At 48.1% G+C, this 106,022-nt stretch overlaps 2 protein-coding genes, 2 long non-coding RNA genes and 1 pseudogene across 6 annotated transcripts; 4 read left to right on the top strand and 1 right to left on the bottom strand.

The window, feature by feature from the left end:
* The first annotated feature begins 814 nt into the window (after nucleotides 1–814).
* On the top strand, nucleotides 815–7,094 carry LOC149347114 (uncharacterized). The gene has a single exon (XM_089586877.1). It carries the CDS (start codon nucleotides 822–824, stop codon nucleotides 2,118–2,120), a length of 1,299 nt encoding a protein of 432 aa, XP_089443003.1. The 5' UTR covers nucleotides 815–821; the 3' UTR covers nucleotides 2,121–7,094.
* Nucleotides 7,095–9,928: 2,834 nt separating this feature from the next.
* On the top strand, nucleotides 9,929–99,094 carry LOC149347110 (uncharacterized). 3 transcript variants are annotated; one of them, XM_089586875.1, is made up of 4 exons: nucleotides 9,929–10,636; nucleotides 93,797–93,953; nucleotides 94,191–94,252; nucleotides 94,875–99,094. In XM_089586875.1, the coding sequence occupies exons 1-4, from the start codon at nucleotides 10,574–10,576 to the stop codon at nucleotides 95,022–95,024; spliced, it is 432 nt and encodes a 143-aa protein (XP_089443001.1). In that variant the 5' UTR covers nucleotides 9,929–10,573; the 3' UTR covers nucleotides 95,025–99,094. The 3 variants fall into 3 exon arrangements, 2 of the variants coding, with proteins under 2 accessions (XP_089443001.1, XP_089443002.1); XM_089586876.1 differs by having other exon boundaries at nucleotides 94,191–99,094; XR_016292499.1 differs by lacking the exons at nucleotides 93,797–93,953; nucleotides 94,191–94,252; nucleotides 94,875–99,094 and adding an exon at nucleotides 38,684–58,316.
* Nucleotides 17,948–18,684, bottom strand: LOC149347113 (uncharacterized; annotated as a pseudogene).
* On the top strand, nucleotides 65,409–86,373 carry LOC149347112 (uncharacterized). Its single transcript, XR_016292500.1, has 2 exons — nucleotides 65,409–66,837; nucleotides 66,926–86,373. It is a non-coding gene; the product is annotated as an uncharacterized LOC149347112 (long non-coding RNA).
* Nucleotides 88,362–92,138, top strand: LOC149347111 (uncharacterized). Its single transcript, XR_016292501.1, has 2 exons — nucleotides 88,362–89,872; nucleotides 89,972–92,138. It is a non-coding gene; the product is annotated as an uncharacterized LOC149347111 (long non-coding RNA).
* Nucleotides 99,095–106,022: the final 6,928 nt, after the last annotated feature.

Genomic DNA, 106,022 nt, shown 5'->3' with positions numbered 1-106,022 from the left:
CACTCATGCTGCAAATGCAACAACAAATGCAGCAACAAATGCAACAACTAAGCCAGAAGATAGCTTTGCAAGACCAGAGCTTCCGTAATTACGTTAAAAATCAAACAACACAGAGAACACTAAACGACGCCAGAGACCGCCTCTTTAATGAGCGGAGGTTCGGTACAGAAACCCAAGGGAACAATAGTAGCTGCAACACAGCAACATGGCAGGAGGACAACAACTAGAGATTTGGCAATGGAACTGCAGGGGCTACAGGCGCAAGCAGGGGCTCCTGCAGCAATTCATTAGCACTAGGGGAACCCCACCAGACCTAATCTTATTACAAGAAACAAACTGTACCCCAACCCTAAGAGGCTACTCATGCCAGGAAAAAGGGAAAACAGCAACACTCATTAGCGACAAAATAACAGCAATAAATCATGGGGAAATAGCAGACACACAGCTAGAACACGTGATAACTGAAATAATTCCCAAAAGGAAAAGGAAAGCAAAAAGCACCTTTGTTATAAACATATTGTTACGGAACTTATGCCGGGCTGCTACGCAACTTACGCCGGGCCGCGCTTCGGAGCAAGTGAAGAAGACGAAGGGCGCAGCGGAAGAGAAGAGGACGACGAAGGGGCGCGTACTCGAGACTGGGACTGGCTCGACGCTGGCCGTTCACCGTTTCACTGTTTGCTCCCATATCCCCGTTCATCCTGTAAATAAACCCATTCCCTTCGTCACAACTTGGTGGAGGTGCGGGGTAAGTCGTTCTGGACCCTGCAGAACCTCGACGGAGCAAACGCTTGGCTGGGCTACCCCCTGACCTACCCGACATGGCGAGCCAAGACGGAAGCGGTCCTTCTTCGGGTACGGCTGGTACTCTTTCGAACGCAGGCCGTGTACACCAAGCATCGACCAGTTCCTGGCCTCCTCAGCGTGAGCCTAGAACGTTTTCCGGCGGCGTGGACGAGGACGTTGAAGATTGGCTCAAACACTACCAACGGGTCAGCAAATACAACCGCTGGGACCCAACCATGCAGCTCGTCAACGTGTTTTTTTATCTCACCGGTACCGCACTACTGTGGTTCGAGAACCACGAAGAATCCTTCTCCACCTGGACTAAGTTCGTGGAGGAGATCGCAAAGTGCTTCGGCGACTCCCTCACAAAGAAACGCAAGGCAGAGAACACCCTATCTCAACGAGCACAGTTGCCTGGAGAAACCTGTACGACATACATCGAGGAAGTCTTGCGGCTCTGTCGAATTGTGAACAGAAGCATGACCGAGGAGGACAAGGTTGGCCACATTTTGAAAGGAATTGCTGAAGATGTGTATAATTTTCTGATCACTAAGGACACCCTCACCAGCACGTCTGACGTTATTCAGCATTGCCGCACGTTCGAGGCGTTAAAAATGCGGCGAATTGCACCGAAGTTTGGGCGCCTTGCTAATGTTACCACTGTTGCTAGCGTCGACTATTCTGCCCATGACGATCTTGCCACGCTCGTCCGCAGGGTTGTCGCCGACGAGTTGAGCAAGCAGTTGCAAGGCGTCGGCGTACCACCACCGCCTGTGTATCACGAATGCGCAGTCCAACAACCGCCTTCCGATCCCCAAGCCTCGTGGACCTGTCCTCCTGACCATCAGCGGCACTCCCACAGTTACGATCGTGTCTCCGAGCCCCCGTACATCCGGGGTACACCCGTACCCCGTACACCCAACGTGCGTCCTGCAGCTGCCTCCGACTCCCGAGCACCGCCCGCTCCCGTCGATACCTACGGTATTCGTGAGTCGCCGACTTGCTATCATTGCGGCCGCCGCGGACACATCGCGAGGTTTTGCCAACGCCGGCGACCACAGCCTTCACGCTCCTGGACCCGATCTTCGACCAGTTTCCGGGACAACACTGCGTGGAATCAACCAGCCAGTTTCCGGGAGAACACTGTGTGGAATCAGTCGGCCGGTGTCCGGGAAAATGCTGCATGGGTTCAACCTCCTCCCCCGCCACTTCGCCCTGGTGCCTTCCGGAGTGACTCTCCCGCTTCTGACCGTAGCTTCACTCCACCACCGCAGCGACGGGGCCGGTCCCCATCTCCACGCCAGCGCTCTTCTTCGCCCCCGCCGGGAAACTAGCGGGAGCGGCCGATGGGGGTGAGGTCGCAGAACGTTCAGCTTCGCCAATTCCTCCGCCTGCTGTGATGTTGAAAAACAAAGTGCCAGTTAGTGTAAATGGTGTAAATACTCTCGCTTTGGTGGACACCGGTGCCGCAGTGTCTGTAATGAGTTTGTGTTTTAAAAATCGGTTGGGGCCAACGGTTATGTTTGCTTTGGAGCGCAGCGCCAGTTTTCGCGGAGTTGGGGGCGAACATTTGCGACCTGTGGGACTCTGCTGTGTGCCGGTCGAGATCGCTGGAGAAACTTTTAGGGTCGAGTTCACGGTTTTGGAACGAGCCACGCATGACGTTATTCTCGGTATTGACTTTCTGCGTGAGTGTGGAGCGACGCTTGACTGTGCCGCTGGCGAAATTATCCTTCGGCGAAATATTCTGTCCGCTTTAGTTGAAGATTCAGCCGCCCCTGTTAACGGCGTATTGTGTGTCGCCACAGATGTACTGTTACCAGCTCAGGCGGCAATGTTTGTGCCTGTACGCTGCTCCGCCGACCGATCAGGCATCCGTCGTTTGCTCGTTGAACCCAACCATAACAACGCCGTCAAGAAACATCTCCTTGTGCCCCGTGCGATTGTTGAGGCCGTCGATTGTTGCGCCCACGTGTGGACGGTGAATATTTCGTCGGAGCCCGTTTGTATACCTTCCGGCCTCAAGTTGGCGACGTTTGGCGACTATGAAACCCTGGATATACGGTCCGTGTCTCCTCTCCTGCACCAGAGGGCAGAACAAGCCGACTATCACGCCGATATTAACCGCATGATCAACAAATCTCTCCCTACGTCCTAGCAGCGTGCCTTACATGAAGTCCTGACTCACTACGCATCTGTGTTCGATTTTGCTCACAAAGCTGATTTGCCTGCTCCGCCGGCATCACGTATGCACCATCAGATAAACACCGGTGACGCAGCCCCTATCAGGCAGAAGCCATATCGTGTGTCCCCAGCGGAGCGGCGGGTAATCAACGAGCAAGTCCGAGACATGCTGGAGAAAGGTGTTATCCAGGAGTCAGCAAGCCCTTGGGCTGCCCCTGTCATCTTGGTGCGGAAAAAAGACAACTCATGGAGGTTTTGTGTTGATTATCGGCGTCTAAATGCCATCACAAAGAAGGACGTCTACCCTTTGCCGCGCATCGATGACGCCGTGGACTGCCTACAATCCGCATCCTATTTCTCGTCGGTGGATTTGCGATCTGGCTATTGGCAGATACCGATGCATCCGGCGGACCGGGAAAAGACAGCATTTGTGACTCCTGACGGACTCTACGAATTCAATGTGATGCCCTTTGGATTGTGCAATGCCCCAGCGACGTTCGAAAGATTTATGGATACAATCTTGCGTGGCCTAAAGTGGGAGGTATGCATGTGTTACCTGGACGACGTCATCATTTATGGGACGACATTTCGTGAGCATAACGAACGTCTTGGACTCGTGCTAGACTGCATTCAACAAGCTGGACTAATTTTAAATTCTAAAAAGTGTCACTTCGGCGAGCGACAAACCCTGGTGCTGGGATTCCTCGTCGACCAGAACGGGATTCGGCCGGACCCGCAAAAGATTGCTGCTGTGCGTGACTTTCCGGAACCTCAAAATGTAAAGCATTTGAGGAGCTTTTTGGGCCTGTGCTCGTATTTTCGTCGATTTATCCAAGGATTTGCCCAAATTGCCCATCCGTTGACTTGCCTCCTGCACAAAGACGCTCAGTTTGTGTGGTCCCCAGAATGTGCGTCATCATTCCAACAACTGAAGTTCGTGCTAACTTCTGGCCCTGTTTTGCGTCATTTCGATCCCGCGGCTCCTACGGAGGTCCACACCGACGCTAGCGGCGTGGGCGTCGGCGCGGTACTCGTCCAGCTTCAGAATGACGCCCAACACGTTGTTGCCTACGCCAGCCGCACTTTAACGAAAGCCGAACGCAATTATACTGTCACTGAAATGGAATGTCTCGCCGTTGTTTTCGCTGTCGCCAAGTTTCGACCCTACCTCTATGGACGCCACTTCAACGTGATCACCGACCATCACTCCCTATGTTGGCTCGTTGGCCTACGCGACCCTTCAGGTCGGTTAGCTCGCTGGGCCTTACGTCTTCAAGAATATGACTTTTCGGTGTCCTATAAAAGCGGCCGTCGCCACGCTGACGCTGACTGTTTATCGCGTTTCCCTCTTCCTTCAACGCCAGTCGGTGAGGACGACCTGGATGACTGCCTAGCCTCTTTGACCGAGACATTTCCGGACCATGTCACGTTCCAACAAGAACAACGCCAAGATCCAGCTTTGAGTGCGCTCTTTGCCAAGGCTCACATGGCTGTAACTACTACACCCTTCGTTATCCGGGACGGCCTACTTTATAAAAAGAACTACTCAGCTGACGGCGCCCGTCTGCTGCTTGTTGTCCCGGCTTCTCTTCGTGGTGCCGTCTTACATGCAATGCACGATGACATCACCTCCGGTCACCTGGGGTTTGCTCGCACCCTTGCTCGAACCCGACAACGTTTTTACTGGCCAAGAATGTACACAACGACACAGCACTACGTAGCAAGCTGTACTTCCTGCCAACGGCTGAAGCGGTGCAACACACCACCGGCCGGTCTTCTGCAACCGGTAAGACCCGGGGAGAAGTGTTACGGAACTTATGCCGGGCTGCTACGCAACTTACGCCGGGCCGCGCTTCGGAGCAAGTGAAGAAGACGAAGGGCGCAGCGGAAGAGAAGAGGACGACGAAGGGGCGCGTACTCGAGACTGGGACTGGCTCGACGCTGGCCGTTCACCGTTTCACTGTTTGCTCCCATATCCCCGTTCATCCTGTAAATAAACCCATTCCCTTCGTCACAATATATAGCCCACCTAAAAACAGGGGAGACTTCATCAAGCTTTTCGCGGAGGCAAAGAAACTTGCAGGGCAGAACACCCTAGTTATAGCAGGAGACTTCAACGCGAAAAGCCCGCAATGGGGCAGCAAAAAAGAGGACATAAAAGGGCGGAGCATATGTACAGCAGCAGAAAACACAGGCTGCGAGCTACTTACGGATGAGAGCCAACCCACAAGGCAAGGCAACAGCGTAAGCGTAGACACGTGTCCCGACCTAACCTTTGTCAGAGGAGCTAAACAAGCAGAGTGGGAAAACACACAGGAGAACCTAGGCAGCGACCACTTTATAATCAGAGTGGCCATTGAAGCCGAAAGCGTCAGAAGGAAAATAGGCAAGGCAAGACTGACAGACTGGGACGCTTTCCGCACCCACTGCAAAAGCATCAAAGGCGACATCACGTCTTTAGAAGAATGGAGCCAACAACTTAAACAAATAAGAGATACATATACCAAAGAAGTTAACCGCACAGAACAGGCACCAGAGGTAGACAAACGACTCCTCGGCCTATGGGAGGCAAGGAAAAGCCTAACCAAACGCTGGAAGAAACAGAAGCTTAACAGGAAACTAAAAAAGAAGATAGCAGAAATCACCCAGCGAGCGGAAGAATACGCAACACAACTGGCTAGACAGGGATGGCAACAATTCAGCACAACACTGAATGGCACCCTAGGCACGGCCAGAACGTGGCAAATACTAAGGAAGCTCATGGACCCATCGAAGAACAAAGCAGAAAGTAACAAATCGATACAAAGACTGATCCACCAATACGAAGGGACGGAGGAGCAGCTAATCCAAGCAGTAAAAGAGAAATGCTACGGAAAAGAACAGGTGAAAGCCTACCAAGGAGAATACCAAGGGAAAGAAAACCAGGACATGGACAAACCGATAACAAGAGAAGAAGTTATTCAAGCCATAAGGGCAACGACAAAGAACACGGCAGCGGGGGCGGACAAGATCCAGAACTCGTTGATAAGAAATCTCAGCGATGAAGCGGTAGAACAGCTCACAAAATACTTAAACAAACTCTGGGAAGAGGGAACGGTTCCGAAAGAGTGGAAACACGCGGAAGTCGTTATGATACCCAAACCAGGCAAAAAACTGCAGATAGAAAATCTCAGACCTATCTCGCTAACATCGTGTCTGGGCAAGCTTTTCGAAAGAATCATCACTAAAAGAATACAAAGACACCTAGAAGACGGAGGATGGTACCCCAACACCATGTTCGGCTTCAGGGAACATCTATCGACCCAAGACGTGCTGCTTCAGCTCAAAGAAGAAGTACTAGAAACAATGCCAAGCAAAGGGGAAAACGTAGTCATGGCCGTGGACATCAAAGGGGCCTTCGACAACGTATCCCACGCAGCAATCATGGAAGGCATCAACGCCGCCAACTGCGGAAAGAAAACACACGACTACGTGAGAAGCTTCCTCACAAACAGAACTGCAACGGTGGGTTTGGGAGACCTACGAAGCGAGGTCTTTCAAACACCATGCAGGGGAACTCCACAGGGCTCAGTGATATCACCAGTGCTCTTCAACATATCAATGATCATCCTAGCCAAAGAGCTCAGCCAGATACAAGGAATCAGACACGCAATGTATGCGGATGACATCACCATATGGACCAGCGAAGGCTCGCTAGGAAGCAAAGAAGAAAGTCTACAAGCGGCAGCCACCTGCATTGAAGGATACATGAAGAAGAGGGGATTAAGGTGTTCCACCGAAAAGTCCGAACTTCTCAGAGTAGGAAGGCACCCTACAGAGGCTAACCTCGAGGTGAAACTAGAAGGGCAGAACATACCGGAACAAAGAATGATAGCCGCCGCGGTGGCTCAGTGGCTATGGTGCTCGGCTGCTGACCCAAAAGACGCGGGTTCGATCCCGGCCGCGGCGGCTAGAATTTCTTTGGAGGAGAAATTCTAGAGGCCCGTGTACTGTGCGATGTCAGTGCACGTTAAAGAACCCCAGGTGGTCGAAATTTCCGGAGCCCTCCACTACGGCGTCTCTCATAGCCTTAGTCGCTTTGGGACGTTAAACCCCATAAACCAAACCAAACCAAAGAATGATAAGAATACTCGGTATGTGGCTGCAAGGTAGCAGGAAATGCAGCCACACACTCAGCCTGCTACGCAAAGCGGCGGAGCAAGTAGGCCGAATGATAAATAGAGTAGCCAGCAAAAGGCATGGCATGAAGGAAGAAGACACAATCAGACTGGTGAACAGCCTGATAGTCAGTCGAATAACATACTCACTACCATACCACGTAACCATCAAAGCTGAAAGAGAGCAAGCAGAAGCTATCCTTCGCAAAGCGTACAAGATAGCCTTACATCTACCAAGGAACACGTCCAACGAGAAGCTAATGCAACTAGGGCTAAACAACACTTTTGAAGAGCTGAGTGAATGCCAAATAAAGGCACAACTTCAAAGACTCAGCGACACAAGAACCGGACGAGCACTTCTGACTAGGTTGGGTCGGGAGACGGAGAACCATCACAACAACAGGACAAACATACCAGACGCACTAAGAAGAAACATAAGCGTACAACCCATCCCCCGCAACATGGACCCAAACCTCCATGCCAGCAGGAGGAGAGCCAGAGCAGAATACTATGAAAAAACAATAGGGCACAGGGACAGCACGGTATACACCGACGCTTCCCCGTACTATGGTGAACGAGGAAATAAAATGGTGGCGGTAGTCGTCAACCACCAGGGAGAACACATAACGAGCCTCACGGCCAGGGCATCAAATGTAGCAGAGGCGGAGGAGATAGCGATAGCCCTAGCAATGAGGGAGGGGGATAGAAAGGGGAGACCCTTGAATATTTTAACAGACTCACAAGAAGCGTGTCGAAACTACACAAAAGGAAGGGTAGGCAAAACGACACTCAGGATCCTCAGCGAGGGGACACCCTCGGGGAGGAGAGAGAAACATAACATAATTTGGATACCAGGCCACGCGGGGGTCTGGGGCAACGAAAGGGCGGACGAACTAGCTCGAGGGCTTACTATCCGAGCTGGGGGGTCACAAGCCCCGGAGGAGCTCTGGACTAGCCTAGGGGCTGGGTACTCTGAAACACTAAGTTTATACAGGGGGCTAAGATACAAATACCCCCCACCACACAAAGAGCTAAGCAAGGAAGAAGCCGCAAAATGGCGGAAGCTACAGACAGGCTCCTTCCCCAACTTATATATACTAAGCAAGATGTTCCCGACACAATACCTCGCCACATGCCCTTGGTGCGAAGCGAGGCCAACACTATACCACATAACATGGGAATGCGACAGAAACATATCGTTCCACAAACACGACACACCAAGTGCGGAGCAATGGGAGAGCCGGCTCACCAGCTGCGAGCTAGAGGCCCAAAGGGCACTCATAGCACACGCAAGCGAGGTGGCCAGACTCAGTGGAGCCCTGGACTAGGGGACCACCCAAGGCTAGGAGGCAACCTCAAGACTTGAAGAAGACCTCCACCGCAGGCTAAATCTTATAAATCAATAAAGTTTCTACTCACTCACTCACTCTAATAAAAATGTCACACCATTACTTCCACGGCACGCACGGCGACAACATCCAAGCTCTCCAGACCCAAACCCAGGAAGCCATCTGTCTAATCCGGTGCGTGGCGAACCGGCGCGCGGGTATGCGAGAGGGGAACACTCTCCACCTCACTCGAGCCGCACATTACGAGCCGCACGGCGTACTCATTCCCCTACCAACCCCTAAAGCAGAAGAAACGGCACGGCATTAACGCGCTCCGCAGGAGCTGCACGAAGATCGGCCTCCACTTACCCCCAGCACCTCTACTGCCCGGCTCCTCAACCTCGGTACTGGCAGAAGCCACCCTAAGAGCACAGCTGACTTGTCTGTCAGGTACCGCGGCAGGCCGCACTCTATTAGCCATCCACGATCACCCATCCTACCGAATGGGTCTCTCTACCTCCACATGTATACGATCCCATCCCTAAGAACATGTACCCCGAGCAGGACCGAGAACGCAGGGAAGCCCGCGCCAAAATCCTGCACAAGCTGAACGGCGACAGTTCCGAGGTAGCCTAGTGGACGTGGCAGCGTACTCTTCGGGCTCCCGCATGGTTCTCGTCGTTGTTAACAATCAGGTCCGATTACTCGCATCAGGCTCCATCGCCACAGGCTCATCCTAAATTGCAGAGGAAGCGGCCATTGCGCTCGCTCTCATCTCCACCTCTGCCACCAAAATTATATCCGACTCAAAATCCGCCCCATGCAATTTCGCCAAATGCCTGGTATCCCGCACCGCGGCTCGGCTTCTACGCTTCTGGCGCTCCACCCGCCCCGTGACCCTTATTTGGACCCCCGCAGACGCGGGTGTCCCGAGTAACGAGTAGGTCCTCTCGCTCGAGGTCTCACTTTCCGGCCGGAATCGGACGCACTGGACGCCGACGATGCCATGGACAAGCTCACCGACGGTGCTCGCTGTCAGAGCTTTGTTACAAATTCGCTGTCCATGAATACTACACGCAGCAGAAATTGGACTCCACTGATTTACTACCGCCACACCCTACGTGGAGCTCGCATCCTTCGCCGAATTTAATCTGCTTCATACACCAGCCAAACTTTATTTCTAGCAGTACAGTTCCATACCTCAGTGCTCAAACTGTTCATATATTTGATTTAATTTGATTTATTGGGGTTCAACGTCCCAAAGCGACTCAGGCTATGAGGGACGCCGTAGTGCAGGGCTCCGGAAATTTCGACCACCTGGGGTTCTTTAACGTGCTCTTACATTGCACAGTACACGGGCCTTTAGAATTTCTTCTCCAAAGAAATTCAACTGCCGCGGCCGGGATCGAACCCGCGTCTTTCGGGTCAGCAGCCGAAAAAATGTGAAGTGAACAATCGCGTAGCAGAATGCAGCACTCAGGCTTTCGCCTTTCACCACTTTAGCCGCTAAAGTTCCTCGTAATTTTTTTAAATTTCTACAGCGCCTCACTTCAGAACGAGCAGCTACACTAGCTTCTTTTTATAACAGACCGTCTTCACGCCCCGGTGCTTCGCCGACAAGAGGCGCGGAAAGCGAACTTCTCAACAGGCGCGACAACCTTTCCAAGGTTTCCAAGCTTCTCGCTGTGTAAAGCTCAGACGCCATAGGGCTTTCAAGGTCACGAACGGGAGCGATGAATCTCGGCTACTCGCTCTCCGCTGCACCGTTGCTAGGGCTCGTTGCCATGTATGACGTCACAGTAAAATAGCTGCGATCACTGGCGGAAAGCGCTTCTTGGCGGCAGACCACAGCGAACGCCACAGCCTCCGCGACGCTGCGACGCTGCTCTCCGCGGGTTTTGGGAACACGCGTTCGTCGAGTCGGGTACGAGCGCAGTTGCGTGGTGCTATCTGTGAACAAAGACGACTTCGTGATAGCGTGGTGTGCATGGATCGAGCGTCTCTGTAATGCGAGCGCTTGTGCTTGTCACCTGTTGTTGTGCTCGTGGAAACTAGGAGGAGCCGCGAGAGCCGAGTGCTGACTGAACGCAAGCGAGGCCATATATATTTCAAGACATTATGGTGCTGGGAGTTGACATGGTTGTTGCCTGGACTCTGCGCGCGGGACCCGGCTACTTTAAGGTGAGTTGTTTTCCATCTCACGCTTTAGTACAAGGCGGAAACGTATGCTGTAATGCTTCATATGGTGTGTCTCTTCGCCGCTGCACAGCGCCGAGTGCCCACTGTGTTAGCGCTTTTGAAAAAAAAAAAAAAAGGCTTAGCAAGCGACGGTTAGAGCTGTGCGGCCGTTTTGAAAAACATTTGTGTGCTGTTGTTTGTTATGTTGAAAAGTCGTACGATATGTTTACGTTGCTGGATTCCACGGTGCGCGTGGTGTCTGTCTCGCGTTTACTGATCACTTTTGACTTCGTGCATTCGTTGCGACCGTGAATTCTGAACGCTGTCACTTGTTAGCGTTTTTCTTTTTTTTTTTTTTGCTTCGTAGTTCAGCGCTTTGAAAGTGGTTTGCTGTACCACTTTGTGGCCCTAATTGCGGCGTTGTCTTCGTTCGTCCTCAGCGACGTTTTGGGGTTTTTGACGCGGCGTCGATTTTTCTTTCGCGCGTTTCTGACGCCACCGCGATGATCTTCGTTTTTATGGATTTTTTTTTTTTTTTTGCGTTGAAGCGGATAGCTGGGCGCTCATCACGCTGTAAGAATACACCGTGAGGCTCTTGTATGCAGGACATTTGCTTTCGTGTTGTGAAAGTTCTGTCCGTCGGTGAAGCCGGCTCAGTAGCAGTGTAAATTTGCGCTGCGGTTGTTGATCGCGCATACGTTTGAAGTGAAATTGCGCTGCCACCCGCGCTTTTGTGCATCTTTTTCGATTTATGTGTTTTTGCGGAAGTCCGCTTGAATAGCGGTTGTTAAATATTACCGTTTTGCGTTTTTCATACGGATGTGGCTTTTCAGCATCAATTTGGCGTCGGCCAGATTATGCCAGTGCAATGAATTTGTGCTGTTAAGAATGGATGGGTGTGGAGATTTGAAGCACATTTTGAGGGAGTTCCGCGCACCGAAGTCTGCGCGAGTGTGTTTTTTGAAAGGAGAAAAATAATCTTCCGGTGTAGCCTCATATAGTTCCTTTTACAGCGGATTACAGAGAGAGCGTTGACGGCGAATTCGACGCGTGCAACTTCTCACGACGCTAATGACGATGGTCGGGTAAACCTGCACGCTGCAGCGACGTCGACTTCGCGTCATTACGGCTGAGGCCAGTGGTTTTTGGAGTGTTGGCTCTACTGGTCGCGTTTCGAGCCTCCGGTTATGCTGATTGCACGGATAGAAACCTTGATGGCGGCCTCCATAGCAAAATAATAACAGTCGGCTGGGCTTTTTTACTTTTTCCTCGTCGGTGTTCCTCAACCCCCTTTGCAGCGTTGCCTCTCTTCCTGCTCTTTTTCTTCCTTCTCCTCTGTTTTTCTTCTGCTCCTTTTCACCCCCTCCGCACCTCTGTACCTTCTGGTCTATTCTCCCTTCTCCTCTTATTTTCTTTCACGGCTGTTCTTCTCTTCGTTCCATTCCTCGGGCGAGCGGCGCTCGGCAGCTGCTCGGGCGGCCATGGGCGGCCGGCTCGCCATTTTGGCGCCATTTTTGTAGCTCCGCACGGCCAGCGCGCTCGTCGCGCAAAGAAAGCGATTGTGCGCGTACTTACGCGCGCGGAACACGGAACTATTCGTGTCCCCTCGTGCCGTGTGCTCTATTATCCACGGGAATTGCAGTTCTTTCGAGCGAAAACGTGATTAATTCGCGCGGCGCAGATTTCCCGCCTTTTTCTTCCCGTCGGCTCCCTCTGCGAGCTCGTCGCCCCGCCGCCATTTTGGACGCGCTGCTGCGTCGAGCAGAGGAAAGTGATTGTGCACGTATTTAGGCGCGCGGAACACGAACTAGTCGTGGTACCTCGTGTCCTGCGCTGTATTATGCACACGAATTGCGTGCTTGCAGTTTCGGAAATGTGGTCGGTCCGGTGGGGTCTCAAATTCACTTAGATGGGCCGCTTCATGGACGACGAAGCGGTCCAGGAAGAACTCGTGAAGAGCCTGCGCCTCGCACCTATGTCATCGGTAGTGCGAACCCAACCCTCCACAGGCTCGGGAGGCCGCCCGGCGACGTCCGAGTAGTGGGGAGATTGTGGAGAGCTTGGTTTCAATGGCGCCAAGCCGTACTGCGAAGGGCATGGCGAAGGAGACCATGTCCGTCGACAGGGATTCACAACGAAATCTCCAGCAGGCATGCACCGACCGGACGAACTACGTCCGCGAGGTCTGCTCTGAGCTGTCTGAGCAGCCCCCGGTGGGTGGACCTGGCGAACGGGTGCAAGTCGATGAGGGGCAAGCGCAAAGCCAACCGCGGCCGGCTGTTGGCGGGCCACAACGTGCCACCGCACCGCCAGAACAACTACGGCGGCGTAGTGGACCGTGGCCCGCAGATGTTTGGCGTGACCTGAGAGGCCACCAAGAAGTTGCGCCTCTTTAAAGTTGGGCCGGCGAGACACTGCGACATCGCCGCCAACGTTCGGCCGGGGACCACTGTTGTGAGCGACGAGTGGGCGTCATCAGTGTGTGCCGGGGCTGCTCGACAGCAACAGAGTGAACATAGCTCACAACACTGTGAACCACTCACAGTTCTTCGTGGAACCTGTGCCCGGCGCACACACACGGCACGAGGGGACACGAATAGTTCCGTGTTGCGCGGGCGTAAATACTCGCAGAATCGCGTCGTTATTTCGCGCCAGAGACGTCCGAACCGAACACGTGGTCCACGTACTGGGGACCTGGTGCAGAAATACGCGCAGAATCGCGTTTTTGCTCGAAAGAACCGCAATTCCCGTGAAAATAATAGAACACACGGCACGAGGGGACACGAATAGTTCCATGTCCCGCGCGCGTAAATACGCGCACTGTCGCTTTCTTTGCGCGACGAGCGCGCTGGCCGCGCGGAGCTACAAAAATGGCACCAAAATGATGAGAGCCGGCCACCCGAGCAGCTGCCGAGCGCCGCTCGTCCGAGGAATGGATCGAAGAGCAGAACGGCTGTGAAAGAAAATAAGAGGAGACGGGAGGATAGACCAGGAGGTGGAGAGAAGTGGAAAGGAGTAGAGGAGAAGAAAAATAGAGAAGAGAAAAAAGAGGAGGAGGGGCGATGCAACGAAGGGGGGGGGGAGGTTAAGGAACGCCAGCGAGGAAAAAGGCCAGCAGAGCGCCAAAACTAGAGGTGCAACATAGCAGACTTCTAGGATCGAACTGCCGGTGCTCAGCTTGCGCCCCGGGCACATGCCGTTCTGCTTTATTAATGCGAAAGCATTACTAGGCTCTGTTCGCGGGGTCGTGTAGCCAAAGCGTGTGATCAAAATGTGTCGGCGTTCTCCCTTCTCTTCTACTGTTGTGTGGAACTCTGAAGAGAGAGAGTGGTTGTAATCGAAAGAGGGTGATCTGATGATGCTGCGCTAAAAGGAGTTTTCGAAATCGGATGAGTAGTTAATTAATTAGATCCAAAAATGTCAAAAAATTGGTGGAGCTAGAGCAGTGTGTTGAGCGTATTTGAAAACACCGGGAGTGTGGGAGCGCGTGATCAGACGTGTGGGCGGAGCCAACGCCTAGTGCCAAATTTGAAAGCCGGAAATGGGTACAGAGAGGAAAGGAGGGAAATTTGCAGTTCAAAAGTTAATTTACCAATTAATAATGAAATAAAACAAGTATCAGATTAAGGTGAATTAAGGGTGAAGAATTAGTGGGTTCATTACTGTCGTGCAGTTATGGAAGTTGGTGGTGGTGGATTACTGGTGTGGTTACTATGGCAACTCATGACGTCACGTCATGTCATAGTAAGTTTCGCAGTGACGTCACTGGGGCGGCAGAGGAGAGCGCCCACCGTAGCGTCTTGGGGTCACCTGTGACGTCAGAGGCGTAGAGCTACTGCTCAACAAAAAAGCAACTTGAAATGAGTATACGGCCCCTTTCGCTTCGGCGCGCCGCTCCTACGCCAGTGTCGGTGCGCGCACGTATCATGTTCGTGTCCTCGTGCCGTCATGTGCCCGTGACTCCTACTCAAGTGCCGAGGAGGTGATTACTCCAGTGCGGGTTATCGTTGTGATTTCGAATTTTTTTCGTGTTCTGCCGCATTGCGTAGCTGGCACCAAGGCACCACCTGGGAGCGCCGAAGTGAGCGCCACTGAGTTGTGGCATCGGTGCACGCTGCAGCCCCCCCCCCCCCCCCCCCCCCCCAGACGGAACGGCGAAACGGACACGCCGACGAGGGAGAGATGGGGCTTTCTTGGCTAGAGATCGCAGATGCACCAAACACTCCGTGGAGGATCTCCGTGAGAGGTGTCTCGATGTAGGCCGGTTTGAGATTGCAAGCAAGGCACATGCGTCCTACTGGTGAACATCAGTGTTGATACTCAGCCAGACGTAACGCTGGGTAACGTGGCGCTGCGTGGCTCGGACGCTGGGATGGCAGATGTCATGAAGTGGAACACCGCTGTATGAAAGGCAGCTGGAATGGGCGAGGTAGGGCCGTTGACGTGTCGCACTAGATCGATGCGGCCACAAACGGTTGCACCCGATTCAGTGGGAAGGAACGGGGGTGGTCACACGGCTTGCAGCTCAGGGTCCTCTAGCTGCGCCTAGGCCAGCTGCTCCCAGTCCACAGCTGATGGAGAAGTGCCAACGGAGGTGATGCGTGAAAGAGTGTCAGCTACCTCGTTGAAGGTGCCTTTGATGTGACGGATATCCGTTGTAAACTCCGATATATAGGCCAGATGATGGAGTTGTTGGGCAACATACCAGGAAGAGTTCGTGCGGAACACATATGCCAGAAGCTTATCAGTCAGAACGTAAAATTGCTGGCCCTCCAAGAAATCTCTAAAGTGCTGTATGGTGGAGTAGATGGCAAGCAGCACCCGGCCAAAAATGCTCAAGCGGGTCCCAGCAAGTTGGAGCTTCCTAGAAAAGAAACCGAGTGGGTAACACTTGGAGTCGATTGCTGCTGGGGAACAGCGCCGATGACCACGCTGGAAGCCTCCGCCATGATGCGAGTGGGCACCTCAGTCCTCTGGTGAATGAGAAGGACCGAATCGGCAGCAGCTTGCTTAGCATCCGTGAAAGCAGATTGAGCTTCGGGTGACCAGGAAAGCGCGGATGAGAAGCGCTTGGTTGTGCAAAGGTCGGTCAGGGGGTGCAGAAGCTGGGCGCAGTGCGGAATAAAGCGCGGTGAGAAATTCACAAGGCCTAGAAACTCCGGCACCTTGCCCAGGGTAGTGGGCACTAGGAAGTCTCTCACAGCTTTGACATGGGAAGACAACGGACAAATTCCCAACACTGAGATGTCGTGGCACAAAAACGCGAGCATGGGAGACCCGAAGACACATTTCTGGGCATTGACTACCAGACCAAATATTTGAAGGCGAGCAAAGAGTTCCCGGAGGCGACGCTCGCGTTCTTGCGGTGTGCTACTCGCGACGAAGATGTCATCAGTGTAGGCAAGTAGCGTCTTTGTCAAAAGTAACCAGGCTGCCGCGACGGCTGCAGGAGCAGACAACGGACGAATTCCCAACACTGAGATGTGGGGGCCCAAAAACTCGAGCTCGGGAGACCCGAATACACATTTCTGGGCATTGACTACCAGACCAAATATTTGAAGGCGAGCAAAGAGTTCCCGGAGGTGACGCTCGCAGTCTTGCGGTGTGCTACTCGCGACGGGGATGTCATCAATGAGGCAAATACAGCCGGAAGTCCGCGTGCCACCTCGGCAATGCAGCGTTGAAAAGTCTGAGCTGTGTTGTGAAGCCCAAATGGCATGCGCACGTGCTCAAATATGCCGAAAGGTGTAGTGATCGCCTTTTTTGGTACATTTGCAGGCTCGACGGGGATTTTGTGATACGCCTTTATAAGGTCCGCCTTGCTAAAGAGCTGCCGGCGCTCGCGGCCGGTTATGGCGCTTGGCTGCTGACCTGAAAGACGCGGGTTCGATCCCAGCTGCGGCGGTCAAATTTTGATGGAGGCGAAATTATAGAGGCCCATGTACTGTGTGGGCGGATGAGATTTAGAAGTTTGCAGGGATACAGTGGTGGCAACTGACAAAGGACATGGTCAGTCGAAAAGACATGGGAGAGGCCTTTGCCCTGCAGTGGGTGTAGTCAGGCTGATGATGATGATGTACTGTGTGATGTCAGTGCCGGGTGGCTCAATGGTTATGGCGCTCTGCCTAGACCCTCCCAACGATCTGCACCTTCGAAGCAAGCGCGCCAACGTCCTTGCTGGAGATGGCGGTTGCCTCGCCGCTCGACAGATGGCGCACCATGTCAACGCAGCTTCTCGACTCGCTTTTGCGAAAATTGTGCACGTCGCCGAGAGCAGTTTTCCATCCATTCCAGAAAATCTAGACAACTACCGATGTTGGATCAATTATCAGATAACGTAGACCACATTTTGCTACTTTGTGAACGTTATTTCAGCTCGAATGGGGCAGTAGATTTTACGTAGGAATTTTTTAAAACCCGGCCCCCAAATATTCAAGACCCTGTATATTTCGAGACATTATGTTGTGTTGTGTTCGGAGTTGACAGCATTGTTGCCTGGACTCTGCGCGCGGGACCCGGCGTTTAAGGTAAGTTATTTTCCATCTCGCGCTTTAGTACAAGGCGGAAACGTTTGCTGTAATGCTTCATATGGTGTGTCTCTTCGCCGCTGCACAGCGCCGAGGGCCCACTGTGTTAGCGCTTCTGAAAAAAAAAAAGGCTTAGCAAGCGACGGTTGGAGCTGCGCGGCCGTTTGGAAACACGTTTGCTCCTGCGTGTTATGTTGAAAGGTCATACCATAAATGTTTACGTTGCTGGATTCCACGGTGCGGTGGTATCTGTCTCGCGCTTAGTCATCAGTTTTGACTTCGTGCTTGCATTCGTTGCGACCGTGAATTCGGAACGCTGGCACTTGTTAGCGTTTCCTTTTATGTTTTTGCTTCATAGTTCAGCGTTTTCAAAGTTGCTCTGTCACTTTGCGGCCCTAATTACTGCATTGTTTTCGTTCGCGTTCGGCGATGTTTGGCTTCATTTCTGGTCATCGAGTCCACGTTTATTTACCACGGCGCGCTTTCGCTGCTTTCTGTCATGTAATAACACGCATAAGTCTCAATCGGGCGTGTCATGCCCCACAAGTTTCCTTCGGGCGATGGTGAACTCTTTAAGAAAGGAGCAGTCCAAGGACCAGTTGCTGCACATAGCAGACTCGGTTTAGAGAGGGGAACTCGGGTTCGAGACAGTGGTACGCATTGTGCCAGCTCTGCCAAGGCACGTTTGGTGGCCCCCAGAGGGGCCGTGAAAAGAAAAAAATAGCTGGCAAAGCAGCTTCCGGACCCGGAGGGCCTTTCGTACTGGCGGAGATGTCAAGGGCTCCATTTACATGGCGTAATGCTTCGAGATGAGTTCCATGAGTCGAAGGAAGGGGTCATGGCAGCGGTGCCTCCCGTTGATGGACAGCCACCAAAGCCACCCAGGGTAGGACTCCGCGAGCTCGGGTGCAAACTTCCGTCCGGTCGTGATCAGGCGGGCCTTGGCCTTCTGCCAGGAACTCTCGATGTTTTGGGTGTGTGCGCCGGTCAGAGGGTCCGTGAAAAAAAAACTGAGTGGTTGACAGTGTTGTGAGTCAGGTTCGAGTCGACTCCATTGCTGTCGACCAGCCCCAGCGCACACTGATACGCCGCCCACTCGTCGCTGACGATCGTGGTCCCCGGCCGAACGTTGGCGGCGATGATGGCACCGAAAGTCGCAGCGTCTCTCCGGTCGACTTTAAAAAGTCGCAACTCCTTCACGGCCTCCCAAATCATCCCAAAAATCCAGGGGCCACGGTCGACCACGCCGCCGTAGTTGTTCTGGCCGTGCGGTGGCACGTTGTCACCTGCCAAAAGCCGGCCGCGGTTGGCTTTCCGCTTGCCCCTCATGAGGCACTCATCGACTTACACCTTTTCGCCAGGTCCACCCATCGGAGGCTGCTCGGACATTTCAGCGCAGCAGACCTCGCGGACGTAGTTCGTCCAGTCGGTGCAGGTCTGCTTGGAGATTTCATTGCTGAGCATATCTCTGGCGAGGCACATGGGGATCTCCTTTGCCATGCAGAAGGTCAGGTAGAGCACAGCTGACGGCGGCAGCTTCACGTTAGGGCGGCCTAGGCAGTCTTTACGGGCGAAGAAGCTCGACGAACCGCTTCCGTTACCGGCTAGAGCAGCACTCCTTAGAAACGCAGCGGTGCCGTGCATTTGGGACAGTTGTTTTCCACACCTGTTGCACCGGGACTGCGCCCGCGTACTCCTCGCAAAACGGCGGTACTTGGTTACGACTTCCCCTTCGCAATCCAGGTTGGCTTCATTGAACCCCAGGTCTTTGCATACGTCCCAGTACTCGGACGTCGCCGGACGGCTTCCCGAACTTGTCGACGGTTGGGGTCGCACTACGGACGACCGAGGTGCGAGGCACAGGCTCCGTACGAAATCTTCTTGCACCGTTTCGTTGTCCATGATGCGGCCTATCTCAGTGAATTTCGGATCCCAACGGACAGACGACATCCTCGAAAATGCAAGCACGCAAGCTTTCGACACAGTCAGACGCAACTGCTGCAAAGAAGTCTGATGTGCAAATTCAGCGTTTTAACTGCAGTGCTTATATGGGGTTAGGCCCTAGAAGAGGGAGAGAGTGGTCCGCGGTGGCGCTTTTGCGAAGCCACGTGACTTATCTCACGCACACTTGTGTAGTGGGCCTCGGGGAGAGGGGCTTCTCTCCTCCATGCTCGTCACGTGACGCCGCGTGGAGGGAGCCCGCGCGCGCGAAGAAAAAAGGCGGCAAATCTGCGTCGCCACAAAAAATGGCGCCGAAGGCGAGGCGGCCAGTGCCAATATGGCGAGCCTGCCTGCCCAGCTGCTAAGGAGCGAACAGCAGAACAGCTGCGAAAGAAAATACGAGCAGAATCGCTTTATTGCGCGCCAGAGACGTCCAGCATTTAAAAAGGCACAAATTGTCCTGGACAAGCTCCGGTGACGTGTTTTCCGGACAGGGGAACCTCACAAACACTATTACACAGACTCCTTAAGTTTGCTTACAGTGCTAAACTGTAGAAATGCAATTACTCCGATGCTTGGTGACATCGTAAACAACATAGCAAAAGGCATAGCTCAAGGACCAAACATAAAACTGAGTCATATCTGAATTAAATGCAATGAGAGAGCAGGCTTCTGCGCTGTTCAAGCTCGTCGCAAGCAAATTAAAGTAAATATTCTCTTTAAAGACTGCATAAACTTAATTGTAAAGAAAAAGAAAAAAAAAATGTCAGTCTGCTTGGAACAATGAAAGAAATGACTAATTACACTTTGCATAACCAGTTTTAGGTGAACGGAAGTTTTGTATCTACTAAGAAGGAACGTTTCAAAGGGATTATCTGCCCTCTTTGTATAGGACATTTTCATGCAGAAAACTCGAAACACCGAGAAAAAAGCATTTTAGTTTTCTTTACAATTTTTACAATGAACACACACCTTTCGTCCATCTTAGTTCCTAGGTGAAGATGCACTTGTTGACATTTCAAAGGTTTTAAGTTTTAAAGAGAACATGTATTGTAAACAAATTGTAGATTTAATAAAATATACTGAATTGTTTACAACAAACACACTCCTTTGCCCACACCTCAGCCTCTCTCTTATTCCCGAGAAGGCTGAGAGCCTCGACATCCTTGCCCAGCTAAGGATGGTTGCAGAGGTTTTCCAACTTTTTTAAAGCTCTTACTGCTGGCCATTTTTAAAATGTCTTTCTTTTGGCATCACTAGGTAGTATAGCTACTGTTTTAGGCTCTCAACACCATCGACCGCACTTTACTTTTTTATGAAAACTTGCAGAAAACTTTTCTACACCTTGTGTTTTGGCACATGGTGACCTTAGCTGACTATGTGCCATTAAAGCCAACACAACATGACGTGTTAGTGCAACTGCTGTGCAAAAGGGTTCAACGGGCTGTGCCATTATAATTAACCCAAAATTAAGCAAGTTTGTATGTACACTGGGGGATTATTTGACATATTAACAGCACTGGAGAAAATAAGTAATCACAATAAAAACACTAATATACACAGACTCCATAAGTGCCATGACTTTTGAAACAGATAAAAAAAAGTGTCTTATCTATATCCTCCAACAACTCCATCAGTTTGTCATACGCGGGTACAGTGTACACTTCTGCTGGGTTCCAAGCCATGTTGGGATTCCAGGAAACGAGCTCGCTGACTCCGTAGCTGCAGGAGCGATGCCAACAAACTGAAAATTTTCTGCCAGTATTATAAAGGAGCAATTAAGCAAGTGCTGGAATCAAAATGACAGGTCGAATGGAACCATGAACGAAATAAACTGCACCTCATAAAATAATGGAAGGATTGCTGTCGTAAACAGATCTTATGAATTCGTACATTCAAGACTGCAAATTCGACGCGCTCTCTTGACACAATTATTTACTACTCATGGGAGCAGAACCACCAGAATGTGAGCACTGCAGTGGCTCGCTTTCAGTCATTCGCATCCTTTTAACCTGCCCATTTTATGAAACAGTCATACTCATTTTGCAGACCTTTAGAAATATCACGTACCATTCCATCCATCTTTTATTAGGTGACGAACCTATTGTATCACTTGACAGTCTTATGGAGTATTTAAATAGCACTGGAATTTTAAAGTTTTTAAATTTTCCTGCTCATGTCAGATCGTCCAAAGGGTATCCTGTCACAGACAAGGAGGCGCCGTAGCCATGCACGGTGGGAGGCAACTCCTCGCCCTCTTGCTCTTGGCAGTGCCTCGCAATCAGCCTCATTTTCAATGCATTTTTTCCGCCGTCATTACATTACCTTTTTAGTAGTGATATTTAGATATCGTGATTTTGTTCCAGCCATTATTTACTCTTGACGTTTTAGTCTTTTATTCCTTTATCAATGGGCCAAAATTCAGATGTTCCGAACACTTTTCCGCATCGCGCCGGGCGATACGAACTTGGGTACCCCGACCGTTGTGCAACTGGCAGCGCAGCGTGTGCCAGTACCGGTTTGGGGTTCCACGGCGGCAGGGAGGCTGATGAGGCAAGCGACGGGCAACTCCCACAGCCTCTTGCATGTCTGCAACTGTCTGCGTGAATAGAGATGCATTTAATTTGATAGAAACAGATATCACAACATTCACATTTTTATACCCGTACCATGCACTGTTGTGCTATAGGATTCTACTCTACCGGCTGTTTGCACTGTTACGCAGCAGGATTCTACTCTACCTGCTGTTAGTAGGTCCCTGTCTGGTGCCAGTCCGAAATGACGAACTCCCACAGCCTCTTGCACGTCTGCAACTGTCTGCGTGAATAGAGATGCATTTAATTTCGGTAGAAACAGACATCACAACATTCACATTTCAATACCCGTACCATGCACTGTTACGCAGCAGGATTCTACTCTACCTGCTGTTAGTAGGTCCCTGTCTGGTGCCAGTCCGAAATGACGAACTCCCACAGCCTCTTGCACGTCTACAACTGTCTGCGTGAATAGAGATGCATTTAATTTCGGTAGAAACAGACATCACAACATTCACATTTCAATACCCGTACCATGCACTGTTGTGCAAACGGGATGCTACTCTACCTGCTCTAAGGAGCTCCCTGTCCGGGGTCAGTCCGAAATGACGAGGAACGTGGAAACAGACATCACAACATTCACATTTTAATACCTGTACCATTCACTGTTGTGCAAACGGGATGCTACTCTACCTGCTGTAAGGAGCTCCCTGTCCGGGGTCAGTCCAAAATGACGAACTCCCACAGCCTCTTGTACATTTGCATCAATAGAGATGCATTTAATTTAGGTATAGAAACAGACATCACAACATTCACATTTTAATACCTGTACCATGCGCTGTTGTGCAAACGGGATGCTACTCTACCTGCTGTAAGGAGCTCCCTGTCAGGGGTCAGTCCAAAATGACGAACTCCCACAGCCTCTTGTACATTTGCATCAATAGAGATGCATTTAATTTAGGTATAGAAACAGACATCACAACATTCACATTATAATACCCGTACCATGCACTGTTGTGCAAACGGGATGCTACTCTACCTGCTGTAAGGAGCTCCCTGTCCGGGGTCAGTCCAAAATGACGAACTCCCACAGCCTCTTGTACATTTGCATCAATAGAGATGCATTTAATTTAGGTATAGAAACAGACATCACAACATTCACATTTTAATACCTGTACCATGCACTGTTGTGCAAACGGGATGCTACTCTACCTGCTGTAAGGAGCTCCCTGTCCGGGGTCAGTCCGAAATGACGAGGAACGTGGAAACAGACATCACAACATTCACATTTCAATACCTGTACCATGCACTGTAGTGCAAACGGGATGCTACTCTACCTGCTGTAAGGAGCGCCCTGTCCGGGGTCAGTCCAAAATGACGAACTTCCTACAGCCTCTTGTACATTTGCATCAATAGAGATGCATTTAATTTAGGTAGAAACAAACATCACAACATTCATATTTTATTACCCGTACCATGCACTGTTGTGCAAACGGGATTCTACTCTACCTGCTGTAAGGAGCTCCCTGTCCGGGGTCAGTCCGAAATGACGAGGAACGTGGAAACAGACATCACAACATTCACATTTCAATACCTGTACCATGCACTGTAGTGCAAACGGGATGCTACTCTACCTGCTGTAAGGAGCGCCCTGTCCGGGGTCAGTCCAAAATGACGAACTCCCCACAGCCTCTTGTACATTTGCATCAATAGAGATGCATTTAATTTAGGTAGAAACAAACATCACAACATTCATATTTTATTACCCGTACCATGCACTGTTGTGCAAACGGGATTCTACTCTACCTGCTGTAAGGAGCTCCCTGTCCGGGGTCAGTCCGAAATGACGAGGAACGTGGAAACAGACATCACAACATTCACATTTCAATACCCGTGCCATGCACTGTTGTGCAACACTCTACGGGCTGTAAGGAGTTCCCTGTCCGCGGTCAGTCCGAAATGACGAATTCCCACAGCCTCTTTGTATGTCTGCAACTGTCTGCGTGAATAAAGATGCATTTAATTTAGGTAGAAACACACATTACAACATTCATATTTTATTACCCGTACCATGCACTGTTGTGCAAACGGGATTCCACTCTACCTGCTGTAAGGAGCTCCCTGTCCGGGGTCAGTCCGAAATGACGAGGAACGTGGAAACAGACATCACAACATTCACATTTCAATACCCGTGCCATGCACTGTTGTGCAACACTCTACGGGCTGTAAGGAGTTCCCTGTCCGCGGTCAGTCCGAAATGACGAATTCCCACAGCCTCTTTGTATGTCTGCAACTGTCTGCGTGAATAAAGATGCATTTAATTTAGGTAGAAACACACATCACAACATTCATATTTGATTACCCGTACCATGCACTGTTGTGCAAACGGGATTCTACTCTACCTGCTGTAAGGAGCTCCCTGTCCGGGGTCAGTCCGAAATGACGAACGTGGAAACAGACATCACAACATTCACATTTCAATACCCGTGCCATGCACTGTTGTGCAACACTCTACGGGCTGTAAGGAGTTCCCTGTCCGCGGTCAGTCCGAAATGACGAATTCCCACAGCCTCTTTGTATGTCTGCAACTGTCTGCGTGAATAAAGATGCATTTAATTTAGGTAGAAACACACATCTTAACATTCACATTTTAATACCTGTACCAAACACAAGGTTAATGGTGCTGCATGGACCCACACAACACTGGTGTCATTAATGACACACAGTGGCTCCCAATTTATTTTCTTTAATTTGCACATTCGTGCAGCTCCAGCACACTCAGGCTGAAGGTGGATGATAAAAGCTGGCCATAATATTAAGCCAAGCAAAAGTTTTGTTTTTAATGTACACAGAGTAATTACTTTGGAACGCGAGATGTTAGTATTTTGCGTGTCCAATGTCATGCTACACACAGCTTGATGCTAGCAATTTCAAGATTCTAGCCACATTACATAAGCAATGGGTCATATTGTTGGTGCTATGGCTTGGAAACTTGCACCAGTAAATCAGTGTCAAGTGACACAGCCCACACCATAGTATTTAGTTACACTGAAGAAATCTTGTTTAAACAGTATTTTTATTTGACAAATGATCCAGGAATGATAGATATCTCTATCCATAAGCCTGACCATTTCAGTTGAGAAAATTTTACCAGTACATCGAACGAAATTTCCACAAGCATGAAGTACTGCTTCTGCATTGGAATACATCACCTCGGCAGACATGTAGTGTTGTGCTAGCTGCACAGTGCCGTAGTATTTTTGCTTGCAATACTAGGGCTTATGGTCAGGATGGCAGCAGTAATCGGGTAGATTTAGCAAAAAAACTAATTCTAGGGGAGGGCTTGAAGAGGGCTTGAAATGTTCTTCCAAGATGTTTTTTAGCCAACTTTTAGCGTCACGTTAGCACAGCTACAGGAAGGTTTCAGGCTTTCCACAGCTAGATAACACCTACGACTAGACTTCTGCAAAACTTGGGCATGGTCTTGCTGAGAGTTTTATTGGACTTCACCTGGTTCTTTTTGTGTTACGTGGGCAGGGTGTCCTCGTGGTCGGCGGTCCCAGCGAGAAGGAAGACATTACTGAGCTGATAGTCGGGTCATAGTGGTCATACTTGACTCGTTGATAATGCGTCAGCCAGTCTTCAACGTTGTTCTCATTAACTTGTGGGGTTCCCGCTGATGTGACCAAGAACTGGGCTGAACATAAGAGTGTGTCTTAACCTTCTGGCAGTGAGTCTTGCATGCATTTTGTGCCAGCTGACGGTACAGCTCTCCACTCTCCATACTGCCGCCTACGCTCACTACTGCTTGAAAAGATGAATGCCCCAAACCAGAGTCATATTTGGTATGAAACTCGGAATAGAAATGTCACCTTAACCCGCTCTCTATTCTTCTCCGCTGCTCCTGTTTGTTGAAGGCTGCCATGAGCTCATGCCGTATGGCGTTGAAGTACCTGCGTAGATACCATTGATCTGGTCCATGATTACTGTTATGATGCTCCTGGTTGGGGAATAATTGTAACTTGTGGACCCAGAGCACCCCGCACCTCCACCAAATATTGTTGTCGTTGGAAGGGGTTTATTTACAGGAAAAGACTGGATGGATTAAATGGAGCATGCGAACGCAGAATAGAGACATTACACTTACCCGTTCTCTATCATTTTCCGTAGCTGCTGTCTGTCGAAGGCTGTCATGAGCTCATGGCTCATGGCATTGAAGTGCAGGAGTAGGATGCCATTGATCTCGTTCTCCATGATTATTGTTATGAGGCTCCTGGTTGGGCATGTCGGTGAATTCCGGCGGCAGAGGTGGCAAAGCATCTAAGCGCCTGCTGTGGCGAAGGGCCAGGGGATCCAGGACGGCGGAGCCCGCACCTCCACCAAATGTAAATGTGGTTGGGAGGGGTTTATTCACAGGTAAAGACTCGACGGACTAGAGCAAATGGAGCATGCAAACTCAAAATAGAAACGTCCATCATTCTCTGCACCTTCTGTCGAAGGCTGCCATGAGCCCGTGCTTCTTGGCGTTGAAGTGCCTGAGTAAGAGTACCATTGATCTTGTTCTCTATAATTACTCATGCTCCTGGTTGGGCATGACAGTGACTTCGGTAGGAGACGTGGATAAGCAGCTAAGCGCTGGCTGCGGCGAAGGACAAGGGGATCCAGGACGGCGCACCCCGTACCTCCACCAAATGTTGTGGTTGGAAGGGGTTCATTTACAGCTAAAGAAGGGCTGGATGGACCCGTTCTTGATCTATTATTGTCTGCTGCTGCTCGTTAGTCGTGCACAGCGGTGGTTGTGTTCGCAGTAATGAAGTCACAGATAAAGGAGGGAGTGAAAGAAGTATTGTTATGATGCTCCTGGTTGGGCATGACAGCGGGAGAGGTGGCGGGAGAGGTGGCAAAGCAGCTAAACGGCGGCTGCTGCGAAGGACAAGGGGATCCAGGACGGCGCACCCTGCACCTCCACCAAATATTGTTGTGGTTGGAAGCGGTTTATTTACTGGCAAAAACTTGATGGACTAATGGAGCGTGCAAATTCAATATAGAAACATATTCGTTGAAGGCTGCCATGAGCTTGTGTCTCATAGCGTTGAAGTGCCAAGGCTAACTGGGTTGGCCAAGGTTGGCTGGGGAGGAGCGGCAGGAGGGCCCCAAAATGATGCCTGTGCATCGAGAGGCACCCCAGCCGAGGCAAGTAAGGAATTTGACTTGGCTCGCCGCAGCGCAACCGTCTCGTGCCCCGTGCTGCGTTGAAGGGAAAAACGCTAACGCCTCTGAGATAACTCAGAGGCTGGAAAATGGGCGAGGCACAAGCGACCGTTTACTCGAGCGAGAGTGGAAACATTTCACCTCCTGAGTCAGCCTGTCACGGCTGCTTTGAGCCAGCACCCGTCAGTAGTAGCCAGCAAAGGTACGAGCAGGATTGTTGCTCTCGCAGCCACTCACTGTTGTGAAGACAGCGTCTGGCACTGGAGGACCGAGATGGTAGGACAGGACCGGCTGGACTGGTCCACGTTGGGAACTGGTGCCTTGAACGCGGAAGCAGTCGGAGTCGAGGATAGTACGTCCGAACGGTGCGACCAATGCAGTTGTTCTAGGAGTCACGAGGCTCTCGTGGAGCTCAGTGCACGCAGCACGGTTCTGGTACCATTGATCTCGTTCTACATGATTATTGTTATGAGGCTCCTGGTTGGGCATGACTGTGACTTCTGGCGGGAGAGGTGGCAAAGATAAGCGCCGGCTGCGGCAAAGGGCCAGGGGATCCAGGACGGCGCACCCCGCACCTCCACGAAATGTGGTTGGAAGAGGTTTATTTATACAGGTAAAGTCTGGACGGACTAGAGGAAATGGAGCATGCAAACTCAAAATAGACCACTTACCTGTTCTCTATATTTATTTATTCTCCGCTGCTCCTTGTCGTTGAAAGCTGCCATGAGCTTGTGCCTCATGGCGTTGAAGTGCCAGGGCTGAGCGTTGGCTGGGGAGGAGTGGCAGGAGGGCACTAAAATGATGCCTGTGCATCGAGGCACCCCAGCCGAGTGAAGTAAGCGATTTGACTCGGTTCGCCATAGCGCAACCGTCTCGTGCGCCGCGCTGCGTTGAAAGGAAAAACACTAATGGCTACATGGCCTGGCTGATAACCAGCCTTAGTACCGGTAAATAACTAACTCTCTCACTCACTTTGCCACGCCTCTGAGATATTTCAGAGGCTGAGCGAGTCTACCGGGGCGAAAAGGCCGCGCCAAAGGCCACCAAGTCGGGTCGGAGAAAACGGGTAGTTTCACAGGACCTTGAGCGAGAGTGAAACATTTTGCCTCCTGAATCAGCCTGTCGCGGCTGCTTTGAGCCGGCACCCGGCAGTAGTGGCCAGGAAAGATACGAGCAGGATTGTTGCTCACGCAGCCACTCACTGTTGTTGTCAAGGCAGCCTCTGGCACTGGAGGTCCGAGATGGTAGGACAGGACCGGGTGGACTGTTGCGCTTTGGGAATTGGTGCAAGGACGAGTCCCTTGAGCATGGCAGCGGTCGGAGTCGAAGATAGGACGTCCGAACGCTGCGGCGGATGCAGCTGTTCTGGGAGGCACGAGGCTCTCGTGGAGCTTGTTGCACGCACATGGTTCCCGAGTAGAAACCATTGATCTCGTTCTCTATGGTTATTGTTATGAGGCTTCCGGTTGGGTATGACGGTGACTTTTGGCGGGAGAGGTGGCAAAGCAGCTAAGCGCCGGGGCTGCGGCGAAGGACCAGAGGATCCAGGACGGCGCACCTCGCACCTCCAAAAAATGTTGTGGTTGAAAGGGGTTTATTTACAGGTAAAGACTGGACGGACTCACAAATGGAGCATGGAAACTTAAAATAGAAACATAACCTTACACTTACCCGTTATTTTCATCAACGACCTGCCATCTGGAATTTCGTCATCTATCAGTCTTTGCAGACGATTGCGTCTTTTATCGCCACATATCTGATAACACTGACCAGGAATTATTACAGGAGACTTAAAAATAAAATACATAAATGCTGCGAAATTTAACTGCATGCACATATCATGCAAACTTTCCATTACTAATTTCCAGTACTCCCTGAACTGTGGAGCTGTCAGTAACGGATTCATACAGGCACCTTGGCGTCGAAATAACGAACAAATTAACATGGACTGACCACATTATCAAACTTAGCGCAAGCACTTCCAGAGCACTTGGCTTTATCTGAAGATCACTATCAATGTCCCCTCCATCCATTAGACGACAAGCATATGGAACATTCATTCGAGATAAAATGGAATATGCCTCAGCGATATGGAACCCTTAGCAGGGCTACTTAATTCATTTGCTCAAAGCTATCCAGAACCGGGCAGCTTGCCTCAAAATGTCGCAGTATTCATCTCGACACAGCGTAACCAACCTAAAATCGTCTGTCGGCCTTAGCACTCCGCAGAAAAGTGTCAATTCTTTGTCTTTTACACAAACGATATTTTAACTTTACTGCACTACGCCAAACTGTTATATGCTCCCTTATCCTCATGTCGCCGATTATTCAACTCCCTCAGCATTCAGCGGTTGCACGGTTCATCTAACGCTTTTAACAAATCTTTCCTTCCCATTGCCACAGAAGAATGGAACAATCTTCCTGAAACCGTTATCATCGAATCTAATCCCACCAGATTTAGGCAGCTACTGTTAGACCACTTGAACCAACTATGGCTAATTCCTTCGCTTTGCTCTGCCTGCAGTTTGAACTGCTTGTGTCCCCTACAAGTGTTTTCTCGCTCATTTAATGTTTTGTACTACTGCTGTGTTATATATATTTTCTGTATTGTTTGGATTACCTGCCGTTAATTTCACGTCAATCTTGTTGTTTGTTATGCTTTAAATGATCACATGATCACCTCTTCACACCACTCTCTTTTCCCCCTTATGTTCGTGTCCCAGACGGGATCTTTTAAGGGTACAATAATTAATGATGGTGATGAGGGAGTGCGGCGCTACTAAGGTTCTTGTAAAGCATGGCTATGGTGTTTCACAGTTTTATTTCCTCATCCATGCTGGTGGGTGCCACTTCCACTTCTTCTTGGCTACTGTGCCCATTCTCCATTTGGCGGGTGATCTGAAATGAAAGTAATGAGCTGAATATAATGTCTGAAGCATTTTTACCACCATACACTCCTTGTGTGTACGCAACTGCAAACAGATATATCGTATTTCTAAACTGCCTGTTTTATCTGTGGCAGCACAGTCCTCCAAGGTGTGCACATCTTACCTTCTCCGCAGTGCAAAACTGGCTATCCAGAATTTCTTGATGATTATTCATTGGTAGCGCATGGAGAACTTGTTAATGTTCCAATAAAATAGGGCCTTATCTCTCTTTTGCGTTCCCTTTGTTTCTAAATGTTTCCGCAACAGTAAGCAAAGCATAAAGATACATTGTTTTCTTGTGTATATTCGCTGTTGCCGATTTTTTGCATGCAACCAACTCCGCTCTGCAGTGTCCTGGGTGAAGTGACTAAATAAAATAATTTATGCCGGACACTAGGCATGCAGTGCGTGTTGGCTCCTTGATATTCATCGCGACACGAAACACTCGCACGACTCACCTGCAGTGGCACTGCGTTTGGGATCTCCTTGCACTCGTCCGCAGTGACGGAAGGTTGCAGGTATGCCATGCGTTCCAAGTGGACCCAACGGTCGCAGTAGTGCTCTGTTCTTTCTTTTTGCAGTTCTCTGGCATACTGCTTCCGCAGGTCTGTCATCTTTTCCTCCAGTTCAGGCACTGCAGGTAGGCAGTTGAAGCTTTTACGTGGATGTGATGGCGGCAGCTATCAGTATTCGAATTCTCACTGCTTAGCACTCTTTTTCTCTATTGTGGTGGCTTACATATTGCGACCTAATGCGTCACGTCGGCTGTAAATTTGCCCCAATATAGAAACACTAAAAACAGCATAGAATGCGAAGGACGCAGTGACTCCATGCGCTCAAAGTCGACCCAGCGGTAGATGTGGTGCCCTGGACGTCTCTCTTTTTCTTTTTGAAGTTCTCTGGCATATTGCTTCCACAGATCTTTCAGATCTTTGCCACCAGTTCAGGCACTGCAGGTAGGCAGTTGAAGCTTTTACGTGGATGTGATGGCGGCAGCTATCAGTATTCGAATTCTCACTGCTTAGCACTCTTTTTCTCTATTGTGGTGGCTTACATATTGCGACCTAATACGTCACGTCGGCTGTAAATTTGCCCCAATATAGAAACACTAAAAACAGCATAGAATGCGAAGGACGCAGTGACTCCATGCGCTCAAAGTCGACCCAGCGGTAGATGTGGTGCCCTGGACGTCTCTCTTTTTCTTTTTGAAGTTCTCTGGCATTTTGCTTCCGCAGATCTTTCAGATCTTTGCCACCAGTTCAGGCACTGCAGGTAGGAAGTTGAAGCTTTTACGTGGATGTGATGGCGGCAGCTATCAGTATTCGAATTCTCACTGCTTAGCACTCTTTTTCTCTATTGTGGTGGCTTACATATTGCGACCTAATACGTCACGTTGGCTGTAAATTTGCCCCAATATAGAAACACTAAAAACAGCATAGAATGCGAAGGACGCAGTGACTCCATGCGCTCAAAGTCGACCCAGCGGTAGATGTGGTGCCCTGGACGTCTCTCTTTTTCTTTTTGAAGTTCTCTGGCATATTGCTTCCGCAGATACTGAAACTACTGTCAAGAAAACGCTGGGGGTCTGATAGGGCATGCCTGTTACACATATACCGTTCTTTGGTTCGCTCTAAGTTAGACTATGGGTCCATCGTATATGGCTCAGCACGACCATCCTACATAAAACGACTGGATCCTATCCACAATCTTGGTTTAAGGTTGTCTTCAGGTGCTTACAGAACTTCACCAATAGCAAGTCTGTATGTGGAAACGAATGAACCTTCCTTAGAAGATCGAAGAACTGCACTAACTTGTACATACATCCTCAAAATCCTTTCACAGCCCAAACATCTCTGTTACCCAATTGTCACGAAATGCCCATCCCGAATGCTCTTCAACAACAAGCCCCATGCAATTAAGCCGTTGCTCTTGCGCTTCGAAGAAAAATGTCAAACTCTGAACATACTAAATGAAATCAAAAATATTGCCCCAAGACACGAAGCGCTACCACCGTGGTACACTCTCCCCACAGTGTGTGACGTCACACTAACACGCTTCAGTAAAATCTGTACGCCACACGACCATATAATACAAGAATATCTAGCACTACAAGAAAAATACAGAAATTACACTGCATTTTATACTGACGGGTCAAAAACTCATGCTCATGTAGGAAGCGCAGTAATACAAGGAAAAAATGAAAATGCAGTATGACTGCCCTCATGTGCTACAGTTTTCACCGCGGAGTGTTATGCTATTAGTGTTGCGGTACAGAAAATAACAAATGAAAACATCAAAAAGAGCATCATTTATACAGATTCACTGAGCGTCCTTACAGCATTAAACTCCAAAAATGCCACAGAGCCACTGATTGGAAGCATCATACACAATATAGTAAAGGTCACAACACGAAAACATGTTATAAAATTCTGCTGGGTTCCCAGTCACGTTGGCATTAGGGATAATGAGAGAGCCGACACGTGTGCTGCACAAGCCAGAGCCATGGAGGTGAAACATGTGGGTTTGCCTCCTAGGGATTACATGAAGTTAGTGCATAGCAAACTAAGAGCCAAATGGCAAGCTTCTTGGGAAAATGAAAGAAACAACAAGCTGCATACTGTAAAGCCGATTTTGAAAGAATGGAAATCATGCCGTCATAAAGAACGTTTTATCGAAGTAATTTTATGTCGTTTACGCATAGGCCACACACACATCACCCATAACTTCTTATTAACAAAAAAAGACAAACCAGTGTGTGAAATGTGTGGTGAGGACCTCACAGTGAATCACATTTTAATCTCTTGTTCTCATCTCGAAGAACTTCGAAAAAAATTTTTTACGGTATTTTACAATGAACACATTCCATTTCATCCCGCATTGCTTTTAGGCGAGCAAACACTCGTCGAGTTTTCACTTGTTTGTAAGTCTCTAAAGAAAACCAGTGTTTTAAATTTAATATAATGTAACTTGTATACACTTAACATAACATCATCTAACCTTGTGTTTGGCGCATGATAGCCATAGTTGCTTATGTGCCATAAAACCCCATATAACTAACTAACGAAGCTTTTACGTGGATGTGATGGTGGCAGCTATCATTATTCGAATTCTCACTGCTTAGCACTCTTTTCTCTATTGTGGTGGCTTACATATTGCGACCTAATACGTCATGTCGGCTGTAAATTTGCCCCAATATAGAAACACTAAAAACAGCATAGAATGCGAAGGACGCAGTGACTCCATGCGCTCAAAGTCGACCCAGCGGTAGGTGTGGTGCCCTGGACGTCTCTCTTTTTCTTTTTGAAGTTCTCTGGCATATTGCTTCCGCAGATCTGTTGGATCTTTGCCACCAGTTCAGGCACTGCAGGTAGGCAGTTGAAGCTTTTACGTGGATGTGATGGCGGCAGCTATCATTATTCGAATTCTCACTGCTTAGCACTCTTTTCTCTATTGTGGTGGCTTACATATGGCGACCTAATACGTCACGTCGGCTGTAAATTTGCCCCTATATAGAAACACTAAAAACAGCATAGAATGCGAAGGAGGAAAACAGCTTGCGTAGGGCTGCTGAGTTTACGGGAGCGTTACATCGTTATACACCGGAATACGATACTCTCGCACCGGGCCCGGTTGAAACATGCTCTCAAACCCAGACATCAGGGTTCATCTTTTGCCGGGTTGGCAAAGAGCTACCAAGTGCCGCGCACAAAATGTAGCCTTTGTAACCTCTCAGAGTGCTTAAACATACCAGTGTCATCCTCCTGCAAGTACAAAAAGTCGTCTGGGCACTACTGCATTCTCTACAGATGCAGTAACAGCAGAGGAAAGGAAGCAGCTATGTTGTGGAGCGCTGTGTGCGATATGCGCGACGTGTGTCGAGAGCCCTGTCGCTTCGCAGTCTTCAGCCTGTATCGCTTCCAATCGGGCTTTAAAAATGGCAAACTGTGTCAAATATGGATGATTGGGGTATGTAAAACGAAATACGAGGCAAGTACGAAAACACAAGTGCTGGGTTTTAAATGGTATACCTAACTGTGTGGCCATTGCAGTGTGTTTAGCATTCAGTGACCGTGTTATGGGAACATAGAGGTGTGCTCGAAGTATTCGGGACGGGGTAAATAAATGTCTCCTTTGTGAATTTGGAAGCCTTGGAAGCCTGTTTCCACAATGCCAGCCGCTCTGCTGCTCTCCTCACTTGGGGCCTTAGGCTGGCGCGAAACTCGAACCCACGGTGGTTGATGGCCCGTGTTCCTACACAGTAACCACAACATCGACCAAGTGAAACCTTAGCTGTTCCATTGCAGATGCTCGGCCACTCAAAAAGGACAAGTGCAGCCCGATATGCTCCAGCGTTGCTTTTCTGTCTTTACACGTTATCGGCATCGATCTATGTGGTCGTGCTAAAATGGCGCGGTGGCCAGCGGTATGACTGGCAGATGCCAGTGAATTTGGTAGAGTGGGGCGATCCGCCATGAGCTCATTTTGGTGATTAGAACCGGCTCGCATTTGTAGCTTGAGTGCTCAAGTGGTATATAAGCAGTTACACTTCCTCAGGGTTTCTGATATCGCGGCTACTCGTGTTCGTAATTCATGACTCGCAACAAGTGCCAGCCTCGGAGGGCTTGAGATAGTGGCTTCACAAAACCATATCGGACCTGCTATCTGCACGCATATTCCAACAAAGGGCAGGCATGCAGATCAACAGTTCATAGCCCTGCATTATTGACACCTGCCTCATCGTCTGGTTTTATTTTATCGGGTTTAACGTCTCTCAAAGCGACTCGGGCTGTGAGGGACGCCTCATTGTTACACAGACTTAAAACACATTGCTTTGAGAATATCGCATGTAACGTTCTTACTCACCGGAGGCATTTGCCTAGGTGGTGGGTAAAGGAGCCTTCAAAACTCATCGACAGGGGAATCAACAACTTTGCTGAATGTTCCAGGATAAGAAACTCTATCACTGCAAATTGTCTTGAATTACGGCTTCCGGCAACGTTTCCATACTGCCGTTTAGCCGCTGCTCCCGTGTGTGCTGTGTGTCGTGTCTTTTCGCGTGGCAGCCCAGGCGTCTGCGTTCAACACAGCGCTTCCAAAATGGAGGCAGTCAAATTTCTTTCGTCTTCCGGTCTATATACGAGCCACAGGGGAATTTGCAATTGAGTCCTGCAATGGGACAAATCTGTGTAGCGGTGTGGGGACAAGGAGGAAAATAGTGTAAGGTACGCAGAATGGTATGCATATTTGTAATTACCTGTATATACCTTATTTTGCCTGATAAAAACGGGCAAAGACGGTCTGATTCACCCTCGTACAATTAGTGGTAAGCGCCGGTCCTACGCGAAGCGTTTTCAAGCAGGCGCGGTAGCATCATCGGAGCTTATTGCAGTGTTACTACAATTTCTGAGCAAGAGTAGATAATATTTAAGATAAGGAGAGCCCACCATGCATTTCATGCTAAGCAAACGAGCAGAACTGTTCGTGCATTTAAACCTCAGCGCGGGGCAGTTGTCGCAATCGCGTTGGGTTTCGCCAGTGGCTTGGTTCTTCTGCACAAGGGTTCTATTAGCCGACAGGAATATATGTTCGACTTACACACGCTCACAAGCAGCAGGGAAGCCGTTGCATTCGGCACTTTGCTCCTTTCGTGCCGCAAGCTTATTACTTCAGTGCCACCATGGGATAATTTGTGTTTAATTATTGAGCAGACATATAGAGGGCAAGAGCTTAATTGGCAGCCTGCGACAGAACGTCACGGCCTCCACAGTGCACATCGACGAAGGCATGCACAGCATGTGCCGCTTTTCACATACGGGAGCACTTGTCTGCGGAAAAGAGACCACATTCATAACATAGGAATAACTTGCTTCTAAGTAATAAAGCAGGGGTGCATTGATTTCAGTTTTCTCAAGAATCAGAAAACGGGTAAGCTCGCGTACTAAGCACGAAAAGAAAACATGGCTTCGAAAAGAAAACATGCAGAGTGCATTTTATTATTGTGCACTAGTGTGCACACTGTTGCACATTGGACTACTTTGTCAACTGCTACCTTTTTTACTTCCCACTACGCTACACGGGCTTGGAAGTAAAAATTCCCCTACATCCTTGCGACACATGTGCTTATGTGGCTCCGCTTTGTGAATATGTCTAGACCACCTGAGTGTCAATAATTTATTATTACGAAAGCAATACTACGCCAGTTCTAACCGCTCGTCGTGTGGTCCGTGGACCCCCCTTCTCCTCGAGGAGCCGCCGCCGTGCTTCCCGTCAGCTTGCTCTCTCCACCGCAGCCAGGAGGAGCCGGTCGTGCTCGTCGAGGAGTCTCGCCATGGAAGTCACCAACGAAGAGTGTAGTTGCTCTACTGCTTCTGAACAGTTTAACTCGACAGCCAAGCTAGGAAAAATGAAAGAAAGGGGTGGGTTACAACGTGCGCAAGAAACGGAAGAACGAAAGGAACGACTGCGGAAACGACGAGAGGCCGAAGCAGTGAAACGAGCTGTATCGGGTTCAGAAGCTGGGTGAAGCCAAGCGGAAAACAGTGTGCCCTGGAAACAGGAACAACGAGCAGAACGTTTGCGAAAACGACGAGAATCAGAAGCAGCTAAGTAAAACACTTGAAGTTCAGAATGTGAGTCCAGCCGTGCTATACGGAATGAAGCTAAGAGACGAAGACTTCGTGCGATGCTTGTTTTTTAAAACTTATTGTGCATTTCTTCAGCCCTTAAGCAAAAATTTAGCACACGATCCCTCGTGCAAATAAATGCTCTCGGGTCGCTGCCGGTCGCTGCCCTACTGTAATTGGCTGATTCCTTGTTGTGTAAAGCATCGACGTCACGTCAGTGCTCCTGCTGCTGGCAGAACAAGCAGTGTTTATAGATTGTTCCGAAGAACATGCGTGGTACGTCGATGGATTTGGCGGCAGTCCCAGCCAGCGCAGTAGCAGTGATCAACTCCCATACACCCGGTATTTTTTTTTTCAAAAATTTCAGTGTGCACCGTTTCTGCCCTGCAATGTGATCGAAATGCAGCAGAAGCAGCAGGGATTGAACCCAAGAGCCCGGCGCACTGAACGCGCATCGAGTCAGCAACCTCGCAAGTAAACCTGCTGGGTTCAACTGAGTTTTGTTTTGTCACAGGGCCGCTGTAGCAAAACTTGCTTAATTCGCTGTCAAATAATAAGCCAGTGACGAACATACTGCTTAGCTCTGCAAAACCACGTGGTCCAGAACAATGACACCAAAGTCGCCTAGTGAAACAATGGAGGAAGCACCTCGCAGAAATGCAGCGCGCGCTACCATGAAAAGCAGCCAACACCACCGAAACAGGCCCATGTCGAAGTGATTGCCGAACGCATCACAGGCGTTCTCCACTCGACAGCACTTCTGCGCGCGCTTAAAGCAAGTAATGTTGTGCGGAACCACTTAATTTCTGGGAATATGCATAGAAACAAGGGAAAACGAAACCATCCCTCCGGATGTAGTGGACGCTCGATTTTGCGGGGCCCAACTGATCGACGGCGCACGACTGCTCTGGGCGTGTCCCTCAGCGACAAAAGACACTCACCGAGTGATCGCAGGGTTGGCCCGAGGTGCCCGACGCTCCTTCGGGCGAGAAAGCTCCTGGCTCACTGCCCGCACACGAGGCGTGCGCAGCGGCAGCTGGCCTTGGCGTTGCACGCCGCGACTGCGTGCACCGCTCGTAGCGATGACTTCGCGCCTCACGTTCCATAGTGGTAGCCTGCAAAAACTTTGTTCTTCAATTTTACGACGTGAACACCAGCGACGTAAACTCTATAGAACCTCGTACTCAACAGCAACATGCAAAACCGCGCCACACGGCCCGACACGGACAATGGCTAGTCCTGATTCAACGACTGCCTGGAAGCCTCCGGTATGGGACAGTGGTCATAGTAGATATAGCAGGACTACAAAACCTGAATGCAGAAACATCCTCATGCAGCATGAACACAGATAAAACATGCAAAAAACATTTACATATCACAGATGCTATAGCATGGACAATGCAAAAAACATTAACATACAAGAGATGATGTAGCATGAACAATGCAATGTGACTTCTTCAGTTCAATGCTTGACTGCACTAGTGCACCGAGTATGGCAGCGCACGTCAGCGTGCATACACAACATGTTGCTACGACATGTTAAGCCCCAGGAAAAACAACATTCTTATACCTATAAATCGAAATGCGAACATCACAGTTGCAGGTACAGGCATGAAATGTATGCGTGTATATAGCGCAGTTTGAGCACCTGGCAGAACGCAACATAACCAAAGGAAATTGAGACCAGCTTCTGCACCTGCCAAAAGCTTGGAAGAAAAAAGTGAGAATACATGTGCAGTTTCTGCACCTGGCACTATCGGGCAACAAAAAAAATTTAAAGCACACAATGTGTGTAGGTGACAAGATGAAAAATAAAGGTGAAAAAAGAATTTGGCCAGATGCATCTGGCAACTGTGTGCAGTTGCTAGCCCGACACACTCTGCAAGCAGCTGCTGTCGAGCCGAGGCCTGTCCCCGCGACTCCGTAACAACAGCTGCCATCTGCTGCGTGAACGTTGTTGCCTGCTACTGATCTGTACTGTGTTTGAGAGAACTATGAACATGAATACACACGAATAGACCCATACACATGCATACGCTGTCAGTGATGTAACGAATGTGCCATTGTAGCAACGTATATGCTGTGCGCATTGACTGACTGCACCAAGGGGTGCCATCACAGTCCCCACTGCAAGAGGACAAAACTTGCACAAGCTCCAGTGCCTGATGTACAGGAGGAGAGTTTTGCGACCACTTTTGGATGAATTTGATTATGCATATTTCTCTGCAAATCGTACTAAGGCCGAGCAGCTTCCAACTCGGGTGCTAAGGAGGCTACATATTTGCAGGCTGACTCACCGGCTTCTTCGCTCAGCTCCTCGGCAAGAAGGTCCCCCAGCAGCACACTGTCGATGCTGCTGATGCGGTTGTCTGTGTGAAAGCATTACAGCACAAGATCAGTGGACAGTTGCACCAGTGTTCAGTGCACCATAGTAAAATGAACGGCTACTTCATCTGCGGTGCTACGAGAACAAATCCGTAGGAACAGAACAAAAGCACCACTATCAAATGTGGATACTGCATTTGCAACCTCCACTTTCTGCATTCGAACTACTCCAACCCTTTGCGTAGGATTTAACTTCTACCTCAGCCTCATCTGTTCCATGATACTCAAACCCACACATGCCGCCAACAATGTGCACAACTCACTAGTCATACAGGTGACTGATGAAATGGTTTACCTATGCGCTGACATTGGAGACAGCGGTGGAGGCTGGCAGTGCTGCTGCTGGGAAAGCTGGTGCTGCTGCTGCTGCAGGGGGTGTGGTAGAGGCGGAGGTGGTGGTGGTCGTGACGGTGCTGCTGCTGGGAAGGCTGGTGCTGCTGCTGCAGGGGCTGGTAGCAGTGCAGGTGGTGGTGCTGCGGAGGGTGGCAGTGGTGGTGATGCTGCTGCTGCTGGGGGTCGTGGTGTGCTGCTGCTGCTGCAAAAGGCTGGGCCTGTGAGAACCCCGCACGACCCCACTGCACTGAAGTGGTTATGTTCCTAAGGTCCATAACACTGGCAGCACGGCCGGTGGCGATGGTCTGCACGGCCGGGTCCTCCGAGCGCAGCAGAATCTCCCAGTCCTCCCAGGTCTTAGAAGGCAAACTGCCGCACGTTTACACATGAATATCCCAAAGTTCATCTTGATGGTACATTGTTCCCAGCACATGACTTTGTGAAACAGTAAAGAATCCCTCATTACCACCAAGCGGGAAACTGTGAAAACGTCTATAACCTCACTATGATTCTTTTACAACATTGGAAACGCACCTGTCGCCTGACAATGGGGAAATAGGCTTTCCCCACGCCCTTGGCACTGGCCCCACCCCAGGAGCTGCATAATGCGGCCCCCAGAGCCAGGCAGCTTGCCACCTCCGGTGCCCCTGCGACCAAATGCGAAGAGACACGTTACTGCGGCATTCCATGGACCAACACTGTTGACAGGCTCACCCCTTGGCCGGCCCACAGACTCGCCAGCTCTGCCCTTGTATGGCAGCACTTTTGCCGCCAAGAGTGCCGCCAATGTGCGGCGGTCTTGACAGCCGGACCCAAGTGGTTAAGGTTCTCAGTTAACTCGTCCCATGGCGCATGCGTGCGGGCCACGGTCAAAGAGTGCGATAGCTCCGTCGAGGCCCACACCAAGAAGGTATGCTGCTCCAAAAAATCGAGCATCTCCTCTTGGGCGGGGGACATGTGGGATCTCTTCGGTGCCATCGCAGACTAGATTTCCCGCCTATTTTCTCAGCGATATCAAACAACTTGCGCTAGGAATAGCGGGGAGTTCTTTCTGTAAACGCACAATAGTGGGGAATACACAGATTGAGGTCAGGGCAGTCGGTTTACCAGAGGGTATGCATGCACTGTCATCCAAGCATTATTTTCGCGACTGTCGCTTTAATGCGGGCGTTTAGGTATCGGTCCGGAAACAGAGTCAAGAAATGCACTTTGTACGTCTAACCATTTTGCTCTTGATTGTTTGTTCCTGCGGTCATTTTCTTTCCTTAGCCATCTCTTCGCCGCAGTTAACTATACATATAAACAAAACACGCATAGCGAGCATACTTCCACACATTAGATACTGCAAACACTCCATCCACCCTTTGACACTTGTCATCGATCGTAAGCGCTGACCAACACAAGCTTACCTCAAGCAGTTCTTTTCGCCGATTTCGTTCCAACCGCTCCTTGCAAGTGTGGTCAGCAGACACGTAGCCTTTGCTGTCTCCATTCATATTTTTCTCCGTTCTTAGTTCAACCGCGCAGTACCTTGATTTTAGACGCCGCATAAAAACAATATCAAGGCGTGGAACAGCTGTTTTCATGCAAAGCGGCTCGTTGACGGGTTACCGCCGTCAGCGCACCCCCGCTGCAGCAAAAGTTACCCACTAGCAGATTGTTACCCGCTAACTTGTGCTTCTTGTTTAACTTGATATTTTTGAGCTTCACATAATTTTTGGCAAAATAAAATAATTATTTTTATCGGTGAGCATTTATTTCTTTACTCTTTTAGCAAAAATTTAGCAGACGGTCCCTCGTCGTGCAGGCTAATGCTTCTGGGGCGCCGCTCAGCTGTAATTGGCTGATTCCTTGTTGCGTCAATTTTGCGCCAAGCGTCGATGTCACATTGTTTCGTCATTTTGACGTCACTGTCAGTAACTTTCGACAAAATTTGTGACAGTTCCGTAATACGGCCAAAGATGGGAATTCTTCTGCAACCCTCCAGTACGGCTCCTCTTTCTTTACCACCTTCCCTTACGGCAGGGTTGAGGTGTCTACCGAGAAGTGAGAGAGTACCGCATATAGCACCTTTCACATAGGTGGTTGAATCAGTGCAGGCATTAGCAAAACATACTACATACACCAAATCCCGTATGTCCTGTCAAGTGGAGCATAAATCGTCACACAGACATGATAATAAAAAGATCTGAAGACTACAAGTTGACATGGTAACTATCAAAGCTTGTGCAGGCAGGAAGCCCACTTTTGTGCGTGAGTCACCATATGTCCTGTCAAGTGCAGCACAAATCGTCACGCAGACATGATGATGAAAAAAGATCTGAAGACTACAAGTTGTCATGGTAAATATCACAGGTTGTGCAGACAGGAAGCCCACTTTTGTGCGTGAGTGTAAGAACATGGTGCACAACTAGTATAATGTTCAGTAAGTGCTACATAATACATCTAACATGACTGCAAATGTAAAAACGTAAAAAATGTTTAAAAGCGTGCATATCACAAATGGCCATTATGAATACAAATGGTGAACAGTGGAGCAGTTGTGATGAAAATGGCGCATGACTAAATGCATGCCATTTTAGTACAAGTCACAGTGTCCACAATAAATTGCAGCATGAGCACAAAGTCCTCATAGAGACGTGCAAACATCACAGCTGTGTTTAATGAGGTGGTATGCAAGTAGTCTTTCACTGAAGAGCAAAACATGAAGCACAGTCATGCAGAGCTGTACAAAATATATTTGTTGCAATGCAGGCAACACTGTATAGAAGCACCGTTGCGGGAGCTCTTAGGCCAGTAACACTTGTGCATCTTGCAGAATGGAAAACTGGAGACATCAGAAAAATGCAGATAGAGACTGACTAGACATACATGCACTACTAACAGAATGTAAAAAGACACCATTGGAAATATGCAAAAGCAAACTGACTAGAAAATATCACATACACCTGCATTTTTTGCAGAAGGTAAAAAGGCATCATAATGAAAAAAAACTATAATACATATCAGATAAAGCAAGGCACCATTTTAAAAGCTCTACATATCACATATAGCCTTGTGCACCTTGCAGAAGGCTTAAAAGAAAACGTAGCCACTCAAATAAGACACTCAATTTGATGGCCGCTGCACGTAGTTTACACAGCAGCAACATAAAAACATCGCCACCACAAGGTGCTCCTGGAGGTGCACCAACTCCGCCCTGGTGTCTCTCACCGCCCTGGCGAGGTCTGTCACGGCGGCAGAAAACTCGCTGAGGTGCTGCACATACGAGGTTCAGTTGCAAATTTGTGCTCCTAACAGACGTTCAAGGCTCATTTTTCTTTCATGTTATAAATAACCTACTGAAATATATACTGAGCCACGTCCCACAAGAGGCGGCCATGCAAAGGTTAAGCACAGGTTTGGAACCATGAATACAGCAACATTAGTTGTTGCATGCAGCCGCTTCTGATGTAAACAAAAAATGTGGTGTACGCTGTCAGCACGTACCTGCAGGAGGCGTGCCTGAAATTCGGCATCCTGCCTGTTCCGTGCCTGAGCAAGGTCCGCTGTTCGGCGCGTTTGTGAGAGGAGTTCGTCCCACTGTGATGTCGTGCAGACTCCTCCGCCGCAATGGGCGGCCGGGAAATGTGGGCGGTGCGGGTAGCGCAGTGGGGTGCTGCTGCTGTTGCTGGGTGCCTGTCGGAGGGAAAGCAGACTAATGTGCACTTGTCATGCAATATGCAGCACTACCAGAAAAGGGAAGGTAAAGAAGCTGAGGCTGCATTTGCGGTCTCTAGTTTATCTTCACTCCTACACCTCCCAAACTTAAAAAAAAAACACACCAGGCTGGGCTGCTCCTGCAAGGAAACATAATGCCACACGTTCAAACATGAATGTCTTGAAGTTCATCATACGGTTTCGGTGAAGAACCCTTCACGACAGTGGGCATACCTGCTGCTGGCGGGGGACATAAGCCCGTTCAAAGTAGCGGCCCCCAACGCCCGTGGCGCTCACTGGCCCGATTAACTGTACCACGCGGCCAGCCATCCTCGGCAGCCTGCCGCCACCGGTACCCCTGCGATAAGATGCAGAAAACTATGCTCAAGCGGTACTCCACAGACCAATTTAGACAGGCAGGCTCACCCTTGGTGAGCTTGCAGCCGCGCCAACTCCGCGCACCACCGGCAAGCGAGCACATCATGCCAGGTGTAGCGCCAGTGCTCCACAGACTTAACTGCCGGGCCATCTCTGTTTAAAGCGGCGGCAATTTCATCCCAGAGCTCCCACGTGCGAGCCGTCGTGTACTGTGGCGAGAGCTTTGACGCTGGCCGTGCCAAGGGCGGATGCTCCTCGAGAAATACGACGAGCATCAGCTCTTGGGCAAGAGACATGCGTGGGCGCTTCGGAGGTGTCACCATTTTAACTGATGACGTTTTTTTCACTCCAATTTTCTGGGTGATTTCTTGGTATCGGCCAGGGAAATTCTGTAGACAGGGAAATAGTAGGGAATAGTTGCGCTGCATTGGAACAACTTGCAGCAAGAGTTATGAAAGAGCAAGGATGATCTATCTCTCCTTGGTGGATGATCTGAAATGAAAGTAATGAACTGGATACAATCTCTGCAGAAATTCCGCAGTGCAAGGAAACTTCATTTAAATGAAAAGGTACCATAAATCCACGATGTAATGTTGCACAATAGCAAGAAATTGTGCAGACATGCGCATGCAATGTGAGCCAAAATAAATGCCGCATGCAGTCACATAGGGTCGGTACTTCGACGCTCGGGTGGTGGCACGTACTTCCTGCCATCCCCCCCTATGCTGTAAACATGGAAATGGCACCTACCAAACTAGGGTGGTTCCGGGCCCTTTGAATTAGGCATGCCGACCGAAGCTGCTCCCATTGCAGTGCCTTGTTGGCGGACCTTTGATGCAAAGAATGGGTACAGTAGTAGGTCTGCAGCTGTAGGCCGAGCATGTGGCCTCTCGTTCAGCAGGGACCCGATAATGACGAGCCCGATAATGACACTTGGATGTTGATGCAGTTCTAAATGTGCAATGAAACTTATTATTACCACACCTTGAAGAGTTATGCCACAGACAGACAGTGGTTTTCCAGTAAGTACAGTCGCGAGTATACTTATTCAGTATCGCTTATTGCGCTGTCTGACGATTCTCTCTGTAGAACAGGCAGTTTACTTTTCACAGTCCAAGATGTGCATATCTTTCCTTCTCCACAGTGCAGCACTGACTTTCCAGAAGTACCTTCCTTGGCCTGTTCCCTTTTTTCTTGGGCGGTGAGGTGGCGAAATAAATAATTTATACGAGCCACTATGTATGCAGTGTTGGCTGGCTCCTTGATATTTGTCGCGGAACGAAACTGATAACGCCGAACGGCTGTGAAGAACTGAGTATAAGTCAATATAAACGGCCTGCACGCGACGTCGCACTCGCTTCAACGAGAAAAGACAATTTTGTTACGCTTTACTCAGTCTCCCAAGTTATTCGCAGTAGAGCGGAAACTTCGATACCGAGGTGACGGCTCTCTCACGTGCAGCTGGCTCAAAGATACGTGAGAATAGCCTCCATTTCAGTGAACTACCCGCCTCCCCGTCGATCTAGGTTGCAAGCGCAACAAAAATTTGCATTGCTGTTGTGAAACCGTGGCAGCCGCATACTGATTTAGACGCAAAGGAAACGCTTTTCAGCTGGAGCCCACCACAACGGCGTCCCTCGGAGGCCGTGTGCTGCTTTGGGACATTAAAACCCTCGTACCGTGCTGTGCCATATATTGTACCATCAGACGTGAACTATGAAATCTGAGGGACCGCCAACACTAACTAGTGTTGCAAAACAGTCGCCACCAACAGCGGTGTTTGCAAAACAATGGCACGTACACGTGACACAGCCCCGTCTTCTTTTCGAGCGAAGTCATGCTTTTGTTTGCCAAAATGCCAGGATGTGTGCATAGCTGACTGTTTGGTGCAATGTCTGAGAAAGAAAACTATTGGCATGCATGCTGGGGATAAAAGTCATAATCAGTGGTATGACAAAGCAGCATTGTTTCATTGTACTCAATGTGCACATTCGCCTAACCATTACAAGCATCTCACAGTGCCCGCTGTAAGAGAAAAAAGCTTGCACAGCGTACCAATGGTTGATATGAAGGAGACTTGTGTGGCTGTTGTAAAACGACAGTGATAGTCTGTTGCTGCAAATGGTATTTTCAAGCAGCTTGAAAAATAAGAAATGTGGGGCCTGATATTCTCAGACCAACTCACAGGCTGTGTGTCGGCAGGAGCGCGGACCCCTTCTCCCAATTCTATCTTGTACGCGATGTCCCGACCTGAAAGAAATGGGACATCTTATTGCACTACTGCGCTGACGGCATCGCAAATGTGGCCAAGGCTGCTGCTGCTCCTCCTCAGCAGCCACCTCTTCCTCCTATGCAACCTTCAGTAGCTCCTCGTCGTCTGCGGAGGTACCCGTCTATGCAAAGTTACTCCACAAGACACCACTGCTTAGTGGAGAGTTTCACCAGCTTATTGGGGTAAAGTGCACAGTTACTCGGTACTGAGTCACAAGACAAAAAAAAAAACACAGGTACATAACTTGAGGTTGCATTTACTACCTCCAGTAGTTTAAGCAGTCAACAAGTTAAAAAAAAAAAACCACAATGAGGTGAATAACGTACACCGACACTCTTATTTGTGTTTCTAGATTTTATTATATCGATTTGGTGTGTAAATAGTATACATAGTAATAGTAGTAAATAGTAAATAGTGCGTCAGCAACGACACACTTGCCGATCAGCACACCGACCACCTAGTCGCCGACGCAGCGCCTGGTCGATGTCACGCGTCGTCGGTCATAGTACGTCACATTACTGTGCTGTGGGATGTCACTACAGTTCTACGTCAAAAACTGGGTCTAGATCATGAGAAAAGAGCATTTAAGGACTCTTGGGAGCAGAATTAAAATATTTTTTGTCTTCCATGTGGACCATCAAGAATTCGCTGCGGCAAAACGTGCGCCCGCACTGCTTGCACACCTAAGGTGTTTGACCCATGTGGTAGTCCTTTGCAGTCACCCCGGCACGGCAAACGTTGCGCCGCAGCGGGCACACTTTTATGGCTTCGGGCCCATGTGCAGGTTGAAATGCTCATGGAAATAATACATCCTGGTATACGTTTTCTTGCAACCCCCGCAAGGTGAGGAGGGGTTTCCCCTTTCGCGCGCTTCGCCCCTTTCTTCCGCTGCCTCTTCGGTCGCAGTCCATCGGACTCTTTTACATTAGGTACAGCTAGTGCCGAAGAGGTGCCTGCCTCGCTGGTCGGCTTGTACTGGACGAGGCTCTCTGCTCAGTATCGAGCGCATGGCCGGGACGTTGGGCTGGTTGGTACTGGCTGCCATCGACGATTGAGTCCACGCCCAACCAACCAAGGGACCGAGATCTGCAGGGAGTAGTTTTCTTGTATTAGGACACTTTAATGCTACATCAGTGTGCCAACTGGATGAAAGCAGTTGCTGGTATAAAAATTCCACCGCTCGTATCCGTTACCTGGCCTCTTAAGAGGTGTACCTGTGTCGTAATTTCTGAAAAAGGAAAGACCTGCGAGATTTTTTAAAAATATGCTTTGGCGTCCTCCAAGCAGGAAGGCGCATCGTAGTGATTCCTAACAAGGCCGCGCTGAAGGCATCTAATTAATTGCGTTAAGAAAATGCCCAAGTTTCAAAGATGTGGTCTAAAATGGTGGGACGCCGCCAAAGCCATCTTTTTGTGTATTGATTCAGCCTGTTGTAGTCGGAAGCCACCGTGAGAAGCAAATTAAGTTGGCGTTGTCAGAGCTTGTTACAGTTAGTATTCAGCATACAAAAATATGCTATGCACTATTTTTCGTTTGCCAGCACTTGAAAGCTGCTGACCATTGAAGGTTGCCATGATCTCATTCTTCTTGGCGTTGAAGCGCCTGAGTAGAATATCATTGATCTTGTTCTTCATAATTACTCATGATGCTCCTCCTGGTTGGGCATGAATATAAGTTCTGGCCGGAGAGGAGGCAAAGCAGCTAAGCGCCGGCTGTGGCAAAGGGGCAGGGGATCCAGGACGACGCACCTCAAATATTGTTGTGGTTGGAAAGGGTTCATTTGCAGGTAAATGCTGGACAGACTAAATGGAGTATGCAAAGTCAAAGTAGAAACATCCCCGCAGGGGGGGCGTCTGCAGCATGCAGACGTTGGTGAGTGGCGACACCACGGGTTATCCCGAGCATCCGCAGGGACATTCCCGTGGGGGGATGATGGTGGGCAATGCGTCACCACGGACCCGAGCATCCGCGCTTAGCCGTGCGTGGCATCGCCGTGTCCGGGGAAAAGGGGATCCTGGTGGTGGAGCCAATGCCGAGCGTTTGGATTAGTGACGTCAATTTCATGTCAAAGTTCTTTTATGCTTTTTTATGTTCTCATGATCACCTCTTCACACCACTGTCTTTTCCCCCTTATGTAACGTCCCAGACGGGATCTTTTAAGGGTACAATGATGATGGTGAGGGAAAAGCATGGCTGTGGTGTTTCACAACGTTCCATTCCTCACTCATGCTGGTGGGCACCACTTCCACGTCTCCTTCTTGGCTACTGTGCCCATTCTCCCCATTTGGTGGGTGCTCTGAAATGAAAGTAATGATTGAGCTGAATATAATGTCTGAAGCATTTTTACCACCATACACTCCTTGTGTGTACACAACTGAAAACAGATATGTTGTACTTCTAAACTGCCTGCTTTATCTGCGGCAACACAGTCCTCCAAGATCTGCCTCCACAGTGCAGAACTGGCTTTCCAGAATTTCTTGATGGATTATTCATCGGTAGCACATGGAGAAACTTGTTAATATTACAATAAAATAGGGCCTCATCTGTCTTTGGCCCGTTCGTTCCCTTTCTTTCGTGATGTTTCCGCAACAGTAAGCAAAGCATAAAGATATTATTAGTTATTTCCTCATGTTGTATATTTCGCTATTGGCCATTTTTTGCATGCAACCAACTCCGCTCTGCAGTGTCCTGGGTGAGGTGGCTAAATAAAATAATTTATGCAGGCCAATAGGTAAGCAGTGGCTACCCCACCTCCGCCCGATGGGGGGGGGGGGGTAGGTTAGCACCAAAAAGAAACTCTTTGTGGTCTAAACTACGCATAGGAAAGAAAAATTCGAGACAGCACTAGGCTTTAATAACACGCATTGGAATTTATTCATGATCAATGAATTGAACTTAATAAGCAAAATCCGGAAAGTTAATATCACCTAAGTGTGCTAATCAATCTGTGTAGTTGTTTTCTAGTAGTGCACAAAAAATATCCGAAATTCCAGGGGGGGGGGGGGCAGCCGTTCCACCTTGCCCCCCCTTCCGGACGCCCATGACTGTGGTGTTTCACTAAGTTACATTTCCTGATCCATGCTGGTGGGCACCACTTCTACCCCATTCTCGTTGGTGGATAATTTGAAATGAAAGTAATGAGCTGGATACAATCTGAAAAAATTCCGCAGTGCAAGTAAACTTCATTTAAATGCGCAGGTACCATGAATCCACGGTGTAATGTTTCATAATAGCAAGAAATTGTGCAGACGTGCGCATGCAATACGAGCCAAAATAAATGCCGCGTGCACATTCGCGTAGGGTTGGCACTTCGACGATCGGGCGGTGGAACGTTTGATAAAGCTTACTTCCTGCCGTCCCCCCCTATGCTGCAAACATGGAAACGACACCTACCAAACTAAGGTGGTTCCGGGCCCTTAGGGTGGTTCCGGGCTCTTTCAAGTAGGCATGCCGAGCGAAGCTGCTCCGATTGCATTGCCTTGTTGGCGGACCTTTGATGCAAAGAATGAGTTCTGTAGTAGCTCTGCAGCTGTAGGCCGAGCATGTGGCCTCTCGTTAAGCAGGGACCCGATATGACCAGCTCCATACTTAGAGGTTGCTGGAGTTCCAAATGTGCAATGAAACTTATTACCACACCTTGAAGAGTTATGCCACAGACAGAGACAGCGGCTTTCCAGTTAGTATGGTCTTGAGTATACTTATTCAGTATGGCTTATTGCGCTGTCTGATGATTAACTGTGTAGAACAGGCAGTTTACTTCTCACAGTCCAAGATGTGCACATCTTTCCTTCTCCACAGTGCAGCAATGGCTTTTCAGCATTTTTTGCTGATTGTTCATCGGTAGTGCATCGAGAAACTTGTGAGCATCCCAAAAATAGGGCCAAGTATCTATCTTCCTTGGCCCGTGGCGAAATAATTTATTCATACGAGCCACTATGTATGCAGTGTTGGCTCCTTGATATTTGTCGCGGAATGAAATTGATAACGCCGAACAGCTGTGAAGAACTGACTATAAGTCAATATTAACGGCCTGCACGCGGCTTCGTGCTCTCTTTATTTAACGAAATGACAATTACGTTAAGCTGTACTCTTGTCTCCCAAGTTGTTTGCAGTAGAGCGGAAACTTCGATACCGAGGTGATGGCTTTCTCACGAGCTCCAAGATGCCCTCTTGGAAAGCCAAAAAGAACGCCTTCTAAAAACCAATGCGGGAAGGATGATCCTGACTAAATTAGGGACATGGCCGGGGCTGGAGACAAGAGGCAGTAAAACCTCTCTTCCACTCCAAACCCGAGAAAAGATCACCGTTAGCCCAATCCCACGTCACATGCATCATGCTCATCAGCAAGGCAGACGATAAGCGCGAGCAGAGGCACTTCAGAAACACCTAGAGAGCGACCGTAAAGCCGTTTACGTAGACATTGGGGCCTACCCCACGCCGGGAAAGTTCTCAGTCGCTGCGATTGACCACCAACTAAAACCGGCTCTCCAAGCTTCTATATATGCAGAAAACCCCTCCTCTGCAGAGCTCTGGTAATAGCTATCGCCATCAAACATAAAGACCAAAGAGGAGAGTCCTCCCACGTTATAACAGACTCCCAACAAGCCTGCCGAGACTTTCTTAATGGCAGGCTTCCCTCAAGAGCAACACAGCTACTTGGCAATCTCAGCCAAACACACAGACTAACATGGACACCTGGTCACGAAGGACTAGCTGGAAATGAGGTAGCCAACGATCTTGCCCGAGATTTAACCCACCGGGCAGATCCTCATCCCTACCCCACGCCCATGCCTAGCACCTATGGTGACAGATTAGAACATATTCGGCTGGAGCGCAGAAAATACCCACCCCCTCACATAAAACTAGACTCCTCTGCAGCCATAGACTGGAGGAAAATTCAGACCAACACTTTCCCTAACTTGTTCATCCTACACAAGATTAGCCCCACTCAATATCAGAATACATGCCCTTGGTGTGGAGCTTGCCCTACGCTCTACCACATTCCCACGAATGCACATCATCATCATCATCAGCCTGACTACACCCACTGCAGGGCAAAGGCCTCTCCCATGTCTCTCCAATTAACCCTGTCCTTTGTCGGTTGCCGCCACTGTATCCCCGCAAACTTCTTAATCTCATCCGCCCACCTAACTTTCTGCCGTCCCCTGCTACGTTTGCTTTCTCTTGGAATCCACTCCGTTATCCTTAAGGACCAGCGGTTATCTTGCCTTCGCATTACGTGCCCTGCCCAAGCCCATTTCTTCCTCTTGATTTCAACTAAGATGTCATTAACACGCGTTTGTTCCCTCACCCACTCCGCCCGCTTTCGATCTCTTAACGTTACACCTATCATTTTCCTTTCCATAGCTCGCTGCGTTGTTCTTAACTTAAGCTGAACCCTCTTTGTTAGCCTCCACGTTTCTGCCCCATAGGTGAGTACCGGTAGGATACAGCTGTTGTATACTTTTCTCTTCAGGGATATTGGTAAGCTACCATTCATGATCTGAGAGAACCTGCCATATGCACTCCACCCCATTCTTATTCTTCTAGTTATTTCCCTCTCATGTTCCGGATCTGCGGTCACTACCTGCCCTAAGTAGACATATTCTCTTACTACTTCCAGCACCTCGCTACCAATGGCGAACTCCTGTTCTCTTGCTAGGCTGTTGAACATTACTTTGGTTTTCTGCATGTTAATTCTTAGCCCCACCGTTCTGCTCTGCCTGTCTAACTACGAATGCACAACGAAACCAAAACACTTAACTGTATCCAACCCGACATATGAGCAGTGGGAGGTGGCCCTGACCAGCGAGACCCTGGATCAGCAACTTAAGTTGGTTCAGCAAGTCCGTCAGTCAGCTAAAGCCAGTGGCGCCTTGGACTAGGGGTGCCACCCAAGTTGCTCGAGCAACCTTCCTCATTTTAAATAAAAGTTTTTTCTCTCTCTCTCTCACGTGCAGCTGGCTCAAAGATACGTGAGAATAGCCTCCATTTCACTGAACTACCCACCTGCCCCGTCGATCTAGGTTGCAAGTGCAACAAAAAATTTGCATTGCTGTTGTGAAACCGTGGCAGCTGCATACTGATAGAGACGAAATGCAGACGCGCTTTTCAGCTGGAGCCCTCCACAATGGGGGCCCTCGGAGCCCGTGTGCTGCTTTGGGACAATAAAACCCTCGTACCGTGCCTACCGTGCTGTGCCATATATCGTACCATCAGACGTGAACTATGAAATCTGAGGAACCACCAACACTACTGGTACAAAACAATCGCCACCAACAGCGGTGTTTGCAAAACAATGACGTGCACGCGACAGAGCCCTGTCTTCTTTTCGAGCGAAGTCATGCTTTTGTTTGCCAAAATACACAAATTAAGCACCATTCGCTTTTCGCCACTGGACAGGCGTGGCTTCTTCGGCGCCATCTCAGACTACTGAGGTCATGTTTAGTAGGTTTACTAGAGCTGCTGCATTTGTTTGCGCTGAATTCCATCAAATCAGCGCTGTTGTCGCTTTGGTGCTCTCATTTGCACATCGGCTTGCGAATGAACAAGGACAAGGAATACAGTTGGTTTTACATTTCCTAAAACCAAATGAAACACACAACCACACCAGGCAACGGCAACGCTTCTGGCACTTTTGTCATCGATCGGAAGCGCCCACCAAGTCACCTCAGGGAGCCTGTATGGGTTTTCGTACCAAGCGGTCCTTGGAAGTTTCCTGTGCACAGCCATTGCGTTCACTGCCTTTGCTCATATTTTTCAGTGCACCTAGGTAAGCCCATAAGTTTCTTGTTTTTTTTTTGATGAAAAAAAAAACCACAGTCCATACAACCCGTCATTGATTGATTGCACGTACCCATGCATACCGCTATTCATTTAGTTGCCTGCTTTGCGGCACCGTTCACAGAAACTTTGGCGTCGTGTTCCTTCATGTGTTGGTAATGGCGGTGCTGCGACTAATACAGTGGTGCTTGGTCTTGTGCTCGTGAACGTAGTAGAAATTGCGAAGGGTGCTGCGAGACCAGCACAGATACGACGGTAACTGCTACCTGCGCTCTCTTTATCGCGAGCCATCGCTGATTGCAACACCATGGATCACGAACTGCGATTTAGCCACTGCTGTTGACGAAGCAGTCATCGTGTTTGGTCCGCAGAAGAGTCGGCACGTCGTGGGAACCGATTATCCCACTGTATGTTAACGGCTTTTATTGGTGTCCCGTATATTAGCATGAACAATAAAAGCCACTGCGTGGTAATGGGTTGGTTTCACGTGTTTACATAAACACTAAAGAATTTTCTTGCAGTTATCTATAATCATGCGATAGATCGTGCATGCATTTACTGTGCTCAGTATAATCCTTCTGTACTGCGTGCAATCGGAATGATTTCACATTTGTTGTGCGTATAGTAAAGATCCACAGGTTCTTTATCTTCCTCGCACCAGGGGTGCCCCGCCAGAGGCGGTTTGCTTAACTCGAAGACTGAAGCTTCTTTCTTCGCACCAGGGGTGCCACGTCAGAGACGCTCTCGTGATGAGTAGAGATGCAGGGATAAAGGGAATACTTATGTACAGTTTATATACAGCAATTTACAATAGATACACAAGTTCAGGCACTAGAGACAAATTAAACGGCAAAAAGATACCAACAAAAGAACAACAAAAAGGGTGGATCTGGCTAATACTAGGGGAGGCCCCTACTCGGCGTAGCCGAAGATGCGTAGCATCTCACCTTAGCGCAGAACCCCCGCTTCCAGCTCCGGGGCCCCGGTTTTAAAGCCCTAAAGGCCCGGCCCACATTTCGTGGCTTCCAATCATGTTACAATGTTCACATGATTGGTTTAGGGAGAGCCTGACGAGCCCTCCAGCTCCCGTAAGGTGAAGAACCCTCTCCACCACAAAATAAAAACAAACACAAATACACATTCGTGCCAGCACGTGCGCGAATCGGTACCGCGGGGCGGGGGGACACCCGAATTTCCCGGCGCGTTCGCAAGCGGCCGCGTTCCGAGAAAGGAGACGCTCCGCTTTGAGCGCCCCCAGCCGCGTTCCAGTGACCCCGCGTACACTACCGACCCTTTACACGTATGATGCACAAAATGATGTCATTATCTATATTGTACGAACTGTTGTAACATAGACATATAGTGCAACCTTGTCAGGGCGGCAAGGAGCCACCCATTCATATCTTTATCCCACCATGGGACACAGCAACACCACCAAGGGGATCATCCCTTTTGTTGGCTTGACAAGGAGCACCGACCAGCCGCCTTGACGGAGGGGAACAAGGCAGGCAGAATAAGTCGAGCAGAACAAAGTCCCTTGCCCAAATGGAGTAATGAAGGCCGCTAACCCAAAGCTAGCTAGGAGGCTTTGGGCTAACCCCGCTCGTGAAATGCCCGGGCAGGTGTTTTGACCTTGGCGGGAGTTCTCAGCCGACAACCTGTTTTCACCTGGTATGGAAATGCTGACATTAAAAACATGAGTTATATAACATTTATATCGTTCGCTATTTAAGCAAGCGCACAGAAATGGTTGTACCAATGAAGCGTAAACAAAAAAAATTGTTTCTATTTTTCTATTACGTTTATCTTACAGGAAGCAAAACGCCATGTTCGCAGTCATATTGTTTCAGCGCAACGAAGACAAAGGGCAGAAAGACAAGACGGATGTTGTCAGCTGGTTGTTCATTGGAAAGAATTGTGCATATATATTGAGAACACTGCATGACAGGCACAACTCGCACGACTCACCTGCAGTGGCACGGCGTTGTCGTTGCACTCCTCCGCAGTGACTGAACGCCGCAGATACGCCATGCGGTCCATGTGGACCCAGCAGCGGTCGCCGTAGTTCCCTGTTCTTTCTCTTCGAAGCTCGGTGGCGTATCGCTTGCGCAAGTCCGCCATTTTTCCTTCCAGGTCAGTCACTGCAGGAAGGCAGTTGAAGCTTTTACGCGCGTGTGATGGTGGCAGCTATCATTATTCGAATTCTCACTCCTTAGCACTCTTTTCTCTATTGTGGTTGCTTACATATCGCGACCTAATACGTCACGTCGACTGACAAATTTGCCCCAATCTAGAAACACTAAAAACAACATAGAATGCGAAGGAAAACAGCTTCCGTAGGGCTGCTGAGATTACGGCAGCGTTACTCACAGACCCAGACATTTATCTTTTGCCGGGCTGCCAAAACGCTATACCAAGTGGCCTTTGTAACCTCTAAAAAAGCTTAAACAGGTCTCTGTCATATCCTCCTAAGTACAAGAAGTCATCTGGGCACTACTGCGTTCTCTACAGATGCAGTAACAGCAGAGGAAAAGAAGTAGCTATGTTGTGGAGCGCTATGTGCGATGTGCGCGACGTGTGTCGAGCGCCCTGTTGCTTCGGAGTCTTCAGTCTGCCAAACTGTATCAAATATGGATTGTTGTGGCACGTTGAACAAATACAGGGCAAGTACGAAAACACAAGTGCTGGGTTTGAAACGGTATACCTAACTGCGTGGCCATCGCAGTGTGTTTAGCATTAACCCAGGTAGCACCGGAATGTACTTAATGTCCTTTTTTCTAATGTTTTTGTAGTGTTACATATAAATGTTCGAATAACCTTCCCCAAACATTCATGAAACATGTAAACAACATGGAACTTTCTTCAAAATGGTAAAGGAGCCCCGCACAAGCATGCAGGCCTGCCAGTGGTGACGGCACACTACTTACAACACTTTGCAAGAACCAGCGACAAGAGCGACACCTTCTTCACTACACTACAGCACAACATGCAACTCGTATTCACTCACCTCCAGACGGATATCATGCCGTCGTGCTTAAATATACTCACTCGCTACTGCAGGATGTCCCATGAGCGATAGTGGGGAATGGGTAATAACTAAAGTTTTGTGACTAAATAATGGGGTTCTTCATGTAATCTATGGGGAGTACTTATCTAAGAGATGTGGTTACAAGGTACTGTTAGTTGAAAACCATCTTTACTCTAAGAACACCGAGAAAATGTCTGGAAATCCGTGCTCGAAATATATTTACAATGTTGTTTCATAGTTGCGACTAACATTATCATAAAATTTAGATTATATTGAAACAATGTTATATGTTAATTTTTAAAGTTAAGGTAAAGTTACAATGCAACATATAACATTACTCCAACTTACACAACATTTTTATAACACTATTCTAATGTTCAGTGCTACCTGGGAAGTGACCATGTTATGGGAACAGAGGTGTGCTCGAATTATTTGGGACGGGGTAAACAAATGTCTCCTTTGTGAATTTGGAAGCCTATTTAAAAAGCGCCAGCCACTCTGCCGCTCTCCTCACTGGTTGGGGCCTCCTGGCGCAAAGCTCGAACCCACGGTGGTTGATGGCCCGTGTACCCATCACAGTAACCGCAACACCGACAGTAAAGTTCACAGGTTCTTTATCTTTCTTCCTCGCACCAGAGGTGCCCCGCCAGAGATGGTCTTAAGATGAGTTACGATGCAGGAATAAAGGGAATACTTGAGGTTTATGTTACAGATATTTTTACATCACATACAAACTTAGGGACTGAACACTAGGGAAGGCCCCTACTCGGCATAGCCGAAGATACATAGCACCTGACCTTAGCTGAGAACCCTTTTTCCGGCTCCGGGGCCCGGTTTTAAAGGTCTAAAGGCCCTGCCCACATTTGGCAGCTTCGAGTCATGTTGCACTCTTAACATGATTGGCTCTTCAAGGGCATGGCCAGCCCTCCTCGGCTTCTGTTAGGTAACTCACCCTCTCCATATCAAAATAAAAGCAAAAACAAACACAAATGCTCAGTCATGCCAGCACGTGCAGGGTAGAACATTCTTTCCCTTGCAAAATAAAGAAAAAACAAACACAAAACACACTGAGTTTTTGTTTTGTCACAGGCCGCTCTGCAAAACTTGCTTAATTCGCTGTCAAATAATAAACCAGTGACGAACGAACCTACTGCTTAGCTCTGCAAAACCACGTGGTCCAGAACAATGACACCAAAGTCGCCCAGTGAAACAATGGAGGAAGCACTTTGCAGAAATGCAGCGCGCGCTGCCATGAAAAGCAGCCAACGCCACCGAAACAGGCCCATGTCGAAGTGATCGCCGAATGCATCACACGCGTTCTCAACTCGACAGCACTTTTGAGGGCGCTTAAAAGCAAATAAGGCTGTGCGGAACCACTTAATTTGTGGGAATATGCATAGCAACACGGGAAAACGAAACCATCCCTCCGGAATGTAGTGGACACTCGATTTTGCGGGGCCCAACTGATTGACGGCACATGACTCCTCCGGCGTGTCCCTCAGTGACAAAAGACACTCACCGAGCAATCGCAGGGTTGGCCCGAGGTGCCCGACACTCCTTCGGGCGAGAAAGCTCCCGGCTCACTGCCCGCACACGAGGCGTGCGCAGCGGCAGCTGGCCTCGGCGTTGCACGCCGCGACTGCGCGCGAGTTCCCGGGCGCCGCTCGTAGCGATGACATCGCGCCCCCACGTTCCATAGTGGCAGCCTGCAAAAACTTTGTTCTTCAATTTTACGACGTGAACACCAGCGACGTAAACTCTAACCTCTTACTCAACAGCAACACGCAAAACAGCGCCACACGGCCCGACACCAGACAATGGCTAGCAGCCAGTCCTGATTCAACGACTGCCTGGAAGCCTCCGGTGCCAAAGAAAGAAGTGCTCGCACTAGCTGCTGCTTCACGTATATGTCCCAGTTCATCGGAGCATGTGTCGCACAGTCACTGCACAGTCTCTCCTTCCCCAGTCGAACTAGGCGTTGGAACAGCTTGTCAGACAAGTGAAAAGTGTCATCGTGCACCCTCCTTCATCGTTGCTCGCATCAACACACCTGCCTCTTTGCTGACGTCACTTTGCAGCATGGAACAGTGTCTTGTGTTCACCACCTATGCGTGTATTCATGTGTGTGGCACTGCGTAAATGACGTGTTTTGGGTGAACAAAGCAACAAATGCTGTTAGTGTATTTTGGAAGAGGAAGACCACACACACACACACACACACACACACACACACACACACACACACACACTGTTTTGCATATTGCATGTATTCAGTGTGCACATTTCACCAGTTTGGCACAGCATGACACCCATTTCGACCTTGAAGCAGTGCGTGTACTGCATAGAATACAATTGGCACAGATTTAACGCACTCAGTAGTGCCTTGTGATGCACAACTTGTGCCACACAGAGATGACATAAAAGAAAAGTTGTACAGCGGTATCACAACTCTGACACATGCTGCACAAGCAGAAAAGACACATTCGCACATCACTGTTAAAATATGAAACACGACTAGTACTGTTGTTGCATGGGACAGTGGTCATAGTAGATATATAGCAGGACTACAAAACCTGAATAGAAACATCCTCATGCAGCATGAACACAGAAAAAACATGCAAAAAACGTTACATACCACAGATGCTATAGCATGAACAATGCAAAAAACATTAATTTATGTCAACAAGTAACTATGCTGATACACGAGCGTAAGCAAGGATTCGCGCCGCGCAGGAGAATGCGGAGGTACTACAAGTAGAATTCGAAAGCGCGCTCGTAACATACCAAGCGGGAGACGGCGCACAGCAAGCCAAGAAAAAACACCAGCGATACGAGGAATACGGGCATGGATCTGGCTAGCGGAACCTAAAGATGGCCGCCAGTTCAGTACCAATGTTGCCAGACTGCGTGCGTCGGAAAGTGCAGACGAGTTTGTAACATACAACAGATGATCTAGCATGAACAGTGCAATGTGTCTTCTTCAGTTCAATGATTGACTGCACTAGTGCACCGAGTGATGGCAGCGTACATCAGCGTGCATACGGAACATGTTGCTAGGACATGTTAAGCCCCAGAAAAAACAACAAATTATACCTATAAATCGAAATGTGAACGTCACAGTTGCAGGTAAACGCACCATGCAGAACAGCTTATACACCAGGCACATGGTAGGAAAAAAAGAAACGTGAATACATAGCGCAGTTAGAGCACCTGGCAGAACGCAACATAACCAGAGGGTATTGAGACCAGCTTCTGCACCTGCCAAAAGCTTGGAAGGAAAAAGTGAGAATACACATGCCGTTTCTGCGCCTGAACAAAAAGAATTAAAAGCACACAGTGTGTGTAGGTGACAAGATGAAAAATGAAGGTGAAAAAAGAATTTGGGCAGATGCATCGGGCGATTGTGTGCGGTTGCTAGCCCGGACACACTCTGCAAGCAGCTGCTGTCGGGCCGAGTCCTGTCCCCGCGACTCCAGGACTCTGCTGCCTGCTGCAATGCGCCTGTCGCATCGCAGCTGCCACATCCGCCATGGCAGCAGTTTGAACAGCGGTTGCTGCAGCCGCAAAGGAAAGGAGCTTGAACTGCACTACCCCAAGTGATTGAAGAGGGCTGGTTTCACTTCCACGGTAAACATGATGCGACCAAGCCCCACACGCATGCGTTCCATATGCCAAACATTTTGTCTGCACATACCGTTGCTCTCAATGAGCCTGCCTTTCCAGGGGGTCGAAGCAGCCGCTGCTGGAACTTGGCGTCCTGGCGGTTTCGCGCCTCCGCCAGGTCAGCGCTACGCCGAGTTTCCAGCAGGAGCTGCTGCACGGTGTCTTCCTCCGCCCACCTACTGTTGCGAGGCGGGTGCCTTCTCCCAGAGCTTGGCCCCGGCTGTGGCTGCTGGGGGGGCTGTCAGAGGGGAACATGCACATATTGCTCAATGCGGTGCACTACGCATGCATACGCTGTCAGTGGTGTAATGAAGGTGCCATTGTAGCAACATATACGCTGTGCGCATTGATTGCACCAATGGGTGCCACCACAGTCCCCACTGCTTCAGGACAAAACTAGCACAAGCTCCAGTGCCTGTTGTACAGGAGAGTTTTGCGACTTCTGTTAAATGATTTTGATTATACATATTTCTCTGCAAATCCATACTAAGGCCAAGCAGCTTCCAACCCGGGTGCTAAGGAGGCTACATATTAGCAGGCTGACTCATCGGCTTCTTTGCTCAGCTCCTCAGCAAGGAGGTCCCCCAGCAGCACACTGTCGATGCTGCTGATGCGGTTGTCTGTGTGAAAGCATTACAGCTCAACCGATCAGTGGACAGTTGCACCAGTGTTCAGTGCACCATAGTAAAAATGAACGGCTACTTCATCTGCGGTGCTACGAGAACAAATCCGTAGGAACAGAACAAAAGCACCACTATCAAATGTGGATACTGCATTTGCAACCTCCACTTTCTGCATTCGAACTACTCCAACCCTTTGCGTAGGATTTAACTTCTACCTCAGCCTCATCTGTTCCATGATACTCAAACCCACACATGCCGCCAACAATGTGCACAACTCACTAGTCATACAGGTGACTGATGAAATGGTTTACCTATGCGCTGACATTGGAGACAGCGGTGGAGGCTGGCAGTGCTGCTGCTGGGAAAGCTGGTGCTGCTGCTGCTGCAGGGGGTGTGGTAGAGGCGGAGGTGGTGGTGGTCGTGACGGTGCTGCTGCTGGGAAGGCTGGTGCTGCTGCTGCAGGGGCTGGTAGCAGTGCAGGTGGTGGTGCTGCGGAGGGTGGCAGTGGTGGTGATGCTGCTGCTGCTGGGGGTCGTGGTGTGCTGCTGCTGCTGCAAAAGGCTGGGCCTGTGAGAACCCCGCACGACCCCACTGCACTGAAGTGGTTATGTTCCTAAGGTCCATAACACTGGCAGCACGGCCGGTGGCGATGGTCTGCACGGCCGGGTCCTCCGAGCGCAGCAGAATCTCCCAGTCCTCCCAGGTCTTAGAAGGCAAACTGCCGCACGTTTACACATGAATATCCCAAAGTTCATCTTGATGGTACATTGTTCCCAGCACATGACTTTGTGAAACAGTAAAGAATCCCTCATTACCACCAAGCAGGAAACTGTGAAAACGTCTATAACCTCACTATGATTCTTTTACAACATTGGAAACGCACCTGTCGCCTGACAATGGGGAAATAGGCTTTCCCCACGCCCTTGGCACTGGCCCCACCCCAGGAGCTGCATAATGCGGCCCCCAGAGCCAGGCAGCTTGCCACCTCCGGTGCCCCTGCGACCAAATGCGAAGAGACACGTTACTGCGGCATTCCATGGACCAACACTGTTGACAGGCTCACCCCTTGGCCGGCCCACAGACTCGCCAGCTCTGCCCTTGTATGGCAGCACTTTTGCCGCCAAGAGTGCCGCCAATGTGCGGCGGTCTTGACAGCCGGACCCAAGTGGTTAAGGTTCTCAGTTAACTCGTCCCATGGCGCATGCGTGCGGGCCACGGTCAAAGAGTGCGATAGCTCCGTCGAGGCCCACACCAAGAAGGTATGCTGCTCCAAAAAATCGAGCATCTCCTCTTGGGCGGGGGACATGTGGGATCTCTTCGGTGCCATCGCAGACTAGATTTCCCGCCTATTTTCTCAGCGATATCAAACAACTTGCGCTAGGAATAGCGGGGAGTTCTTTCTGTAAACGCGCAATAGTGGGGAATACACAGATTGAGGTCAGGGCAGTCGGTTTACCAGAGGGTATGCATGCACTGTCATCCAAGCATTATTTTCGCGACTGTCGCTTTAATGCGGGCGTTTAGGCATCGGTCCGGAAACAGTCAAGAAATGCACTTTGTACGTCTAACCATTTTGCTCTTGATTGTTTGTTCCTGCGGTCATTTTCTTTCCTTAGCCATCTCTTTGCCGCAGTTACCTATACATATAAACAAAGCACGCATAGCGAGCGTACTTCCACACATTAGATACTGCAAACACTCCATCCACCCTTTGACACTTTTGTCATCGATCGTAAGCGCTGACCAACACAGGCTTACCTCAAGCAGTTCTTTTCGCCGATTTCGTACCAACCGCTCCTTGCAAGTGTGGTCAGCAGACACGTAGCCTTTGCTGTCTCCATTCATATTTTTCTCCGTTCTTAGTTCAACCGCTCAGTACCTTGATTTTAGACGCCGCGGAAAAAACAATATCAAGGTGTGGAACAGCTGTTTTCATGCAAAGCGGCTCGTTGACGGGTTACCGCCGTCAGCGCACCCCCGCTGCAGCAAAAGTTACCCACTAGCAAATTGTTACCCGCTAACTTGTGCTTCTTGTTTTTCTTGGTATTTTTCAGCTTTACATAATTTTTGGCGAAATAAAATAATTGTTTTTATCGCTGTGCAATTACAATTCCATTGTCGAGAACTCCCAGGTACGCTGCTCTAGTGTTTCCTGCATTTTGGAAGGCACAAATTGTCCTGGACACACACTCCGGTGACTTGTTTTCCGGGCAGGGGAACCTCACAAACACTATTTATTACACAGACTCCCTAAGTTTGCTTACAGTGATAAACTCTAGAAATGCAATCATTCCATTGCTTGTCAACAACATCGTAAACAACATAACAAAAGGCATAGTCCAAGGACGAAACATAAAACTGAGTCCTGTCGGAATTAAAGGCAATGAGAGAGCAGACTTCTGTGCCGCTCAAGCTAATGGCAAGCTAATTAAAAAAATAAATATTCCCTAACCTTACCTAACCTAACCTATGCGCCGCGGAATGACGTTGAGCTTCTGGTAGATTTCAGTGAGGAGGCCTTGCAGGAACCTTCACAACATTTGTAAAGTAAGAAAACAATGTCAGTCTGCTTGGAACAGTGAAGCAGTTTTAGGTAATTGGAACTGCATCCACCAGGAACGTTTGAAAGCAGGATTATCTGCTGTCTTCGTATAGGACACACATGCCTCACACAACATAATTTCCTATTGACAAAACAAGAAAAGCCCAAATGTCTATTATGCTAAGAAGAGCTAACAGTAATCCATGTTTTTATTTTCTTGCAGAAAACTCGAAATGCTGAGGAAGAAGCATTTTACAGTTTTTTTACACTGAACACATACCATTTCATTGATCTTTGCTCCTAGGTGAAGATGCACAAGAGAACATGTATCTTAAAGAAATAGTAATTTAATAAAATATACTCAATTTATTACAATGCCCGCACCTGAGAAGGCTGAGAGCCTCGACGTGCTTGCCCAGCTAAGGATGGTTGCAGAGGTTTCCCAACTTTTTGAACCTCTTACTACTGGCCATTTTTAAAATGTATTTCTTTTGGCATCACTAGATGGTATAGCTACCGTTTTAGGCCCTCAACACCATCGACTGCACTTTACTTTTCTTGGAAATCTGCAGAAAACTTTTCTACACCTTGTATTTTGGCGCATGGTGTGACCTTAGCTGCCCCATGTGCCTTTAAAGCGAACACAACATGACGTGTTGTGTTAGGCAAGCATGTTGTGTTGTGTCAAGCAAAATTAAGCAAGCGTGTGTACACCGTGGAATTAATTATATGGCATATTAAAAGCATGACAAAATAAGTAATCAACAAAATAAAAATGCACTAATATGCACAGACTCCAGAAGTGCCATGACTTTTGAAGCAAAGATAAAAAAAAGCCTCTTTTACTCAATATCCTGCAACAACTCCATCAGCTACTTGGGTACAGTGTACACTTCTGCTGGGTTCCAAGCCATGTTGGGATTCCAGGAGACGAGCTCGCTGACTCCGTAGCTCCAAGAGCGATGCCAACAAACTGAAAATTTTCTGCCAGTATTATAAAGGAGCAATTAAGCAAGTGCTGGAATCAAAATGACAGGTCGAATGGAACCATGAACGAAATAAACTGCACCTCATAAAATAATGGAAGGATTGCTGTCGTAAACAGATCTTATGAATTCGTACATTCAAGACTACAAATTCGACGCGCTCTCTTGACACAATTATTTACTACTCATGGGAGCAGAACCACCAGAATGTGAGCACTGCAGTGGCTCGCTTTCAGTCATTCGCATCCTTTTAACCTGCCCATTTTATGAAACATAGTCGTACTTATTTTGCAGACCTTTAGAAATATCACGTACCATTCCATCCATCTTTTATTAGGTGACGAACCTATTGTATCACTTGACAGTCTTATGGAATATTTAAACTGCACTGGAATTTTAAAGTTTTTAAATTTTCCTGCTCCTGTCAGATCGTCCAAAGGGGTATCCTGTCACAGACAAGGAGGCGCCGTAGCCATGCACGGTGGGAGGCAACTCCTCGCCCTCTTGCTCTTGGCAATGCCTTGCAATCAGCCTCATTTTCTATGTACCGTATTTTCCGGTGTATAAGACGCACCCTTGTATAAGACGCACCAGCCATATATGCAGGCTGTCATTGAAAAAATTGCTATATAAGACGCACCCCACTTTACCCAGTTAGGCAAGTGAGGCTTAATTAAACATGCTTATGCGACCATTGGAAAATGCACCGTACGTGTGAGAAGTTCTTAAGCAACGCTAAGTGATTGAAAAAGGCAACACTCCCGCCATTACCAGCCCACGTTTTAGCACAAAAGAAAAAAATCGAAAGAACTCTATGTCCATAAGAAAAAGGCAACGCGTCTGAAGCATTCTCTTCGCACTACGTACTTGCAAAGGGTGACTAAAAAAAAATCGGCTTCTCTTGGCTTGTCTTGAGAATGGCGAGAAGCGCGACTGTCGCCATCTTTTGGCATTTCACATTACCTTTGCTTGGGGCCTCCGAAACGGCCGCGTGTTTAAGATCCCGGAAGTGGTCAACCACGCCGTTTCATGATAAAGTTCACCTAAAAAAGTTGCGCACGGCGGTCCCCGTATTGAAGTATTAACCATGTTACAACCGCGTTATTGGTAGTAATATTTTTCGGCGTAAAAAGCTTGAACATGGACATGAGTAATTTCTGAACTCGCAAATATAAAAAAAACAAATACGCATATAAGACGCACCCTTGCATAGGACGCACCAGCAAGATTTTTGAAAAAAAAAAAACCCGCGTCTTATACACCGGAAAATACGGCATTTTTACCGCCGTCATTGCACCACATTTTAAGCAGTAATATTTAGATCTCGTGATTTTGTTCCAGCCATTATTTGCTCTTGACGTTTAGTCTTTTATTTCTTTATCAATGGGCCAAAATTCAGATGTTCCGAACATTTTACGCATCGCGCCGGGCGATACGATCTTGGGTACCACGACCGTTGTGCGACTGCCAGCGCAGGATTACTGAATATGCTATCGCTTAAAGCTAATTGATTTGAAAAGCAGAAGAAAAAACCACATGCCGCCGGTGGGATCCGAACCCATGACCTCCGAATTACGCGTCCGGTACTCTACCGCTGAGCTATCGCGACGGCTGTCAAACCTTCTGCTTTCGGGGGTATTCATGTTTCATATATATTTATATAGCGAAGTATACGCTTCGTTAAAGGAAACATTTATTCGACTCGACGTTTCGATTGGAAGACCGATCTTATTCAGGAGTGATTTAACCTTATTTATTCAAATAAATGCGTTAGAGAAATTCCAATTCTGTAATCGGTGCTCCTTAAGGAAGTTCCACTGCAAATCCTGCTTAATGCTGCTACTACGAACATCAAATGGTAGCTGTCAGTAACATACCGTGCTGCACGACTTTGAACTTGCTCGGGAATAGCATGTCAGACACATTGTCGAGAAACCATCACACGATAGCGATAAAAGTTGCCTGCGCACTTGACGCCTAATGAGGTCTGATCTAAGAAAACAGACATACTGGGCTTTTTGTGTTTTGCTTAGATGCTACGGCATGAACGCAAAAGAGATTGTGCTTGTTTCGTGGCTTTTTGAAACCACTTCAGCATTGCTCCTTTTGTTTACTTTGTCTTACCCCAAAGTTGGTGGCTAAATCAAATGTTATCTTTCAGTGTCATAGGGAGCGGTCGGTCCCAACTGTAGGACAATGGTAGGAAACGTTATTCCTACCATTGTCCTACAGTTGGGACAGACCGCTCTCTATGACACTGAAAGATAACGTTTGTTTTAGCCACCAACTTTGGGGTAAGACAAAGTAAACAAAAGGAGCAATGCTGAAGTGGTTTCAAAAAGCCACGAAACAAGCCTGGCTAAAATGGAGACACGAGAGCAACTGGGCATCCATGATCATGCCGAGAGGACAATTTTAGTTTTGTTCCAGTACCGCTTTGGAGTTCCAGAGCAGCAGGGAGGCCGACGAGGCAAGCAACGGGCACTCCCGCAAAGTAGAAACAGACATAGCATTCACATTTTAATACCCGTACCATGCACTGTTGTGCAACGGGATGCTACTCTACCTGCTGTAAGGTCCCTTTCCGGGTTCAGTCCGAAATGACGGGGAACTCCCACATTGCACGTCTGCAACTGTCTGTGTGAATAGAGATCCATTAGGTCCCTGTCCAGGGTCAGTCCGCGTCAAAGATGCATAGGTAGAAACAGACATCACAAAATTCACGTTTTAATACCTGTACCATGCACTGTTGTGCAGCAGGATTCTACTCTACCTGCTGTAAGGAGGTCCCTGTCCGGGGTCAGTCCGAAATGACGGGGAACTCCCACATTGCACGTCTGCAACTGTCTGTGTGAATAGAGATCCATTAGGTCCCTGTCCAGGGTCAGTCCGCGTCAAAGAGATGCATGGGTAGAAATTCACGTTTTAATACACTGTTGTGCAGCAGGATTCTACTCTGCCTGCTGTAAGGAGCTCCCTGTCTTGGTTGAATCTGAAATGAACTCCCACAGGCTCTTGCACATCTGCAACTGCCTTCGTGAATAGAGATGCATTTAATTTAGGTAGAAACAGACATCACAACATTCACATTTTAATACCTGTACCATGCACTGTTGTGTTCGTATTGTATGGACCACTTCCCTTCATTGCCGCCGGCAGTCGCTTAATAATTGTGGCTGTTGACGACCTGAGTGGTTATGCCTAACAATTATGTCGAAGCCGCAGTGCTGCCGGCAGCCGCGGCCTATTACGCGGCGTCGCGCAGCTCCCTGAACTGTCTGCGTGAATAGAGATGCATTTAATTTAGGTAGAAACAGCCATCATAACATTCACATTTCAATACCTGTACTATGCACTGTTGTGCAACAGGATTCTAGTCTACCTGCGGTAAGAAACTCCCTGTCCGGGGTCAGTTCGAAAGGACGAACTCCGACAGCCTCTTGTACTGTCTACAACTGTCTGCGTGAATAGAGATGCATTTTATTTAGGTAGAAACAGCCATCACAACATTCACATTTTAATACCCATACCATGCTCCCTGAACTGTCTGCGTGAATAGAGATGCATTTAATTTAGGATCACAACATTCACATTTCAATACCCATACCATGCACTGTTGTGCAACAGGATTCTACTCTACCTGCAGTAAGAAGCTCCCTGTCCGGGGTCAGTCCGAAAGGACGAACTCCGACAGCCTCTTCTTGTACTGTCTACAACTGTCTGCGTGAATAGAGATGCATTTAATTTAGGTAGAAACAGCCATCACAACATTCACATTTCAATACCCATACCATGCTCCCTGAACTGTCTGCGTGAATAGAGATGCATTTAATTTAGGCAGAAACAGCCATCACAACATTCACATTTCAATACCCATACCATGCACTGTTGTGCAACAGGATTCTACTCTACCTGCGGTAAGAAGCTCCTTGTCCGGGGTCAGTCCGAAAGGACGAACTCCGACAGCCTCTTGTACTGTCTACAACTGTCTGCGTGAATAGAGATGCATTTAATTTAGGTAGAAACACACATCACAACATTCTGAATACATTTTAATACCCGTACCAAACAGACAAGGTTAATGGTGCTGGATGGTGTCGCGCAAAACACTGGTGTGAATAATGTCATTCACTGGCTCCCACTTTATTTTCTTTGATTTTCTTTAAATTGTACATTCGTGAAGATCCAGCTCACACAGGCTGAAAGTGGATAAAAGCTGGCCATAGTGTTAAGCCAAGCAAAAGTTTTGTTTTTAATGCACACAGAGTAATTAGTTTGGAACGCGAGATTCTAGCAACATTACAGAAGCAGTGGGCGATATTGCTGGTCCTGTGGCTTGGAAACTTGCACCAGTAAATGGGAGTGTCAAGTGACACAACCCAAACTCATGGTATTTAGTTACACTGATGAAAACATGTTTGAGCGGTATTTTTACTTGACAGATGATCCGGGAATGATAGATATATATCCATAAATAAGCCTGACCATTTCAGTTGACAAAATTTTACCAGTTCATCAAACGAAATTTCCACAAGCATGAAGTGCTACTGCTTCCGCGTTAGAATACATCACCTAGGCAGACGTAGTGCTGTGCTAGCTGCACTGTGCCATAGTATTTTTGCTTGCAAGACTGCAAGATGCCACATCTGCTGGTATGGCTACGGAGCTGGTTTGTAGCCTCAGAAGTACCTGATACTTTGGACTTGGTGCATTTGCCTCAACCTGGAAAAGACGCACTACGATAATCTGTCTGGACAGTGTGAAAGCCCCCTCCCAGCCAGCCTATCTACCACGGAATGTGCATCAAAACATTACCGAACTGAATTTGTAAATACAGTTCAGCACACCATAATTGCAGTTTATCAGAAGTGCCAAGTGCATACATAGTGAATGTCCAAAGGACTTCATGCACCCTCCTATGCCGTTTGCCCATGTGGACCTGCCCCTCCACTGCCATCATCTTGCAGCCCGCCTGTGCTGTGCTGACTGTTTGCGTGATGAAGTGTGTGAATAACTGGTGCAATGTTGGAACAAGGCAGATATAGCACCATTTCACGAATCAGTACAGGCATTAGCAAAACATATACTACATTACACCAAATTCCATATGTGCTGTCAAGTGCAGCATAAATCGTTATGCAGACATGATGATAAAAAGATCTGAAGACTACAAGTTGACATGGTAATTATCACAGGTTATGCAGACAGGAAGCCGACTTTTGTGCGTGAGTGTAAGAACATGGTGCACAACTAGTATCTAATGTTCAGTAAGTGCTACATAATAAAGCGTGCATATCACAAATGGCATTATCATACAAATGGTGAACAGTGGAGCAGTTGCGATGAAAATGGTGCGTGACTAAATGCATGCCATTTTAGTACAAGTCACAGTGGCCACACACTAAATTGCAGTATGAGCACAAAGTCCTCATAGAGACGTGCAAACATCACAGCTGTGTTTAATGAGGTGGTATGCAAGTAGTCTTTCACTGAACAGCAAAACATGAAGCACAGTCATGCAGAGTACAAAATATGTTTGTTGCAATGCAGGCAACACTGTATAGAAGCACTGTTGCGGGAGCTCAATGGTTAGGCCAGAACACGAGAGAAAAAACTGGAGGCATCAGAATAAAAAAACTATAATACATATCACATAAAGTAAGGCACCATAATAAAAAAAACTACATATCACATATATAGCCTTCTGCACCATGCCGAATGCTTAAAATGCGTAGCCACTCAAATAAAACACTCAATTTGATGACTGCTGCACCGTGGTTGTACAGCAGCAGCAAGATCGCCACCACAAGGTGCTCCTGGAGGCGCACCAACTCCGCCCTGGTGTCTCTCACCGCCCCCCTGGCCAGGTCTGTCACGGGGCGGCAGAAAACTCGCTGAGGTGCTGCACATACGAGGTTCAGTTGCATATTTGTGCTCCTAACAGACGTTCAAGGCTCGACTGAAATATACTGGGCCTTGTCCCACAAGAGGCGGCCATGCAAAGGTTAAGCACAGGTTTGGAACCATGAATATAGCAACAATATGTTGCGTGCAGCAGCTTCTCATGTAAAAAATGTGGTGTATGCTGTCAGCACGTACCTGCAGAAGGCGTGCCTGAAATTTGGCATCCTGCCTGTTCCGTGCCTCAGCAAGGTCCGCTGGTCGGCGCGTTTGTTAGAGGAGTTCGTCCATTGCGATGTCGTGCCGACAGGAGCTCCCCTGTCTTGGTTGAATCTGAAATGAACTCCCACAGCCTCTTGCACGTCTGCAACTGTCTGTGTGAATAGAGATGCATTTTTTTTTACTCTGCCTGCTGGTCCCTGTCCAGGGTCAGTCCGCGCCAATAGAGATGCATAGGTAGAAACAGACATCACAAAATTCACATTTTAATACCTGTACCCATGCACTGTTGTGCAGCAGGGAACTCTAAGAAGTTAAAGTGGTTTTTGTAGTAAACGTTACTTTGACTACATGCGCCTTTATTTTTTCGGCAGGAAAAGAGAGTGAGCACTCTGCCTGCTATAAAGGGGCTCCCGTGTCTTGGTTGAATCTGAAATGAACTCCCACAGCCTCTTGCACGTCTGCAACTGTCTGTGTGAATAGAGATGCATTTTTTTTTACTCTGCCTGCTGGTCCCTGTCCAGGGTCAGTCCGCGCCAATAGAGATGCATAGGTAGAAACAGACATCACAAAATTCACATTTTAATACCCGTACCATGCACTGTTGTGCAGCAGGGTTTTACTCTGCCTGCTATAAAGGAGCTCCCCTGTCTTGGTTGAATCTGAAATGCACTCCCACAGCCTCTCTTGCATTTAATCTAGGTAGAAACGCACATCACAACATTATTCACATTTCAATACCCGTACCAAACAGACAAGGTTAATGGTTCTGGATGGTGGCACGCTACACAGGCTGAAGGTGGCCATAATGTTATTAAGCCAAGCAAAAGTTCTCCCCCGCAGGGAGGCGTCTGCAACATGCAGACGTTGGTGAGTGGCGACACCACGGGGTTAACCCGAGCATCCGCAGGGACATCCCCGCAAGGGGATGATGGTGAACAATGCGTCACCACGGACCCGAGCATCCGCGCTTAGCCGTGCGTGGCATCGCCGTGTCCGGGGAAAAGGGGATCCTGGTGGTTGAGCCGATGCCGAGCGTTTGGACCCTTAAGGCCCCTCGGCGGAGGCAGCACACCACTTTGGCCCCAGCTTCCTGTAGACGGCACCTCCGGCCTGACCCAACCGGAGGAAATCGGCAGTCGCCTTTTCCTGTCCTCCCCTCTACCTATCACTTTCCTATTTCCTTTCTTACAACTTTCCTGTATCCTCCTCTCTTCTTCAGTTTTTTCCTCCTTTTCCTGGCGGCGAGGGTTAACCGTGTGTGACCAACTACCCTGAGTTGAGTCATATTAGGTTATAGTTGGGGTGTACAGCTGGCGTGGGCAGGACTTGCTTGTAAGTTCCTGTCCCGTCCCCTTGTTGGGCTCCATGGTGGGTGGCTGGCACCATGACTGAAAAACATTAATTATTTATGGCTCCCCCTTTTTCCAAACCAGATCGCTCTCTAAAAAGAGGGCGGAACGATGCAGACGATTTTTTTCAGAAAAGAAAGCTATCTTTCCCAAAATTTCATGTTGTCCATAGCGAAGCAGAAGGAAAACAAGCAAGACTGATATCCCCGTTCCTAGTAGCAAAGTGCCTTACAAACACCTTGGGCCTTGGGTACAAGGTATCCAAAATGGCCAGCGGTGACTTACTGCTCGAACTTCGTGACACTGTCCAACACTCTAAACTCTCAAACCTTGCGTCCATTGGGGAAATCCCAGTCTCTGTCACTTCACATCGATCTTTGAATACTGTCCGAGGCGTCATATCTGAAATCGACTTTATCCACCTCTCTGAGAAAGAAATGCTTGAGGGCCTTACTGACCAAGATGTCATAAATGTTCAACGCATAAAGATCCGGAAGGATAACAAGGAAATAGACACGAAGCACCTGATCCTCACTTTCAATACCAGCACACTGCCTGAAAGCATTGAAGCTGGTTACCTGAAAATAAATGTAAGACCTATATACCCAACCCACGAAGATGTTTTAACTGTCAGAGATTCGGCCATGGCTCACAGAGTTGTCGCGGCCGCAAAACTTGCGCAAAATGCTCGTCAAAGGAACACCAATCTGAAGAATGTGTTGCTACACCGCGGTGTGCAAACTGTGAAGGAGAACATGCTGCCTACTCCAGAGCTTGTCCTTCTTGGAAAAAAGAAAAAGAAATAATTACTCTCAAGACTACGGCAAACATTTCTTTCAAGGAAGCAAGAAGGCGATATGCTCAAACGAACACATTCTCTTTCAGTGCAAAAACAAACTTCGCTGATGTGGTGCGTGGGCGCGGCACACCACACCAGGCTTCGGCACCCGTCCAGGCCACACGCAGTGTGCCTGTGGCGGGGCCACCCGCGCCCCCGTGTGGAGTAGCTAGCGCTACTCCGCAAACCCCAAAGGAGGCAACGCAGACCCCCGGGTCGGCGGGCCTCAAGACCTCTTCCCACAGGTCGAGGTCAAACTCGAAAATCAACATACCTCCTGCACGGTCGTCCAGCGCCTCCACAGAGGCGATGGACACGACCCCGGGCAGCCCCGCGCCGTCCACGTCGGACGGTCGGCGGAGCTCCCTGGATCGGTCAAAAAAAGACAGGCCCCGAGTCACGGGGCCATCGACAACTTAATCTACTTTTTCACCCTATAGAAGCACAAAATTTAGATGGCTTTCATAATACAATGGAACTGTAGAGGACTTCTAAACAACTAAAGTGACATAAAAGACATACTAGGAGCGCACACTCCTGTTGCCTTATGTCTACAAGAGACAAATTTAGGTCCCAAAAAAAATAACTTTCTTAAGAATTATACTGTTTTCCGCCGCGATCGAGAGCAGGCGAGCAGGCTGTCGGGAGGCGTAGCCATCATAGTGAAAAACGGTGTCCCAGCTCGAGAGCTTAAACTAAAAACAAGACTCGAAGCTGTTGCGGTCAGTGTCGTCAGCCATAAAACAATTTCTATCTGTTCTGTATATATTCCTCCACACTTTACATTAACAGTCCACGATTTACAAGAACTTGTCAATGAACTTCCAGAACCGTATCTAGTAGTTGGGGACTTTAACGCTCACTCCCCTTTTTGGGGAAGCGAGCACTGTGACTCTAGGGGTCAAATAATTGAAGATTTTATCCTCACAAACAATGTATGTCTTTTAAATACAGGAAAAGCCACCTACTGCTCCCCTGCCTCGGGGAAAATGACCTTTTTAGATTTGTCTTTTAGCTCACCTTCTGTTTTTAATGATTTTAAATGGGATATCATTGATAACCCATATGGCAGTGACCACCTCCCTATACTAATCACTTTAACATCACCACCGGAAATAATCCCCACAAGGCCACGGCGCTGGAAGCTTCACCTCGCCGACTGGTCACTTTTTAGAGCAAAGGCAACTTTAGAAGATATAGTTTTAGGAAATCTTACCGTTGACGAGATAAACGAAAAGTTCACTAATTGTATCATAACTGCCGCACTCACAGCTATTCCTCAGTCGTCAGGAGTGGCGCGACAAAACCATAAAGTATGGTGGACAAAGGACTGTAAAGAAGCAAAAAAACAGCAAAATAGAGCGTGGGGTAAATTCCGTAGGTATCCGACACATGAAAATTTCCTAAATTTTAAAAAGGCAAAAGCTAAAGCTCGGTATGTCCGTCGCAGTGCCGAAAAAGCTTCATGGCAGAATTATGTTTCAAATATCAACAGTCAGATCCCATCTAAAAAAATGTGGGAGCAGGTTCGGAAAATAAACGGCAACTTTTCACCATTCACAATTCCTTTTTTAGCAACACCCGGAACACAAACAAGCATACAGGAACAGGCAGACATATTGGATTTCACTGCAGTTTCAAGTTCATCACACTACACGCAGGCCTTTTTAAAATACAAAAATACAGCTGAAAAACAGAGGCTCCCAACAACTGGAGGTGCAAATGAAAAATACAATAGTCTAATTACCCTCCAAGAAATCAACACAGTACTGTCTGCCGGAAAAAAAACTGCTCCAGGACCCGACCATATACATTATGAAATGCTTGCACATCTTTCTGAGCCTGCCATAGAAGCACTTTTGAGATTCTTTAACACAGTTTGGATGTCAGGGAAAATACCTGAAGCCTGTGGAAGAAAGCTATTATTGTACCGTTTCTTAAACCTAGTAAACCCCCAACCTCTCCTAGCAGTTATAGACCCATAGCCTTAACCAGTTGCCTCGCCAAATCCTTCGAAAGTGTCCTAAATATAAGACTAACCTTTGTTCTACAATCCTGTGAACTGCTTGATATCCATCAATGTGGATTTAAAAAAGGATGCTCCACTACAGATCACCTAGTCCGTCTCGAAAATACAGTCAGAGAAGCTTTTATACACAAACAACACTGTCTTAGCGTCTTTTTTGATTTAGAGAAAGCATATGATACAACCTGGAGGTTCGGGATCCTCCAGGACTTAGCTGAGCTCGGCATCCGTGGCAGAATGCTGAACTCCATTAAAGACTTTTTGTCTAACCGCTCATTTAATGTCCGCCTAGGCTCGACCCTTTCGAGGGACTTCATTCAGGAAAATGGAGTTCCTCAAGGGTGCATTTTAAGCACAACTCTCTTCGTTGTAAAAATGAATTCTATTAGAAAAATAATCCCAAGGTCCATTATGTATTCAATGTATGTTGATGATCTTCAGATAGCGTGCACATCTTCCAATATATCCACATGCGAACGACAAGTACAGCTTACAATCAACAAAATGGCAACATGGGCAGACAAAAATGGTTTCCAGTTCTCACCACAGAAAACAGTGGCCTTACTTTTTTCACTGAAACGAGGCTTGCACACAAATCCAACATTACACCTCAACCAAACCGAGCTGCCTTTCAAAAAGGAACACAAATTTCTAGGCATCACCTTCGACAAAAAACTTACTTTCCTGCCTCACATCAATGCACTGAAAAAGAAGGCGTCGCTAGCACTGAACATACTGAAAGTCCTATCACGCAAACACTGGGGTTCTGATCGGGTATGTCTTCTACACATTTATCGCTCTGTAGTACGTTCCATTCTAGATTATGGTTGCATAGTGTATGGATCAGCAAGGCCATCGTTCTTGAAGCGACTGGATCCTGTGCACAATTTGGGATTGCGCCTTTCAACAGGTGCATACAGGACGTCACCAATAAAAAGCCTGTACGTAGAAACCAATGAACCACCACTTGCAGACAGAAGAACAACGCTCACATGCTCATACATTTTAAAGATCCGTTCCCAGCCTAAACACATCTGTTACCCACTCGTTACAAAGTGCCCATCCCGAACACTATTTACCAACAGACCCCTCGCAATCAGGCCACTTCTTCTCCGGTTTGAAGAGAAATGCCAAGAACTAGATATAATGGACACATTGCCTAATATTGCCCGCAAACGTGATCCACTCCCTCCTTGGTACTGCCTACCATCTGTGTGCGACTTCACATTAACACAATTTCAGAAGAAACATACACCGCATGAACAGATATTACAAGAGTATTTAGCACTAAACCAAAAATACGGAGAATACGAAGCATTTTACACCGATGGATCAAAATCGGCGCACTGCGTGGGAAGTGCTGTAGTTCAGAATAATTGGGAAAAATAGTACGGCTACCTGAGTGTGCATCCATTTTTACCGCCGAGTGTTACGCAGTCTTGCTAGCTGTAGAAAAAATAATAAATGAGAACATTCAGAACAGTATCATTTACACTGATTCTCTGAGCATACTAACCTCACTTCACCATAGAAATGCAGTGACACCACTAATTGGTGATATCATACACAACATAACAAGCGCCACAATACAGGGACAAGACATAAAATTTTGCTGGGTCCCCAGTCACATTGGAATCACTGGCAATGAGAAGGCAGACGAATGTGCTGGAAAAGCTCGGAACAAAGAAATAAAGAAAGTGTACATTCCTTACAAAGATGGTATGAGGTTGGTGCAGTGCAAATTAAGAAATAAATGGCAGTCACAATGGAACATCGAAAGAAATAATAAGCTACATTTAGTAAAACCCATCCTAGGCGAATGGAAATCTTGCTCACACCAAAAACGATTCATCGAAGTTATTTTATGCCGTCTCCGTATTGGACACACACATCTCACACACAACTTCCTGCTAACAAAGAAAGACAAACCTGTTTGCGAGCAATGCGGACATGAACTTACCGTAAACCACATACTATACTATCATGCACAAAACTTGAATCAGTAAGGAAAAAATATTTTGCTACATTTTACAAAGAACATATTCCATTTCATCCAGCGTTGATTTTAGCTGAACATGCACCCGTTAGTATGCTTGATGTTTTTAGCTTTTTAAAGGAAGCCGGTGTTCTTCAAAAACTAATTTCTTACCCTGTGCTTCTCTACTTAAAACGGTACACCTCAGCCGCTTTCTCAGTCCTGAGAAGGAGGCTGAGGTTTTTCTGTGTAGTTGGGGGCCTCGAGATCCTTGCCAAGTCAAGGATGTCCACGGAGGTTAACCAACTTTTAAAAGCTTCTGCAAACAGCCATTTCTAAAGTGCTTGTATTTAATCAGCCAGGTAATAAAAATAACTTTTAGGCCCTTTACACCACCGTTTTTATACACTTTGTCTTCAAACTTTGCTCGAGCCAATTTTACTAAACCTTGTTCTTGGCGCATGATAGCCTTAGCCGCTTATGCGCCATTAAACACAACACAACACACAACCAAGCAAAAGTTCTAATTAGTTTGGAATGCGAGATGTTATATAGTATTTTGCGTGTCGAAGTTCATGCGACACACAGCTTGATGCTAGCAATTTCAAGATTCTAGAAACATTACAGAAGCAGTGGGGCGATATTGCTGGTCCTGTGCCTTGTTAAAAAATCAGTGTCAAGTGACACAACCCAACTAGTTACACTGAAGAAAACATGTTTGAACGGTATTTTTACTTGACAAATGTTCCAGGAATCCTAAATCCATCCATAAATAAGCCTGGCCATTTCAGTTGAGAAAATTTCAACAGTTCATCAAACAAAATTTCCACAAGCATGAAGTTCTGCTTCCGCGTTGGAATACATCACCTCGGCAGACGTAGTGTTGTGCTAGCTGCACTGTGACATAGTATTTTTGCTTGGAAGATGCCACATCTGCTGTTTTATGGCTACGGAGCTGGTTTGTAGCCTCAGAAGTACCTGCACATGTACTTTGGACTAGTGGCCTCAACCTGGAAAAGAGGCACTAACATGTCTGGACAGTGTGAAAGCCTTTGCCTTGATCACTGGCCGTTCGCATTGTTTTAGCGCTACCCTCGAGGCGCCGGGATGCCTGCGCCAGAAGCCTATGGCGTTTGCGTCAATGTCACTCTCTTCAGGTCGCCGTCACAACGTGCTCCGGTGCGGCGTTCCTGGCGGCCATGCCGACACAAAAGTTTTCACCACCACCACCAAGGTTTCGTCACCGACAACACATGAAGTAGACGACGAGGACGACATACGGTCGTTCACTGTGGAGAAGACGAAGAAGATTTGTCCTTCGTGTCTTTGCAAGTATAGAATGCTGCCACCCAACTGATCATGTCCTGGAAATCGAACACCGCTGAGCCGCTTTTTTGAGCAGTGGCTGTGCTGTGCACTCGACGTGCTGCAAGGGTGTCCTATGTAATTTGTTTTTGCAGTGAAAGCGTTCAGTTCAGTAAGGAACCAACCTTTGAAAAGCCTCAAGTTAAACTATCCGGAACTACTAGAACTTATGCACCTATGTAGCACTTGGCCTAAGCGAGATAAGTACCTGCACATGTACTTTGGACTAGTGGCCTCAACCTGGAAAAGAGGCACTAAATCTATCTGGACACAATGTGAAAGCCCCTCCCAGCCAGCCTATCTGCACCACGGAATGTGCATCATACCGAGCTGAATTGTAAATACAGTTCAGCACACCATAATTGCAGTTTATCAGAAGTGCCAAGTGCATAGTGAATGTCCAAAGGACTTCATGCACCCTCCTATGCCGTTTGCCCATGTGGACCCACCTGCCCCTCCACTGCCATCATCTTGCAGCCCGCCTGTGCTGTGCTGACTGTTTGCGTGATGAAGTGCGTGAATAACTGGTGCAATGTTGGAACAAGGCAGGAAATGTTCAGAATGATTGTTGTAACCGGAAAGTAGCAACAAAGAATTTATTCAGTGCACACCATTAAGGAGCATAAATCGTCACACAGACATGATAATAAAAAGATCTGAAGACTACAAGTTGACATGGTAACTATCAAAGCTTGTGCAGGCAGGAAGCCCACTTGTGCATGAGTCACCATATGTCCTGTCCGTCACGCAGACATGATGATAAAAAGATCTGAAGACTACAAGTTGACATGGTTATTATCACAGGTTGTGCAGACAGGAAGCCCACTTTTGTGCGTGAGTGTAAGAACATGGTGCACAACTAGTATCTAATGTTCAGTAAGTGCTACATAATACATCTAACATGACTGCAAATGTAAACAGTGGAGCAGTTGCGATGAAAATGGTGCGTGACTAAATGCATGCCATTTAGTACAAGTCACAGTGGCCACACAATAAATTGCAGCATGAGCACAAAGTCCTCATAGAGACGTGCAAACATCACAGCTGTGCTTAATGAGGTGGTATGCAAGTAGTCTTTCACTGAACAGCAAAACATGAAGCACAGTCATGCAGAGCTGTACAGCTTTTTGCAATGCAGGCAACACTGTATAGAAGCACCGTTGCGGGAGCTCAATGGTTAGGCCAGAATACAAGACAAAAAGTCCCCGCAGGGAGGCGTCTGTAGCATGCAGACGTTGGTGAGTGGCGACACCACGGGGTTAACCCGAGCATCCGCAGGGACATCCCCGCAGGGGGATGATGGTGAACAATGCGTCACCACGGACCCGAGCATCCGCGCTTAGCCGTGCGTGGCATCGCCGTGTCCGGGGAAAAGGGGATCCTGGTGGTTGAGCCGATGCCGAGCGTTTGGACCCTTAAGGCCCCTCGGCGGAGGCAACACACCACTTTGGCCCCAGCTTCCTGTTGACGGCACCTCCGGCCTGACCCGACCGGGGGAAATCGGCAGTCGCCTTTTCCTATCCTCCCCTCTATCTTTCACTTTCCTATTTCCTTTCTTACGACTCTCCTGTCTCCTCCTCTTTTCTTCGTTTTTTCCCTCTTTTTCCTGGCGGCGAGGGTTAACCGTGTGTGACCAACTACCCTGAGTTGAGTCATATTAGGGTATAGTTAAGGTGTACAGCTGGCGTGGGCAGGACTTGTGCCTTCAAGTTCCTGTCGCGTCCCCTTGTTGGACTCCATGGTGGGTGGCTGCCACCATGACCGAAAAACCAAATTTTTTTATGGCTCCCCCCCTTTCAAAACTAGATCGCTCTCTCAAAAGAGTGCGGAACGAAGCATCAGACTTTTTTTCGAAAAAGAAACCCACATTCTCAAAGTTTCATGTGATACATAGCAACAGTGACCAAAAGCAAGCTCGAATAATTTCCCCATTTCTTGTAACCAAATGTTTAACAGATACCTTAGGGCCTGGCTACAAGGTATCCAAAATGTCCAGCGGCGACCTACTCCTCGAACTCCGTGAGAGCATCCAATGCTCGAAACTCTCAAACATTGCTTCCATAGGGGACATCTCTGTCTCCGTGACTCCCCACCGATCTCTTAACACAGTTAAAGGCGGTATCTCAGAAGCTGACTTCATCCATCTAACAGAAACCGAAATGCTTGAAGGACTTTCTGATCAAAATGTAATTGACGTGCACAGAATCAAAATCCGCAAAGACAACAAAGAAATAGACACCAAACACATGGTCCTCACGTTTAACACCAGCAGTTTGCCCGAAACAATCGATGTTGGATACCTGAAAATCACCGTCAGACACTACATACCCAATCCCCGCCGCTGTTTTAACTGTCAGAAGTTTGGCCACGGCTCACAGAGTTGCCGCGGCCGCAAAACCTGCGCGAAATGCGCTTCGAAGGACCACCCTTCTGAGGAATGCGACGCAGCCCTACGCTGCGCAAATTGTGAAGGAGATCACGCTGCATACTCCAGGGCGTGTCCGTCCTGGAAAAAGGAAAAAGAAATCATCACCATTAAGACCAAAGAAAACATTTCATTCAAAGAAGCGAGGAGGCGTTTTGCGCTTACCAACACATTCTCCTTCACAGCGAAACCTAACTTCGCTGATGTGGTGCGCGGGGGCGTAGCACCACACAGCGCTCCGGCACCTGCCGCGGCCACTTCCACCGCGCCTGTGGCAGTGCCATCCACGCCCCAGGCAGAGACAGCGAAAGCTGCTCTGCCAACTACAAGCCAGGGAGTGCCGGCCCACAAGTCAGCATCCTGCAGGACTTCCCCCCGTCGGGGGAGGCCTGACACCCACACACCCGCGGCTTCTTCGCGGTCGTCCAGCACCTCTTCCGAGGTGATGGACCAAACTCCCAGCCCGCCTGCTCTACAGCGGCGGAACAGCTCTCTTGAGCGAAAAAAAGGCAGGGCTACCATGACGGCCCCAGAACATAAGTAAACCTCTCGTTCCTCCTACCCCAAAACATAAACATGGCTTTTCTAGTTCAGTGGAACTGTAGAGGAATATTGAGAAATTGCGATGACATAAAAAACATTTTAGGGTCAATGTCACCCGTAGCCTTATGTCTCCAGGAAACCAATCTAGGTCCGCAACATATGAACATCCTGAAGCATTATAAAACTTTTAGACGAGATCGTGAACAGGCAAATAGACTCTCTGGAGGCGTCGCGATTGTCGTGCAAAGCGACGTCCCTGCTCGAGAAATCGCACTCAAAACGAAGCTTGAAGCTGTTGCGGTCAGTGTCGTCAGCCATAAAACAATTTCTCTCTGTTCTGTATATATTCCTCCACAGTCTACATTAACAGTCCCCGATTTACAAGAACTTATCAATGAACTTCCAGAACCGTATCTAGTAGTTGGGGACTTTAACGCTCACTCCCCCTTTTGGGGAAGCGAGCACTGTGACTCTAGGGGTCAAATAATCGAAGATTTTATCCTCACAAACAATGTATGTCTTTTAAATACAGGAAAAGCCACCTACTGCTCCCCTGCCTCGGGGAAAATGACCTTTTTAGATTTGTCGTTTAGCTCACCTTCTGTTTTTAATGATTTTAAATGGGATGTCATTGACAACCCATATGGCAGCGATCACCTCCCTTAATCACTTTAACATCCCCACCGGAAATAATCCCCACAAGGCCACGGCGCTGGAAGCTTCACCTCGCCGACTGGTCACTTTTTAGAGCAAAGGCAAATTTAGAAAATATACTTTTAGATAATCTCTCCATCGACCAGATAAATGAAAAGTTCACTAATTGTATCATAAGTGCCGCACTCACAGCTATTCCACAGTCGTCGGGAGTGGTGCAACAAAATCATAAAATATGGTGGACAAAAGAGTGCAAGGAAGCAAAAAAAGTGCAAAACAGAGCTTGGGGTAAATTTCGCCGGTATCCGACACATGAAAATCTCGTTAATTTTAAGAAAGCAAGAGCTAAAGCTCGGTACGTCCGTCGGAGTGTCGAGAAAGCATCATGGCAGAGTTATGTTTCATCCATTAACTCTAAAAAAATGTGGGAGCAGGTTCGCAAATTAAATGGAAACTTTTCACCCTTCACAATTCCTTTTTTAACAACACCCGGCACACAAACAAGCATAGAGGAACAGGCAGACATACTAGGGGAACATTTCGCTGCAGTTTCAAGTTCATCTCACTATACACAGTCTTTTTTAAAATACAAAAACACAGCTGAAAAACAGAGGCTCCCAACAAGTGGAGGCACAAATGAAAAATACAATTGTCTAATTACCCTCCAAGAAATCAATAAAGTACTATCTGCCGGCAAAAAAACTGCTCCAGGACCCGACGAAATACACTATGAAATGCTTGCGCATCTTTCCGAGCCAGCCGTGGACGCACTTTTAAGATTCTTTAACACAATATTCATGTCTGGGAAAATACCGGAAGCCTGGAAGAAAGCTATTATTGTACCGCTTCTTAAGCCTAGTAAACCCCCAACTTCTCCTAGCAGTTATAGACCCATAGCCCTGACTAGTTGCCTTGCCAAATCCTTCGAAAGTGTCCTAAATATAAGACTAACCTTTGTTCTTCAATCTGGTGAACTTCTTGATATCCATCAGTGTGGATTTAAAAAGGGATGCTGCACTACAGACCACCTAGTCCGCCTTGAAAATACTGTCAGAGAAGCTTTTATACACAAGCAACACTCTCTTAGCGTCTTTTTTGATTTAGAGAAAGCATACGATACTACCTGGAGGTTCGGGATCCTCCAGGACTTAGCTGAGCTTGGCATCCGTGGCAGAATACTGAACTCCATTAAAGACTTTTTATCTAACCGTTCATTTAATGTCCGTCTAGGCTCAACCCTTTCAAGGGATTTTATTCAGGAAAATGGAGTGCCTCAGGGGTGCATTTTAAGCACAACTCTTTTTATTGTAAAAATGAATTCTCTTAACAAAATTATGCCAAGGTCCATAACATATTCAGTCTATGTCGACGATCTTCAGATAGCGTGCACATCTTCCAATATATCCACATGTGAAAGACAAGTACAACTTACAATCAACAAACTGGCAACATGGGCAGACAAGAATGGTTTCCAGTTCTCACCACAGAAAACAGTAGCCTTACTTTTTTCACTCAAACGAGGCTTGCACACAGATCCCACATTACACCTAAACCAAACCAAACTGCCTTTAAAAAAAGAACACAAATTTCTAGGCATCACCTTCGATAAAAAGCTTACTTTCCTACCTCACATAAACGCACTAAAGAAGAAAGCGTTGCTATCACTGAACATACTTAAAGTCCTTTCACGCAAACACTGGGGTTCTGATCGGGTATGCCTTCTACAGATTTATCGCTCTGTAGTACGTTCCGTTTTAGATTATGGCTGCATAGTGTATGGATCAGCAAGGCCGTCGTACTTGAAGCGACTGGACCCTGTGCACAATATGGGTTTGCGTCTTTCAACTGGTGCTTACAGGACATCAACCATAAAAAGCCTTTACGTGGAAACCAATGAACCACCACTCGCAGACAGACGAACTATGCTCACATGCACATACATTTTAAAGATCCGTTCCCAGCCTAGACACATCTGTTACCCGCTCGTTACAAAGTGCCCATCTCGAACACTGTTTACCAACAAACCTCTAGCAATCAGACCACTTCTCCGCTTTGAAGAGAAATGCCAAGAACTAGACATAATGAACATATTACCTAATATTGCCCGCAAACCTGATCCACTCCCGCCTTGGTACTGCCTCTACCATCTGTGTGCGACTTCACATTAACACAATTTCGGAAAAAACATACACCACATGAACAGATATTACAAGAATATTTAGCACTCAAGGAAAAATACAGAGAATACGAAGCATTTTATACCGATGGATCAAAATCGGCGCACTACGTGGGAAGTGCTGTAGTTCAGAATAATTGGGAAAAAATAGTACGGCCACCTGAGTGTACATCCATTTTCACCGCCGAGGGTTACGCAGTCTTGGTGGCTGTAGAAAAAATAATAAATGAGAACATTCAGAACAGTATCATTTACACTGATTCTCTGAGCATACTAACCTCACTTCACCATAGAAATGCAGTGACACCACTAATTGGTAATATCATACACAGCATAACGAGCGCCACAATACAGGGACAAGACATAAAATTTTGCTGGGTTCCCAGCCACATTGGAATCACTGGCAATGAGAAGGCGGATGAATGTGCTGCGAAAGCTCGCAACAAAGAAATAAAGAAAGTGAACATCCCCTACAATGACTGTATTAAGTTGGTACAGTGCTAAATGGCAGTCGCAATAGAATATTGAACGAAATAATAAGCTCCACTTAGTAAAACCATTTATGGAAGAATGGAAGTCATGCTCCCACCAAAAACGTTTCATCGAAGTTATTTTATGCCGCCTCCGTATTGGACACACACATCTCACACACAACTTCCTACTTACAAAAGAAGACAAACCTGTTTGTGAAAAGTGCGGAGATGATCTAACAATAAACCACATATTATTCTCATGTACAGAACTCGAATTACTAAGAAAAAAACATTTTACTACCTTTTACAAAGAACACATTCCTTTTCATCCAGCATTGATATTAGGCAAAGATGCACTTGTCAGTATACCCTGTGTTTTTTAGCTTTTTAAGGGAAGCCAGTATTCTTCATCAACTCTAATCTACTCACCCTGTGCTTCGCTACATACAATTATACACCTCAGCCACTTTCTCAATCACGAGAGGGAGGCTGAGGTCTTTATCTGAGTTGTTGGGAGCCTCGAAATCCTTGCCGAGCCAAGGATGTCTGCGGAGGTAACCCAACCTTCAAACGTTTCTGCTATCAGACTTTTTTTAAAATTCTTGTCTTTCTTCAGCTAGTTAGTAAAAATAACTTTTAGGCCCTTTACACCGCCGTTTTTATCCACTTTGTTTTCAAACTCTGCTCAAGCATATTTTTTCCATACCTTGTTCTTGGCGCATGATAGCCTTAGCTGCTTATGCGCCAATAAACCCAACACAACAAACAAACAAGACAAAAAGACGGGACGAAGCGCTGGCGCTTCGTCCTGTCTAGTAACACTTGTGTGCATCTTTCGGAATGGAAAACTGGAGGCATCAGAATAAAAAAATTCTGTAATACATATCACATAAAGCAAGGCACCATAATAAAAAAAAACTCTACATATCACATATATATAGCCTTGTGCACCTTGCAGAAGGCTTAAAAAAGCGTAGCCACTCAAATAAAACTCAATTTGATGACCGCTGCTCCGTGGTTGTACAGCAGCAGCAACATGAAACAAATGGCCACCACAAGGTGCTCCTGGAGGCGCACCAACTTCCGCCCTGGTGTCTCTCACTGCCCTGGCCAGGTCTGTCACGGCGGCAGAAAACTCGCTGAGGTGCTGCACATACGAGGTTCAGTTGCAAATTTGTGCTCCTAACAGACACGTTCAAGGCTCGACTGAAATATACTGGGCCTTGTCTCCCACAAGAGGCGGGCGGCCATGCAAAGGTTATTATAATAAGCACAGGTTTGGAACCATGAATATAACAACATGTTGCGTGCAGCTGCTTCTGATGTAAAAAATGTGGTGTATGCTGTCAGCACGTACCTGCAGAAGGCGTGCCTGAAATTTGGAATCCTGCTTGTTCCGTGCCTCAGCGAGCTTCGCTGTTTGGCGCGTGAGAGGAGTTCGTCCACTGCGAGTCATGGAGACTGCTCCGCCGCAATGGGTGGCCGGAAAATAAAGGCGGTACGGGTGGCGCAGTGGGCTGCTGCTGCTGGGTGCCTGTCGGAGGGAAAACAGACTCAATATGCACTTGTCATACAATATGCAGCATTACCAGAAAAGGGAAGGTAAAGAAAGAAGCTGAGGCTGCATTTGCGGTCTCTAGTTTATTCACTCCTACACCTCCCAAACTTAGAAAAAACACACGAGGCCATCAGCACTGTACAGCAGCTATATATACACATAACATGCTTTGAACAGCAGTTCACCTACCCCAGCGGCTGATTGGCCCCCCTCTGCAGTGTGCTCGTGCCTGGCTCGCTGCCCACTGAAATTCTTGTGGTGGGGAGGGGGGGGGGCGAGGTTGATCCTGCAAGGAAACACAAAGCCACATGTTCAAACATGAATGTCTCGAAGTTCATCATACGGTTTCGGTGAAGAACCCTTCATTACCAACAAACTTTGCGATAGTCTAACGTCATAGCAGTTGGCTAACGACAGTGGACATACCTGCTGCTGGCGGGGGACATAAGCCCGTTCAAAGTAGCAGCCCCCAACGCCCGTGGCGCTCATGCGGCCAGCCATCCTCCGGCAACCGTGCCAACTCCGGCACCGCTGGCAAGCGAGCACATGCCAGGTGTTGTAGCACCAGTGCTCCACAGACTTAACTGCTGGGCCCTCTCTCTCTGTTTAAAGTGGCGGCAATAACCTGCGAGCCACCGTATACTGTAGCGAGAGTAATGCGGCCGTGCCAAGGGCGGATGCTCCTCGAGAAATACGATGAGCATCAGCTCTTGGGCAAGAGAGCGTGGGCGCTTCGGAGGTGTCACCATTTTAACTGATAACGTTTTTTCACTCCAATTCCCTGGGCGATTTCTTGGTATCGGGCAGGGAAATTCTGTAGACAGGGAATAGTAGGGAATAGTTGCGCTGCATTGGAACAACTTCTAGCAGAGTTAAGGACGATCTCTCCTTGGTGGATGATCTTAAATGAATGAGCTGGATACAATCTCTGAAGAAATTCCGCAGTGCAAGTAAACTTTATTTAAATGCACAGGTACCATAAATCTATAGTGTAATGTTGTTGCACAATAGCAACAAATTGTGCAGACATGCGCGTGCAATACGAGCCATAATAAATGCCGCATGCACAGTCACATAGGGTCGGCACTTCGACGCTTGGGCGGTGGCACGTTTGATAAACTTACTTCCTGCCGTCCCCCCCCCCCATGCTGCAAACATGGAAATGGCACCTACCAGGGTGGTTCCGGGCCCTTTCAAGCAGGCGTGCCAAACGAAGCTGCTCCCATTGCAGTGCCTTGTTGGCGCGGGCCTTTGATGCAAAGAATGGGTACAGTAGTAGCTCTGCAGCTGTAGGCCGAGCATGTGGCCTCTTGTTCAGCAGGGACCCAATAATGACCAGCTCCATACTTGGAGGTTGCTGCAAGTACAGTCGCGAGTATACTTCTTATTCAGTATGGTTTTATTGCGCTATCTGACGATTCTCTCTGTAGAACAGGCAGTTTACTTCTCACAGTCCAAGATGTGCATATATCTTTCCTTCTCCACAGTGCAGCACTGGCTTTCCAGCATTTCTTGGTGATTGTACATCGGTAGTGCATCGAGAAACTTGTGAGGATCTCAGTAATAGGGCCAAGTACCTTCTTCCTTGGCCTGTTCCTTTTTTCTTTGTTTCTGCAACACTAAGCAAAGCATTGGCGTCGCGCTATCTTCCACGAGAATACCGTGACAGCCACATACTGATGGAGACGAAATGGAAACGCGCTTTTCAGCTGGAGCCCACCACAACGGCGTCCCTCGGAGCCCATGTGCTGCTTTGGGACATTAAAACCCTTGTACCGTGCCTACTGTTCTGTGCCATATATCATACCATCAGACGTGAACTATGAAATCTGAGAAACCACCAACACTAAAAACAATCGCCACCAACAGAGCGGCATTTGCATCGAGCGAGGTCATGCTTTTGTTTGCCAAAATGCCAGGATGTGTGCATTAAGCTGACAATGTCTGAGAAGAGTATTGGCATGCATGCTGGGGGATAAATGCATTGTTTCATTGTACTCGAATGTGCACATTCGCCTAACCATTACAAGCATGACAGTGCCCGTTGTAAGAAAAAAAAAGCTTGCACAGCGTACCAATGGTTGATATGAAGGAGACTTGTGTGTGGCAGTTGTAAAACGACACTGATAGTCTGTTGCTGCAAATGGTATTTTCAAGCAGCTTGAAAAACGGTTGGTTGGTAAACCATTCAGGAAATATATTATGGAATCTTTTGGGATTGGGGAAAGTGTCCGTCTGGAGTTGGCGCCATGTGGACGGCCTCTGTCTTTGTAAGTTCTTGGTGCGGACCTGGATAGAGTTGTCGAGAAAGACTATGCTGGAGTAGATCGCGTGAAGTGTCGGGGGCATGTTGGGGCGAGGTGATAAGCTGCTCAGAAAGTGAGCCCTCGAGCTAGCTCATGTGCTCCCTCATTACCCTTCAGACCCGTTGTGGGCTGGAGCCCATATCAGTAGGGTCAGGTGTTTAGGAGGATTTGATATGTCCGAGTAGGATGGTCTGGCGCGTCTGTGTAAAGCACGTCAAGTCATTTCACTGCTGGAGTGACGCGGCCCGAGCTTCTCTGCGATCTTGATGGTGAGTTGGAAGCATGTTGCGGGGGAGAGGGATAGTCTTGATGTTGGCCCTGATGGCAGGTGGGAAGATTGACCACCAAGGATTGGCGGACGGAAGGGAGCGATGCGAAGTTGTTCGAGGAGAGAGCGGCCTGCAGAAGTTAGGTAGAGGCATTGGCGCTGGGCCAGGAGGGCCGCCTCAGTGAGCTCGTCAACCGTGTTGGAGACACCGAGGGCGAGGAGCTTTGTCGTTGGGAGTAGAGAGAGGAAGACCAAGGGCTGTTTTGACGCCGCGGATAAGGCAATCCAGGTGCTGCTTCTCCGTGAGCGTGAGACGTAAATATGGAGCAGTGTAAGCAATACGACTGTACTAAAAATGCTTGAAAGAGATGGAGATTCGCCTCCTTCATGCCTGCCCGCTTTCTGGAGAAATACGGGAAATGTGGGGCCTGATAATCTGAGACCAACTCACAGGCTGTGGCACAAGGCTGCTGCTGCTGCTCCTGCTCCTCCTCCTCCTCCTCAGCGGGCGCCTCTTCCTCGTATGCCACCTCCAGCAAGCAGCTCCTCCTCGTCTGGGGAGGTGCCCGTCTATGCACAGTCATTTCATATCTCGCCTTGCGAGCCGCCGTGTGGATGAAGCAGCATGAGCAAAGCGCCGGGTGCTCCTCCATGAACTCCATCATCAATAATAAGTACTGGGAGTGTGGACACCATAACTGATCACTTAGCCATTTCAAATCATAAAACGGTTAATAAATGCCATTTTTTGGTATCGGTCAAAGGATTAAATAGGCAATAATGAGGAATCGATAACTTGGGTTCACACAGCCGAGCTGTATTGTAATGTAACAACTTTATAGCAAGGTTACGAAGCAGCAAGGTTGGCAGTGTGTGCCTAATTGTTTTGCTCATCGTTCGTTCTAACTTATGCACCTACATAGACTGAACAGACGATCATACGGTCATACAACTTTATTTTGCCCCGCAGTTGACGCTTCACGGTCGTCTTGTATTTCCCAAACAAAAAAGCATCAACTCATTACACACGTCATCCCAAGAGCATCAGTGGCCCGTTTTTGTCATCGATAGTAAGCACTCACGAAGAACACACCACAATAAGTTCTCCTCATCGATTTTCAAGCCCAACGCTCCTTGTTAGGTCACGCACTCAAAATTGAGTTAGTGGACTTTACATTGGCAACACGCAAACCAGCCCCCCCCCCCCCCCCCCCCCCCCCCCCCGTTGTGATGGTCCTCTAAACGAGCTCCTAGATGCACCGATCTCGGAAGCGGAAGTCCGCGCCAAAGTGAAGTCCTCTTAACCCGAGCTATAAGATATTGATTAGCCCTCTAGGTATATACACACGTCTAAATGCCGGCTAAAAAATCTCTTAAAAAAGCACTGTCCTTTTTCCGCTTCGCACTTTGTGATACACATTGGGCTAAGGATACTTGTCCTCTTAATCTGCGCTATAAGGTATTGATGACTAGGCAAGGATTGTAAACTGCCGCCCGAAGAGATGCCCATTTTGGATAGGGAAATCGAAATTCTTGGCATATATATGCCTTCTAAAAAATCTTTTCAATACCCATGCATTGTGTTGTATTTCTGCGCAAATATCCACAAACATTTTGTCTGCACATACCGTTGCTCTCAATGAGCCTTTCCAGGTGGTTGATTGAGCAGCCGCTGCTGGAACTCGGCGTCCTGGCGGTTTTGCGCCTCCGCCAGGTCAGCGTTACGCCGAGTTTCCAGCAGCTGCTCCACTGCATCTTCCTCCGCCTGCCTACTGTTGCGAGGCAGGCACCTTCTCATGGAGCTTGGCCCCAGCTGTGGCTGCTGGGGGGCTGTCAGAGGGGAACATGCACATATTACTCAATGCGGTCTGTACAATGTTTGAGAGAACTATGGACATGATGATGAACAGGCCCATACACGTGCATACGCTGTCAGTGATGTAACGAGTGTGCCATTGTAGCAACATATACGCTGTGCGCATTGATTACACCAATGGGTGCCATCACAGTCCCCACTGCAAGAGGACATAACTTGCACAAGCTCCAGTGCCTGATTGATTCACAGGAGAAGAGTTTTGCGACCACTGTTGGAGAGGCTACATATTTGCAGGCTGACTCGCCGGCTTCGCTCAGCTCCTCAGCAAGGAGGTCCCCCAGCAGCACACTGTCAATGTTGCTCATGCTGTCGTCTGCATAAAAGCATTACAGCACAAGATCAGTGGACAGTTGCACCGAAGCGTGCAGTGCACCATAGTAAAATGAACACCTACTTCATTTGCGGCACTACGAGAACTAGCAAATCCCTAGGAGCAGAACAAAAGCACCACTATCAAATGTGGTAACTGCATTTGCAACCTCCACTTTCTGCATTCAGACTACTCAAATCCTTCTCATAGGATTTAACTTCTTCTACCTCATGTTCCATGATATTATACAGGTGACTGATGAAATGCAGCACTGACTCCTTCTTGCACACGGGCCTGGCCGCTGAGTGCTTACCAAGCTCCACCTGGAGGATTCGGGGCTGTACTTGTGGATGGTTTCATAATGGGCCATCAGGCTCTCATTGCAGCCGCCGAATATGTACAGTTCATCCCTGTAAACAAAGGACGAGTGGCTTGCACGGCCCACGGGGAGCTGGCCTGTGGTCTCTGGATACTCCCAGCTGGCGGTCACCGTGTACAAAAGCACCACTATCAAATGTGGTAACTGCATTTGCAACCTCCACTTTCTGCATTCAGACTACTCAAATCCTTCTCATAGGATTTAACTTCTTCTACCTCATGTTCCATGATATTATACAGGTGACTGATGAAATGCAGCACTGACTCCTTCTTGCACACGGGCCTGGCCGCTGAGTGCTTACCAAGCTCCACCTGGAGGATTCGGGGCTGTACTTGTGGATGGTTTCATAATGGGCCATCAGGCTCTCATTGCACAAATGGTTTACCTACCCGCTGACACTGGAGACAGCGGTGGAGGCGGCGGCGGTGGTGGTGCTGCTGCTACCACAGGTGGTGGTGCTACTTCTGCTGCTGCTGGTGCTGCAGGGGGTGGTAGCAGCAGAGGTTGGTGGTTCTGCGGACGGTGGCAGTGGTGGTGGTGATGCTGCCGCTGCTTCTGCTGGTGGCGGTGGTGATGGTGGTTGTGCTGCCGCCGCTGCTGCTGGGGGCGCGGCGGCGTTGGAGCTGATGCTGCTGCTGCGGGAGGCTGGGCCTGCGAGAAGGCAAACCATGCATATCCCGAAGTGCATCTAGGGACCACATGGCAAAGTGGGACCAATTGAGCAAGTGGGACACAGGACCAATAAAAAAAATTTGAAATTTTAGTTAGAACCATGAAATTCGATATTTCAGATGGTTCCAACTGGGTTTTGAAATTGCCTTTGCATATTATTAAGGTGCAAAAGGAAAACTGATACTGAGAATTGCATACATATACTGTCATGGAAATCAAGACACATGCACAAACATACATCACACAGAAGAAGATACAGTTAGACACTAATAACATCGACTCATGTGTACGCATCCACACAACACTCTTTTGCTTCCATACATACCCTGCTTGTGAGACTCTCATACCAGTGGTGCTTGCCTATTGAGCGCAGTTATTTAATATAATTTCGGCCTCAGTGATTGAGTGGTCCCACTTTGAAAACCACTTGCTTTCTAATGGTACCTTGTAACTTGAAAGGAAGTGGGACCACTTGGAATCTCCCACTTCATAATACGCACCTGTCGCCTGGCAATGGGGAAATAAGCTTTCCCCACGCCCTTGGCACTGGCCCACCCCAAGATCTTTATATAATGCGGCCCCCAGAGCCAGGCAGCTTGCCACTGCTGGTGCCCCTGCGACCGAATGTGAAGAGACACGTTACTGCGGCATTCCATAGACCAACACTGTTGACAGGCTCGCCCTTGTGTGGCAGCACATTTGCCGCCAAGACTGCCTGCCGCCAGTGCTCGGCGGTCTTCACAGCCGGTCCCAAGCGGTTGAGGCTATCCGCAAGCTCGTCCCAGAGAGCGCGCTTGCGGGCCGCGGTGATAAAATTTGAGAGCTCCGTCGAGGTTCGCGCCAAGAAGGTGTGCTGCTCCAAAAAATCGAGCAGCATCTCTTCTTGGGCAGCGGTCATGCGGGGGGTCTCTTAGGCGCCATCGCAGACTGATTTCCCAGCGGGGAGTTCTTTCTGTAAACAGGCAATAAGTGCAGACTACACGTCGCTTCACGAGAGGGAGCGTATGTGTGCGTGCTGTATTCCAAGCATTATTTTTCGCGACTATCGCTTTAGTGTGAGCATTTAGGCTTCCATCCGGAAACAAACAGGGTCGGGAAATGTACTTTCTGTTGTCCGCCTAACCGTTTTTTCTTGTTTTCTCCCGCAGTCGTTTTCGTTACTCAGTCATTCATCTCTTTGCCGCAGCTATACATATATATGCGAGAGCGTACATCATTTATTTTTCCTCACAAATCGCACTTCATGGTCGTCTTCTATTTCCTATGGGAATAGACAGAAAAAACCACACATTTATATACTGCAACACTCCATGGACCCTTTGACACTTTTGCCATCGATCGTACGCGCCTACCAACACAGGCTTACCTCAAGCAGTTTTTGCCGATTTCGTGCCAATCGCTCCTCGCAAGTTTGCCGTAGCCTTCACTGTCTTCATTCACATTTTTCTCCGCGCTTGGAACAATGGTACAGTCAGGCCGGAATGAAACGCGGACAGAGCATGTCAAGAAAACAAAATATTTTACCTGCCTACTTTCAGCTGAAGTGTACAACTAGCCTGATTCATGTGTCTGGGTAAAGGGCCCACTGAAAGGCATAATCGAAAATAGGTTGTAAAGGAATATCTCGCTGCAAAGCAGAAATAAATGTATGATATATGCGTGTTCGCGTTTCATTCCGGCCTGACTGTACAGTACTTTGATTTTCGACGCCGCGTAAGAAAACAGTATCAAGGCGTGGAACAGCTGTTTTTGCGCGAAGCAGCTCGTTGACGTTTTTTACCGCCGTCAGCGCACGCCCGCGGCAGCAAAAGTTACCCCACTACTAGCAAATTTAATAGCCCAACTTCATGCACTTACTTGCTTTAAACATATTTTTTTGGCAAAATAAAGTAATAATTATTTTTATCGCTGAGCATTTCTTAACTCTTTTAGCAAAAATTTAGCAGACAGTCCGTCGTCGTGCAGACAAATGCTTCTGGGGCGCCGCTCTGCTGCAATTGGCTGATTCCTCGTTACGTCATTTTTGCGTCAAGTGTGACGTCACATCGTTTCGTTATTTTGACGCCACTGTCAATAACTTTTGACAGATTTCTGACAAAGTTCCGTTACTACGGGCCCTTCTTATTTGGCTTCTGAGCTGTTAATGACACAGCTTTGGGCTCCTGATTACGGTCGGAAACAATTGTTTTCCAATCGGGCATTTTGAATTCGTCTGGGGAGTTTGTCCCAGCTACGGCATACTCCATGACTGCCGCGTGGTAAGCTAGGGCGCCAGAGCGAGGCCGCTGGCTTTAGACAGGTGGAGCCCGGTCGCCCGAGCTCCGATTTGATTAAATGAGGTCTTGAAAGGTGCCGTATAGACTCACGCTTCTTGTCAGTGTGTCGGAGTCGAAGTATCCTGGGTTTTTTTTTCTTTGCAGAAGGTGCTCGAACACGAAGCCCATACGAAGCACATGCACCTCCGTTGGCCCTCTAAAAATAGACAGGCGTGGCTTCTTCGGCACCATCTCAGGCTAAATTTCCCGCCTGTTATTTATTTTCAGTGGAATATGGGAAGGTGTTGTAAACAGGCAGTACTGGCGAATCTGCAGCCTGAGATTGTTTAGCAGGTTTACTAGAGCTGCCCGCATTTGCTTGCACTGCATTCCATCAAATAAGCGCTGGTGTCATTTTGGTGCTCTTTGCGAATGAGCGGACAAGAAATACTGTGTGTTTTACATTTCCTAAAAGCAAATGAAACACACAACCACACAAGGCAACTGCAATGCTTTTGACACTTCTGTCATCGATCGGAAGCGCAGACCAACTCACCTCAAGGAGCTTGCGTGGGTTTTCACACCAAGCGCTCCTTGGAAGTTCCCTGTGCACAGCCATTGCGTTCACTGCCTTCGCTCATATTTCTCAGTGCACCTAGGTAAGCCCCTCAGTTCCATTTTTTTTGATGAAAAACCACAGTCGATACAACCCATGATTGATTGATTACATGTACCGATGTATGCCGCTATTCATTTTTTTGCGGATGTTGGTTGGGATTTGGCATCTGCTACTAGTCTCCTTCTTTTTTCCCTAAAGCCTGCCTTGCCATCAATATCTTATTATATAATGAATAGTTGAAAACACCCCTGATGGTAGTTTGGAATGGCCGTGTTTGCTTCCATATTCATTTCATATTTAGGCTTGGCTTTTCAATATGACTGAACACATAATCATCTGCTTCAACATACCGCAAGAACCACACTGAAAAAAAAAAAAAATGGCTGTGGCTTAGCTCTGCCAACTTCGGCGTCTGATTAATTGAGACCAAGAAAATCTATTTAAAAATGGGGGTTATAAAGAGGAGAATCTGATTACTGAGTGCAGCAGGTAGTAAAATAGGTTTGGTGCGTCGACAGGGGAGCGCTCCACATGCCAGCCCAGCCGAGACTCGGATCCCCAGCAGTCAGCGATATCCTCCGGACGGTGGAGGTCTATTTTGGATGTTCCGGACGTTCGCTGAACAGCCACAACAGCCGGTGGATGTCCATCGGCCATCCCATAGGAGGCTAAATGGTATATGTTTCTCCCGCCGACGGACGTCCAGTTGAGTATGTCCGTTGGCAGATCTTTCTCGAATAATTGTATTGAAAAGTATGGTGCATGCATGCCCATATCGAGTAAATGTTTCCGCATATGGAGTGTGCCAACCGTTTCTTTAAACTCCCATTTAGGTTGAGATTTGTTTCCAGTGTACAATCTTAACTCCCACACCCTCCAGCTCATCTGGACCCCCGCACCCTTTCCTCCCAGGGAACAAGGCGGCGCACTCACGCCCGAGGCATATCCTGGCTGGGCTCCCACTGCGGAGAAAGGTTAGCGAGGGGCCGGTTGAGCACACTTAAAGGACATCACCCTAAATTACCTACTTGGCCGACGTATTTACCTGTTGGCTGACAGTCCCAGCCTATCCCGCACGCATGAAATTTCCTGGCGCCAGCCATCAGATGCACGCCTTCCCAAATCTTGCAGTTCTCTCCCATATGTGTACTTAGCATGGCCCCCACATCATGTAGTCCTGCGCTGTTACTCTCTTCCACTTAATAATTACCGTGGAGCCACTAGTGGTACACCGCACTCCGCAGCTTTGAGCCAGCCCTTCAGTTTCGGCTCATCCAACGGGGGCTTACGGGGTCGCCGATGTGCATAAGCTTCTGGCCGTCCGGCACGGTTGACCTGCTCAATTAGAGGGGCTCCGCCCATCCTACTCAGCTATTGACATTTGTCTGTGGCCATCTTTTTGCCATTGCCCTGTGGAGAATTTTGTGTTACTAGATTTATGGTAGCTTCAAGCTGCCCTGAAGTTAACGTACTCATCGTCTGCATTGATGGTCAAACGAGTAAATTGTCAGCAGTTTGACAGCAGTGGTTGCTTTTTTTCAGAGAAAAGAAAACTAAGAAAGCTATGACTGCATTCCATTTTCTCTGTCTTTACAGCTACAGATATCTTATTGCTGCACCAAGGAGAGATCATTGGAGTTCGTTGTTAAAGATACACTGATATTATTACTGGGTGCGCCTCTTTTTTCTCACATCCGCCTTAATCTTAATGAGGTCGGAGATGTTTTCTTTTATTTAAGCAGCTAATATGTCCTGTCGCAAATGCGCTAAACAAATCAGAGAGGTCAGTTGTTGTTCATAGCCCTGTGGGAAAGTACAGACAAATCAAAGTCTCGCTTTTGACAAATTCTCATCTGGTTCCGCGTCTCCAGCGGAATGGAGATGACACCGGGATTCTTAGCTTCGGAGATGCTGAGGGAGTCCCCCAAACCGAAAAGACATCTGCCAGTCAAGCCGCCTGATAAAGTTAGCGATATCTGAATAACCCCTACTTATTCTTCTATCCACACTATGAAGTACGGTTATCGAGAGATTACTGCCGAGAGCTATTTGGCTGACTTATATGAAATACTCACGCAATATCAACCAAACATACTTTGATTTAAGTGAGGCAAACACACGCAAACTTAAAAAAAAAAAATAAACTATAGTATACCCGTAGGAAAGGCAAGGCTGTGCCCACTCATCGGGTGGCGTTGCTGTCGTATGTTGAGCTTGAAATACTTATTGACCAGATTCCGGGGATTTTCCTGTTATTTGGCGATTCCTTCACACACCACCCATTATGGGGTAGAACAGGAGCGCTAATTGAAAAATTCCTATTTTCGTCTGGCTCATGCTTATTCAGTAGGAAAGAACCAACTCCCTTTAATGCAACGTTGTGGCAGACACCCTGCACTGAAGCAATAAGCCGCAGCGTTCATTGGGTGAGCATTGCCCCCTGCCAGGTCACCATGGTTGGCACGCTTCCTGTATGATGTCCAGAACTCAACGCTGCAGACGGTGAGCCGCTATAGTTGCTCGATGCGCCATAGCTTTCGCTCTCTAACCAGGTTGAAGAAGCTCTTAACGCCACTTGGCACTGTCCAACAGATGTGCGAGGCCATGGTCGCAAACGTTCTCGTCCTAAGCGCCCTCGTCCAGCTGGGCTGGAGAGCCGAGAGAGCTCTGGCGCAGTGCTTGAATAGTGAGTGAAAAAGCTCTAGGTTCGCAGGTCTTCTGCGGTTTTCAGATGGCTTCGTCCATCTTCTTGCCCAAAGGTCTGTGTCCCTTATAGGCCATAGGCCAGGGCTCCGGTGGATGCTGTTGCCAGTTGTGCGCGCTGAATCAAACCTTCTTGGTCGACTCGGCGATCGATCGCTGGAGAGCATTCATTCCCATTGCTCTGCATTTGGGTTTGTTATAACGGGTACCACGATTATACTCTGGCATGCCCACGTTATGTAGTACAGCGTGGGTGGTTCTTGGCACCAAGGGCATTTATCGTATTGTGTGCGATAGATACATTTTGTTCAGTACGTTTAGGTTCGGGTACATGCCCGCCCGTTTGTAGCTGCCTCCACGCGAGAGAGTCCTCTCTGCTAAGGGAGGTTTGTGGTGATGGGTACCGCTTTCTGCAGCCCTTGTAGTTAGTATTGCCGAATAATCTTGTGGTACAAGTTCGTTCCCCTCGAAGTCGCCTACATTGGATACTCGGTAATAAGTGTACCCTCGAGCTGTTCTGTCCTCCTCTTGGTTCCCTGTTACTTACAAGTGTCCCGGCGTCCATACTATATTGCATGCCTGATTGGTTCTTCGTTTGGTTGTCGTGTTATGTGGCCCCCGGAGAGAAGTATGCGGAGTGCTCTGTGCCCTATTCTACCGCGTGGGTAGTTGTGACATGCTGTTTGTAATCCTTACAGACTCACACACCGATTGCCTTCCGCTGCCGCTAGAGTGACGACTGCTTCCTCACCCTCGACTACCGTATAGGGGGGGACAGGAGGGGCTGGTGTTTGGCCTTCCGAGTTGCCGCCGCCGAAAGTATTTCCGAGGTCACAGCAGACGAAGGGAGTCAGCCCTCGCCACTTGCGCTGCCGCCACCACGTCAGCTGAAGTCTCCCTTATTGTGAAGACCTGAGGTCCCGCTTTTTCTTTACGTCTGGGTCCCGTCTTCCGTGTGGACCATCAAGAATTTGCTGGGGCAAAACGTGCGCCCGCACTGCTTGCACACCTAAGGTGTTTGACTTATGTGCTTGCGGTAGTGCCCTTTCAACCATCCCGGCACGGTAAACGTTGTTGGGCCCATGTGCAGGTTCAAATGCTCAATGAAATAATACATCCTGGTATACGTTTTCTTGCAACCTCCGCAAGGTGAGGAGGGGTTTCCCCCTTTCGCGCGCTTCGCCCCTTTCTTCCGTTGCCTCTTCGGTCGCAGTCCATCGGACTCTTTTACATATTAGGTACAGCTAGTGCCGAAGAGGTGCCTGCCTCGCTGGTCGGCTTCTACTGGACGAGGCCCTGCTCGGTCATCGTAGGCATTGAGCACATGGCCGGGATGTTTGGCTGGTACTGGCTGCCATCGACGATTGAATCTGCGCCCTCATCCGCTAACCAATGGAACGAGATCTACAGGGAGGTTTCTTGTATTAGAGGACACTTTAATGCTACATCAGCGTGCCAACTGGATGAAAGCAGTTGCTGATATAAAAATTCCACCGCTCGCATTCGTTACCTGGCCTCTACTAAGAGGTGTACCTGTGTCATGCTTTCTGAAAAAGGAAAGACCTGGGAGCAGATTTTTTAAAAATATGCTCTGGCGTCCTCCAAGTGGAAAGGCGCATCGTAGTGATTCCTACCAAGGCCATGCTGAAAGCGTTTAATTGCGTGTTAACAAAATGCCCAAGTTTCAAAGATGTGGTCTGTGGTCTAAAATGGTTGGACGCCACCGAAGCCATCTTTTTGTGTATATTGATTCAGCCTGTAGTCGGAGGCCATCGTGAGCAAATTAAGTTGGTGTTGTCGATGCTCGTTACTTAGTATTGAGCATACAAAAATATGCTACGCAGGTGCACTATTTTTCATTTGCCAGCACATGAAAGCTGCTCTCCATTGAAGGCTGCCATGAGCTCATGCCTCATGGCCAAGTGCAGGAGTAGAATACCATTCATTGATCTCATTCTCCATGATTATTGTTGTGAGGCTGCTATAGTATAGTACCGCTATCGATAGCGGTACTATCGCGAGTAATAGGTTGGGCATGTTGGTGGCTTCCGGCGGCACAGGTGGTAAAAGGCCAGGGCATCCAGGACGGCGCACCCCGCACCTCCACCAAATATTGTGGTTGGAAGGGGTTCATTTACAAAGGCTGGACGGACTGGAGGAAATGCAGTGTGCAAAGTCAAAATAGAAACATATCCGTGGGGGGCGTCTGCAGCATGCAGACGTTGGTGAGTGGCGACACCACGGGTTCCTGAGCATCCGCAGGGGGATGATCGTGTGCAATGCGTCACCACGGACCCGAGCATCCGCACTTAAATTTGCGTGGCATCCGCGCTTAACCATGCATGCATGGCATCACCGTGTCCGTGAAAAAGGGGATCCTGGTGGTTGATGCGATGCCGAGTGTTTGGATTACTGACGTTAATTTCATGTCAAACTTATTGTATGCTTTTTTATGTTCACATGATCACCCCTTCACACCACTGTCTTTTCCCCCTTATGTAATGTCCCAGACGGGATGGATGTTTTATGGCTACATAGCATGCCTGTGTTGTTTCACAACGTTCCATTTCCTCATTCATGCTGGTGGGCCACTTCCACGTCTGCTGCTTGTCTCCTGTGCCCATTCTCCATTTGGTGGGCGATCTGAAATCAAAGTAATGAGCTGAATATATATGTCTCAAGCATTTCTACCACCATACACTCCTTGTGTGTAAACTGCCTGTTTTATCTGCGGCAACACAGTCCTCCAAGATGTGCACGTCTTACCTTCTCCACAGTGCAGAACTGGCTTTCCAGAATTTCTTGATGATTATTCATCGGTAGGACATGCAGAATCTTGTTAATATTAAAATAAAATAGGGCCATATCTCCCTTTGGCCCGTTCGTTCCATTTTTTGCATGCAACCAACTCCGCTCTGCAGTGTCCTGGGTGAGATGGCGAAATAATTGATGCAGGCCAATAGGTATGCAGTGTGCTGGCTCCCCCACCCGATGTGGTGGGGGAAGCGGTAGGTTAGCACCAAAAAAGAACTGTTTGTGGTCTAAACTACGCACAGGAAGCGTGCTCATCAAGCTGTGAAGTTTTCTAGTAGTGCATAAAAAATATCCGAAATTCCAGGGGGGGGGAGGGCAGCCGCCGCCTCCCTTGCCCCCCCCCCCCCCCCCCCCCCCCCCCCCGGATGCCTATGGCTGTGGTGTTTCACTAAGTTACATTTCCTTATCCAAAGTTACATTTCCTGATCTATGCTGGTGCCCCCCCCCCCCTTCCGGACGCCCATGAAAGTTACATTTCCTGATCTATGCTGGTGCCCCCCCCCCATTTCCGGATGCCTATGACTGTGGTGTTTCACTAAGTTACATTTCCTGATCAATACTGGTGGGCGCCCCCCTCTTCTGGACGCCCATGACTATGGTGTTTCACCAAGTTACATTTCCTGATCCATGCTGGTGCCCCCCCCCCCCCCCCCCCCCCAATTTCCGGACGCCTATGACTGTGGTGTTTCACTAAGTTACATTTCCTGATCCATGCTGGTTGGTGCCCCCCCCCCCCCCCCCTTCCTTCCGGATGCCCATGAGTGTGGTGTTTCACTAAGTTACATTTCCTGGTACATGCTGGTGGGCGCCCCCCTCTTGCGGACGCCCATGACTATGGTGTTTCACCAAGTTACATTTCCTGATCGATGCTGGTGGCCCCCCCCCATTTCCGGACGCCTATGACTGTGGTGTTTCACTAAGTTACATTTCCTGATCCATGCTGGAGGGTGCCCCCCATTTTTGGACGCCCATGACTGTGTGGTGTTTCACTAAGTTACATTTGGTGGTCCATGTTTGTGCCCCCCCCCCCTTTCCGGACGCCCATGACTGTGGTGTTTCACTAAGTTACATTTCCTGATCCATGCAGTGTGCCCCCCCCCCCCCCCCCCCCTTCCGGACACGCATGACTGTTTCACTAAGTTACATTTCCTGATCCATTCTGGTGGGCGCCCCCCTCCCCTTTGGGGGACGCCCATGACTGTGGTGTTTCACTAAGTTATATTTCCTGATCCATGCTGGTGGGCGCCACTTCCACCCCATTCTTGTTGATGGATGATCTGAAATGAAAGTAATGAGCTGGATACAATCTCTGCAGAAATTCCGCAGTGCAAGTAAACTTCATTTAAATGCACAGGTACCATCAATCTATAGTATAATGTGGGCCCGTCATCACCCATGACTCGCGACTCATGCCTTCGAATGCCCTCTACGTTCCCGGCCTTAGGTTACAAAGGTAACCTAAGGCCTATCTCTCTCCCGTCGGCACAGTGGAAACAAACTGGCCTATCGAATGAAGGCCGCCCATCTGACCCACGCCAACATGAGCAGGCCGACTTCTTCCGCAAATTCTAAAGAGGATTTTTCCTTATGCTCGGATCACATGACACTCCACACCTACTGCTGAGACGAATTGCCAATTCCAGTATGTGCCGCAGTGTTTGGAGGGACAGGCTGAAATCCCTATTGGGTAACTTGAAATGAAAAAGGTCTAAGTGGGTCTGTGGAACCTTTACGCTATTTTCATTCAATTCCGCGTTCTTTGGATGAACCTTTGAAAGACGTTAACGTAAATTTACCCCAGGCTGTTTTTCTTGTTGACTCGACCATTTCCATGCAAGACATGTTGGCATGGCAGAAAAAGATATTCGTTCACCTTTAAGATTTAAGTGGGCGAACAAACATAGATGAACCCCCACTGAAGATGAAGATATTTCGCGCTTCACTCTGATGTCTTCGACAAAAAATTCGCCTTGCAATGCAACTTGCTTGTTCGTATTCATCGTCTTGGCCGGCAAGGTAGCCGAGACCAGTAGTGGCATATTTCCAAGATCACGAAGCAGTTAAACAAAGGGACAAGCTTAACTTCCCTCATATTTGGCTGTGTACACTTCGGGTGCTCAGTGCTGCTCATTTCAGTCTGCTGCTTATACCAGAAGACGGTGAACTCCGTTTTATAACATCTTTATTAAATATTCACTTTTTTTTTCTTCTTATCGACTTTTGACATAGGTGACGCCCAGTAAGTATTGTGCACGCTTCTCTCGAAACACTTTTATCCTGAAAATGGCGCAACCAGTTTAAGGCCTTCAACGCTTTCCAGCGCCAGTCATCTTTTCCTTTTTGTATGCTTAGCATCTATATATCACAAAATTTGGTATCAAGATCAAAACATACGCTGGAGGGCATTATAAACAATGAAATCCGATGATTTCTTCCAAACTGAACGTATACTGTCATTCACACATGGAATGAAAAACCCTACATTGTGTGGACTTGAAGCTCGGAACATGTGTACTCTTCTCTAGAATTCCCAGTTTTATTTATTTTCCATGTTGTTTAAAACTATATTTTGTTTTATTTACCAGATCCGTCTCAGATTTTAACTGCAACAGTTGGCCGTGATGTTTGGTTTATGTATACAAGGTGTCTCACATAAGATTTTATACAAATTTTAAAAATAGGCTTTTTGAGTTAGAAGGCCGCTTCCTTAGGAATAGCATGGTATGCGTTGTAGTACATAAGATAATAGCGAAAACGTGCTAATTAGCATGACGGATAAATAATATGGAACAGCTAACCCTTCAACTATTACTATCAGGCTCCTTAACTATTTAGGGGCCTGTTGCCCACCGTAGGTAACATCCATATCAGTTTTTAGAATTTAAAAAACGCGGTTAATCTTGGCGTTGTGGCCCAACCAAGTTTGGCGACATGGCATGAAAATCCATGTGCTTTCGCGAAGCTTGCAGGCAAAACTAAATCTCCAGTGCGCATAACTCGTCGAAATAGCCAAAATTTGATAGGCCAGACAACCGAAGGTAACCGCGTTTTCGATTCTGGAGCAGGGCCGGGTTCAGCGGTGCCAGCAAAAAAGACGAATGCGAAGGCCACGGGCCATCCAACCAAGAAGCATCCCCCACGTCCACCGTGGAGGATATGGATGTCGCCGAAAGTCCGCCGACATATAAAACACACGCATCTGCGGCGTCTACGCGGAAATCCAGCGCCACGAAAGTGGCGATGGATACAACTCCTGGTTCGCCACCGCTGCAGCGGCGGCGAGACTCCCTAGAGAAGAAAGGGAAACCACGAATCACCGCTCCTGAGAGTAAATAACTTTCCCCAATCCCCAACTTATCACAATGGCGTATATTATACAATGGAACTGTAGAGGTCTACACAGAAACTACACAGGCATAACCGAAATGCTGAAAACAATGACACCTACAGCTGTGTGCCTGCAGGAAACAAACCTTGGGCCACAGCACACAAACATCTTTAAAAAATATAATATTTTCCGGAAAGACCGAGTGCAAGCTAGCCGACTCTCGGGAGGCGTCGCTATCATTACTCAAAGCGATGTCCCTACAAGAGAGATAGCATTAAAGACAAACTTAGAAGAGGTCGCAGTAAACATCATTAGCCTTAAAACGATAACAATATGCTCTGTGTACATACCACCACTCAACACAATTACAATGCATGACCTAGAAGAACTTCTGAAGCAGTTGCCTGAGCCATATGTGATAATTGGGGATTTTAACGCACACTCCTCATTCTGGGGAAGTGAGCATACTGATACGAGAGGTCAGCTCATCGAGGATTTTATTCTTTCGAATAACATATGTTTAATGAATACAGGAAAAGCCACGTACTGCTGCCCCAGCTCTAGAAAAATGACCTATTTGCATCTCCATCAGTTTTTAATGATTTTATTTGGGATGTTTTAGACGAACTTCGAGGCAGTGATCACTTACCTACGGTTTTAAAGCTCACATCAATCAGCTACAGTCATCCTCCCTACGAAGCCTCGACGATGGAAAATTCACCTCGCCGATTGGGCACTTTTCAGAACGAAGGCCACATTAGAAAAAGAATATGCTGAAAAACCCTTACTATAGAAGAAATAAATGAAAAATTTGTCACATGCTTAATATCTGCAGCAATTGAAGCCATCCCACAAACGTCTGAAATTGCACGAAAAACACATAAAATTTGGTGGTCAAATGAATGCTCATTGGCTAAAAAGCAGCAAAACAAGGCTTGGGGCAACCTTCGGAGATATCCAAATTCAGAAAACCTGCTCATCTTAGGGCCAAAGCACTAGACACAACGCAGAAAGGGCATCATGGCAACAGTACATATCCTCCATAAACAGCTCAATATCATCAAAGAAATTGTGGGAGCAGGTGCGGAAATTCACAGGAAATTTTACTCCATTCACATTTCCAATGTTAACAACACCCGGTATTCAAACAACATTAGAAGAGCAGGCCAACATATTGGGTGAGCATTTTTCCACAGTTTCAAGCTCATCCAACTACACACTAACATTTCAAAAGCACAAAACAATAGTAGAAAAACAAAAACTTCCCTTTGGAACATGCATACACGAAGACTACAATCAGCTTATTACAATGCAGGAACTAAACACAGTACTAACATCCGGTAAAATGAAATTTATAATACTGTAGTTTATAGCTCTGTTACTGTTACTGATATAAGTGACCATTACCCTGTATTTATGACCTATCAGACTAATTCCAAAAGAACAAGGGAACGCAAGGAGTCGCTAATTGTTCAGTCCACCACCGAGGATAGTCTGGAATCGTGAAATGAAAACGAAATATACAGCACATTCATGTGTCTAAATAACAGTGGGTAATTAGATGCTGACGATATTCAATTTAAAGTAAGACATGAAGTTGGGCTTGTCGTTTCATGCTTAGAGCAAAATAGAACGGCGCGAAGACGACTGGACAAAAGAAGTCACGAGTACACACACATAAAGAGCAGACGTCGAACTGGCTTTATTTAGCGAAAGCAGGGTGCTTATAAAGGCTATCATAGGCAAACAAGGAGACAAGAAGCAAAAGCAACATGAGCGCTACAAGACAGTGTCAACAAGGCCACGTGTGGTTACGACCCATGGAAAGCTCGGATGTGCTCGTCTAAGAAATCGATCTCTTGCCTTGAAAGAGACATAGAAGGCGCGCTAACGTACATATCGCCCCTTTAGAAGATGAAATAAGCCTGTTTAGGTAATCTTGTCCCTACCACAGCTTACAAGAGACTACAACTTCATTCTTGGCTCATAATCTTCTCGTTTTTCTCAACAAATATAACCACACGGTTAGTTTTACTCCTAAGGAGTTGAGGACCTACTTCCTGCAAATATAAGGTATGCATACATGTCTTCTTACTTTAAATATTATACCCACATTTACAAACTTTCCGCCCTGTTCAGCGTTTTCCATTGATTTTATTGTTCATCAACTTTTTTGTTTGTTTTCATATCTTGCTACAGTGACGTGTGCATTGTATAACCCTTTTGGATGCCATGCTAATGAAATTGTGGAATTTGCTGTTCGCACCAGCTATGTTGGGTAGTGATTTCCAGGGCCTTTGTCAAGCTGTTTGTAGAGCTCTTAGCCCAGACGTCCATCTGTTGCACAATATCAAGAAATTGTGCCGACATGCGCGTGCAATGTGAGCCAAAATAAATACCGCATGCACAGTCACATAGGGTCGGTACTTCGATGCTCGGGTGGTGGCACGTACTTCCTGCCGTCCCCCCCTATGCTGTAAACATGGAAATGGCACCTACCAAACTAGGGTGATTCCGGGCCCTTTGAAGTAGGCATGCCAAACGAAGCTGCTCCCATTGCATTGCCTTGGCGGACCAAAGAATGAGTTCTGTAGTGGCTCTGCAGCTGTAGGCCGAGCATACCACTATCGTTCAGCAGGGACCCGATAATGACCAGCTCCATACTCCTTCTCCACAGTGCGGCACTGGCTTTCCAGCATTTTTTGCTATTTTTTGCTGATTGTTCATCGGTAGTGCATCGAGAAACTTGTGAGGATCCCATAATAGGGCCAAGTACCTCCTTGGCCCGTCATTTTTTTCTTTGTTTCTGCAACAGTAAGCAAAGCATAAAGATATTAGTAAGTAAATTAACTCCTCTCTGCAATGTCCTGGGGCGTGGAGGTGGCGAAATACGAGCCACACTATGTATGCAGTGTTGGCTCCTTGATATTTTTTTTTTACCCATTTTGAAACCTTTATGCTGCACTCGTCACTGAACAACAGAATTGAATGGTTCACAACACAGACGCCGCGGTGGCTCAGTGGTTATGGTGCTCGGCTGCTGACCAGAAAGACGCGGGGTCGATCCCGGCCGCGGCGGATTTCTTTCCATGTACTGTGTGTGCGATGTCACAGTGTACGTTAAAGAACCCCAGGTGGTCGGAATTCTTGGAGCCCTCCACTACGGCGTCTCTCATAGCCTTAGTCGCTTTGGGACGTTAAACCCCATAAACCAAACCTTGATATTTGTCGCGGAACAAAACATAACGCCGAACGGCTGCGAAGAACTGACTATAAAAATATTAACAGCCTGCACGCGGCGTTGCGCTCTCTTTAACAAGAAGACAATTATGTTAAGCTGTACTCAGTCTCCCAAGTTATTCGCAGTAGAGCGGAAACTTCGATACCGGCCGGGGTTGACAGCTTTCTCACGTGCAGCTGGCTCAAATATGCGTGAGAATAGCCTCCATTTTACTGAACTACCCACCTCCCCGTCGATCCAGGTTGCAAGCGCAACAAAAATTTGAATTGCTGTTGTGAAACTGTGGCAGCCACATACCGATGGAAACGAAATATGTAAGCGCGCTTTTCAGCTGGAGCCCACCTCAACGGCGTCCCTCGGAGCCCGTGTGCTGCTTTGGGACATTGAAACCCTCGTACCGTGCCTACTGTGCTGTGCTACATCTGAGGAACCACCAACACTACTAGTGTTGCAACAGCGGTGTTTGCAAAACAATGACAAGTGCACGCGACACAGTCCCGTCTTTTTTTCGAGCAAAGTGGTGCTTTTGTTTGCCAAAATACACAAATACAAAAATTAAGCACCATTCATTCGCTTTTCGCTACTGTACAGGCATGGCTTCATCGGCGCCATCTGACTAAATTTCCCGCCTGTTATTTTCAGCGGAATGTGGGGAGTT

The sequence above is a fragment of the Amblyomma mixtum genome, chromosome 4 (genome assembly GCF_055824585.1).
Source record: "Amblyomma mixtum isolate Tamu chromosome 4, ASM5582458v1, whole genome shotgun sequence".
Lineage (NCBI taxonomy): Eukaryota > Metazoa > Arthropoda > Arachnida > Ixodida > Ixodidae > Amblyomma > Amblyomma mixtum.
This window is presented reverse-complemented; position numbering and strand designations above follow the sequence as displayed.

What these genes read in the sequence shown, in the direction of transcription:
- LOC149347114 (XM_089586877.1), top strand. Translation starts at nt 822, where the DNA reads ATGGCGAGCCAAGACGGAAGCGGTCCTTCTTCGGGTACGGCTGGTACT.
- LOC149347110 (XM_089586875.1), top strand. Translation starts at nt 10,574, where the DNA reads ATGGTGCTGGGAGTTGACATGGTTGTTGCCTGGACTCTGCGCGCGGGA. An exon ending in CGGGACCCGGCTACTTTAAG is followed by an intron (nt 10,637 to 93,796) that starts GTGAGTTGTTTT and finishes GTGCGTCGACAG; the next exon opens with GGGAGCGCTCCACATGCCAG. An exon ending in GGCTCCCACTGCGGAGAAAG is followed by an intron (nt 94,253 to 94,874) that starts GTTAGCGAGGGG and finishes CTGTCTTTACAG; the next exon opens with CTACAGATATCTTATTGCTG.